Below are 144179 nucleotides of genomic sequence, written 5' to 3' on the forward strand. Positions count from 1 at the left end.
TTATTTTTGAAAGTATTAATAACTTTAAAATTCTATTGATTTAATTTTCATTATGTTTTGTATAATTGTATAGAAAAAATATTTTTTAATTGAATAAAAAGTAACTTTTTAATATGACATTATATAATATATAGTCCTATTATACAACCAAATTTATCCTATGATGTACTGTATGGTTTCATACAACAATATTCTGTATGCAATTCATGATTTTATGAATGTTGCGCATAATTATTATTTGGTTAAATTTTAAATAAGGTAACAAACAAACATATTGATGAGAACGAACGGATAACGGATATTATGCGCAACAATATTATTTGAACAATAACCTTCCACCGAAGACATAAACTATAGATTCTAACGAAATAAAATAATAATAAACTATTAATTAATATACGCTATATGTAGTACATGGTTTATTGCTAGAATTAATTTAGTCAAAGTTAAGCTTCCAATAGAGCATAGAGTTCTGCAAGTTTAAATGTATTGATCTAAGGTTGATTTTAATGTATTTGCACCTCGGCATGACTTAATAAAATATGTACGTCAGTCTATTTGATTAGAAAGATCAATAGCGCAAAATTTGTTTCTCTATAACCATGTACGTATTTTAATTATAAAATGAAATGTTACCAATATCTCAAGTCCTATAACTATATAAAAGTAAATAATTATTGTAATGCGAGTTAAAAACAATTTATTAGTATTTAAAATAATAAATATAATTATTAGTCAGAGAACTTTTTTTTTTTCAAGTATTGATCCCATAGATTATAAAATAGTACATAATATTATCATATTATAATCCTTATCAAAGGCATATTCACTAAGATATTTAGGTATATTAAGTAGCTTCAAAACTTATGAAATAAGAACTGAATTATCATATTTTTTTTATATTCATTATCATCGAATACAAATTGTATTACCTATGGTGTTATAATATTTGAAAAGCATATTATGTTATTATGAGTATGCAATAATAAATAAATATAATTTATTTGTAGAATAAATGTTGTTGTTTGTAAATATGGACAGTGACAACAAAACACAGATTCAATAAGACACTGAAAAAAACATAAAAATATATTGATTTCTTGTTAACTGAAAATGGATAGTTATAGCTTTTTTTTTATAGACCAGTATAAATTATTATAAATACAAATTATTACGTAGAATGGTGTGATAGTTTTATCGATTTAAAATAGTAATTATAATATTCCCAGTTTAATATAAAATGACTGTTTTTAATTTAATATAAATAGGTACAGAAAATGTATAATGCTTTTGTCACAAACATTTTTTTACAAAAGTAATATAATATTATAACAGTCCTATAGAATTGACGATAAACACAACATCTATATATAAATGTATTTTTTTTTTGTTTTTAAAATTGTCCCATTAATATTTTACTGCATTCCCTATTATCAAGTAATTATGAATTCTGGTTGCATATTTCGACTTAATGAGTACATTTCCTTCAGTTACTCTCCGCGTCTGGGAGCTTTACAAAAAAATAAAATAAAATAAACGTTAAACTATTGAAATAATTAATGTATTTGCTTTGGAACATTGCATTCTTTTAGTTTCTCCGGCGTTGTGTGTATTCAAAAATGCATTCGTTAATGATGAAATATGTAAAAATATGTAAACAAAAATTAACTCTTTTCACTCGGAATCTCTCGAAACGCATATTTTAGCGCTCGCTAAATTCGGTAAATCGTGCGAATAAAAAAAATATGTATTTAAATGTTTTACAAAAATCCAAGCACCGCGTGTATACAAGCTGAACTAGTAAAATGTATACGCGAAGACGTAATATAAGCTACTTCTCCGCGCATACTGCAATAATGGTTATAATAACGATAAGTAAATTGACGAGATGACATGCTGCAGGCGTACGAGTTATACATATTATTATTATTATTATTATGATCAATAATATTTATTATGTGTACGAGGGCCAGTTGCGAAATCAATCGTTTTCGCTAGAGGTGTCTTCTTCGCGAGTTTCACACTACGCTGTTGTACTGTACACGCGATCGTTCGAGTCGTTGAATTAAGTATTAACACAATATTATGGAGACATAGACAAATGCAGTACACTGGATCAACCACCACCCTACCCGGCGGCCCACACATAGGTACACACGAATGCGATTGATTCGATAAAAAAATATAAAAAATATAAAACATACTTGCGACACGGACACAGCACTATAATAATAGTAAGCTGTCTGGCCGTGTGTCCGACGACGAGTATATCTTCCGATCGATTCGCACGAAAAACAGTATATTCTATTATTATTATTAGTCCGTTCGTGGACGATCATCGGCCGTATTTTAATCGAATGTAATATTGTATAATATTCATCTCCACACGCCGAACATTCGTCATCCAAACCAGAAAAACCTGTACGGCACCACCGCAAACTGCATAATATTATTTTTGTATTATGCGTATCGAGATAATATTATAATATTATTATCGTGTTCGATAATATTGTAACAACGTAAGGTGTACACGGGCATTTTCCGTGTAGCGACTTGAAACCGATCCCACTTCATTAACCGTAAATCAATGTGTTTTTTTTCCTCTTTTCCTCTCCACTGACGTAATAAATTACCGACTGATCCGCCGTTAATTTGTTTAATTAAGTCTTTGTTTATGGCTCGGTGACCGCTGTGTACACTATATAGCAGCTACGCGCGCGCCTCCGGTCGATATATTATCCATATATATATACAAGTAGGTAACTACCATATTATACACGGGTCTCGAAAAACGACGAAACCGCACCGAAATAACTCGTTCCAGTGTCACCGTCGCGGTGCTATTATTGCATGCCAAGTCCGTGCACGCGGCTCGTAAACCTCCCAAAAGCGGACACGCGCGTACATACCCCGCCGAAACCGTGTTCGCCGCGAACGAGCCAATTATTATTATTATTATTATTATTATTGGAGACGACTCTGCGATATCGCGCGTCTATTATGCATAATGCATAATATAATATAATCTGCACTCGTAGGTACTTTCGCAACGACCATAAACCGCATAATATTTTCATTTGTTTAAACGTTATTAAAAACGTACTGATAATATTAAATTACGCCATCGAGCATATATTTTGTTCTCGGATCCGGTATTTACGCCAAAGTCCAAGGTCCGGAACATACTAAAAATGTGCGGTCGCGTAGCTCGTTATTAATTATTATTATGATGGTTTCATTATTTTTCAAACTCAAACCTCAATTTTTTTTTTTTTACAAGCCACGAATATTATATTTTGTTTATAGTTAACTTTATTCTCATTATAAATGCTAAATACTATTTTATTATAATATTTTAATTTATAAGTAGGTACATGCTGCGATGCTACGATGAACATAAGTGACGGCATGTTGCCGATTCCAAAGATGTTTTATACGTTTTATGTTAATCGACGATAATATCGGTATGTACTATGTAGGTATTTGTGTAACTGATAATAACTATAAACTAAAAACTATAACTTAATAACTATTTTGGCGATCTTAGAAATTTTGCATTAATAATGTTATAATAAAATCTATCGTAAACCGGTTTGAAAAAAAATTAATTTGTGTACGTTTTACGTTTTTAAACATGATTATTATTCATTTTACTCTGAATATTACATTTTTTATTATTTGGTTATTTGTGATGTAAAAGAATTATGCATATTTATTATATAATATTATGTCGGTAATAATGGTGCTCATAATTGTTATTATATACATACATATAATATTAGCGAACGTCGATATGAAATTGACAATAAGAAACAATTATTATTCTGTCTGGTTTTTTTTCTTTTTTTTAAACGATATAATATTATTGTATAACTGTTACGACTTTATTAGATCTTTCTACGCATTTATTTTTACTGCATTATTATATCTTACCAATCCAATAAAAACGTTTGTATTTATTTTTTATTTTTTGTAACAATATATTTAAAAAAAACCCCTTATATTCTTGTTGACGACTGACAAGGAATTTCATGAAATTATTTCTAGAAAAAAAATAACGCATTTGGTTTTAATTCCCGAGTGATTATGTTTATGAATGAATTCGTTGAGTTGTTGTCGAGTCTTGTCTGTACTAATAATTCAATACCATATAAAGGAGTAGTCGTTTTTATTTATTCCCCACGTAACGTACTATACGTATATACATATATATATTATAATAATATGTTATAGACGTATACTTTATTCATTCGACAAATTATTTAGTGGCCCGTCGTCTTTATACACCTCAACTCCGCTGCAGAGGTACATCATAACATTCATAACTATATTGGAATCTTATTTTATCTCGTTAGTCGTTTTCCATTTAAATCTTACTATACATAAACGATAAATTATATTAATAATTCTTATTGACTGTCTAAACTCTAAATGAACATTATAATGTGTAACTCGTGTTTTTCGTTTATCGCGTTCGAAATGTCTCCGGGTTTCCATAATATTAATATTTATGACCGCGTATTTTAACATAACAGTAATAAGTAATAAAATTAAAAACAACATTCTGTATAAAAAAAAAAAAAAATAAAATCGAAATCTTTCGAGCGTATTAAAATGCACTTGACTCGAAGACGCCGACCTGGTAAGAAAAAAAAGGAATCCGTAATTTTTGACATAACACGTTGACTATAATGGATGGAGATCGTAGTGGGTACCTACTATATGTGTGCGTTTTAAAAATGAAGTGCGCCGATAAGACGACATTTTCGACAACAGAAATGGTCGAGATCTACTCCGAGTGAATATTAATTATATATACTATACCACTTAGTAGGTACACCAACACGCATACGCGGCAATACGACGTGAGTTTGTATATCATCCGATGTACATCGGTACAATATATCGATATAGACTATAGGTACATCTTAGATCAATAAAGATTTACATACCTATTATATAGTAGTATCGATCGCCGTTCTACGTGCATCTAAATAAATGCATAGGTACGCGTGTGTGTTTATCGCATATTTCGCTTAATTAATATATATTGTTGTTTGCGTGTACGTCCTTATCAATACAACGTGCATAGTGTGAAACACACACAAATTAATTATTATTGACGCATATTATATTATTGAGGGTGTGCCAGCCGCTAGGTGCCTTCCTCTCCATCTCGCGCCACTAAATTATTGTTATGCACGTGACCTAATGGCGCTATCGCAAGTACATGTTATTATACTATGTTTTATAAGCACAGATCTTAAATAAATATTGATTTAAAAAAAATATGAATTATCGCTATCATATTATTATCATATTGGACGACATTATATTCTTATGTGTAATACATTATATAATGCGTGCGTATTGAACGATGTACTTACATAATATATTATACCGAAGTATTTACACGTAGGAGGTACATTCAATTACATTATTGCTATAAATGTATACATGCAGAAGCTGATTGGTAAATAACTTTTTTTGTAAATTTGATTAGAACAATAATTTTTAACAATTTATTTTTGTATATTCAAGATAAAAAATATATTAATTGCATATTTCTGCAGAATAATATAATAAAAGATTAATCATAATTTGTATTTCCTACACATTTAACATATTTACAAAAAGTATACACAAATAATTAAGTATTATAATTATAAGATTATAATGATGAAATTATATCATAAAAATATGTTTGGAAAAATGCATGTAAATTTTAAGTACAAACATACTCAATAATTATACCTAGAAATTAAAATTTAAAATTTAATAATTTTTAAAGATCTATTTTCCATAACTAAAATTTAAATACATACAATTTAAATCAATAATAATTAATTACAATGATGAAAATTGTATTCTCTTTAAAGATATACTATACAGATTGAAATTTAAGAGAATTATTTTATTAAAACCTAAGGCTGAAAATATATTTTTTCAAAAGTACTATTTTTCCTCAATAATTGTATACTTATGTTTTTAACATATAATTTATCAAATTTTAATACAAAATCGATGTCAATAATTTATTGTATTATTAGTATTCTACAGACAATATTAATTTGGTCTATATTGAATTTGTTATCAATTTAATTTACTTATTTTTGGAGACGCATATAATATGCAGTCAATTATACTTCACAGCATCGTTATTTGTCACTTCATTTTAATAAAAAGACATTTTAATTACTGGTTTTTCAAAAAAGTTCTCCTCGCACCTCAAACTACAAGTATTTTTTTTTTTTTTTTTTTAAATAATATTTTGACAGATTATAAAATACAATAAATACAATTTATAGTTCTAAAAAAAATATGAGATTTTAAATATTCTATTATATAATTTATTGCCATTCGCTAACAACAATATGAGGTCGGCCACCGTTAGCCACTATAGCTAAACATCTATCTTTTTTTTATTCACACCAGTTAATTTGTGTATATTTTGTACGTCTCTTCGGTGTATTCATATTTTCATCTGTCTTTCTTTCATTTTTTTTTCATTTATATTTATTCCCATAAACGGCATAACCTCTCTAGTAGTTTAGTACCTCCGAGTCAGCTATCATAAAAACATGGCCAAACCATTTCAATCTATTTTCTCTTTTTCTTATTTTATCCTTTCTAGTCATTCCACACATCCCTATTAGCATTATAATCTTTTATGTATACTCACCCTCTTCAGTGTCTTAATGTAAGCTACCTAATACAACCTAACTATACAAAACGACTGACCCCATAACATCTTTGTAAAATATACCTTTTAATTCCAATGGAGTTCACATGTCACACACAATACCTGACACTTCTCTCAAATTCATTCATTCACAAATACTTATTCCTAACGTTCAACATTTTTTCTACCACCGGTTCTAAATACTTAAATTTATTTGCTTCACTGCATTCACATACAACGGTATCTCCACCTCCACAATATGCCCAATAACAATTAATCCATTACTTCCCCCAAAATTATACACAATCATCTCTGTTTTACTTTTATTTATCCTTAATCCCGTCTCTCCAAACGTTATTCTCCGCTATTCCAAATTCGATGACGTTTTGTGAACTCCCACTCATAATATCATATGCTTACCATCTAATGCACTCGTATATTTTTTTTTATGATTTTGTTTATTATTTAATAGAATTAGTAAGGGCTCATCGCTGAACCTTGATGCACACAAACGCTTATATTAAATGCTTCAGTTTTTCCAAATACTCAATCTCTCGTCGTTTCCTCTTCATACATATCCTCTATTATATAACTATAATACCTCTCTTGGAAAATTATCATATGACTTCTCTCCAGATTTATAGAAATACTTAAAATTACATAAATATCTTTTATTTTCCCTCTAGTCCACTATCTACCTCATACAGAATATAAAGTCTACTGTCAATTTTCCTGAAATAAAACTTAACTGATAATCATATATATTTTTAACTCTCTTTTCTATGACTTTTTTTCTAGATGTGTGTATTACGAACGTACAAAACGTGTAAGACTATAACTGTCCACACTCTTGTGCATCTCCCTTGCCTTAAAATATGGGTACCAAAATATTTTTCTTCTATTTCCCCAAAAGTTTTCCTCTCACCAACATCTTATTAAATAATTAAATTAATCACTTCATACCATCTTAAGTTACATAAAATTATTCAAACGTAGGAATATTAAATCTACTTATTTAAAATGTAGGTAAATAATAATACAATTTTAATACTTACAACTATTTTGAAACTTTAATTATTTCCACGTTCACAAAAGTAGTAAAAATTTGAACAGCTTTTTTAGAAAAAAAAAGTAAGTACTTTAATACAATAATTTATAGAAATAAGTAGTTTTGGTATTTGAAAATTTTAATTTTATGAGGAATGGAAAATTATAGATATTAGTGATATTACACATGGCATATGGTTTGTAATATAAATCGTTTAAAACATTAAATAATACCAACTGACCACACTCTATGTTATATATCCACAGTATTTATATACCATTTTTAAAATGTAACTATATTATAGACTAGTTAATAGTTATAAACTTTTAGATTGTTATAAATCGCATTTATGTAATCCTAAGATCATTGTAATGAATTTAATATGTTTATCAGGAATACCTCACATCATTTGTTGTTTTCATGAAGTAAAATCTGCTGATTGGGCTGGCCAACTTATTGATCTCCTTAAAATAGCTAACTGTTTCAAGGAAATAATTATTTAATCAATCTTAGTTACCCGAGCATAAGGACAGTTCCTTATATTGTATAAAATGTGTAATTTCTAATTTGACATATTTACGTAAATGGTCATGAATCAAAAGATCTGAAGCTTTTAATTTGTTATTTTATTATAGAACAGGCAACGGTATTAATGACTAAAAGTTTTTTATGTTTTTATGAACTTTAAAAAAAACCTACAATTTTCTGACATATCGTTTTTGAAACATTTAATTAATTTTTTTCAATTAAAAAATTGTTTATTTTGTTTTTTGTCAATATCATTTAAGCACCTAACTCTATAAAACGTTATTGGATACCAATAATATCACACAGAGCGATTTTCCCGTTTTCTCGTATCAAACTTTATACTCGGTGGTCCGCTCTATATAAGCAATTATAATATTGTGTAATATTATTATAATATTGCATTGTTGTGTTATAATACGTATACGTGCTCGGCACCATCGATGGGATTGACCCGATTGCAGGTTATGGGTAAAAACAGGTGATGGAGATGGAGGGGTATTACCGCTCCTTTATACCCGTGACAATGCAACTTTCGAGAAAACAATATCTATAGTTACCTGGACAATAATAATAATAATAATAATAATAATATTTCATTCGTCCCGTTTTATGTATACCGCATTACGACGATACCTATACATTCTATAGACTATAATAATTATATTATTCGACTCCGGTTGTCGGCGAAAACAGTCAATATACTCAAATACCTTTGACTGCAACGGTCATCGAGGCAAATCTTCAGTCCGATGATGGCCTGACGCTGAAGTATAACTAAACTTTTTTTAAACCTAGTACGAGCTTCGTATAAATACCGATGTTGTGAGTGAGGTCGCGAACAAAGTGACGCTATAAGGTGTATCATAATAATTATCATTATTATATTACCTATCGTCGTGCTAGTGACCGTTCTTAATTATATAAATAGTGTAGAAAATAATTATAATCCATTGTATATCACTGTGCGTCACACGACCGTCACAATCGTGTATAGTAACACACCGCCGACACTTGTCACCATCACAAATATTACGAAATAAAAATCAAAAAAAATCCGTGTTCGACGTTATATAGGTGGTAATACTGTCAAATCGAACCTGTCAAACGGCGTGTTTTCGTTTGTGCGAACAACTACGTACGCGAAAACACGCCGACGACGCGTGCACGACCCGCCCCGAAGACGTGTATTTCGCCTAACAGCATTGGACTTATCCATCGCACATATTATTATTATATACTATAAGATATACCTACTGCGTATCGTGCGCGTGTGTGTACGCGATGCGTCTGCGCGTATATCTTCGTGCGATGTGACGGATTTTCGGTCGATCGTTATACCGGCCGACTGGCAAACTCGGAAGTACGCGCGTGTTTTAAATGTACAACAACAACAATAATATAATAATAATAATAACGTTATCTCGCGCGCCGCCGTGAGACGAATATATTTTTGAGCTCGCGAAATGTGCGTTTTATTTTCAGTTTGTATTATAATACTGCGCCGCGTGTATCGTCGATTCGCGAGATACGACTCGCGCGCGTATACCATCCACCAACAATATAACGCAATAATATATATATATATATATATATGTGTGTGTAGTGTATAATATTGTGTAGGTATATGTATGTATGTATATAGGTAAGGGTAGAACGATATGTACGCGCTCGACGACTCCCGAGGGGCCGACATCACCGCCGCCGCCGCCGCTGCTACCGACTGCCGAGTGTATACAGCGGAGTCGCACACCAACAAATTAGTCGTCAGCGGAAACTTTCGACAGCCGAGTTTTCCGGTGCGGCGCGGCGTGTCTAATTATAAGCCCGCGTTTCTTCGGGTACATCATATATACCGCTGCTCCGGCGACCGTTCCACACGCCTCCGCCGCCGCCGCCGCACTCTTCTACCACTTTTTTCCGGCCCCTGTCGGAGAGACGCGCTGCTCGGCGATAATAATAATAATAATAGTACTTCGACGACGCGCGTATATTATATAGTCTTCCGACCTAATCTCTCCTGTTTTTTTCTTCTCGCTCGCTCACACTGCCGTTCTCTCCGTCTGTCTATCTCTCGACCGATTTAATATACGAATATACGCGTATCGCGTAATAATAATAATAATAATAATTGTCAACGCCGCTGCGGCGGCGGCGGCTGAGGATACAATGCCGGTAAAATATTACGCGTACAATACGCGTAGTCATATACCTATATTACTCGCCATCTGTACCTACCTATATATATAATACGCACTGCTGGGTATTTCCGTCGCGACTTTTGTCTCGTCCCGCACGACCGCCTCCGCCGCCGCCGCGCGCCCGCTGCAGCAGATTCGAATCTCTCGCGCGGTTTTACGGCTGTGGCTGTGGCTGTGGCGGCGACGACGACGACGACGACGACTCTCCATAACGTTATTATAATGATATATTATTATACGGCCGCCGTCGAGTTATGGTCGCGTACAATATTATACTATTGCCATAATATTATTGTTGTTGTTATTATTTTTGCGGTATGTCGTTACCTATAATATATATCTGTGCACGAATATCTCTGATATTTAGCGATTGAGCGATAGCTCCCGATCCGTTGTACATAATATGTAAATATAAAAAACGTATAATACTGTGATATAACGTGTGATTAGGTATTATAGGTATGATGTGAATTATGGTTGTTTTGCAAAAATATATTATATAATAATATGAGAAAAGTCCATTTTCGCGAGCGGATCCGAGTTGTCCGTGGAATTGCCTGTGTGGATGAACGGGACACGTGACGTGCGTTCAAATAATTGTTATTTTAGATTTTAAGTGTTATACAACAAGTATGAATATATATTTATTGTATTATGTATTATACACGTTCAAAATCTATTTTCATTCTGTATAATATTACGACAAGAGGTGAATGTTGTGTATTTAAATTTCAAAACATAATAATATATTATACATCCATATTGTACATTTAACAAATAAAAATTATTTGGTATCCCATTCAGGCTTATTTATTTTAAATGAATTTAAACTTACCTAAAAAAACGTATTTAAACTTGATTTATCTTACAGTTTTAAAAGTAAAAATTGAAATTTTACATGTTATGTATAAACGGTCATTTTTAAACTTCACTTATATAATCTAATCTAAAATGGATAGCATAAACTCTTAACATCAGCCTATAATTCTTTTTTCTGTGTTCAATATCGTATAGCACTAAAATAGTATAGCGTATCAATTGGGACAAATACGAAAAACGTAAGATTTTTTCATCAACATTAAAACAACGATTAAAAAATACATAAAATAAGGCACAGAATTACCACTCGCATTTGAGATTTCCTAAAAAAACAACAAATTTTTGGAAACCTCGTTTAAATATTTTTTCTACTGCAATGAACTCTATCTATATAATCAATATTAATTATTCTACTTTAAACAAATTTTGTTTAAAGCATCCGCCTACTATTATGAAAAAGTTTTTGTAAAATTTAATTCAGAAGATGAAATGAAAGTTATATACTGTTCCTGTCCATCACTCAGGCGGATCGTTGAAAATCGCGATAAACTTTCGATATCGGCTTGACGTTAAATCAGACTGACACTTTATCGTTGTTCAGAAATGTTAGTGGATATTTTTTCAATATTTTAGTATGATAGCGTAGACGTGTAAAAACGGGTAGTTTTCAATGTCAGCATTATTATATATATATATATTTAAGATATTATAATGATTAATTATATTATGAGTCATGAAACCACGTGTTCAAACTATGGTACAAAACATAATTTTCGAATTTTTAATTGAATATTTTTTTTTATGAGATTTTAATATTTATTGCAATATTATTATACGTATTGGTGAAAACCTATAATCAGTTATCTATGTATGTATATATATATCTACTTACAATAAAATATTACATGTAATGTAATTTGTTAAATTTTACTGATAAGTATGTAATGTTAAATTTGACTGAAATTCTATCATTAAATGTATGACTTGAATTTTTTGTAAAAAAAATGTCATCTACTCGAAAAATGTCAATAACTCTTTATGTATTATTGTCACAGAGGTAAAATTCCGTAAAATAAAAAAATGATTGTATGCAATTTAAATAAGTTATTGTTCACAATAACTTATACTTTTATGTGTTAACCTACATAGAATTAAAATTAATAAAAATAATCATCTTCAATTTCATTTACTAAAACAGTAATAAAATAGTTATCTTCTAGATAATAATTAGTATAAATATTTTTTTCGTACATGAATACTTTCATCTTATATTATTATCTGTTTCGTTGTTTATTTTATTCTAGTTAGTTTGACTTTGTATCTCATGTTTTGGTCGAATTTAAAATATAGATTTAAAAAAACCATCACGTATTTAATACTCTTATAATTACGATTTCAGGAAAAAGTCAAATGTTGTAGAAAATAAGTATATATTTTTTTACTAATTAATAGATAAAGGTTAGGAATTTAATTAACTAATTGTTTTTTTTTTTTCATTACTGTTAAAATACATTTGGAATTTGGATCACCATTTCTTTTGTATTATAACTAGTAAATAATATATTCTGTTAAGACGTAAAAATTCATAGTTGAGAATCATAGTGATTGTTGACATAACCAGTCAGTTAGGTGAATATTGATTTTTATTACAAATACAACAAAAAGGTGGACATTTACAGGGTTCTTTTTGACGTACACGGGAGTATAGCAAATATTGACATTAAAATTTAAACAAAATATAATATTAGTTAAATTTGTTTGTTTAATTCATTTAAAAATAAAAAAGTACATTACATTATTATTGTAAGTAGGTCACTTTACACTATTTAAATAGCAACATTTTATTACTTTACTACTTTAAATTAACTATATACATTGCTACTAAATTTAAATATTGACCAAACATTCTCGGAAAACAGATAAACAAGTCATTAATAAACTAATAGGTACTAAACGCAGTAATATATAGGTATGAACTATGTTTTTAAGTTGTAATTTCAGCGCATTGAACGGATTGTAAAAAAAGAAAGTTTTTTTCCAAAACATAATCGACATTTTTGATTTAAAATGTTTTACTTCCGAGACCACAAAATTATTATGCTTATTGATGTGTGCATTTAAAGAAAAAGGCACATCTGCACTATATTAAACGTCTCGTCGCCGGAGACATACGAGAAGACGATGGCATTGTGATAGCCGTTCGATCGATTAGCATAATGTGAGATTATATTACTATAGGCGGCTATGGCTCAACATAATATATATATATCTATGCTATTCGCGCAGCTCTGCACGCGTATGTATATATATTGTACAATATAGACGTATCCACCGTCCACCGGGTTGTAAGCGATCGGATTTTATAGGTTTAAAAAAATAATAATAAAAAAAAAACGGTCTGCCGTACTACTACGCGCCGGGCGATTCGTCTCCGGATCGAACGGATTTTCATTATGCACGATAAAAATCGCGTGTAAGTACCTAAACTACGAGGGCCGTCCGCCGCCGCCGCCGCCGCCGCCGACCCCGAGTCGTTTTTTTCGGCGCCACCGTCTCTCCGTCGCGCGTGTAGTCGTTTCTCTCCTGCACAGACGTCGTTTCCAACGCGCCGGGCACGACGTATAAATAAAATAATAATATTTTAATGTTATCATTATATATACAGCAGAGTTATTAATTCGTGTCGTTATTTTTATTCGCTGTCATCGTACGCGTTACTACGCCATTATGCGCCCCGCGCACTGCGCATATTGCAGGCGAGTATATATACCTATTATACTACACTGCAACTGCAGCGGGTCTACGTCGTCCGCGTACGCGCGCAGTCGGCGGCTTTATATATATATATATATATTTATTGTCGGCCCTCTCGAGATTGCTTTGGTTCGAATCGCGAGACACACCACCTTTTTACCTGAGGCTGTGCGTATTCGTCGAGCGGGTACACTCGAATACACACACAAACGTATAATAATAATAATAATAATGTTTATAGGTGTACAGTACCTGCATGGGGGCGCCACCGCCGCAGCCACTGACGAGGGGGAGGAAAATAATTCGAGACCAGATAACCATCGTCGTCATCGTTTGGCGGCGGATGACGATTGACGACTATACCTGCCCACATATAATGATAATAATATAATATGTTGACGATAATATTATTATTATTATTGTTTTTGTTGCGTTGTTAGTGCCGCTGCAGTGCACCTATACAAATATTAATAGTTTTATGGGAAAAAAAGAACCGAGTTTGGCTTCGTAAATATTATGTTTCTCGACAATATTTAATAACACAATTTTCAAAATCAGATAAGACCGAACCCAAATACACCTGTGGTGGCCATCGGCCCTAAACCACCCTATATGCAGCAATATCACACTTATATTCATTTTTTGAGATGATTTTTCTTCTTCTTATATAACCGCAACAGATACGACGATCAGATGATGGAAAGACGACTAGACGCAAACTGCAGTCTTGCAAAAAATTGCATGAGTGTAAACGTCTCGGATTGGATGCGTAATTTCGGCTCGGCTATCTGTATATGTCTTTTTGTTATTGGCCAATTCGCTAATTTTGAAAATTAAATAGTATATATTTTATTTAACTTGCAGCAAAATGTTGATGAAGGTAAAATAAAATTATAATCCCTACGACGAGTATAGGTGGGTTGACTTTGTAAAACGTTATATTTCGAACCGTTTGACGGTTCACGTGGACAAGGCTTCAAAAATGTTTATATGGTTTAAAAAATAATAATATAAAAACGAGCTAAAACGAATTTCGTGTTGGGTATGTTTAATATAGTACGTGTTGAGAACGTTCAAAAATTGAAAAATTCTTCTGGTAATACGCTATTAACTCAATGAATTTGTATACAATAGGTATTACGAAGATAAGAACCGTTATATAATAAAAAATACACCCGTTATGTACTAAACTCGCTTATAGGCGTAAAAAAAACAGTTATTTAAAACTTTAAAAGTTATACCTGTTTTAATGGATATAAAGTTTAAAAAAAATTTGAACGCGTTAAAGTGTGTCAGCTTACTTAACATTTACAATAACAATTAAATTATGAATATACTTGCAGGAAAGAACGGCCAGATGTGACAAAAACGTGACTCTGGTGGTGTAAAAATTGGGTTTTATTTATTTAATTTTTATATAAACTTCAGTAATATTGTATTATAAGACGTGAATAATACAAGTTGAAGTTTATTTCCTGACTTAAACATTTTTCCTAATTTTCACAGTTTGGAATTTACGTTCTAGTAACCTTATATTATATTATAATACGTATTCATATACATATATAGTATAATATGTTTGCTGATATAATGTAAATATATTTCACTAATAAATTAATAATAGCACGACACTTTAGATAGGCATAGCTATACGGTGGGTTCATTCTTCCGGGTATATCGTAAATCAATTTAGAAATTCCTAATATCCAAGGCCATTAAAATGCAATAATGAACAATCAGATGTACAATATTGGGATAATACGCCCTCATGAATATTATAATTTATTTATAATATTATCGTAAGTAAATCAATTATTGTTTTTAAGCTACTGTGTTCTACCGAACAGAATACTCGGTGACTATCACATCAGCCGAAGACACGAGTGAGATTTTTTTTTTTTTTTTTATACATAAATATTTACACAATATACATATTATAATAATCGACGTAGCAGTATATAAATTCGCCGCATGAATCGACCAAGTATGGAAAACGAACGATATCGTCCGCCATCCGCGGCGTGCGAATGCACATTATTTCTGTTTCTAAATTACGGTTGAGCTAGCTGTTGATAAAATAGTGATGCAATTACTAAACAGTATTATATATAGCCGATGAACAGCGTAAGATTCACATTTTAAAATAAAAGCTCCTTAGAAACTTTTTCGCTCCATAAATTAAAGCACCCGATAAACCTGCGCTAATAGTACGCGCTGGCCGTAGAATCCATATCACACCATACTGCACCAAGACGTTCTCCGTGTAAACGCGAGTATAATATATTATTATTTATTATCATTATTATTTATATTTATTATACTCGCGTATGTCGTTATTTTATTACGCCGTGTTCGCGCTTTACGTAGATGCGTGCGCGTTATATATTATTATTATATGTATTATGTGTACGGCCATGTGAATCTGGATCTATGTATTCGCATCAATAACGCGATAACGTCCGCGAGTAATTCTCCGAGCCTACGCGATTTTGGTTTGCTAAAAAAAACGTTTTTATATTCTTTATTATTATCACGTCCAGCCGTCAGCTTCAGGCTTCGGCACGGGGGGTGCACGACTACGAGTAATATATACATGTAAAATAATATATTATTTCACATTACTATAGCGTTTTTTATTAGAAGCATATTACGTAACTATTTTTATAAATAAATACATTACAATCCGTCATGAGATGTGTTTATATAGTGGTTCGGACACAAAACCTTGCACATGTTAATGACACCCGAACGGAAATCTGAATGTCGCATTTCGATCGAATCGTAAGACGCTGCCTGTAGGATCGTTCTTCGCCCACAAATTACTTTTTATACAAATATACTTTTCTAATACGTATGCAGTATGGATGTAATTACTATAATGTAATTTACTAATTTTCCATATAGATTTGTAACTCACCTTCCCTCCCAAATTACAATCAACTGCGCCCACTCGCATAAATTATAATATACCTACATAATATTTTTAACGAGTGCCTGCATTATAATACAGTATTTGTATTTGAAATTATATTTTGAAGGCTATTAACATTTTTATTGAATTTTTTGAATTTTTTCATTAGTTAAAAATGCATCATAATATATTATTATATTATGAATGAAACTTGATTTATAACATTTACTTCTTTTTCTTTTTAGGTAATTTTTTCTAATTTTGCTTAAATTTCGAAAGCAAATTTTTTATTTACCATTATAATATGTAGGTGTATAAATCAAAAAACCCATCAATAAATAAAAATTACAACACAAAATAGTAGTATAAAATATATTGTATAATATGTACTCGTATATCAATACCTAGTCGTAATTTAGTTAATTTTGAAAAACTAAAAATAATGTATACTATTATCTTTTTTTATCTCGTATAGCTGTAACAACTCAAATTAACTGGAAAGTATTAATGTACAAACCCAATCATTTCGTACATAATTATTCACAATAAATTATTCACACATTTTTTCCGTTTACCAAGCTGGCACAATCGGTACTCCAACGTGTTCTATAATTGTTCAAAATTAATTTAAAAAAGAAGAATAATACCCTAGTCACTGATTAATAAGCTGACAGAAGTCTGGGTAGAAGTCTCGAGTGTCGATTCGCGTAGAAAAAAACGTACAGAAAAACTACCGACTATAAGTCCTTAATGAAAAAATGTACAGCAAAATGTATAACACTATTGCACGGCGCTCAATTCAAAACCGTGCATGTAGGTGCACGATCCGGCAATCAAGAGATTCGTGTCTACGATTAGACTTATAATTTTTATTAACTACGGCCAATCTCACGTGTACATTTATAACATAATATTCTAATACTATAATGCGTCGTAGTGTGAATTTATAATTTCGATTCGATACAAACACATTGCTTAGGTGATTATTTTTAATTTAATTTTAACGGAATTCCGTGGTGGTTTTGATTAATGTTTTTTGATTTTTTTTTTTTTTTTACGAATTTTTTCTTGGATCGTCACCACTCTGATCTTATTTATGCGTCACGATAATAACATGCAGGTTGGTATATATAGATAGCAATATTAGCTAGAGTATACCAGTATGTATACCAGCTATTATATATATAAATAATAAATATATTATTTATTACGATAGAGCGTTGGACTATAGGAAGAATAGGCGTGTCGCGGCGCGCTGCTCTGACGAGTTAATTATACCGCAAAAATAATAACGTAATAATAACCGACCATACCGACCAGAAGAACACATTTTCCCATCGGTGCAATGATTTTCACGATCGCACGCCGCGGCCGGGCGATGTCTGAGAGAATACACAACGTCTGTATACGATCTATTTAATATAACAATAATAAAAATAAAATAATAATAATAATAATAATAATACGAGCACCGATTAATTGCTCAATTGCACGACATGCGTCCCATCGTTTATACACGGCTGAACAATAATATTAAGATATTAATATTATATTATTATTATTATGTTGCGCTGCTGCAGTGTTATATTATTATACTTGTACATATACATAATAATAATTCCGAATAATATCGCGGTCGTCGTAAACGCGTTGTCTAACATGAATATTAAACTGATATTTAGTATAGTACGTGTACCTACCTATGTAGGTATTATTACTGTTATATATAGATAGGAAGAAAACACGAAAATATGACGTCGAAACGTTTTCGCTCGACAAACTGCGGCGTTCGATTAAAAATACTTAGACACGAATACGCGATTAAACCGAGAAATAAAATAAACCGTAATGTGCTCGTATAATATAAAAACTACACAACATAATATAATATACGAACGTAAACTACTGCATTGTACTGTATATAAATATTTTGTTTACATAGCCATGTAAGTGTGTGTGTGTGTGTGTGTGTGCAGTGTATAATATTTAATATAATATTATATTATTATTATACGTAGATTGAAGCAGGAGAAGCTGCAGTAGTTGAACAACTAAAATATATATTAATCCGCCTCTCAGTATTCGCGTGTATATGTATGTATATATATATATATATATATATATAAGGGCACCTACCTACATTTAATATACCGACTTCTACGGTGGCAACACTACGCAAAAACAACAATAAACTTTCTTCGAGATTATATTTACCAAACTCCCGGTCATATAAAATCAAACACTGAGCACAACTGAATTAAAGAAAAATAAACTTTTTTCAGACATTCAAGTTAATATAAAGTTTGCCAGACGTTCTCTGATGGGTAAATTGTACTTGTGTCTATACACCGTCGCCGCCGCCGCCGTATTACGGTATCGTGTATAATATATTATATTATTATACACTTGCAATTTAATTAATATGCAGTAGTCACTGATAATGTATCGCGGTGAAACTTCTAATTGTGATTTGTCAACTCTGCGGCGTAACACTCCTGAATATTTAACGCGGATGAAAATAATATCAACGAAATTCCAGCCGACCGCGATAAAATAATTGTCGATCGAAAGACATTCGCGAAGGGATGAAAACAACAAAACCATCGTACCGGGGAACAATAATACTACCGTTCGAGTCACGGCGTGTTTCAGCTCTCGATGGAAACGACTTTTTTTTTTTTTATATTCCAAAGAAAACGAAACGAACCGTTCGATATGCTAATGGTATAAAAATAATCCTCAAGTTACCTGTGTCGCTTGTCGAGACGCAATCATTTTATATAAGTACAAAATTATTTTAGTTTTTATTTTTTTTTTTTTTTACCTACCTATATATATATAGTTTGTGCGCGTATTATAGTAGGTACTATTAACGTTTACCTACCTACAATAACAACTACGACAACAACAGAACGCTAATAATAACATTGAAATAAATTGAAAAATTAAACGAATAAAAAAATTGAATTTTAATAATGCCGTATTCTTCTATAACGAGAAAAGTCTAAGTTACAATAATGCGAAATGTGTTAACAAATAAAAGAGCGCTGCCGTATCGTTTATATTAATAAAGGAATATTGTGAATTTTCGGTTTTAAACTTTTCAATTTAAATGTCTTCTAGTTTCCCCTAGGGTAAAAAAAGCTTTCGAGAGACGTAGGACACGAGACATGTATATGTACCATCCGTCCAGAAGAGGCTTTGATAATTATTATCAACGAGCAGGAAAAAAAAGAAATGAAAAACATATTTTCTTTTCTATTAAAAAAGTAATAATAATAACTTTATTATTATTGCTGTTTATGGGCTTAAAGTAATGATAAAAAAAAAATAATAATACATAACACGAGGTATACGTATTATACGCGCGGCTTATGCAAAAAAACGAACATTTCGACATTTTACCATAGTCGTTTTTTGGAACGGATCATTAATATCGATAGAAAACCGGTTTCGAATAATAATATTATGTACCTATTACGTTATACTCGCGTGGCATATTTTTACGTCAACTACATCAGGTGTGTATATATATGTATATTATATGTATTATGTATTATGTATGTATAAAATATAGCCAAGAGCTTCACCTAATGTGGTGTGTACATTGTACTGTATTCGAGTTTCAGAATGTATGAAAATAGTTTAAAAAATAAATCTCATACTTAATTACGAGTAGTTAATAAACATTATTGTTGTTGTTAATAATTTTAAATCGCATAAACAACAATACTTACATACTATAGTGTTATGAATATGCTCGCGCGTTTTGAGTGATTGCAAAAATCTAAGAATTCCCGTCGAAAACTTATTACTATATCTATTCGACGGAGGATTTTTTTTAATCGAGTAAACGGAAATTCGCCTGAAAGCAGAATAAAAAAGGCATCTCGACGAAGCTCGTACACGCCCGCATTCACAATGACGTCGCTGTTCCGTATATGGTGGAACCATTAAAACAAGATTTTCGAACTTTTGTGAAGCTGTCTACTTGTCTCTGTATACGATTAAATACGCGTGCGACAGCAGTGTAAAGAATAAAGAAAAAAAACACAGTATATACAGTAATAATAACAATCATCGCTGCACACACGATGTAATCTGACGGCCGGAAGGACTACGTCGAATTTCCCATTCTAGGCGGCGGCGGCGACGAGTTGTTTACAAACGATTAATCTCACTGTCGTTCGGGGGACATGTACACTGTACACTATATATAATATATATATATATATATATATATACTACTACAGTGTCGGACAACGGCGTTAAGTGGGGAACGCTAAATGTTTTGAAATCCTATAAAAATTGTGTTTTGTAGATCGTAAATTCACGTAATATCTCCTCGTGCACGTGCCGCGAAATCAACGTGGATCGCAACAATATTGTGACCGACGACCGTACGGCACATAATACGCAGCACTGCAGCAATGATATTATTACGGGTTGTGGCGAACAACCGTCGCAGTGCGTCCCGGCGCGTACGATAATAATGCGATTTATTTTGATTTCTATATAAACACAGTTTTCCTCACGTATATCGCGTACGATCTACTGCAATAATAATTATTATACAGAAATCGCTTTGATTTTTGTTTATAAAATCGTGATGCGATGTGTGAACGGACGACGCCATCGAATTTGTCTGCAAATGTCGGGGCGGTGTGTGTTTTGTTCTTTTGCCACGGCGAGTGAAAAATCCACCGTACGTGTTTCCGAAACAAATTGTTATTACCTTTTACCCAAAAAGGGTAACCATGGTCGCGGATGTGTGTATGTGTGTGAGGGGTAGGGGGGTCAGTTGCGTGGGGACGTTGATTGGACTGCGAGAGTATACGTAAGTGCTAAACCCTTAAAGGCGTATGCCGTTCTGTAAACGATTTAACGGTCTCCGACGACCTCGGCACGAACGAGTGACGTATAAATATAGGTTTATATTATTAAATACCTACGTATAATATTATTATATAGCGAATTGTACGTACTGTCCGGATATTGCTGATGTAACGATTGGCTGCAAAACGACGGACGCGAATGAAAAAAAAAAAAAAAAGTTACGACTGTTTAACTTCGAAGGTTATTATAAGCATAAACCACACACAAATTGCTGGTACTGCTGTTTTATTGTAATTATGCATGCATACATATTACGCGCGCACACATATATATTATATTACATGCATAGGTACGATGAAGAGGCGCAAAACCGGAGTTTTCCAAAATTTAGAGAAAAAAAATACCACTTCCTCAACCGCAGGAAAACAGCAAATCATTAAGCAAACCTCTAAATATCGGACACCTTCGGTCGATGAAATTTCGTTCGCTATTTGGAGGTGTCCGGTATTTAGAGGGAAAAATATAATATTATAGAAATAAAAAATTGAAATTATAATTAAAAAATGTATTTATTTATTTAGTTGTTTATACATAATATACATAATGTACATAATAAATTTAATTTATTTTAATTATTTTTAATTATTTTTAAAAATGCAAAGGTAAAAAGATAAAAAAAATTGATAATATAAAAATTAAACATATATTAAAAAAAAATCAGTTACTATAGATTTTTTCACGAAGTCATTTCGTGTGTTAATGCATTTTCTAATTCTACAAATTTACGATAAAAATGATTAAAATCAAAAGTGTCCGATACTTAGAGGTGTCCGTTAAGGGGAGGTTTCACTGTATATAAAATTCGTTTAAACATATTATCTATTCTGCTCAAAGTTATTTAAGACTCGACTGACCATCGCATGATATCATTAATATCATATACCTTAGCAATGGTAATTTTTATTTCGTTGCAATGAAGCGTATTATTAAGCATGTCGTTTAAAGTCGAACGTTCGCGGAAACCGACGATTATCTGAATAATAATAACATATAATATTATATACGTTGTACACACATAGTAATAAGTTACGGTCGCGTTCGACCGATACACTGTGACGCGCGTATATTATTATTATTATACGCACCGAACAAATTGAAATCTGGTCGACCATTAGTCTATATAATATTATACGCGCGTGTATATTTTATCGTTTTATTTTATTTTTTTCGTCACCGTCATCGCGTTTTGAATTTGCCGTAGGCAGGTACGCTACTCGTACGCACTTCCGGCGCGGGAACTAACCGTTTCGGAGCTGTCGCAGTGTGTGCGCCGGGAATGAGTGCGTTAGTCGTGCCGAGTGCAAATTGGATTTCGACCGGCGACAGCTGAATTTATAATATATTATACATTTAAAATATCGAAATTGCATTGAAGCACACACACACACAGTAAATATATCACATGTTGTGTGTATATATATATATATTGAACGTTAGTGTACAACATTAGATGTAATAGTCGCCCGCGTAAATGAGCGCGTTGACAAAAGGAGCGTAACTGTGTTTTAATAATGGCTTTCTCCATTAGTATATTATTATATTATATAAAACTCGCACTCCGAGGTCCAGCTGCCGATGATGACGATGACGATGACGGTGACGACCGCAGTAATGATGATGACGCGACGTAGCTTTTTACTCGTTCGTCACCGGCGACTGTCCCTTTTTAGTTTTTGCAAAATATTAACTCGACGACAGTGCGGCTGCGTGACGGGCCAATCGCGAACGGACCGGCCACGAACGACGTTATACTCCGCGCGTTCGGAATCCTTTTTGACGAATCTCTCAGAAAACGGGACACCTTTAATCTATCGCCCGAGGTGTACGGACGATGAGAATATTAAATATTTAGTTAGTAACGGTGATTGCGACAAGTGTATTATATCGTAGGTACAGGACGAGCGCGGGTTCTTATAATTAATTTATCTAATTTATTTATTGTTATATATTCATGTATTGTTCGTGATGCGCAACGCATAACACGAGCCGCGCGATAATGCATGCGTATTATGTGATATTGTCATTTTAATCATTATGATTGTCTTTGGATATCCGAGGGATGCAAATGGTTAATTATCGTCAGAGGCGACGGTGGCAATGTTAATTACGTGGTCGTAAATGTATCATCGTTGTTTTATTACAATATTGTATACAGCTATCTGGCAATATCTGAAATTACACATGGATATACACTATACGCGTGCCCATAACATAATAACTTCCTATGAACGAGGTCATCTTTAGAAATACGCCTATAAGTGACAGAAAAAAAATTGTATGAGTTTCAAAAACAATTTTTATAATAAAAAAAACCTTCAATGTCGAAGAAAAAAAAACAATACAAAATAGAGAATACATTAATAATTGTAGGAAATAATTAAATTGGAGTTATAAGGTAGTTAAAATAATGAAAATAAAAAAAAATAGCTACCTTCTGCCTTTTAAAATAATTCTTTTGGACTCACAGCCTCCCCCAATTTTCTCCTTAAACTTAGTCCTATCTATATGTTTATATATGTGTGAGCACTGTGCGCGTACCGGAGTGGATATGTAGTGGGCACCTCATATTATAACCTGTACCAACTGATCGTTTTGATAAAATTATAATAATAACTGTTTGTTCCGAGTGCGTATTATATTAAACCTAAATGTATTAATTTAAAATATTTGGTGTGTATGACTGTTAAAATGTAGTAAGTATTGTCGATTTGATTTTTTTGAAGTATACAGTCATACTCCGATTCACCTTATTTATGGACTAAATACAGCTTAAAATGTTGGCCCCTAAATTATTAAATAAAATGCAGTATTGACTTAATTATTTAAAATATAACAACACTATATTTTTAACTATATATATTTAATAACGTTATATTTATATTAAAATTGCAGCAACTAAAAAACATGAACGTATTTTTTTAAAAAATCTATGTTTTTGATACTAATTATACTATTGTAAAACAAAATTTTTTGAGTCAAATTTAATAGGAGTGTTCACAAACATTGTCTAGCTTTCTGTTCTGACAACTTGTCGATTTAAAATCGTCGAAACCGTTGAGAATGGTATGTAAAATATTGTAGTTAACTAATTGTATTTGCCTGTTTTCGGTGGATCTCTAATTCTATAGTGGGCCCAGTGCAAATTCGAAATTCCCCATACGTCCTTGCACAAATATGGCCCCGTGCACGGCCCTACCACGCGATCCGAATTTCTCCCGAGTAGCTCAAAATATATCGTTTGGATTTTTACGAGGTTAGTTCTATACGCCCGCCGATTTGTGTATACGTCTCAGCTCAGGTATACTATAGTTGGACGGTAGTATACATGAAATACGAACACACGGCATGGCGTAGTCGCTCACTTTATAGCCGACCAAACTTCGTAGACCGGGTGACTTCTAAACGCTACGATTGTTACGATGATAGGTTATGATTATAATACAATTGATGCGGTATAATACCTACGCGTTTTAATGATATGCGATTTACGACGGCGGCGCGAAGAAATTGTCTTTGCCACTTGCCCACCACTGCGTTGAGGTGCACCGTGGTTTCGAGTATAATGTGTGTATTATATAGAAGGTATAATAACCGCGGCGGTCTGGCGGGAAAGGGGCGGTACGCATTATGTGAGACGATTGTACCCAGTGGAAAACGGTTCCGGACCTCGAGTGTTTTTGCTCGGTCTGAATATATTGACAGACTCGCGACGCTGTGACGCGTGCGGGGTAGGTCGGCGGAGAGGGGTTCGCAGACGGGGCTTGCGACACCGACGGTGTGGGCGGAGAGGGGGTGTTTGGCGGTTAGGGGCGGGAGAACGGGCGCGATGGTCGGGAAGGACAACCGTACCGCCCGGCGACTTACGGTGGCAGCGCGGCGGCGGTATTGACATCGTGCCGAAGCAATATGGACACGACGGCGGCCGCTGCAGCAGTCGGAAACGTGTCGACCTAATTTCAAAGCCGAATTAATAATACCCGCAGAGCATTTACATAAACTATATAAACGTTTATATCTTAAACGGCGTTTGAAAGCGGCGGCGGCGGTGGCTCTTTAACGTTGTATACAAGCATCAACAAATCTTGGTCCTTGCACACTGATGTAAGTATACATGATATATAAATATATATTATACGCGTCGTCTATATATATATGCTGAACGCCCGTTATGTACTAACGTGTTTAACATAAATGTACACATTATATACATATATATATTATATAGTATATACGTCCCACGATCCTTGAGATGATGGAAGCGGCGAACTACAGCTATGTCTGTCCGACATCACGCGACCGATATATACCGCGCTGTATAGCAATAGTCGTTTTCCATTTCCGACGAACCTATACCGATCGTGTGCGGTGTCTATAATATAGTGTCGCGATAAGGATTTTGAAACAGATTTTTATTCGACACGATCGCCATGTCTGTTTGAGAATACCCCTAACTTTCGCACACGTTTCCGACTTTATCCACTCGAGTACAAACGAAATTAAAATCTAAACATTTCAACACGGTACACACATCGTCGGACAAAGCAGACTGGTCTTTTGGGGAATTGTATGCAGTGGTAAGATGAAAAAAATGAAAAATTAGGCTCAAGTGATGTTTATGGAGAATTTTTATAAGTCTTTGTACGCGTTTCCGGCAGTATATCTACTCATTGTGCAACGATAGGCTCCCTCCAAATAACTGAAAATTACCTTGCGCTCCTTAGATGGCTGTCAGTTCACCTGGAATCTATATAATAATACATATTATTATATTATTGGTATTATATAGTAATATAGAATGCTTCTAGTGTTATATAAATATAATATAGGTATACGGTATACCCCGCGTCCCCGCACTTATACGGATGAATGAATTCTGGCTGTCTGTGTAAATTAATATTTATTAAAAATACTGTAATGTCCTTATAAAATCACGGTATATTGATGATTTTCAGATTAATTTGTGGAAAAATATAATGTTTTCGTTTGGCGTAAGAAATAAGAAAATGAAACGTATAATTATTATAATTTATTATATTGTTTCGCTCAAAATATAAAGATGATAAATCGTATAGACGTTTCAAAATCATCATAATAATATTATAATATATTATAACGATCGGATTGGCATGTCAGTTACATTTTGTTTTATTTTAACTCAAAAATTAAGTTATTAACAAAGAATAAATAAATCAATTATCTAGTTGTAGTTAAAAATCATTCCTTTAACGACTTTTTCACTACGAATAAAATAGTAATATAAATACTTAGTAAATGAAACATATTTATTTATTATTTATCGACTTGAGCACCCTGTTTGAGTGGTGAACTTTGGACTTTATAAGATAATGGCATTATAACGCAACAGATTGAAAAAAATACTAACAAAACTGTACCCATTCCATTAACGTCAATACAATTTCCTAACAAATTAAAAAAACGACTTCGTCATGATTATATACGACAAACTTCAGACAACATCTCACTCCAATATCTAATGATTACTTATTATGGATAATTACAAGATAAATCCTAAGTGTCAAAAATACAGTCACATCACCGAAAAAGCAAATGGCTTTTGGGCTATATCTAATTTGTTAAAAGCCAAAATATTTTCACAACTTTCCAAAACATTTTCTCGTCAATAAAATAGAATAAAATAAAATAATTTATTACGTAAATTGCCAATTATTCCTGAACACAAATCTGTTTAATAGAATGTACCAAACATCAATCTAATTACAGTCGAACTTACTTCTCAACAGCCTAAAAAGATACTTTTTTCATTGGCTCATATTTATAATTCAATTTTGAGAATTTTATATTTTTCTATAATATCAAAATTGGTTATTATAATCATACCTCCCAATATTCCGGAATTTTGCATACCTATTAGTCATTTTATTCCCCAAAGCTTTAGAAAAACTTTAATTCAAATATATATTGCGAATTCCCACAATATCCACTCCACTGACCTCCATATTAAAACAAAAACATAACCTATTTAATAAAATATTGTTTCTGGAAAAAAAAATATAGGTATGGGTATATTTTTTCCATGGAACAATTATTTGAAAGAGTCAAAAATTCTTCCATCCTATTCAAACTTAAATCAATCCTTCTAACCTACTACTTTCTTACTATATTTTGTAATACCATAGAAGAAAGATACTTTTTCATTCGATCGGAGTAATAACTATTTATACTTCCTCGATCCGAGCTGATGTCTCTCCAAGATTTCGTAGTAATTCTATTGTAATATGTATATGTTCATCTGATCAATCTCCTTTCCATTACTGCTCAATTTTTCGACGAAAAATCCCTGCAAACCCTTCACAAATATCCAAAGATTGTCTCTCGTGTTCCAAAAATATCTATTATAACTTACAAACAATTTGGTAAAATGGATGGGAGAATTAATCAAACAAATAATATTCACTGTACGTTTACTGGCAGATCTATAGACCTATTTCCCTTAATTTTATAATTCTTATTTCTCTCAGAATCCCATTACATTAGCCTAACACCATCAATCGACAAAATTGGACTAGAATGAATGTTTCAATATTTTTAGCGTGTATTTTTTTTCATCTATACACCTAAATAAGAAATAATATAATAAAATTATTATCTTTAAATTACTGTTCAGACCTATATAAATAAATAAATTTATCAAATACTAATCAATAGGGCTGGGATTTATATGTAATAAAAAACCAAAAACATGTATATAAATATGTTATTAAAATGGCCAAAATATGAAGTATAAAATAAAAAATATGTAATGAAAAAAATGTAAAACTATGTTAACGTATAAAATTAAAATTAAACTCTAAATAATTTTTAAATAATATACATATACAATTGATTGTTTTTAATTTCTAATCAATTTAGTTTAAAAAATATAAAATAAAAAGATATTTTCACAACCACGCGAATGCAAGTACTGACACTGTTGAAAATTTTTAAATATATTTTGTCTAATTATTGTTGAATATTAAGAAGTACAAATGTACAATTCAAGATCATTAATGTATAGTTAACGAACAGAAACAAAAAAGATAAACTATAATCAAGTTTAACTAATACTTTTATATACTTATTTCCTGTATGCATTATTCACTTACAATTTTTACGAGTACTCTAATATTATTGAAGTCTAAATGTATAATACCACTAAACCACCCAAGTTGTCGAAATTTACGAAATATGTAAAAAAAAATTCAGAAATTTTACAAATAATATTAAAATATGTATTCATGACAAAATATGTAAAAATATGTAAAATAAAATATATCTTATTTTCAAATCCTGTAAAATGAATTTATCATTTGCAATACTTAATTTATCATGTTTTAATAAAAATATATATTTACATACAAATCCCAGGCCTGCAGTAAACACATTCAAATCTTCCAGTCAAAATGTCTCCTCTTAATCACTAAAACCCCGTTATATTTATCCAACTACTCACTTCATCAAAACATCTCTATTCCACTTGTTTCAAATTTTCAAATTTAAAATCAAAAATATTTTACGAATTAATAATAGATGAATAAAATTAAAAATCAACTTGCTGCACGAAGTTCCATCCTTAAAATGCCTCTTTAACAAGCAGCTAACCATTTCTTCCACTTATACTCCGCATTTAAAAGATATGAAATATAAAAATACCTAAGAGTTGAAAAAAAATCATAGATATTGTTATAGTATTTATATATATTTATATATGACAACAATAATCCGATAAACGTAAGGTTTTAAAAATACATACCTAATAATTTATTTAAAACAAACATAATATCGTATCTTTTTTAACTAATATTAATATTTTTACCTACATTCATCTTTACTATTATTTAAATAATTAAATTATTGATAAAAATTGTTAGTATATTAATTCCGCCTCTAAGTATATAGAATCTCATCTAAAAATATCGTAGTAAAATCGAATTCTCATTATGAAATAATTTATGTTCAAAGCATTGCAAACATTATTGATATAGAGTACCTACCCTAAATAGTAATACAAACATTGTAGCAATTTGTAATTGGTTGGACTTAACTAAATAACGTTTAAACTTGCAATAAGTTGTTATGAGTATACGTTTAGAAACGTTATATTGTTGATTACAAAACGTCTGACAGCGTTCGAATAATCGATAAGCATATCGCATTAATAATAAATTGCAACGCAGAGAAACTGCGACGAAAAAATAATATTAAATCACTATACAAGATTACGTCATTATTGTCGTCGTCCAGATAATATATAGATTATACGTGGTCGGTGTAATACTGTGATATATAATAGTGGGTGGTCTCGTATTAAGATGTACCTACGTATATAATACGGTCGTCCGTGGACCCGCGATATATATATTTTTATACTGTTGTAAACTTAATTTTTGCAGTGAAAAATAAAATAACCCCTCGTCCGCAGCAGAGAATGAAAGAAATCCGGATTATTATAAAGCATATATATATATGTATACACCTACATAGTAGACAGACATTATAATCTGTTGTGTATGGACCGTGTACATCCGCGGGTGCCCGAAAGACCCGAGCGCATTTATTGTGCTCACGTTCAAAACATCCCGTAGGGCGAAACGATTAAGAAGAGGTCATGGGAGACGGAGGAGGAACGCGAAAAACGTGACAATGATAAATATATCGGAGATCGATAAATGATTATCCGTGTCACGGACGAGCGAAGGATGCTCCTAAATGCGCATCGGGAGTTACCTGTGTGTGTGTGTATATTATATATATATATATATATAAGTTATATATGAGAGTATGTATAGGTACCTATATAATATGTATTATACACATGACCGTACAATAATTTCCAACTCGACAGAAAGCCGAAACGTTTTATTTCAATGTACTTACTTTTTTTTCCACCCCCGAAACGCGTTCCCCGTTAATCGGGCACATAACAAAATATAATATAATGCACTGTACTGCGGTGGACGCACGTACGTATACACTGTTAAACGTCGGGCGATTTGGCTAAATCACACGTATGTAGTTGTACAACGTCGCGTGTGTGTGTGTATACATATATATATATATATATATATATATAGACGATACGGGGGTGGTGGTGCGAGGCACGTCGTTATTCGCCCGAAGAATTTTCCATAATTCACGAATTCGTAATGCCTTGCTGCTGCAGTGCACAATTTATTTTGTTTTACACTAGTCGCGTAAGACAGATCAGTATTTTTCAGTGGACATTAAAATATTTAAACGATTCGAGTTGAAATTGAAACAAATCGTTCTGGACCGGCAGTTCCCCCTAGCGCGTAGGTATACAACACATATACGTGTTTTATTAAATTATTTCCATAATTTATTTTATAACCACACATATTATATATGTATACATATTTAATGTTCATACGTGTTGGTTTTTTCTGTCGGAATTATATTAATGATATCAATATATAACGTTAACCCAAATCCAAGGTAACGTTTATAAAAATATATGGTAGCCTGCAGTACACGAGCGCGTGTAAGGAAGATTTACTAAATGATATATACTTGTATTATAGATATATGTATTGAAAATCGTTGGGTAGAGGTCATTAATTGTTTTATATTTTTTTTTTATTTTTTTTTTTTAAACCGATGTCTAGCTAAAAATGTGTACACTTAAATAACGCGCGTGGTTTCTATCCGATAAAAAGTCATTATTATTATTATTATATATTTTTCGATAAACTCGTGTTGAAATATTTGAACGCCATTTTAGGTGTAAGTCGACTGGTTTACAGTGTAGTAGGAACCTACTTAATAATTAATGGACGTGGGCCGATGTCGAATTATTTGGCTGTACCTACCCATTTCAGAATAATAAGGGCCCGATTATAATAATTAATAATAACGATAATGGAAAATAGAAAATATTAATATACTTATATATTATGAATGAAAATTATACACAAGCAAACATTTAAGGTGAATTTATTTCTCTACTTTTTGCTATCATATTTTCAGCGTGCATAAGAATACTAGCGATTTTCTCCTGAATAATATCGGTACAGTGTAATGCATACCGCGTATTACCGTATATTATAGTAATGATATGATATTACTTAATAATATGGTTCCGTGCACATCGGACGAGTGGACGTTGGATATTTCTCCGGAAATATAAATAGAAGATACCACCACGTGATAGTATTTAAAGTTTAAATGAGCAGAGCAGAGAGGCAGAGTAGTAGAGACCTCATACATAAGTTTATTCCACAACTCCGTTCCTTTAAACTTTAAATACATATAAGTATTTAAAGTTACGAGCATTAGTTTATAATAGTGACCATATACGCACTGTTTAAAATGGAATTGTCCCTTTTTTGAGTTCATTATATCCCATTGTCCCTACAAACTTCGAACGATACGCTTTTTGTCCCATTTTTAGTGTATTTCCATTTTAGTAATTTTCATGGTACTACTACACTTATAAATACGCATTTGCATAATCTGTACAACCTCATTAAAAATATAAATTCACTACAACTATTGGAGGTTTTTTTGTTAGAGTATAGCCAAACTCGTCTGTCCGTTGTATTTAAACATTAATATATAGTCACCCCCAAGTGTTAAATAACTACTAATTAAAAGTACCATTATAACACACCAAAAAATATTCATTCATTAAAGATGTATGTTGTCATACAAAAAAGTAAAAAAAAAAATACATTAACAATTTGAATTTTTCCAAAAATTATGTTTTGAAGTGACTTCGATTTGTGTAAAAAAAATAAAAAGTATTTTCAAAAAATGTTTCGAATAATAAAAAGAATAAGTGATTTGCGTTAAAAACAATATGAAGAATAACTAGTGTATTGAGTATAAAACAATCATCAGTAAGCGTGTAAATATTGCGAAGTCTTTACGTTCACAACAAATAATGTCCTACAATTTATCATTTGTTTTCCTTCTTTGTTTCTTTTCAAACGAACACAGTTTTTTTTCATTATCAACCCAAAACGATATTCTACGCATAGATAATATTTGTTAACTGCAGTGTACCTATATACTATTTAGACGTGTTCCAAAAACTGCATGTTCGCGATAATAATAAACGCGATAAATATTAATTGGAAAATTAAAAACGGACTACAGAATACGCAGATACCTGCATAATATAATACTGCGTGTAATAAAAAACAGAAATACAAGGTTTGCGCTATAATGGCTTGGGTTTTCGGTTGATGTGACTGGTAAAATATTACTAGCCCGACAACGTCATCGTCACGCGTAGGTTCGACGGCAGTGGTATAATTTAATTAGTTTATTATATATATATACAAGGTTGTGAAGTTGTGATATTACGATGTTACAGTTTCAGTAAATTATGATGGGTAGGGCCGCCGTTGAGGTATTGGTGTTGGTATTGATCGGCATAGATAATGTAGGAAGGCGGATTTCCAAATTATTCCGAAAGAATAAAATAATAACACATTTCGATTAAAATACGAATAATATTGTCGTTGATTTTAAATCTTTGGTCCAATCGACGTTTGTTAATTTTAAAAACAACCATTTTAGTAATATACGCGTAAACAAAAGAGTGTAATTATTTATATATAGCGCAAGTATACGTGAAAATACCTCGTTTTTACCGAAATCGTTCTTTTTTTTTTCTTCTTTGACGTATTTACATATTATTTTCATGTAAGCTGTGAATTTTAATTTCAAATATTTTTACGTTGATATAACGGTAAACAGTTGTTTATACAACAGTATTAACTCTGTATGAACATCAAAGGAAATTATACTATGTACTCGTCCATCCACCGAAAGAATGTGACCGTCCTTATAGTATACCTATAGTTTGCCACAAGATTGTATATAGTAGAGAAACCAAGTGCCTTTTTGAATCTTGTTTTTAAACATGTATTTTATATTATGTTGAATATTTTAGTCTTTTGAAAAACTTAAAAATTCCCGAAATTTATAAAAATCAATAAGATTCGTAGTATTAATATACTATAAAAATGTAAATGTTTAAACATTTTATGCTAAATATATAATAGTGAAACATATTTAACCTATTTTTATCTTGAATATATTTTTATATTACAATATAACAATAATTAATTTTAAGATAAAATTCGTTTTAGCTTGTCTATGCATGACTTTTAAATTGTTTTTTTTTTCTTGTATAATATGAGAATATAAGAATAGACAAAATCGATGACGTCTAAAGGGGAGAGAAATTGATAAAAGACAACATATTATTATAGATATCTGTCAGATTTAAACTGTATCTGTAAGGGAGTATTTTATTAGCATATAACTATTCTAAATTCATGTCCATTAATTTATTGACGACAGTGTACAAAATCGTATGTGCATTTGTTCAATAGTTTATGATTATTATTTATTATTATTCGATCTCAGATGGTAAAACAGAAGTAAACCGAAATAACAAATCGTGTCAGAGTTAAAATAAGACACTAAGTTCCGCTAATGTCTTAACACAAAAATGTGACAAAAATGGCTGTCAAAAGTATGGATCAATAAGAAAAGATAATCGTGTTTCACTATAGTACTATACTCGACTAAGTAGGAGACGAGTCAGCGGATTAGGCACATTTAACGGAAATAATAGAACTGTAGTGCAGCGATTCTTAGTCGGTAAACATAAAATCAATCTCGGCCAACAGAGCTTTAACGTTATGACTGCGCCAAAAGTAAATCGACAATCATATAAATTGGTAAAATGTATGCAGAAATGTCGATGTCAACAATTTAAAATCAATCAAATAAAATATAAGTTTAAATGGTTCAATAATTCAAACTAACGAATCCCTATTTCACGGAAAAGGTTCATACCACTGTCGTATGAGTCATACAACCGTTTCGACGATCGATCCGAAGTATTGCAGCTTATAAATAAAAAGAAATGTGAAATTGCACAAATGGTGCTGTACAGACAGCATCCAGAAGAATGGTGGCATTCCTGTCATTCCTGTGAAGAAGTAATTTTTACATATTGAACTCAAATTTGATCGGTACAATATAATATTGGACAGCAACTAGTTATTTGCACGTCATGGACGAATCATATTTGTCTTTCATATTATAATAATATTTATATGTCGAGTTATTAAACGATTGAGCAACAATCAATATTATATTTATATATATAAAAAAAAAATTATTTTATTTTTATTTATTTTTCACACATATGTTTCGTTATTGTTTCAGACATAAAGAAAGTAATCTCGAGATAGTCGTCAAGGAAGCGGAATAATGGGATAAAATCACAGAGTAGAATTAGACGTCCGGGCGAGGCGCGGACGATACCAACATCTTTGTTGGACTTAAAATTATAGAGGTATGTCCGAAATACCTACCTCATGATCATGTGACATCTAAACAATGAGTGATTAAGTTTCTAGCGGAAATTATTTTGGCTGAACGTCACTCGACTCGTACCTACCCAAATAATATAATAATATTATAACGATTTCGACCGTCCATCGGGTCAATCGCACGTACAGCGTACAACGCGGTTGACCTCTGCCGTTTCAGACGATTAGCACGACATGGCACCTACAGTAGGTAAGTCAATATAACGAAACCGTAACGAAAACTTTGGATTCGTGTGGAACAGTTGTTTACTTAAAGTTTTCCACGAAAATATCAAATATATTCTTCCTGTTACGGTTATAATAATATATTACAGGAAACGGACTTTAATAAAACTATCACATATACTATTATAATTCGTCTCGGACATATATTTTAGTTTGCGTAATCAACTGGCATTGTGCGATAACTTTAATAAGTCGATATTTTATCATATATATTATGACGCATTAGTTGTAAACTTCTGCAGGTTATGTCCCATATACACCCCGATGACGGGATAATAAAAATATATAACATAACCTAATTTGTAAATAAATTACCGTCTAAATTTTCAACACGAATATTAATGCAGCTGGTACCTTATATGTCATCGTCGTGTCCATTAATTTGAATTAGAGTGTTTTGAGTTATTCGAGTATTCGTGCAGTTTCGCGTTGTCGTCGCTGTCGTTTGTAGACATATAAAATAAAAGAAAGCGCTCGTACTGTTTATTTTTTGATAAAATTTAAATTGCAATTATTTTCTCACCCCCTCCGCATCAGCAAAATCCACTTTATGACGTTATATTATTATGTGATGGCTGCTAAACGTTAACGTATTTTGTATAATATAATATAAACGCGCACCTACTCGAGTTAATAGGCAATACATTTTCCGCGAAATAAAATAACGATAAAAGTTTAGAATAACATTATATCATACACTAACGCAGTTGTAGGACTACACGCGTATATATGATTGATCGCGCGAGTGCTCGGCCGTATAGTGTGTTTTAAATAAACAACCGGCGCGATGCACACCCTCGTCGGTCGAATCTATTATGCGTCCGGCTATATACATATATATATATACGGGACAAAGAAAAGCTACGAGAGCCCCGGCTAGACCGGAGCGGCTATTATATTATATATTTTAAACGATTGTTGAGCGGTTTGCGCTAAATCGCGACTGCGTTTAAACTACATAATATAATATAATCCTATATTTACCTAATATATATCGTAAAGTAATAATACCACTCGGTAGAGGCGTACACAGAAAAAGAGTTTTGGGAGGTGTTTTTGAAAATCAGTTATTAAAAAGTAGAACTTTTTTTAATAAATCTACAAAAAAAAAATGTATGAGATATTAGGTATACTTAAAATACTTTTTTTAAATACAAACATCGATATAAAAAAATTAACATTAAAATTGAATAAGTAAACAACCACGCAAAAACCCAAATATTTCGGGGGGTGTTTGAACACCCAAAACACCCCCCTGTGTACGTCCCTGAGGCGCTCGCGGTTCGAATGCTCCCGCGCAAGAGCTGCATGTTATCCGCGCGATATATTAAAAGCGGATAGGGTATTATTATAATGGCGGGTGTTCTATGATTATACTGCAGTTGGTTTCTTTCGTCGGCAGCGTCATTGTTTTTAAAAAAAAAAAATCATACAGCATAATAGATCATTAAATTCCAAAAACCGTAATAAACGTATGGCCGATAAATATAGGTTATATCCTCAACGGTGGCTTAGCTAATTGATTTATGTATTTGCCTTATACACTGCACCTCCTTAAAACTTCCTCTTTTTTTTTCCACCCCGACAATAAATAACGATTATAATAACGCACTTACCTCGATAATAAATTACCCGTTGTTTGTTATTCTTTTTATTCTTAAAAATACTATTATTTTTGCTAGCGCAATAATTTATGTATTATACTTTGCCTTATAATATTCGCAAACAAATATTTTATGCGCGCCAGATATAGGTTCTAAAGTTTTTCATTATTCGAGGAGCATAATGTTTGAAACAACTCTAAAATAATCCATACACGTCAAACCTATATAAATGTATATATATATTTATATTATACGCTTCAAACCCGTTACCGTCTGTTTTCGCATGCTATAGACGTACCTACCTACCTACCTGCCTACGTATCTGAGATCTAGTTGATAATAAAAACATGTTACAATTTGTATTTAAAAAAAAAAAATAAATAAAATGAAATAAAATCATCAGGTCGATATGACGTGACGTGTCGATGACTCGCGTTTATGTATTAAGTACAACACGACCGCGTGTGTTATTAAACATTTTCACTTTAGACACTCTTAGAATATGAGTGTATTTTCGAGTGGCGTTTAACCTTTACCGCGTAGTACATGGCCGGATTGAAGCGGCGAGCTACCGCGATATTATATCCACGTTGCGGGGGGCCACACAAAATTCGACTACGTGATGTTTACAAAGATATTATTCATGATGGCTTGGTATATTATTACGTTATATTTTGTACGTACGCCGGCGATAACGTTATATTATGTTATTCGAATATCGAGTAATCCGTTTGATCGTTTTGAATTAAACACGAGGTGAATATATTAAAAAGTACCTACGATATGCGCCGAATGTCCTGAACGTATTTCTTGACGGATATCTGGTATATTATTTTTATAACGTCGCAGTATACATGACAATATACGTTACTCGATTTAAAATTTGATTTTTCACGAAAGTTTTCGACTTCGTATCGAAATCGTCGGCGAGCAGATATCACGAGTCGCTCGATTTTTTGCGATCTTCATCGGAAAACCGTCCGGGGCGCGTGCAGCGAACGGTAAATAGCGACCAAATTCGATAGATTATTGAAAACACTTTTTTGCAGTAAATTACGATAGATATTAATATATTATATGAACCGTGCGGTTAGGTCATGTCTACTTTTCGACGACGTGCTCGTCGTGCTGTATAGCGACTGATTAATATAACATTATCATCGCCAAAGTCGTGTCGTGCTCGTATTTAATGGCGCTGTACGATAAATGATGTACAAAATCGGCCGAAAGTTTTCGTTGCCGATCGCGCGACGATCACGGCGTACAAAATGTGTGAAACTGATTTTGCAAAAAATCGTGTACTCGACACGTCGACGACTATATAGCCTTATATTATATGCTGTTTATACTGCAGTGATATACATTATATACATAATATATATTATTATTAAATGAAACACGATCAGTGTCGACCGGCTACGACGAAGAACCTCAGCAAATAACTATTATAATAATATACTGTATACAATATATATATATATATATATATATAGTACGTATATATATTCGTGTCTTCGTCCGATGGCATCGGTTCATTAGCGCGTCTATTGAACCGTTTTCCTCGTGGCTAGAGGGTCCTAAGTTTTGCACGCACACGTTTCCCCCGTCGCCCCGCCTTCCTCTTGTCTGCAGACGGCGACACCATCGTCAAAAGAACTAGAAGTATAAGAAAAAGAATGAGGAGTAAAAAACCTTCGATCTCGATTTCCGGTCGAAGCAAATCGTGACTTTGGAATCGTCCAGGCCTAACCGTTCCACCGCCACGTAATGTGCGAGATAATACAGCAACGAGACGGCAGTTTATGTGCCGGCTATACATACGTCCGGTGTATAATACAGGCGTAATATTCTGCAACATATATATATTTATACATTGTACCGGAACTATATAGTATTATATTATTATATTCAGCAAGTCACCCAACAATTGGCGAGTTTGTGTAAAACAATTAACTCGAGTTAGTTAAGTCATGTCACAAATAATACATTGAACTCGAAAAATGTAAAATCGAAATAGAAGAATATTAACTCAACTCGATATAATAAATAAAAATAAAAAGAGGTTATTTTTTTAATTACAATTTGGGTTACACAGAATGATTTATATTTATATTTTTTATCGTTCGACTTTACATTTTTTTAAACAACAACTCAACATTATGTTAAAAAAGCATGTTGAAATTTCTTCTTATTACACACTAGTTATATGTATATATATATTTGCTTATTTTTTCTAATTCGTATTTATTAAAAGATCAGAACACTCGAAATGTCTGTCATTGTAATCTGGATATATTTTAGAAGGAGTATATAAATAAAATAAAATATTATACGCATAATGTTCTATGTGTAGAGAAGAAAAGTATAATGTGTCGACCGGTCGTTCGCCGACAGTAATAATAATTATAAGAAAGGAATGCAATCTGTAACCAATTTATAACGATACATTTATTTATGTCCAGAAAAGTATTGCGACTGCATATTCTCTCGAAGGAAGTGGGTGTAAATTACTGGTGTCATTGAGAAGCTCATATATTATAAACCATCATAAATAATTGCTGTGAAGTATAGTGATTTACTGGTTTATTTAAATATTTAATCGTTAAAACTATTATATAGGTATAAGCTATTCTGAAATATTTAAAATATATAATTTTAAAATAAAAGTTAAAAAAAAAAAGGTGAGCAGGTGGGTTTAAAAGTATACTTTTGTATAATGCATGTGCTCTCTCAAAATGTCTCTTCGTGCCACTGGATGCACGCTGTGCGAACATTTGGAATATTGTGCGAATTGATTCTTCTTCATGAGCAGTTTATACGAATTTTCTCACGTATCTCTATACCTCCGATAATCTATCTGCACGAGGAGAATTCGACCAGCAATGGCTCACTTAGCATACCTATAATATATATATTAGTCATGATACGTCGTTAACCCGTGTAATAATGTAATATACACAAATGCGCATATATATATTATATATATATATACGTTGTCGGGCCACGAGTTGGGTCGAAGAGACCGCGGAGTCCGGCTAGGTACTATATAGGTACATATACCTAATAATAATATATTATGTAAAATTATCATTATTAATATCGCTGCAGTAGATAGTACCACCGTAACCTAACGATTCGGTGGATAGATAACAATTAAAAGACGTGTATTATACGTTATTATTGCGTACCGCGTTATGATAATACGTATATAATATAATATCACGTGTAAGTACCCGAATAGGTGATGGCGGTGCCCTCGGGAGAGCGCCTCCCAGCACGTTCTCGTGCGCACAAAGGAACTTCACTGCGCACACACACACACACACACACACACACACACACACACACACAGACGAGACGACTCGGGCGTTTCACCTGCCGCCGTGTAAAAACACTCTCGTCTTTGGACACGCACCGGATTCATAATATAGCCAAACTGGTCAGAACTATCGACGAGGGGATACGCACAGCACACAACACGACGTCGTCGTCTCGTACCTATATAATGTATATATATATATATACGTCGTATAGTTACCGCGTATACAAGAGCAGTGTTATTACGCGCGCATTGTTATACGGAGGTAGGTAGGTACCTACGGCACCTGTACGACAGCCACACGATGAATATAATATTAATAATAATAATAATAATAGTGTAACGCTATGTGTGCCTACGCGCGTGTAAAATATCGTACCGGACCGTGGAAATGCGTGTAGTGCCGCGGCGGCGTATACCCATTATAAAGCACTGCACACACAACAATACGTCACGATATATATATATATAGCCGACGACTTGGAATATAATATTATACGCTTTGACCGAGTGCGCGCGACAACCGATGTCGCGCGGGGCCCCCCCGAAGCCAAATCTCCGACGACGCAGCATCATCAGCGCGCGATTCGTCACACCGCGATCGTATGGTATCGATAATAATAATAATAATAATAATAATACGTAATACACGTAGGTATATTAATATTATTATGATAACGTCGAGAATAATATGTTTCAGACGGGTACCTCGTGTGTTATTATTATTATTATTATTATAATATATCGTGTAGTCGACGTTTGCCGCTTTTAATCGTTTCCTAATAATAATAATAATAATAATAATGTATGTTTATATTATAATGTGTGGCGCGGCGAGTACATATTATTATAACGTTTAATAATCGTCGTCCGCATACTATTATATATATATACGCTCCGAGTCATAATAATTATTTCGTATTATATATTTTATCGATCGTTTTGTTACGATCGGATTGATATCGTATATAATGTTAAATGTACCTATACGACATACGCTCTCCCTGCGCTATATTATGCACTGTGCCGTGTGATATATAATAATATATATTTATCATAATATATACGCGCGAGTTTATTGTGTTTTTTTTTTTTCGTGTTTATAGTCATCGATGAACCCATTATTATCATTATTATTATTATTTTTTTTTTTATTATTATCATTACCATTGTTGTTATTGTTGTTATTGTTATATTGCGTGTGCACTGTATATATAGTACCTACCTTGCCTACCTTTTTAAATCGGTCAGGTGTAAAATCCGCCAATCCTCTCCAATCCGCCGTAGATGGTGCCTAGCGTCAGCAATAACGCACATTAGTATTACACAAACGCGCGTGGCACGTCATGATATTATTATAACAGAGTCGTAAAACCAAAAAGTGAATCTGATAATTTTTTTCAAAAACCGACCACCTGACCAATACTACAATCGTCGATAAAAATCTATATTATATTTTGCAAGTTACCGCCGAGACAACAAAATTGATGTGTGTTATACATTTTTGAATTTTGTATATTTTGTGAAAAATAGTATAGGTACCTACCTAATGAATAACGATCGATCATACTTGCTACACTGCAGTGTAAGTCGAAATTCTTGAAATTCGTTTTGGCGGATGTCGATAGTAGCCATATGATGTCAGTTTTGAATATTACTGTTCCAATAAATGTTCGACTAAAATATGTCAATAACCGTCGTGTACTAATATTATGAGCGACATGTGAGTGTTTGTGCGAATTGCGAAGTGTTTAGTTAAGTACTCATACAACGTGATCCATTTAAATGGATAATTTAAATATATTTAACTTTTTTTAAAGATAATTTTTTATACCTAAGTTCTAATCAAACTAAGTATTTTTTTTTTTTAAATGACAACATGTATTTATTATGTTATACTCCGAAGTTGAATAATTTCTTAAAGTACTTCAATACATGCAAATTTAATTTCAAACGAGTACCTAGTTAGTTTGACGAGTATTTAAAGTTAACCATTAAATTAAGGTTCGTTATAAATTGGATTTTTACATATGAAAATACTCAGAAAATACCATTAAAGTTATTCTAATCCTAATTTTTGAGATTCTCGAATATTATATTATATTTATTTTTAATTTTGTATACTATTTAAATAGTGTTTTGTGACGATACCAACTCACTTATTAAAATAAGAACTGCTCTTGTTTCCTTGTACATTTCTTAACAGTTGATTTTTTTTTTATAAATTTAAATGTACCTATCTAAATCATAGTTTTTAAAGTAATAAAATGTGTTTACTAAGGATAATAATAGTCCTTAAGAACGTATACTTAAAAATTACAGATAAAATAATTTGAATAAATTTATCATCATCAAAGAAAAAATGGGACTTAGCATGTTTCAATGTTTGGTGAATCGTTTTGAATACACAGAATACATGTTATTTGCGAGGATCCGACGAAAACCACAAAACTTATTTTTCGTTTTATTTTCAATCAAGAAAATAAACTTAAGATGAATTGCAAATATACTAAACTATGTGTATATATACTGTACAATGTCATGTCTTCCTCGCTTCTCTTCAGTAGATAAACATCAATTTATTATTCGTAAAATCGGCATGAAATTATCATATATGTATATTGTATAACTTATACCGATAAAAAAAACTGTATAACTGCATAAGCCCGTGTACACGAGTGCTATATAACAACGCTTGTTCCCTTTTATTTTTTTTCCCCCGATAGCATAATGATCACGTAAAAGATATATTTAATGTTTCAATCACAGTGTTTTTTTTTTTTTAAATTACTGATTATAAAGTATATAAGAATACATATGGCAAAAACTTAAACATATACAAAAAACTACTGGCTTTAAAATCTTAATCGCAGATGGGGTTGTACTATGAAGCTATCGCCGCTGTCAAAATAAACTATTCTGTTTCGGCTCTCGGCACTCGAGCGAATGTTTAATAACACAAATCCGTAATAAAATCAGGCTGTACATAGTCAGAGGGATAATAAAGTAAAAATATAAAACTGCCCATAGTCGTAGTATAGTTCCAGCTGTATAGCTGAGTACCTATTACTGAGCAATAATTAAATATACCTATAGAAATGTACGTTGGACGCCCAACGAATTTCATCTGTGGCACGAAAACAACAAGAAAACCAGTAGGTACTTGTCATAATTTATTAATTTACAACGGTGAAATATTATTAGTGTAAAACTTTTAGTGATTTAATATTTAATCTCTTATGGGTTACAGTCATTTTATTACATCTAATATTGCACGTTACCTGTCATCACAGATATCGTATAACCTTCAATCATATTCGGGAGTGACGAGCCAGCTATAGTTTTATGGAAAAAAAGATATTCAATTAATTCTTAAGGGGAATCGAAAACATTTCGAGATATCGACATTATTGTAATGATATATTTTTAACGTAATAGCAATTTCAATAGGATTTCAATTTAGTTTGAGAAACGAAAAATTCGAAATATCGACGTTCGACAAATTAATAAAAAAAAAACACTGCTACAATATTATCTGCATTAATGGTATATTATTAGCATATTTTTCTCGGGACTTTATTTATTATTATGGTAATGTACGTGATATCTCTGTAGAAACAACAGGAATGGCTACTGAAGTTGCGGATATCCTTCATCTGGAAGTATTTTTTTCCTCTCGGATCACGGTGCTCACATTCTCTTTATACTTAGGTCTGTTTTATAGCATGAGGTTCGCGAGATACAAGAGGCATCAAGCCCCGTCTCATATCCGCGGGGACACATATTTCAGAATTTCCCACGCGGAAATATAATCGAAAAACTGCGAATCGTAAAATACTCTTTTGTGTGCGAGACATATAATATATATGTATACGATATTTGCTGCGGAGTCGGGTTAGAAGTATTAATATAAATTCGTTTGAAATAATTATGTTTACCTACATCATGCTATAATAACGGTACTCGAGTATGCATTAAGAGCAAAAAAAAATTATTATTTATAAATCTAATAAAATAGCTATGCACTAATTACCCAACTACATACTATATATAGTGTAATATTATACGTTATATTTTAGTGTACTACGAATATTATCGTCAGTACGTGAACGACACGCCGCGTGTAATGCTGTAATATAATCGTCATGTTTTATTTTTTAATTTTTTTATACATACACATGATATAGGTATATAATAATAATAATATATTCCACGTGCAGTTATTAAAAACACGCGTTGTATCGCATAATGAAGTTAAATTATCGTATACGATATAAATACATATTTCGTTTGTGTGTATAATATAATGTTTGTGTGGAGTTTAATTAACATTTAACATTATTAAGCGGTATCGTTAAAACCATACCGATAGACACACACACACACACACACGTGTATGCGCTTACGACGACACATGGTCTGTATAATATTATTTAGGTTATAAATCATTGAACATTTCCTTACCATAATTTTTAAAACATGTTTTGAATTACATACGTATATTGTTGTGTGCTCTATTCAAAATAATATGTAAAACGTGTCCGTGTGTATACATTATTGTATAATACCTACATCGACTTATTACTATAATAATAATAATAATATAATCGTCTGTATATTATATCATTATATTTTACCCTATAACATTATCTATTATATACACTAAAAATATGTTTACACACATATGAAATAATAAAACAGCTTTTTGAAAATATTATATATAATCGCGTCTACGCGCTGTACTAATATAATATATATGTCATGTATGTATAATGTGTACTCACGTCTCACGGCCAAGCCGGGTGAAGCTGTATTAATGGTATATGTATACGATGAGAGGCGAGGGATTCACAATAGATCGAAGGACCCGACCGATATCGGCGTCTGTGAATGTTTATTTTTATTTCACCCGGTTATATTATTATTGTCATCGTCGCTCGTCGAATAGTCTGACGGGCCAAAACGATTCTTTGTTCACAATTGACTACCAATAAAATATAACATATAAATGTATACTTTATGGACGCAATAACGTGTCACGGATGATACACATTTTTTTTCTCATTTTTTTTTTTTTTTTTTTTTTTTTTGTCCACTGCATATTTCATACCGCGATAACTGGTATTGAAATATAGTTTGGCGCGTTGTTACTGCACGAGAAATGGAATATTATTATATTATGATAGTATGTAATATACGTTATCTGTAAATCATAATAATATATCAACGAGTTCGCGTCGTCGCGTGTATGAATGGATATTGTGTTTTTACGTATACCTACTACAACATACACTTGAAACAAACAGAATGGAAGATTTAATAAAAGTTTTAATATTTTATTAAGTTTTTATTTACGAGTTCGTCAACTTTTATCACTGAAAGTTTAAGCCAAAAGATATATTTTTATGTTCTCTATTATACGCGTAACTGTGTGAAGGTTTACCTACCTTTAATACCTTTCACGACATTTCTAATATTAATACAAATTTGAAATTATCCACCGATTATAAATAATACAAAAAAAAAAAAAAATGAATAATACTAATATTTTTACTAAATAATATTGCTATAATATGTCAATAACAAATTCAATTTTCAAATCAAAATTTCAACAATATACTCAAAATATCATTACAGATAAAACCATTTTTTAACAATATTTCAAGCCACAATAAATTATCTATAACGTTAGTTAAGGTAAATGCTTTCCGAATAAATTTTACTTAACTTCAACTAATGATAACTTTGTATTTTGAAAAGTATTATTTTAATTTATGTTATCCACTAAATAGCTAAGCAAATTTTAAACTATAGGTAAATACCTAAAATCTGTAAGGTCTCGATATGCACCTAATATATAATATACGTAATTATCGGGGATGACAAGTACCTATGATATATCGAATATCTAATCAGTAATGAGTATAATATCGTTTTATGAGTGAGTTTGATACATCGCGCGCTTAAATCTACGCTATTAATTGTGGTGTTTGAAAATTGAATGTGTACCTACTTTAAATAATTTCGTACACAATCGGCTTAGTGCAGGAGAGAAACCGTTTTCGCAGGACGATGAATACGATAAATCGTTTTTCCGCGAAACAGAGTTCGTACTGATCTTATTATTCGTGAGACTTTTCACGTGAACAGTTAAACGACGATTCTCAGACATTTACTTATTACTACGCACGACAGCCAACGGCGTGCATATACAAGCCCATAGGTATACTGTCTGCGATGCCGCTACAGGTGAAAAACGGTACTCGTGTGACGTGTTCGAAACGAAACGTTCAAAGTTCTGCAGATGTACTTAAACAGTTGTGTATTAAGTATTAAGCACTAAAAAAGAATAAGACAGACACGATGCAATCCCGTGCACGTCATACTGTTGTATATACGATGTGTGAAGGACAGCTTTATTCGCGCAAAATAAATAACGTATTCACAAAGCGTTAATTAAACGGTGTCCCACGAGGAATCGCGAAGAATATTTTCAATCTGCGAGATTGCATGTCTGCGTTTCGCGTTTCTCTTCGCGAACGAAACGGCTTCTTATTGTTGTCGTTCTGAAAGTATAATATACGATTATAATATACGCCTCAAATCGCGTAAATTCGTTTAAACGCGACTAATAACAAAAACGGAACAAAGTTTTTTCGTGGTGTGCAGATAGCCTAAACATTATTTCAATCGTGTATTTTAACGTTCCCCCATCCAGTGAAGTACAAATTTGTCGAAAACACAAAATATTATCAAGGAGAACGGTAATATTATTATTGTTGTTGTGAAATTTAACTGGGCGGATCGATAATATTGAATGCGCATTTTCACACATATACGTACGTAAAGGACATCTGCGGTGAAATTCAGTACGTATACGTTTATTATTTTAATATTTAATAAAAATAAACGTCTAACACTGAGTAATACTCGTACATTTCGATACAATACCAGTAATAATAATATACAACTGATATAATATTTGTAGCACACACTCCATTGAATTATATACACTATATGATGTGTACGAACAAAACAGTACAATAACTAGAGCAAGGACTTTCGTACATTTGCATATTTTTTCTGGTTGATTGTGTATTGTAATTGTATGGTAATCGCAAAGTGCGGCTAGGCAAGCGTTTCATAATGCGACGAATAACAATTTGAAAATGTTTAAGTATACAAAGTATTTGTCGTTTTTATTTTATAAATGGTATTGCGTATGTCATAACGAGTAAATCATTTTTGTATAAAATATCATATTGATAAAATATGTTTTGCGTGTATGTCTTGTGTCGAATTACAAACTATCAAAATGAGACTTTTAATTGATTTTTTTTTTTATCACTATACTACATGATACAAAATAATAACATAGAATTCCATACTGCCAATTTAAACGAGAAACGTTCACCAATCACGTTAATATACAAATTAAAATCTAAACACTTCTTAAATTTTCATACATAATATTTGTTTCAATAATATGATGGTAGGTATTAAAACCATTCGATTTGTGGTTACGAAAAATTATAAAAATTTCAATCAATAAAAAAGCAACTTAATCTTAAATTAAAATGTTATACATTTCTTTCCATAAATCTTTGAAAATTTGATGTATATCAGTGATTTTTTTTTTATAGCACGTACATTCAACTGCAACTGTAACCTCAATAATAATAATGTATTAAGTGCCTATAGGTAATAACTTTAATAATACCACGCTCGTAAAAACGCAAACATTTTTAGTGTGCTTACTGTTAATTGATGCGTGTATAAAATGACATACTACAACAATACAGTTCCTATAATGGACTTTACGATATATTATTTGATTTGTTTTCCTGAATGCAGATTGATTTATAAATAAATTATATTGTTATGAAAACAACAAATTTAATCATATGACGTCCGTCATTTAATTTATTTTGCCTATAATGACTGGCTCATCAACGATTCATCTGTTTACTGTCCATAAAAGCGATTTTTACAAATATATTAATAACGTCATACTGATCATATTAACATTCAATCTCACATTTATGTACTAGTGTACTACTATAGAACTTATTTATTTTAAATAATTTATATTTAAAAAAACAAATATGTTTTATATTTGCCGAGTAAATGTCTATAAACAATTGAATAATTAAAATGTTTCAATTCAAAAATATAAACAAATCCAATAGCTTGAACGCTAAATTAAAATGTATGTATTTATTCAGATGAAAAGCATCATTAATATTATATTATACAACCAAATATATCTAGTTTATGAAAGTTGTATAAGTTTTTTTATTTTAATCTGTACTAATTATTGTTTATTCTAATGAATTTAAATTTGATTTTAAAATCTATATAGTTTTGAATGTGACGTAACTAAATAAGCATGAGTCACGATAGTGATTAATATTCACCACAATTTTCGTATGATTTATTACTTTGTTATCTTTTGCAAATACTCTACAAATGAAATAAATAATTTAATAATGCGAAATAATTAGGAGCGAAGTTTGTTACTTTTAAATCTACCCTCCAAATCACAGTATTTGCACAGGGACAGGGTGCTCTCTTATTATTAGTAAATCGAAACAGCCATAACAACAGACAAGAGTTCATTTGGAATCAAAATTACTATAATACTTCCCCTTCCTTGGTTATTCAAATTTTAAATGATAAATGACAGCCAATCAATTAGAGTTTATTAGTCTGCGGCGGAGAAATAAAACAAACACAATTCTTCGCGGTGTAATTTATTTATTTATTTTTCAACTCGTTATTCTCTCTTTGTCACTTAAAATACGAGTCGTAAATAATATAATATGTTTGTCATACACGAGTTCGCGATTAGATACATATATTTCTTTTATTTCGTCAAACCCAATACGCAGACCGTAAATATATAATATGGTCGTGTAAAAAACACACTATATTTTCCAAAACACGGTCAATATTATTTATTACCGTATAACATCGCGCGCGCACACAATGATATATGCACGTGAGCGTGTGTGTGCTCTATTGTATAATAATATATTGCTCGTAGGTATATAGGCACTGTGTAGTTGTACACAATTACCGCGGTAACGCGTCCGAAACGAAAAAAAAAAAGGGTTTATGGGCTCTGTTGAATATAAATGTTGTTGGATAGGTCACAAAAAGAATAAGACAGACAGAGAGAGAGAGAGAGAGTAAAATAGAAGAAATTGTCGATTCCACAAAGATTACACTTTATTGATTGTAAGACACCGAGCGACGACGTGTCAACGAGCGCGTTGTAAACGTATATATATATATATATTATATACGTATACAATATAAATAATATAATACACCGTGCACACACTGCATAATACCCCATACTGACAAGCGGGCCCAACAATGGGATTTTGATTTTTCGTTTTGGGGACGAAATCACATTTCATACAACATTTCATTTCGAGACTAACACCGTGAGACGTGCGCACAATGAACGGGGCAAATACATTACGATTATGTGCGTGCCTTTTATTTCGCTGGCCAGAGGCGATTTATCCCGGAAAAAGTGGGAGGGCCCTCGGGCAGTCCCCGTACGTGTATATTATATAGTGTGTGCGTTCGTATGAAGATTCAATGGACTGCCGACGCTGCCGTCACGGCGGCTCACGTCATACACGGCGCGGCGGCGGCGGCTTTACTACATATTATTATATATATATATGTGTGTGTGTGTGTAGTACCAGCTACGACGCGACCAGACCACCTGAACCCGAACAATGCGAAAAAAAAAAATAATAATAATAAATAGATGGGGGGAAAAAAATAGTATAAGCCCTAATAATAAAAGGTCTTGTTTGGTAGTTTTACACCTGGCCGAATGCGACCCCGTCGCGCGCGTTCAGACACACACACACACCCGCGCGCATACGACTCGGTCCAATATATATTATCATCGGGACCGTCGCGCGTAAAATTACCAGACACGTTTCGGCATCTAGATTTCCTTTTTTTGAACGTAATTATACGGAATAATATTTAAAAAAAATAACAATAAAAAACTTAACAAGGCTTTTGTTTATCATTGTTTCTAAGGGACGAATGCGCATGTGTACGTGCTCGTGTGAGTGTGTGTGTGTGTGTGTAGTCGAACGAGGGTAAATTACGTTTTCGAACGTTCGGGCCGGCCGATGTGTGTACCTGTGGACATAATTTGACGTGTTTGTGAACGAGCGTGATGTCTGTGCCGGGTGGTTAGGGGGGTGGGTGGAGAACGACGTTGGACGAGGAAAGGGAGCGCGATTCGAGAATCGTAATATAATATATAATTATTGTTGTACACGTCTCGATGCATCACGTGGAATGTCCATTCTATATAATATAACGAACCTTGAAAAAAAAATAAATTACTGTAACGACTTGTCATAGCCATAATATCGTGTAGTGTACCTACATAATATCGTATAGAAAATAAATTGGATACGCGTTTTTTTTTTTTTTTTTTAAACGAGTCCAGCGAAAACCGGACCAGCAAACGCCAAAAACAAAGTAAAAACCATAACATATAATATTAACATTATATGTTTTCCGATAATTTATCATGTTGGTTTTGTACAATGTTTGTTATATAAACGACAACGAAAAAATATTTTGAAAAATAGAATATCCTATAGAGATACCTAATAATGTTATTCTACAAAATAAATGTATTCGGATTGAATCCTTATCCTTAAGAAAATAAAATCGGACGTCACTGCAGTCATTATACACAGCGAAATAATACGCGACCCGCCTGTATTAGATTTAAACTCATCCGCCAGAGGGTTTGATGTTTTTTTTTTTTTGTTTTCTTATACATACTTCTAAATGTGGACATTATACACGAGAAATAAAAGATCGACGCAATATTGTTATCGGTATAATAAACTTGTTCTTGAAAATCGCAGTTGGTCCTTCGCAGATGTTAGTATAGTTGTCTATATACACAATACACACATAGTTCAAAAAAAAAAAAGTATAACAATAATAATAAAACAATTATAAAATAAACTTCCGGATTTTTATATAACGACGTAGATTCAGTTGCACGAAGAAAGATAAACTCTGGCAATATTATCACACGAAAAAAAATTAATGTTTTGCACATTACTAATAGTGTTTTTTTAGACTAAAAATGATATCGATGAATAAGTTTTTTTGTGGAATTTATTCTAATAATTTTTACTACTAAACGCAATAATAATATATTGGTCATGTCCAAGATAACGCACGTATCCGCGTATCTTATAGGTACTTAAATTGTTGTTATTCTGCTAAATTTTTCCGGTGGAAACTTAGTATAAAATATATAACATTAAAGATATTATATTTATCGGAATATCACTTATCAGTAAACAGAAATTACACTGGTTTGGAAGCAAATATACGACCGTATAATATAACTGCGTATAAACATAACATTATTATACGCTTTCTATATAATACATTTAATATTATATATAATATATATATATGTGTATGTGTGTACTAGCTGTGTATGTATGTATTATGCACTTGATAGAATAATACTAAAATATGTTTATGTTCAAATGTTTCAACTGAAATCGCGTCGCTTTAATTTATGGCAAACATTTAACTATTTAAACGGGGCGACCGTACATTGTATGCATTTATCAATTATAATTTATAATAGAATAATAATCTTTTCAACTATAAAAAGTGTATATTGAGTGTTATTGATGGTATTACAGTAGGTATACTAAATCGCCGACATGTGTACGCGCAAATTGTATTATATGTCTAAAATACTTAGCATTTTTGAGAAGTACTTTTATACGACGTGTAGGAAGTAAAAAAAAAGGTCGTAGTTCAGTAAAGGTCTCTTTTTTTGTCCATTTATCAGAAATCGGTTGTAAAAATAAACCAAACATAAAACGAAACTTCTAAAAAGATCCTATAGCGAATATTTTTCACAAATATATATAATGGTTTTTTTTTATTATATTATATTATGTATGTATTATATCAATAGAATTTCTGAATTCTCTGATTATATAAATAATATATATACCATATATACCATATATTCCATATAATGTATTATATATATATATATATATTGTACACAAATACATGTGTACGGCCATGAAACTATAATACTAAAAAAAAATTATATACTATACAACTACTATAAACTCCGGCGACTATAATACATGTCCACGGAAACATATATAATCCTATATAGGCAACGAAATCGTCGGATCTGGGTCAAATGTAATTTTGTTTTATATTTTCGCAAATGAACACCCAGTTCTATTCCATTATCTTTCTCTCTCTCTGTCTGTCTCTTTGTATACACATATATGGCATGTATTATATACAGCTCAACGGGCGAATGTCTTCTCGGTTTGAAAGATTCTCTGTCGTCAAAACCGATCGGGTCTTAGATAATCCCCTCAAATGGGTATCCATTTTAAATCCCCGGAAGTCAAAACGCATCGCTGTATATTATGTATATCCGTTTTCGCGGACATAAAATAAATGAATCATAAACGGTAGAGGTGCAGCATGCAGTCCGGAACGCGTAGTGTACATAAAACCGATTTTATTTTTTCTTCCGAACGCGCTAAATTCGTTTCGGTTCGACGCAGAAAAACACTGCAGCTCGTTTCTCAAATTGCAAACATAATAGTGTATATTATAATAATAATAATAATATTCCGTCGTGCGTGCATTATATTTCTGCAGGTTTTAAACTCGACAAATCAAAAACAGTGCACGCTGTAAAGTCGTAATTAAATAAATTTAAGAGTCATAAACTGGAATATAATGTTCGCTTAGGCCGACTATTACAATACTTAATCACACACACGCACATCATATAATACATATTTATATGTGTGTGTGTGTAAATAACGATTGGCGATAGGCTGAACACGCAGTAAAAAGACGGCACGCAAACTTATTAAAAAAGTAAATTAGTGTTTTTGTAAGTCCACAATTCACGGTACGACGAGAGCTAAAGAGGCTGCAAGTGTTTTTGAAACAGCTGGCTGTGCCCAAAATTATAGTTTCGGGTATTATAATATCTTTCATAAAACGAGGAATAATTAAGTTTTCATAAACCACCGCCGTGGACTGAAAGCGGTGTATATGCCTACACACGATACTCGGTGTGATGCAGATAAGATTGTGTACCACTCGTTTAAAAACGTACAATCTTAACAAGACCAATGATGATATTTTACTATTAATTCAACACAATATATTTGCATTGTTCTTTTTGCGTTGTACACGGCATATAGGCATAATTTATTACGTACAATAATTTAAACATATATAAATATATTGTACACGTACATTATACAGATATACATTTGATTTGTTTGTATATATATATATATAGAAGAACGTCAAAACGCATTTCGTGAACACAATAAAATTGCTTTCGTGCCGTGAGTTTACTTTAACGCGTCGAAAAACGGTTTCTCTGAAAATACGGATTCGAATTTCGATCGAGCAAAAACGAACGTTAGGTACATCCTTTGATCTCGGATTTCGTAATAATAGAAAACAGTATTTTGGGTACAATGACTTTGGAGCGAGCTCGATCGTTGCTCGCCGCGTCGTAATGTAAAAGAAACGAGCGCGTGTTCGAACGTTTTTAGGTATATATCGTAATGTATGCGTATTCGTACTATATAAATGCGTGTTCGGGATCCTAATAAGACTATTTGACTATACGATCGCGTAGAGTGAATACAGCAGTGAAGATATTATTGCGATCGGTGTAGTGCGATACATGTTTTGGAATATAATACGAGTTACGAATTATACCTATCAAGTCTCCGTTGCACGCATCTTACTAAAAAACACAGTATATACATATTATGTTAGAAATAAGAATATAAATAAAGTAAAACATCATAAAAATGGGATACCCCGAAAGTGAACCATACCTATGCTAAATAGTCAGCAGAGAAATATCAGTGTATACGGCAGCGAGGTTCGCCGATAACCGTTCAAACAGTCCAATTCATTCGACTATTGAACCAGAATTATCTACCAAAAGGAAAAAAACAAATTTAGTGCAGGCAAATAAAGTGCCAATCAAAATCAGTGGTGTGCGAAATTCTCCTTTGAACAGAGAAAAAAATGTATAAATATTAAATAAACATATTATATTAAAAAAAAAAAAACCCGTAATATACCGTAATACGTGTGACATGTGACGATTGGGGATATAATATATTATAATATCTAGGTGATCTATACAAACTGTATCTATTGAACTTTTTCCCCGTTTGAACAATTTTTTTTAAGTTTTAAATTATATCTACGCGGAAATACGCGTATAAATAAAATTATATATTTGTATAAAATATACATACATAATATTATATAATAGTATCTCGTCTACATGAAAAATAGTTTAACGCTGTAAACGTTTTATTAAATTCTTCTCGGGCAACATTAACCCCATCCAGCACGGTAATAATAATATGGTATAGCATGTATCGTAAACAAAACGTCAGATAAATTAGAATATTTTCAAATAACGTTCCACCGAAATATTTGTTTATATTCTATTTTTTCAAAAATTAAAAGAAAACCTCCGTCTCGCGTGTATCGAAAGTCGCACAAAGACAAAATAATAATAATAATAATAATAGTATATATACTTCCGTTTGAGATATTATAGGCGCTCCGGAGGATGAATGCATTGTCCATTGTTTTCTGGTAACGATTTACAGTTACATAGATTCATTTTAATGTCGACGCTCAATATATATATATATATATATGTATATTGTACAATCTCTGTTAATAGTCAAGGATAACGATCAGAAAATACCAGCTTTGAAATGATAAAAAAGAAATGTGTATACAGCTAGTATATATATATATATATGCGTGTGTACTTGTGGACTGGTAAAACGAAAACGTTCACGTCTCAAATCCCTCTCTAAAAAGATTATATTTTTCACTTAATATTATATTTGCGAGAAAAAAAATATAATAATGTCCCATAATCTCGATAAAAGTTTACAATATTATCGATACGGGCATTATACGACAATAATAGGTACGTTACGCACAATATAATATTATATATACGCCCGCACGGTAATACACGGTATTAGAAAACAGTAATATTTGAAAATTATTATTCGCCATAATAGATAATAATATTATATTTTTGTTTAACGTGCTCTGCAGCTGCGTGCGGGATTTCGTCCACTAGACAAGAATCTATAATATCATCGACTTATGGCCCGTTATTTATCACTCGATAAATCGGTAATAATATAATAATAATCGTCCGCGGCAATCGCAAACAACGACGACATTACAATAACGGCATTCGTATAATATTACATTACGCGCACTGCACAATAGGTGTACCTATCTGTGTATATATATATATAGTATAATAATATGTATATAATATAAACTGGTGAAACATACGTGCGCGTTAATGCATACGAGTTTACGGCCTAGATCGAAACACTTTCTGCAAAACGTCCCCCGAACTTATTTCAAGACTGGCAGTGAGTTATCCGGAGACGAGACGCGTATAATATGATCGTATAATTTATACGAACGAGAGAAAAAAAAAAACGTCGACGTTGCCGTTGCCGTGTGCGTGATGAATGCGTTCGGTTTACGCAGCAGCAGCAGCGAGTGCCGCGTGTATAGATAAATGTTTAAAACCGAATAAAAATAAAGGACGTTTTTCTGGCATGGGGTCCCTTTAACAATAACTTAATAGCCTCGTCCTGTCCCCGACGATCGTTAGCGATAGCCGTTATAATATGTCTTAAGTGATTAATACTCGGAAGTCGTAGTAGTGGTAGTAGTAGTCGTCGTCGTCGGTTGTCGTTGCCGCGGCAGTGCATATAATAATATAAATGCGTGTTCGGCGCGTTATACGAGTCCCCGGAGGCGCACACTCCTATATATAATGATATTATATATTATAATGAGTAGCATGTGCGCGGGGAATCCATCTCGTACGGGCCCGTTGTTTTGAATAAGTCTTCTTTACATATTTATGTGTATATTATATATTTCGGATTTTTTTTTTTTTTTTTGTTTTTATCTATCGTTTTGTGGTCTATATCCTCTTAGCGGCGAAGGATCTCGCGTAAAAACAAAAAAATTGGATTTCATCTGTGGTACACGCATCACCAGCTGCGGCGCTTCTATAACTACGATTACTCTGATGAGCTTGAAGGGTCGTTTTCTGAGAAAAAAAAAATCCGAAAACCATCACGACGCTTTTTTTCGACAATTAGTGGAACGCGTTAATGCGATATTGAACGTAGCTGATAGTTCGTCGCGTCTTTATAAGTCCGAGTGGTCGAAATCAATTAATATTTAATCCATCCGTGTATAACATATTATATGATATTATTTTCGCTTTATTTCAAAATTTGTTCTCGCCGCGGGTCTATATAATACGTCACAATGTGTAAGTAATAATAATAATAATAATAATAATAATAATAACATTAATAACAATGATATAATGCAGCGGATATCTGTGAAATGCACACGCTTCACACGCGTCTATATATACATATAATAATAATAATGATGATAATAATAATAATAATAATAAAAATGTAACGTTATTACGCCCGTCCGTATCGAGTACGAGTAATTTGAGTATACCTACGTGAACGTTCGTATTTTAATGTACAGTAATACAGTATATTACGTACGAATATGAACCGTCATCGTTAATTTCGCGCTTGTCATGCACACCGTCGTATGATAATATGACGTTGAAACATAATATTATAGCACATATTATACAGTCGGAACGGACGATCTTATGAGATTCTCGAAAAAAAAAATGTTCCTAAATGCCTTTTCTGTTTTTATCCGTATAAGTGTATGGAGTTTTTTGAAATTTGTGTCTGTGTAATCGGAGTTGTAACAATAAATGTATAGAAAAAAAAATGTTAAGACAAATAACAATTTTGTTTATAGCGTTGATGAATATTTTAACGTTTCGTAACACATATATATATATATATATACTATATGGGGGGGCTATAATATATAGGTGCATATATAATATTATAATATGTAGAACGATCGGAATGTCTGTTTGTGATGTCATTTTTGACTGAAGGGAGGGGAAGGTGTGCGAGTGATTTTAAGAGCCGCACACGCAACTATATATAGAATGTGCAACTAAGGAACTCAAATTGTTTATAATTTATTTTTATTTCCAGCGCACCACTATAGACAACAGCGTCCTATAAAATATAACATAATAATATTATATAATATAGGTGTACATAAGACTCCTCGTCGTGTGCGATATACCATATACCACGTATAATGTATAGCGTGTATATTATGTGTTATGATAATAATATACGCGCACGTCGTGTTATATACATACACACTGCACGTATACTCGCATATCGTCGTCTTTATTATTATCGTACGGGATTCGCGCGTCGTGCGTTATGGATTCCACATTATATTATATTATATTATATGTGTGTATGGTTTTACGACGACTCGGCGTTATGTAGTGTGTACGAGATTTGTGTATAGGAATAAAAGAATATCGTATAGTATCACATTATTATCTGGACGCGTCCAGTCGATTCGATTGCGACGTGCCACGACGGCGCACCGCGCCGATCGTAAAACAAATGGTTTTTATTTATCGTCGCAGTCCTCTCTCCCGATGTAATATTTTACGTCCCGTCATTATATATTATTTATATATATAAGTATATATTATGTGTATGTTTTCTTTGGGGACCGGCAGTATAGCTTTTCGGTCGGGATATTGCTCGCTGCAGCGCATTTACATCCGTCAATATTATATTATTGTTATTACTATTATTATTATTATTATTATTATTATATGTGTTGGCGGCGAGACGACAAAACTATACGCGTATATACACCATGTCGGAGATCGAGAAAATTCGTATTTTTTTCTCCCGTCGCATCCGTACACTCTCGATCCGTTAACACTGTTATACGATAACACCTATACCTACTTATATACGTTTTGGTTATTATTATTATTATTTTCTACTCCGGTCTTCTCTGCGCCCTCGTCGCGGTGGTGTGCACCCGCCTTCACGGTTCAAAACACCCGGTACACCGCGTCCAATCGACCTCGAGACGCGCGCGATCGCTGCTTTATTATATATCATATTATTATTATTATTATTATTATTAAGTATATAATATACGCGGTGTCATTATTCGATGTCGGTTGATCAATGCGAGATTTTCGGGTGGTACCCGTAGGTTTACAAATTATTACGTGTACACTATACTACACATATTGTATTGTATCGGTACATAAAGCTGGACCGTCGCGGACTTAACGAATAGGATACGCCACCGGCTCACCATCCCGCCCGCGTCGTCGGACGTACAACGGTTTTTGTGAACATTATGTAATACAATATGATGAGAATTAAACCATTTCTTTTGGAAATCGTGTCGACGTTACGGCGAGTCCGATGGCACACACGTGAAACGTTTAAACCTCATATTACACAGTTATTGCTATAATTTATGATTATATTATATCGCATTCGACCGATGCCATTGTATTGTTTGCGGGCATGGCACCTTTTCTTCGTCAAACGTGCGCCCGACCGAGGTGACGCGTTAAACGTAAAACCATGTGTTTGTGCTTATTTTCATGACCGACTTGATCTCGGCGACCTGTGACAATATTATTATTAGGGTACACCGAAAATCCGTCAGACACGTTTACCTAATATCTCAGTTGACGCACTACTAAATTATAAATAAGTAGGATACGTACCAGATCCTTTTCAGAAACGAACGGTTTTGACTTCTTCGTCGTTTTTATTTTGTTGTTATTATTATTATTAATATGCGTTATTCGAGTCAGATATTATTATATTATATAAAATAACTGACGTAAAATCGATATAGGTACCTCCTAATCTTCGACGGAGATCTAAAAATAAAAATAAAAATGTCTACCAAAAGCGAAATGTGAACGACACTAATTATATGTTTACACAGGTTAAGGGGTGGACTTTTTTTTTTATTATTTTTATTATAAAACATTTTAAAAATAAAAAAAGCACCGTCGCGTGCTGACCAATTTTACAAAAATAAAGTACCCGCGTATACATAAGTAGAACACTGTATAAACGATAATGAATTTAGTATAGGTAACTTTTTTACAGGAACGTATACGTTTTATAGGAGCCAATAATATTAAAATTAAATCTGATAAAAGTGCACAATGTATAGTTATTTTTACACAACAAATATAATAATATGTACATAAAAAAAATTATATAATATTTAATATACATTATATTATATGTAGGTATATTGTATAATATAACGTTATTAATATTCATAACTGACCTCTTTGCATCGCCCGCCGCCGACAATGTCATGTAAAATAATGTACACCTATACCTATATATTTTATGAGTTTTTTAAACCAATGAGTGATAAAATAAAACTTATAGCATTACCTGAAAAACTGCAATCCATCAGATGATCGCTCGCTTCATGACGTGACAGACAGGCATAGCGTGTTCTTTTATATATAACATAAGCTTTTTCATCAGATTTTATTAGACGGTTTTATTATTACACATATATAATATGTAGAACCTATTTAATATTTTTCTGAGCAATTAAAATTTAATTTAATCCCTCGGTCACATTTTTTAATACTATAAGAGAAAACATAATACAGTACACATATATATGCGAAAAATAACTAATAAACACCACTTTAGATATATAATGTCTAAAAATAGTTGACTATAAAAAAAAAAAATCCTTTGAAGAAGGATCACACGTGCAGAAGCGTATACATCATGAGTATTTCTTAGTTTCTTACCCGCAGAGGAGGCTGTTGCGTATCAATTTATCAATGACACATAATCATAATGTGAACGAGACATCAACAAAAACCAGCGACACGTCAACTTCAAATACTGCTATTATTTTAATTATACTTATATAAGTGTTTCTTTGTTGATGTAGAAAAAAAAATGAAGAATAAACTATCATAAAACGGAAAATGGCAATGTAACATTCTATGCGTAGGTACCTACAGTTATAAAGTATTATATTAGTTGAGATAATTTATTTATTTACAGTTTATTATTTCTTACACACGACACATTCGAAATATCATATAATGAATAAATGATAACATTTAAAATGTGAACAAGAGTTTTTGATTCAATAATTGAAATGGAAGTATGTATAGGTTAGGTTAGGTATACCTAATACGACGTACAGTAAAATGATAATGTAGGTACATCATACATTATTTAAGGTATAGACAATTTAATAAATAAAACAAAATAATAAATAAATATTTTTTAAAATCTAATAACGATAGTCTAACAATATTATGGTTACCTATTGGTAAAAATGTATTTTTATAACACGTTTCCACCTCAAAATAAAATAGGTATATAAAAATTATGTTTTTTATAACTACTTTGGCGGATTTCAGTTTGAAAACAATTGACATAGTCACATAGATAATATATTTTAAATTGAAGTGTGATATTTGTTCACGTTGGAATATAAACTAAATATAATAAAAAAGTACGTGTTTTCATTTTTTTTAAAAAGCCCATCGAAACTCTTATTATTTTTTTCTCCATTGTATTGATCTCTTTCTCTTATTCCCTCAAAAAAATAAATATACAGTAAACATAAAAACCTTCACGCACGTCCCAAACCTGTAAAAGACAAAAACCTGTCAAATAACCAAAAAGTGCACTCAGAAATAAGAAATATATTACTCTAGTAGCGCCGGCTATACTTTAGACCAAAGTTATTTATTTTTTTTTTTTTTGTTTTATTTGTTTTATTTTTATTACGTGAATCGGAAACCGTACAGACCTTTTGACCCGCTACACTCTCGAACGAAAATGTTCAATCCAATTAAAAAAAAACGTACCAAAGAAACAATTTGTCTTAATTATATAATATTTCCTTAAAATTATTTTAGTAATTAATGGTTTTTTCTATACAAATGTAATAGACTTTGCGCTCGCGATATGAAAAAATTATTAACTTTTATTAGTCTCAAGTCCTAGTTGTACATATTATATAATACTCGTAATTTATAATTGAAAAGAAATAGTTTACTCGGAAATCTATAAAATAATAATATATTAGTGATGTTGTACCGTATTATAAACGTTTAAGTACTTTCTAGAATGTAAAAAACTCAAAAGTCAAAAGTCTTAACACTATATTTTATACATAGGTAATAAAAGTAAATCTATAAAATCATGAGTATACCAAGAAATGAAAAGTTGCTTACATATACATTTATAAAATTGTATTTTCGTCTAAAAATTATATTACAATATTATGTACATCCAATAATTTAAAGTTGATGAATCACTGAAACGTGAATTTAAATTTATACTTAAAATTATATGTATATTATTACAAGAGTATAATAATATTGCATTTAAACGAAGTCTTTGTTTTATTAAAAATTGGCAATAATATTTTATTGTTAACCTAACATAATGAATGAATCTTTTGGAAATCATTTTTCACTCCAACGAATCCCCAATTCACCGCGTTATAGGCAGTGAACTTTTTCGAAAACTCAACTGAAATAACCAAACGTTGATTACTTGCAAGAAATTCTCGATAAAAGTTAACCACGTCCAAAAGCACTATCACTCTGCATATTTTATGGATGTTTCGTATATGTGGATGCTTTTTTTTTTATCTCGACGTTTTTAAATTTAAGGTATATAGATTAAAGAAATATAAAACATTGGGAACAAGTTTACGTGTTAAATTGCATTTGAAATGCAAATATACATGCACACGTATAATATGATTTATGATTTTATTGAAATTGCGTAAAATCGAATTCATATAAAATAATAAATAATAAAATTACAAAGTTTAAATCCAATTCTAATTTTAAAAATGATTTTCACATCCGCAAAAAAAAAAAAAAATATAGTAAATATGTCTTGAAACGTTATTATATGCACATAATGTAAGCGTGTATACAAATACCAATATCTACGAGGAATTGAAATTTTATCGATTGGACCGAGCTGCACGAAGACAGCGTATCCGGATCTGCCACGACGTGTTTTACGCGTTTAGATAATATTATAATGGCACTTCTCGTGCGTTTACGTTGATCGCGTAATAATACTTTGTCACATCCTCGATCGGGTCGATATATATTCAAGACACCGATTTTCACGAAAACCATTTCTCGGCGTACGCATTTCGGTGTTTCGGAATCTCCTATCGCGACGCACAATAATATACTGCGTACACAGTTTACTATATACGCTGTCATATATATATATATATATATTATGCATTATACAATAGCCCAATCCGAATCAATTCATCGCACATGTCATCTGTGTGTACACACTCTCTCCCGTTCCATTGTTTCGCACATAATTTCATAGGTACCAGCTATAGCATACGCGTGAGAATGTTTTATAAATGATAAATTGTTTATTGAGCATTCATTGCATATTGATCAGACATTGTTCTCGATTCGAGCGCGCTATATATCAGCGAGCGCCGCACCGGTGCACCGGCCGTTTTAAGTGCTCCGGATCAGCGTGAAAACAAGTAAACATACACACTGTAGCGTGATGAAAATTCGACGGCGAACGGATCCGGGACATTTGATCAGGTGGTCTCGTATTGTTCAGCCGGCGGCGGCCACCTGTAATCGCGTGATGAATTATTGGCAGTCGAACCCGAAATAATATATATAATTAATAATAATCATTATTGTAAACCGTACAGTATAATAATATAGACTATATAGACAATCGGTCGCAAAACTATAGCGTAAACAGGTAATAGGTGACTATATAGTCAGACAACGTAGGTATTATTATATTATAGTTTTTAACCTTGTGTCGTACATCCGCACGAACGCAAACGATTGGAATCGATATATTATGATATAGACGTGTTGTAGTGATGGTTATATTATTCCGAATCGTTAAGCCTCGGCGGGCGATTAAATGGTTTACAGTAAATTATTACTTGGAAATAATAGAAATTAACTAAAATTACGCAACAACAGAACACTTAAAAAAAAAATGTAGAATATTAAATATTAAAAATATCTTCATTGGTTATACTCGTACGCGTATAAAACTATTAAAACTCTCGAGGCGCCGACCTCTTTATTACCTGACTAAACTGATAACAACAAAAAAAAAAAAAAAAAAATATTAATATTGTTAGATATACATACACACTACACGACGACTAGATATTTCTTTGGTCTACATTGTAATATAAGTTTTGTTATACAGGTACAGTTATTATGTTTTTATTTATTTATTATTTTTTTTTCTTTTATCGTGGCTAGCAATCGTATACTGTAGATGCAAAGTAGGTACTCACTGCGTGTACGTAAAATAGACGTAAACATTGAGGTGAAAAATAATAAATTAATGAATGAATGACAAACGACCAAAACGCATTGACGTATAAAAAGACATTTACGCACTTGGGAAATCTAATCTCTATACTATATTATTTTATAATGAACTTTTCCTGTGCGATAAGTTACATTAATAATCCCGAAGTATTCAAAAACGATTTCGGTTTTATGTTAGCGTTTCGGTATGGAATTTGCGTCACCAACAAATTATCCGATCGAGTTGAATTCTATATTCTTTTTTTTATTCTTCAAGATGATAATGCTCCCCTACCACTGAATATAATATCATGTTCGTGTGAGGTCCTATGATTTCATAATTTTAAATACAAATTGATTAAATATAGTTAAAATATTATGTTCTTCTTACATAATTAAAATATCAATAATAATACGAAAATACATAATTTTATTTTTATATTTATACATAAATATAATACAATGTACCTAATACCTATACAAACGTGTAGTTTTTTTTCCATCTTGAAAGAGTTACTGTTTGAAATTTTTATTTCTATGATTGGAATATATAGTAAATGTTTGAACTGATATATGAGTGTGTTGCTTATGTTAATTTTTCATGTATAATTGGTACTTTAATAATATTAAAAATGCAATCAAATAAATAATAATGTAATATAATATATTAATTGCAAGCGTATTACCAGCTATGTCGAGTTATTATTACATTGTATTTATGACTGATGTTATATAATTTATAAAGTTAAAACTAGTATTCGTAATATACACTGTAATTATTCTATATTTAAATTTCTCAGGGACTTAATCCTTTTTTTAACAGGTATTTTAGTTATTATTATTCATTGGATTCGTCCTTTATCCGTTATATAATTCTAGATAAAGTGCATATAAAGTTCCACGATAAATTTCTAACGCATATCAAATTCTTAAGTCTTAAAATAAATTTTCCTAGAATTATTATAAACTTTACAAAATTAAGGTGGAGTATTATGTTTTTGGTTTTATTAATATTTTCGTTATGCCACGGGCCACGGCATACTTAATGACATATCCTCCATCACACGTGACCATCGAATAATTCCACGTCAAACCCAGTTTACTATATAGGTATTAGGTATTATGTAAGAAATGTGCAAGCGATGTGTGTGTTTAACAATTGACGACGTTAATAACATAACATTTGAAATTATCCCTTTATAATATTATCGGAAAAGATATTTTTTTTATTTTCACTTTTCTCTTTACCCAAACGAAACATGATATCATAATTTGTACGTCTGTAGAGACGTGCAGATGCGTAGCGAAACGCAAATATATAGGTATAATATATATATATATTCGTATCCAAATAATAATGTACAGCGTATATACGTGGAAAATTCATACCACGTGTGTATAGGCCTATTATCTGTATATACATACATACATACATACATACATATAATTTATAAATAATATTATATATACCTACGCGCGTCATTGCGGGTGTTAACGATATACACGTCATACATATATACATGTACAACATATACATATGTATATGTATATATATATATTTGCACGCGAATCGTAGACACAACGAGAGTGCAGATAAACCGCAAAACACTAATGTATACACGGTCTACCGGCGGCGCCGGTGTTTCGTCCAAATAGCGTTTCGATTAATAATTTATATAAAATAAAATATACGCGCTTGAACGAACGCTGCAGCACACACGCGATGTATAAAAATTATACACTACCCGGCAAAGTACACTTGACTACGAATTCATTTTCTCAGAATTTCGTACAATTTTTCGTACCCGTGTACCCCTATACATGATTTACAATAAAATAAAATATATAATATATATATGCACACATCACCCGCCGGCGTAGAGGGTGGTGATGGTGGCGGTGGTGGTGTGCGGTGGCTGTGTGTATATCGATTAACTCCGATATTCGGACGGACTCCGTCGCGCGAGCGTTATTCGCGAACCGCTAAGACTTCGCAACGCGCCCAGCAGAGTATACGCATTATATACCTACACACATAATGATGACATACAAATATAAAAATTATGCCTCTACAAATATAGTACAGTAGAACCTCTCGATTTAACCGTCAGTCTCGGGACCAGAGCTTTGGCGGATAATCGAAAAGACGGTTAAACGAGCAACAACAGTTTTTTCAAACATACATACATATTATTTATTATTATTTTTTTAGTAATAATTATGACGTACATATTGATGATACACACAAAGAGACTATAAAAACGCGAACGGTCAAGCGAACGAACACACGTGTAATGTATAACTAACTGATTTTTCAAAAACAAAATCGCAATTAACTATTTTTATCTCACCCATAAAATATATACATATGTACCTATCGCTTATATCTAGTAGATGTTGCCGGAAAGTTTCGGTTTATACATATTATTATTTATAACCTACTCGTATACACAAGGCGATAAGATTTTACTGTAACGCGTAAGTATAGTCCGTGCAAGTGCAGCCTGACGGTTAACCGAGAAAGACGACTAATCGGAGAGGTATATAATATATATATATATATATATTCGCGTTTTTAATATTCTTCGATTCGTGTGCACGTAGACTGTAATATATATATAGGCAGTGGTTTTGGGGGAGAAAAAAATCACAAAATCGGAACGAACGCCGTGTGCGCGCACACTCAAATCTGTTTCGGACGCCTCGATATCGTCATTTATTCGGAAGCCGCCTAACACGACATGAGGCTTGTTTGCTGATTTTCCATATCATTATAATATAATATACACCCTCCGCGCTCGCGGTGGAAAAACTAAACGGTTTTTAGGTTTTTCGTTATTTATATAGTACAGGTTTTGCCCGTTTAAACACGACTTTGCGTTTTCCGGGCGCGCCGTTAAATAATATTATTATAATACCACCGTCCGCCGGCTGATAAAACGCGCAAAAGGCGTCTCGCGTCTTACACACGTCCTTACCTTTAACACGACATTATAATATTGTATAAAGAGTGCATCTGCGCGCGTGACGGTTTCGTACCGCAACACGTCTGTAGCCCATAATAATATAATATAGGCTGTCGCGCGGATAACACCACTATATTTTTTATGTTTATTGGACGGGCGGCAGTGGCGATATCGCGTTACGGCGACGAAAAACACGCTGTGGCGAGTGCGTGCGCGCGCATAATATCATCAGTCGGACAGACCGGAGGACGTGCCAGAAACGAGAATACGAGCGGGCCAAAAATCGCTAGAGATATTTTTACCTATGTAGGTATACGCGTGTGTAGTCGTTTAAAATGACGTGTGTACGCTTAAACGCGTAATATATTATCGTACGTTGTAGCTAGTCTACTGCTATGTAGGTATGTAACGATTCCAAAATGAGACAATTACATAGGTACATTTTATAATATATTATTATTAGAAAACTGCGATCCTCGGCCTAGAATATAATATTATGTGATTGGCGGCAATACACTGCAATATTCCATTTATCTGCGAGCTTTTATATCAGTTATTGTGTATACGATATTATATGATGACTTATATAACAATCGATATTATTAAGTCACCGAGAAAACGTCACGAGTGTGCGCCTCTGTGGAAGGGTAAAATCTAGCAAAAAGGTATATCAAATCGTCCAGAACACCGCCTATATGGTATCGTGGCTTTTAAGAAGCTTTCCGGCGCAAAGTCATATAACTATGGGCGTTTTGTCGACGTTTAATCTATTATCGGTAGGTATATTATACTATATTCACGTTTTTCTATTATCACACTTTCTATTATACGAGTATTCCTATACTTGGAACTATAGGGATTTTTATGTTTCGTTTATTAAAAAGGATTTTTTTTTTTTAATTATATATATACCTTTTTAAAATGTCCTTTAGGTACACTTAGAATAATAAATGCGATACAAGTTTAGTCTTTTTTATGTTGTATAGATATATATGTTAATGGATTAAATATTTTTTTGAAATTGTATGATTCAACGCTAAGTCATCATATATCACTAATCACTATCACTATTGTTTTATGATTTCTGTCTAGCTATCATAAGTATTACATCATAATATGAGTCAAGTAATACAAATATTTGCATAAACATTAATAATCGGTTTTTATTTGTATTATTATAAATAACATAAATACCAAACTAAACAATAGGTAGTTTTGTTTTATCAGAAATATGAATGAATGAGTGTGCCAACTGTAGGAAAAATCAATTGCAGTGTAAATTGATTTTTAATTTAGTAATTAGTTTTATATTTTATCAGAATAACTAAACAATATTGAATGTATTGTATATGTATATCGTATTATATGGTATATAATATATTATTTAATCGTATAATATATATAACATTAATAATACGTCATAATATGCAGTTATAAGATAATAAATATGTATATATTTAACAATCTATTGGATCATTATCACTTATTAAGTATTTAAATACTTATTAATGGGCGATTGTAAACTCTCCCGGTGGTAAACTCTCCCGGGTCTAGTCCAGTACTACTTGACGGAAACATGTAAACTATCCCGGGTGTACTCCTGTACTATACCTGACGGAAACATGTAAACTCTCCCGGGTCTTCAGTACTACTTATTTAATTTAATAAAAATCATAAAATAAATCTAATATAAATTTAAGTTTCATTTAAAAATAGTCAACCAATTAAATACAAGTACAATTAAAAAGTTTAAAAAAATATAATAATAAAATAAAAATGTTTAAATTTAATTTATTTTGATAATAGAAATACACAGACTTTAAAAAACTTATATGGTATCTATTTTTAATCTAATATTTTTTCCTTATTTTTTGTGATACGGTTTTTACTTGTTTTGTTTAATTTATTGCAATTTTGAATTTTAATGTATATTTCAGTTTGAAAATGTTGACCCGGGAGAGTTTACCACCGCCCCTATTAATATAGTTGTTTTCGAATAGTATAATAATTATTATAATAATAATACAACTGGCGTATTATTGATGCACTGCAAATAGTTTCAGTATAGGTAATCTTATAGTTTCGAGGTAACCCGACGAGATTCATGCGTTCGTAATATATGTCTGGAATCTGGATCACTATACACCTTAAAGGAAGACTAAAAAGCAAGCACCTCTCTATCACTCGATATCGACGGAGTGCGTCACGTAATAATATGGCGGCGCAACTGCTGCTGCTGCTGCTGCTGCTGCGGTTACCCGTACATATAACAACACTACAAAACAATAATATGACAGACATACATCGTGTAATCGTATACTGTTGGAGATCATAAGCTTCAATGCGATTGCCGCCGACGTAAAACAATATTAATTATAATATAATATATTATTGCGTAATACGCATTGAACGAGAGCGAGAGAACAGAAGCGACATTAAAACGACAGCGGTGGCGGTCGAGTATAAACGATTCGCGTGCGCAGTGTATATTATAATTGTATGTGTAGGTGTGAAAAAGAAAAAAAAGAGATAGTGAGGGACAGACACTTCCACGTATAATACTTTTATTGTATTGTATTATAATATTGCGCAGACGATGATATTAGAATTTCCGCTTCCGAAGTACTTACCAATTACAATCGTTTTGCGGAAAGACGAGTCGGAGGAGGAGGCGGCGGCGGCGGCCAGTCGCTTTGGCGGCAATATCGTATAATTATTATTTTACCTACATATGGTTACATGTACGTAATAGGATTATAATAATATCACGACATCACATATGGTTACCAAATAGTATATAATCATGACCCCGACGAGCATTAGGTATATACTATAATAATATAATGTAATAATTAATTGTAATCGGACGCGACCGGCCAAAAATCGTCAGCGGACACGCACACCGGTTGTCGTCAATGATATATATTTATAATTAGGGTATACCTATATACGATTGTGTGTATTATAATGAACTGGAACAGCCACAGCTGCTTCTACCGCACGCGATCTTTTATACCACAACCGCCACTGCTGCTGCTGCTGCTGCTGTTACAGTGGCGCCCGAGTGTTGAATGTTCGAGGATTTTCGTTGGTAATAAAATCTTTTTCGAGGCCGCCCCACCTTACCCGTTCATCTACCCCAAAAATAATATATATTATAAAATATAATTATTCTCGATACGATTATTATTATTATTATTAAGATTGGTCTCGCGGACTGTACTTGACAGCAGCGGTTATTACTTATTTCTATACAGGTATATATATTATAAATTGTTGTGTTATAAGTTTAGACGTGTTTCGTGAATATTTATATATAATATACATAAAGAGAGAGAGAGATCACGTGATTGTAAAAACTAAAAAGTTACCGCACCCACTCACGCCGATTACCATCAAGCTAAAAAGTATATATATATTACACGTGTGCGAATTTGGAACAAGGGTAGGCCTTGTTATCGTCAGAGTTACCCCGGGAGGGTTGCGGGGAGCACTGTCGGGACTCGGGAGAAGAAAATCGTAATTCTACAAGACGCACATTACCGGCCGAATTTCCCGTTTGTTCGCGAAAACATTCCACAGCCGTCCAATCGGTACTCGTATTACGTATTTAACACATGACACGGCGCAATAATAAAGTTCGTTGTCTCCGCGTATACCTGTCTCACCGCGTTCTCGTGTGTGTATAAAATATTGTACGCTGCAAAATTGGATTCCGTACATATCGAAAATCTCAAGTCCCGCCAGAGTTGACATAGAAACGTGAGCGTACCCACTACCTACACAGAACTGTGTACTGCACAGGCCTGTTATAAAATGTATAGAAGAATAGAATTCAATCTATAAACGCGTCGTCGCGACTTTCATTTTGTTTTTTTCAAACGATTCATAAATATTTAAACCGTCCACATTTTTGCTCTTGCCATATTTTCCATTATCCCCCGTGAATTCTACGTGAAAGATCCATAATGTCAGTCGTGCTGTAATCGTTGTCATTTTAAAATCATATATTATATTATGTATCTTTACTTGGTATTGTATTATTTTATGCAAAAATAAATATCGTTACGTTAAATATATTTTTTTCTTTTTATTCTTTTTTTAAATTTATACATTTTATTTATAAATCTAAAAATGAATCTAAATATTTTAAAAATGTATCTATCATGCATAGAAAATTAAAATATAGGTAAAAGTGAAATGTTTCAAGTATCAAACGTTAATCTCTTATGAAAAATAACTAAATAACAAAATAATTCAGTCTAAATCCAGTTTTTAGTAAATATTACCTTTTTTTCGTAATTTCTCATTATTTTAAAAAAGTACTCGACAGGGTGCTGACATAATCACTGTAGATCACTGTAAAACCATCGCTAAGCTCAGAATCAAACACATATTATCATTGTATGACCATTGACCAATGCACTCATACTTTCCCTCAAAAATTAAAAATACAACATATCGAAATGATTAACACAGTGTTATTAATGCATCCCATACGAGTTGTGTTGTTATAAAATAATAGAATAAAAATATTCACGAATTTGCTGTGTTGATTGGTTCAGCGTTTAATTTCAACTCAATACTAAAGTAAAAGTTATACTCAACTAATCAGAGCTTCAAGTTTTCCTTGGAATGCTTACGCTTATATTATTGGCAGAACTTTTCTAAAATTATTACTTTGTTATAAAATTCAAAGGTGGGCGATAAACGCTAATATAAATATATATTAAAATATATTCATTTTAAATAATACTATACCGTAAATATAATATTTGTATAGTTTTATACCGTAAATATAATATTTATATAGTTTTGTGGAAAAAAATACTATAATACAAGTAGGTTGAAATAGACAAGGTAAAAGAAATGAACATCTTTTAACAATCAACGATTCCACAATTTATAAAATAGACATTCCTAAATGTCATCTATGTCTACGGTTTCGTCAGTATAGAGATGTGCCTTTTAAAAAGTGTTATTCCAAGAATAAACAAAATCATTGAAAAGCAATATAACTGATTCCTGCTGGAAATTTAAAATGCATTAGATAAAGAAAAAAAAATATATATAAGATACGAAGATTTTATATACGCTGCTTCCAACCGCCTAAAGTAAAGAAATTACCTATAAGTAAATATTTTATAGGATTTATTCGTTTAGACTTATCAAGTTTGTGTGTTCGTACAATGTTTGTGGTATTTTTTACTACCTATTTACAATAGTAAATAAGTAAAACTTTTATTAAAAGATAAAATATATCAAACTCACATTTCTATAAAATAGATTATTCTTGCATAGTTCTGTTAATTGTGTATATGTTTACAAATACGAACTTTCTATATTTTTGTTTAACGTTCACTAAAAATAATGGATTTTCTAAGTCTTGATATTTTTTATAATTCACTATGAGCAGTATAATATGATTTTTACTTCTCTCATTTCCAGTTAAACATTCTCATTTTGATTAAATAGTATAATGCTGATTATGTAGAAATATATATTTTGCTGCTTCCGGCACAATGAAATTTTATTGTTTTGTAATAATCAAACATTTTAATAAACTTCGACGTATTAACTAAATTGTTCATATTATTATTATAGATACACAGCAAGATTAAAACAATTTTGTATACCTATAACAATACTTAAAACAGCTCATATTTGGGATCAATTTTCGGGAGGGGGGTTATAATATTTATGATACATGAATTAAAAAATACATTTTAAAATTTATATAGTTAGTTTGTTTCTACTCTAAAATATTCTGGGGAGGTTTGAACCCCAAAACCCCCCTCCACCCTGAATACGGGCTTGTCTTCAGAAAATAGCAACCAATGTTCAACTACAGTTTTATCCTATTAGCTTATTTTATATTTATTATACATACTTTAATACATATTTTTTTAAATTCTAATACACAATATTAATACTCGTATTATGATATTTATGTTTTTTTTTTCTGAAGCCACTTTTTCAAATAGAAAAAAATGATTCATTTAACAATTTCAATATAGATTTCTAATGGAAAATTATATCTAATATGTACTTTGATGAATTAAAAATAAAAATTTCTCAATAACTTTTGAAATAATTGTGGGAAAAAAATACAAATATTTAACCTTGGTTATAAAAAAGTAACACTGACTCCGATCAGAATCGTTTTAAATCGTGCAGTAAAACGATTAACACATCACCCATTACAGTATATAGGTACTATACTTAATACACTTGACACCTTCTCTTCAGCAGAACGGTTACATACTTTTTGACTTTTTTTATTTATTTCTTATCAAATGTTATTTTCTCTGTATTGTATAGTTATTTAAAATCATTAGATATTTAGCATAATACGAATTATAAGTGTATATATAATTTGTAAAAATTTTGTTTTACTTTTTCTAGCATTTTTATAAAATCGATTGATTTGAGATTGTCTACAACTGTTGTAGTGATCAATTATTTTCGATAAATTCTCGGTACACTGCGGTGATAACGATTGGCCGAAAAATATGTACTAACAATTTGACATTTTGACGATAGATACATTATATATACTATGTATAACATAATATATAAACAAGTAAATTAATTCCGATCTCTGCATATCGTCATACATTATTGTATATATAGATATTGGAATCCCCAATATATATATATATATATTGTAACATGTATAAGTACGGAGGGCATGATGTCTAGAAAGTTCCAAAACCCTATACGTGTATATAGAAGGGATCACATTTTATGATAACATACAACGATTTAAGATTAATTTACACGTTATCATATTCTGTGATCACCGCTACAAGTTAGAGTTTCTAAAAGTTTATAGTCATATTCTGTGTGTTTAAAACATGCATAATATAATGTGTACACAGTGATTATTTTTAAATTTAATGTGAGCTACATTAGCTCGTCGACGTATAAAATATAAAGTATAGCGTTGCGTAAATATTTTTCACGTCGTTTTATTTTTTGGGCAAATACGTATTCGTGTGCTGTCTTAATTTTAAAATGATTTTTATCAAACTATAGAATTTCGTTTTTATTTATTTATTTATTTTTATTATTATTTTTTTTTTTTTTTGAAAGCCGAAGTACATAATATAATATAATAAACCCCCTGCATGTCTAGTGTTTTCTTTTTTTTTTTTTGATTCTTTTTTTTACGCATTCGATATAAAACGCGTACACGCTTTATTTTAATAATAAAACAAAACAATAACCTCAACAACCAATTTTTGTGTAAAGAGTTGTATGCGAGGTTCGTTTTACGTTCTCGGAACAAACGACCATTAGGTACTTACGTGGCTATTCGAATTTCAAATTACACATTTTTATTATGGTCGTTTTGAAAATAATATAAACGAACGTATAATAATTGGTGGTATTTCTATTATCCCGTATCCGGGTGACCTTTACACACAGTGCAGAACCGTGTGAGAAAAGCATGTATATTATATATAATATCATGTACGATAGTATATATATAAATATAGGTATAGATAAATAAATCATATTAAACTATAAGTACCGATGATATTAATATCTAAACAGTGAATATGAAAAATTACAACTTATCTGGTCTGCTGCTCTTAAGACTTACAGAGAGGTCGTTGTTACATTAAAAATAAATAACGATATATGTGCGGTGTATACGGGCAGGTACAACAGCGGTCGAATAACGCCAAGTCATCGGTTAAAGTAGCTGTGAAAAAAAAAAAATAGAAAGACGATATGGGAACGATACTCGGCCATGATACTATAATAGGTATGTGTATACTGTGTATAGTGTTGTACGCGCGCGTATAATTAAAAAATTGTACAAATCGTACGATATTGCAACGATTTGTTTGTCCCGCAATAATATTATTCACGCCTTTTGTCTATACAATTGACAGCTGTATACATAACTACATTTGTATTTATAATATAATAATGGTAGCTAAATAAACTTTAAATTATCGATTGTCGAAACTTGTACGCAATACGCTTATTTGTATAGGTTATTTTCGGCTTTGAAAAATCGTTAACTATATTTAATGGTAATGGTTTAGTACTTTTCGGCAGAGACTTCCCGGAATTAATAATGGCTGTCATTTGAAAATTCATAATTTTCAAACTTGAGCAAATGAAAAATAAATCGAAACGTGTACCTATACCTACCGATTCTCTCTGCGCCGTACCACACTAACGAATGTTGCTATAAATAACCATTAAAATAACACGTAAAATGTGTATGCACGCACGACTCCTATATAGGTATAATTTTTAACCGATTTATGTTTTAGAGATTTTTCCCGTTTCAAACGCAACTCATTATTAATGAATACACATCCAATATAAAATACATTACGTATTCAATGAATATTTTTATATTTAATGAATGAATAAAAACAACAACATAAAAAAAAACTCGTACCATTAAGATTAAGTATACACTGATACGAGCGTTTGTGTGTGGCACCGTCAAACAAACAATAATTAACAATACAATAGATGGCCATTGTACGCGTAGATCTAAAGAAAATACCCTTTACAAAAAAACTCGTCATTAAAACGCGTTTTTGTATTTATAAAAAGTTTCTTTTTTAAGAAATTAATTTCGGGGAAAAATATCACTAATTATAACGCAACAAATGTTTTATACAGTATCAATGTAAAATGTTATTAAAATTAAACTAGATATTATATCATAAGCAAAATGATTCAATTTATTTAAAATTTTACAAATTTGCTAGTTTGCCGATATATATACATAATAATTCATCAATTTTAGATAAATATTCACAAATATTAAAACTATAATTAATATTATATAGTTAGGAGAATATTATAACATGATATGATTTAGTATATTATATTTATGTGCTATAAATAATTTAGAAAAATCTAAATAATATTTAAAATTAAAACGTGTAACGTGTAATGCATAATTAAATCTAAAACATTGGCACATTAACCACGTTTTTTTTATACGGAGAAATTATTGTTTGGCGTATAATCTAATTTTCGGTAAATATGTATCTTCTCAACCAAAAACTCGACCCCTTTTAACCCCCTTTAACTAATACAATAGGTAAACCCTTATAGGGTCAAGGTATTTTATCCCGGCAATGACACAAAGGTTAATATGAGAAAAGTTAAGAACAATAACAATCGTCGTAAAATAGCTCGATCATCGTGCCAGCTGATGACATTTTATAATAAATTATTAATATGTTTTATGCGATGTTTTCATCAGATTCCTCTAAAAAACATTTGAAACAATTCGAAGAACTTACAAAGTTACGACTAAAAATGAATTATAGGTATATTTTATAATGTATTATATGTGTACTACACAACTGAACTGCAATTGAATTTTACTTCGCGACGATTATTACGAATAAAAGTCAACTATATATTAAATTCAATGACTATACGATACGTGTTTAATTGTATCACTATGGCGAACGAAAAAAATATCATTAAAAACGACTTGCCACCTACAATTATTACAGAGTTTCGGCATATGGTTTCCCCGCATAGAAAAAAAAAACAGTTAATTATATTTTCGACGATTTTACGTGAGATTTCCTACAAACCAGAATACTTAAAAGTTAATTTGGTGTTTTGGTTGTTTTGCATTTGTCGAACCGAGAACGCAATAAAAATATAAACGTTTTTAATGCTTCCCTTAAGTAGCCAATAGCCATAATATTACATTTTATTATCGTCGTTTTCGTATATACGCTAAAACGCGACGGTGTATATTATATAACGGTTGCCCGAACAACGCGTTTGTATAGTAATCAAAGTAATAGCGGTTTAAAAGTATGACCATTAAAAACAAAAAAAAAAAAAAAAAGCAATACGCAGCACAGTAAAAATTAAATTGATAACAGCCCGGGACAGGTATGTGCAATTTATATAGGCAAACAATAATCGGCTGATGCAGGTGTGTGTACATTATAATAACACATATAGGTACGCGCGCGTATACCTATAATAATAAAATATATATATTATACATATAATATAATATAAGTCGCACGAGGCGTGTATATTACTATAAGCGCGGTGATCCGAAACCTGTATTGGCTGTATTCTATAAAACGTCAATGTTTAGAAGAAAAAACTAATAATAATAATAATAATAATAAATCGCGATTTAATACGATTTCTTTGTAGAGAGATACGTACGCCGACACCCGGCACAATGAATATATATACGGCGTAATACAACGATTTTATATTATACACATTATTTTCTCGATGCGATTCCTTCATAATAATAATAATAATAATTATTGTTTCTCGTGTTATGGTCGCCGACAAAATGCCATTTGCCGACAAATACGTCGAGCAGTTAAGTATGTGTGCGGTGTCCTTTATGCGCGTCTATATGTTATATAATATATATATGTGTGTGTGTATGTGTGTCGCTTATAGGTACGGGTTTTCAGTTAATTAAGGTCCGTCCCTATATATTCGATGATTCGTCAGTAGCAATAGGTTGTAAACCAACAACCTCGTATTATATATATATATATAATATTATTGCTTTTTTCCTTCGGTGCGATACTCTATAATATATATATTATATTATATATATTGCGATGCCGACAAGACGAAAAAAAATTAATAAATTCCTACACAAAATCAATTTTGGACGTAATAGTCTCGTTTTAAATGAGAAGAATTTTCTCATTAATATATATATAACAGGTAAAATTACAAAACACGTGTTGACGATATCTATATATTTTTCACGATATTATAATATTGGTTCCTATAGCAGCTTTTATAAAATATGGGGTTCTTGTAAAACGATACGCGATCTTATTGAGTAGCTGCTTATTGGTGTACGCCGTGTATTGCCTACTCATATTATTATTTTTTTCACAGTACTTTTACGCGTATTTTATTACCTGTGTATATGTATTATAGGTAGGTATATAAATACAATATACAATGAGAGCGGGTGCGAAGGAAATGACCGATTTTTGTCACACGCTGTTTTATATTGTTCTCGTTGCGCGTTAATGTCATCGTTATTACTCATTATTGCAGTGAGAAACGAATCCCAGGGGCCAAAGCCACTTTAAGCCGCCCTTATAAGGAAGCATATTACGACGGCGTAAGGTAAAAAAATAATAATAATAATATGACCTATTGCCATGTACATTATATATATACATATATATGTGTGTGTGCATAGATACGGTTTTTTTTTTTTTTTGAACGTATTATATTATAATTTTTCGTCCGTATCGTGGTCTAGATCGTAGTAATTCGAAGGGTAGTTGGATGATTAAGTTTTATACATAATTTATCATAACACATGCCGTAATTCCATATATTACAATACATTATACCGTCGACAAAAACAAACACCACGCCGAAGACAATCACGGAGTCGAACAAAAAACCACAATTCGATTTGAATTCGCAAGATAATCTGCCAACGATTTGGAAACGAAAGACCCCATTGTATTTGCTGTACGCTGACTTTGGTTGGCTGGTCGTGGCTTCCGGAAGTCCTATGATCGATCCAGCTCGAACACTGCACCCCTTCACCGGTCCTAAGAAAAAAACGTCTTTGCGTTAAATGTATACATATATATTTTTAAGACAAAGGATAAATACCGCGTTCGTTGAAATCCGGTACGATTGGCGTATAATATGATGATGAATATATTTTTCACACTCATTGCATTCGCCATTTATTCTAATAACGCACAACCGAATAATAATATATCATTTCAATTCTTCTAATAAACAAACAACGTTACGACAATAATCATTTTTTTTTTTAAAAAGTACTAAAATGATGAACACAAATATTGCGGACAACTAATAATAATAATCACCATAATTATCTAGCTAGTTAATTTTTTTTTTTAATTACTGTGGTTTATAGTTTATCATATAAATATATAATTATCATTTCCATTATATTTAATTGCGAACTCCGCACATAATTAATATAAATAGGTATTCCAAGTGTCAACCTTTTCATCAAATTAGATCTGATCAATATAAATAAACTATTTCCTCTTAAAATCTTAAATTTTTTACAAAATTTTCAGTACGATTTTCTATTAACGAGATACGTTATAATGACTGTATGTTATTATATAATAGCGCTTATATAATGTGTTCATATGATTCCTCAGTAGCCAATGATAAATCCATAAATTCATATAAATACATTTTATACGAGTACATTATATTAAATAATAAAACGTTTCAAAGAAATATGTAAACATATTAAATTGATATGTATATATTGTTGTTCGCTAAATATTTTGAAGTCGAGGTCCAAAATAATATAATTTTAATACGTTTGAATAATTTAATTGATCAATTTGTATTGACATATTTTTATCTTATTAATTGCCAATTGAACTGCAATAAAATTTTAAACAATCAAAACGGAACTCCATCGACATTGTTGGAACATAATTTGATAAATTGTCAAAACATTTATGTATTATATTATTGTGTACGCTGCAGAGAGAAAAATCAAATATATTTCTACAATTAAATGCCGGAAACTAAAATATGTCAACCGAATCAGAATTTCCGGAAAATACCATTTGACAACTTTTAAATGAATACAACTATAGCGGAGACGCTAATGTAGATAATCAATAGACTATACCCTACAAGCCTTTTAGCATTAATATAATATATATATATGTATAAATGATTAGATTTATAAAGCAATATCGTCTTAAAGAAATTCCTTCGCTGTTTTCCAACAACTCACCTGTCAAATCAACTTGTCAATAGGGGTTAAACCAAATTCCGCTACGAACTTCATCGAACCATGCTAAAAAATAATCTGAATCCAAACTTAACTAAACTTATAAATAATCCGATCAGATGTTTCTGATCGAAAATTAAAATCCCCTCAAATCGCTACAAGTATATTTACCGGTGGGTATAATATATAAGTATACATATACTTGACTTAACCTAATCCCATCCGTACATGTTTTATGGGAAATTTTTTGCCGGGACGTTACCGGCGACCGGTGGTCGTGGGCGGGGAATCGATTGATTGCGGTCGTACGGAATCCGCGTCGTGCGGAAGTTTGATTGGTAATTTTTTTGCTTTTGAACGGCGCGGCATGACGGCACAGATGGCGGACGAACGCGATTAAACCAAAGCGCGTAGCGTAACTCGTAAGCTCTTAAACGTATCGTCGTCGCCGAGAAGTCTTCCGTCGACCAACTATATCACGACATTATAAAATAATTTATTATTACTATTAACTATAATTATTTAAATACATACCTCTATATTATAATGCGTATAACGCACAGTACACGTTTGTATATTAATATTGTATATTTCACAAATTATAATATGCGTGTAACGACGATGAGTTGATTCGTAAACGGGCAATTTATACAACGCGGCGCGGGACCGAGTGTTCTACACGATATTTTCACACCGATTTTACCGGCTATATGACATATACGAATATTCAAGGGCGAAATAGCCGTCCGACTGTGTCTCGTGAGTAGAGGAGTACACCTATATACGCAGCGTACACCTTTATGTATACTGCAGATGAGGAATATATACCCTGCAGACGCATTAGACGGAACGGGCTGGGAATATTGTTATAACACGATGTCACGACGACGTTCGGATGTAATATTATCGTATACGTCGTACATATATGCACGTGCGTAATAAATTGTTATTCGCTGCTGCGATATTCCGCCGGATAATGGGAACAATAATAACGCAATAATATCGACTACCATCAGCCAGCATTCGGCCGCCATACATAATATATATTATGATGATCTGTGCAGCGGCGTAACTATAATAGGAAGTACGGGAGAGGGATCAAAGGGGAGTTCAGCGGCACCCGGTTTCCAACACTTTTATTAGATTAGGGACACCATTATTGATATTGTGTATATAAAAATATATATATATATATATTATGGCTAGTTATTGATTTTTTTTTTTTGTTATTGTTATTGTTGTTGTTTTGTATTCTGGTCGAACACGATATTTTTAATTTAACAAAAAAAAAAAAAAAGTGTCTTAAACCGTCGTTCACACTACGACATTTCTGTTAAACCATTCTACTCATAAAATATATGTTTTCCGAAGTTAAAAAATTGTCAGTGTACACTGACACTGTGTGTTTTAGTTCGGATCAAAGAGAACGAGAATTGCAGTTCACTCCGATTTCGTTGGTTGTGCCGTGTTCGCCCAACGCTCGAGCCTTTGAAATTGTCGCTCGCGGGCCAAAATGCCAAAGTTACGCCACCGCGTACAATCGTATGTATATGTGTATATAGAATAATATGATAATGATAAGGACTGCGAGTCGCGCGCAGAGCTCTATATACACGGCTGGCAAAGTGATGATGAGGGGTGGCGTTGGTACTCTCGAGGGGTTCGCGAGTTTTGATGGCTTAGCCGCTTTAAGGTCCTTCCCTCCCCCCACGTCCAACCTCAACCACCGATCTCGCGGGGTCCGGATGCTGCGCCGCCGGAGAGTCGTAATAATGTATTATATCACGGACGACGGGGGCCGACGACCGCCGACGACAACGCGCTCCCGCCGTGGCAACACTGACGGGCGGCGGGTGTGCGATGCCCCCCCGGAGAACGCGCGTTTTTTTTCCGTACAGCTTCGACGGTGTACTGGTAACGACGACGACACGAGCCCAGGAGAAAGGAGGCGGCGGCGGCGGCGGCCGTCGTCTTCAACCGCCGTCGTTACCGCCGCCACCACCGTCGTCGTCGTCGTCGTCGTCGTTGCGAGGCAGCTGCTGCCGCTGCACCGCCCGCCCGACCGTCCATCTGCCCAACACCGCCACCGCCGCCGCGATTGTGTGCGCGTCGTTGTTGTCGGTAGCCGCCGCCGCCGCCGTCGTACTCTCTCGCGAGCGCCTCGCGCATTACCGCTACGGTACGCTCGACGATCAGTTCAGTCAGCTCGGCCGCACCAACCTGTCGTCACTTCCGCGTCTGTCGGCGCAGTCGTCGTCGTAGTCTTTTCGTCGACCGGTGTTTTGATTTAATTTTCGCCTCCACTCGCCGAAAAACATCGATTCAACCGCGAATTTGATACGATTTTTTTCTTCTCGTTCGCGACAGACCAGCACGTGACATTCGCTTCACATGCGTTTTCCGACGTTTGTCTCCACATTATTCCATAACACTATCCGCACGGTATACAATAATATCTACTTACCTTAATTGTTATCGTCGTCGACACCGTTATCACAAAATATTTGTCGCGGGGGAAGCTGCGAAGACATATCACAAGGATCGCGGGACCAGAGAGATATTGTGGCCTCTTGGTTGGCATCTTCACTGTGACCACGGTAAGGACGACTACGATTATTGCTATTATTTGTTATCGTTATGAGAAAACTAGGAATATTTTTTTATTTATTGTATATAATATAATATATCTAGTTAATAAATATTATAATCCTGTATGTAATATTGTGTTGATACGATTATAATTCAGTATACGACATTTATTTTTAAATTTATTTTTACTTAATAATATAATTTAGAAAATAATTAATCCGTAATAATATTATTTTTCTCGGTATAAAAATTATTTAGTTTTTTATGAAAATGTTGAATACATTTTGAAAAAAATTAATAAACGTTAAAAGTTTGAAAATATTTTAAAAAATAATGAATAGTCTCCACATAAACCATTTAAAACATAATAACATGATTTTTTTTAAATATAATATTTTTTGCTTAAACCGTTTTTTATGGGCTTTTTAAGTAGGTATATATACAAAGAAATTGTAACGATATCAATGATCATTGATTTTTAGTTTTATGTAATTTGATGAATAAATATGTTCATGTTTCAAAAAAATAAACTTTGATAAAATAAAAATCTAAAAATCAATGGTGTAAAAAATACATTTTAATTTTATTCTCAAAACAGTATTTTTTTCTGAGAATATAAGTTTATAACTTGGTACTTAAGTAATTTGTATGATATATATATTATATTATATTATATTATGTTGACTATAGTCAACCATGAACCAATCAATTAAAAGTATGTAAAATTTAATAAGAAAATTCCAAGTAAAATAAACGGATAATATTTTTTGAAAAATGAGTAACTTTTAAAATGTTGGTTTCAAACTGTGATAAAAAATAAAAAAAATTTTTTTACTTTTCTAAAAGATTAATTTTAATAATTAATTCAATGTAATTAATATTTAAAGACTTATATAAAAATATGTTTTTATACATAAAACATTTTAATATAAAAAAAAACTTTTATTAAATGTATATAAAATAAAAAAAAATAAATAATAAGTTGTAATATATATTGTAAACATACTCAAAACAGTTATAAAGAAACATTTAAGCATTGTTTTACTTCATCAGTATATTAAACAATTTGTTAAGAACCAAGTCATGAAAAGTTTTATTTGTTTCGATAAAAACGACTTTACTTTCATAAAATTAAATTTTTATTAATAAATTGTTAGAAAAACTATATATTCTATAATTTTCAGCTAAAAAATGTTTCCGCGTTTGTCACAAAATTAAATAACATAGAAGCGCAATACAAATAAGTTGTTCTTCGTATTTATAGTTACACAAACTTTTATTCCTAATTTTATTATTGCAAGTAAGGTTCAACACTAGGGATATAAATTGAATTAGTCGAATTTAAACAGTTTTCAGTTACCAAATACTTGATTAATAATTTACAAAATGTGTTACGAACTTCATCGGCTTTCATCAAAACTCGTTTTGCTAATACCTTTAACAATAAATATATGAACATTTTGCACGATTAATTAATTGTTTCGTACTTTCCACATTGGATCATATATTTTGTAATCAATTAAAATTCGATTGTTTTCAGTTCAATGTCATGTCTAGTAGGAGTATCTTTTTTGTATTGTTCTCGTACATATTGTATTTCCTGATTACCACGATTTATTGCGTCAACGGTGTTTTATATATTTGTTTTATTATCGCCAACTAACACAAAATGTATTTATTTTATTTCATGAGGAAAAGAAAATTATATTTGTTTATTATATAGGTACCTTGTATAAAACCATCACATACATTTTGTTTGGCTAAACCGATTTTTGTATTTTACTAAAATATTTGCGAGAACGAACGGAAAATTGGGTATCCCTATGTCCCGGGGGTGCGTAAAATGCATATAAACTACGAGAATATAGTGGTTTACCTACCCGTATATTTTTTTTCTACTTATTTATTATTATTATTTTTATTTATTGAAAACGTTCTAAAATAGTTTTACGAAACCGATTCCTTTCAAAAAATTGCTCCACTCCCTAGCTAAGTGTAGGTACAATAATACTATTATTTTTTTTTTAATCTATAAACTTCATGTCGTTCCACATAACAGCCAGAAGATGATGCTTTGTGTTCAGGAAATTGATAGGTAATATAGTTTTGTGGTTTTCCGAAATTGACTCTACGTATAATAATATTCTCGTGCATATACTTATACATATGTATACTATAATGTATTATAAAAAACCTGTAGTAGGCACAAAGTTTTTTTTTTCGTTCTATTCACAGTTATTAAGTATTATTGCTTAAGGTTCGGTCCAGTGTGTGAAATTATTAGATGATATAGTAGTTGAGAAGTGAGTTCACTTTGGTTCGTCACGTCCGATATCTTGGAAATCCGGTTATAATCCAAGCGATTGACCACAAACTGTAACTAAAAAAAATTACGCATATCCAATTAAAAACAAAATTAAAAACATATACACATTAACCAACAAAAAATCGATAATATTTTATTATTTTTATTATTATAATTATTATTATTGTCTTGAATTTTGATCGTGCAATATTAAATAGATTGTATTCTATAACAAGTCGATGTTGAGAAAAACTCCCTTTAGCACCGACTATGGCGTAGTGTGTTCCCTGGGACTGTATACGTATATAAAGCTAAAACGGTATTAACAAACAAAACAAAAAGCACGTATACAGCTATCAGCTGGGAATACACTAGAGGCAGAGTCATTAATGCAGTATAGGTTAGGTATATATATTTTGTACAACGGTCGAACATATTAGGTTTTGTTGTGCGTATATACCACAGTGGACTTTAGAATGTAGCTCATAATATAGTGACCCAGATCCCACGAGGAACCTGCAGTACTGGTGGTATATATAAAGGATTCGTCGGACTTTAAATACCTTTTTGTTAGATATACTTTGTTGCGAAATGTGTATGGTCCATTTTTGCGTAAAACTAATATAGTGTCGTGTCGATATGTATACCTACAACTGCGGCCCGGCGCAGCGATCTCAAGTGTATTCTTATGTAAGAAAGTATATATATTATATATTGTTACTGACGATATTGTTGCGCTAATAATTTGAGAGTATCTAATTTTTATTAAAATAATTCACAATTTGTATTCATAAATGTTTATTATTCCATCGGGTACATATAGTCTTTTTGTCATGCAAATATACATATAACACGAGTTATAATAATATATTGTTATATTAGTATAATATAATATTTACAATATTTATGTTTTAAAATTAAATCATTATTCGATAATATGTCAATCAGGAATTCGATTTTTGTAAATAAAGGACATTTTTTTTATATTTGGAAATATTGTTACTGACTGCTGTACCAAAGATGAACGTTGTAAAATACCAAAACAAAGTAAATGTATTATCTTTCATTAGGGCACAATGCAATTATTCAATTTGTATACACAGCAACGGCAAGTTCAATATTAAACATAATCTGAGAAATTAATTACATCGATATTCGGTTTATGGTCATAGCCAGTACATAATCCATTAATACTGTCATTCCCAACATCACAAACTCGTAATTTAATAACATTTTGGTTATCGAGCCATTTCCATCTGACAGATACAATTATCGTACACATACGCAAGTTTCCTATTATAATAGGATTGAATATATTCAATATATTCAATAATTCGATGTTTTAACATAATAAATCAAATTGCTTCAAGTAACATTATATTAGTATCGTCAATCGTTGGCTATAAACTGTTGAATGTTAATAGCTGTATACGAAATGTAAGTAGTTTCATTAAAAAAAGTCATTTTTATGATTATTATTGTATCTTCATTAAAAATTGTTAATCATTCTTAAGATTCTTTAATAACAAATTTGACTCAAAATGTATATTTCATCTCTTTTAGATTGACAGGATGTATGGTTTTTACTATACCTACTATAGGGATTACAAGTTTACCAACAATATGTTTACGTGTTTACTAAATTACTCGTCACTTAAACTTGTTTATATCGAAACTTTAAACTTCCCCTTTCACGCGTTCAAAATTAAATTATTCTTGACGTATAAAAACAATACTTCCTACTCTCGAAAATATATGTTTGACTCTGTATTTGACAGACGATATATAGGTATACTCAATGCCAGTGTGTTTGGAGTTTAAAATAAGCATACAAAATGTAGTATTACGTGTTAAAACTTGAGTACTTTTATATGGTATTATTTTATTATATTTTATTACTAGCCATATAACGATAGTCACGATTTTTATTTATTTTCATAAATTTAATCGCTACAATGAGCATTAATGAAAGTCTTACATATTATATAACGGATGTGTATTCTATAATATAAAAAAAAGAAATACATGATAAAAGTTCTAAGTTTTGATTAAAGTTATGATTTAACTTACTTGTATATGCCCCGGTATATGCTAATATTTGTAAACGAAAACGTGATATTTACAAAATATAGTGCAAAACTTGGTATCTTTTTGTATTTTTAGGTGTAGCGTACTTTATATTATCCTCATTGATTTTTTTTTCACTATTTCTTTCTTTATTTTGAAAAATGGCCATTGAAAGTAGCCTCGTAGCCTTTGGGTGACGTTTTGCGCGTTGGTATTAATGGAGCTTGGCTGATCGGATAGCAAAGAGCATATACAACTCACCCGCAATATAGAATCCAATAGACTCGTTGAATTCAGTGTCCGAAATAGGGGTTTGCTGAAAATCTTAAACTGCTGTGTAACGTATCCATGTATAGTATCCAATGGCAACCTGAAATATAAATTATGTCTGTTGCGTGCAGTGAAACGCGGGTGTTCTAGAAAATTTCCGAGCATGTCGAAAATCCACCATTCGCCCCCCTCGGTGCGGAAATATAGAAAGAATAATTAAAACTCATTAATTATATAACAACAAAAAAATGTGATGTATTATTAAACATTTTAAAAAGGAACATCACATGTTAAATTTTGTGTGTGTGTGCGTGCGTATGTGGGTGTGTGTATAGCTGTGCAGCACTCTTGAATTATGTAAATATTTTATAATTACCGTAAAATTTAACGATGACTATATACAATGACAACTACGCACACCACCGTTTACCGTCATTCTACAGAGAATGCGTTAAGTGCACAACGAAAAAAAAAACTAAAAAATTACACTTGCTTTCCTTCACTTAGAAATTATAATATATACAAAAGAAGGTCTCGCTTTGAACGCTGCGCGCGAAGGGTAATTAATATAACAAAAAAATGTGAAAAAAATTTCCGGAAAAAGCTATGAAAACTTATATCTTACTGCTACTTTTTCACAATAGATATTTTTAGAAGGCTACTTGTAATATATAATATATAAATATATATGCTGTTCATGATGAACGTGAATTCGATACCATGATATATATATATATCATTATAATAATAATAAATATGTGAATTGTGCGTTTATATATATATATATATATATGTGTGTGTGTGAGAGAAGTGTGTTTTTTTTAGTTATGAGGGCGTAAATATAATAATTAATGTGATTTAGGGTCAACTAATCCCCCTCGATTATTATGTTTTAAATATATTGTGAATTTAAATTGGACAATGCCATTTTTCGGCCATTGGTTAATGGTCCGTTTAACAAAACCTTCTGTTTATTATTGATATGCTCTTGGATTTTGCATGATTTGACGTTACCGATGGATTTATTTTCATATTTTACACTTTTAATAATGTGCACTGTCAAAAATCGTAACGTCGATTTTATAATATCTAATATATTTTATACGTTTGGTCACATAAGTTAAAATAATATCATATATAACTTTTAGTGAAAAAAAAAATTCTTTTAATTTAATTTCACATAAATACATTTAATTTATATATAATACAAATGTGCATGTCTGAGATAGAATATGTTTTGAAGTTTAACGCCCGTATATATCAGAGAAAAGGTTGTGCAGCACGAGCTTACTGCAAAGGATGTGTGTGACAGCGGTTAGCTCCAAACTTTCGAACCCAGCTTAGACGTTATTGAGTTTTAAAAGTATTTGACCGAATAAACATTTTACCAGGAATGTAGAAAAAATTTGAGCTGGCCAGAGATAACTTTTGAGTATTAAAACCAAAATCTTCAAAATATTATGCTAAGAAAAATACAATTCACACGGGTGCTTTCTATTTCATAATGCACATTATTAAACAGTATTGATGTGTATAATATATACTCGAATACATTTTTGTATTTCAAAACCACATAAAACTAAGTAATGTGAATAGTTAAAATTGGTGAAATATCAACACTCATATTGATATAATGATTATTATATTACGGATGTGATTATTTTGCGTTATTTTGTAACGATGTTCGTTCTGCTATCACACACAAAAATTAAGGACCTAGTCCATTTAACTCGAAATTTACGATGTTAAATATGTATTAGTTAAATCAACTGCGTGCTTTATTATATCAACCACAACAAAACGTTAACTCATGTACATAATTTTGAGAAATTATATGAATGATTCATAATATAATTCCCAAAATTATTAAAATAAATTAGAGCGTGGTATGTGTTCAACATAATATAATACCAGAAGCTGAATTGACAAAATAGAAAATTTTGTTTTTAAAATATGAATTCAATTAATTTAGAACTCATTTTGTCGACGTTCTGACTCCGAAATAATGTTAAAATTATCCATTCAGAGCGCTATTTTTAAAAAGTATTCATTTAATTGTTTTTTTTTTTTGTCAGAATAATAAATGTATAGGTGCCTATATATATTTTTAATAATTTATTTAAATAATTATTTATGTATGTACGAAAAATACTGATTAATCTTGTTAAATCAAATAATATAATAATTTTCATTTTTAAACAAAATGTTTAAAATAATATTATAACTAGTGATAATAATATGTAAGACGAATATAATCACGTATTGTGTTTTACCTGCATAAATTGCATAAACCAATCGAAAATATTTCGGCATCACACGCAAGTATGCAACCGTCGTCCGGTATAAAAAAAAACATATGTAATTGCGTAAGTACGTATATACCGATGAAAAATGTATAAAGTCCATTAAAAAATAAAAAGATGGCCGCTTTAGTGGCTCTGGGCTAGTGCTGAACGACACCCGAGGGACCAACCATAACGCCGCCGCCGGACCGGCTCTCTATCACTCTCTGCCGTGTTCTTATAACCATGTCCGTGAATCCCATTCGGTGAACGTGGAGTTTGGTAAAAAATTATTTTCACATTTCGGTAAACGATATTATATGTAGTTACGGCTCCGGGGCAGACCCCACCAACCCCTCGTCCGATCCTTTAGAAAATCCTGCAGGAAAGTTATTGACTTGGGTGCGGCAATCATCCCACACAATACCCGCATGGTCCGAGTAGATGCAGATCGTAGGTGTATGCGTAATAAACTTACCACCATTGATGCTAATCCTTGTCACCAATCGTCAGTTCGTTTACTATCGACATTTTCTCGCGTAGGTTTATACGATAAGTCGCGAATGACGTCGTCAACGACAATAATATGATGCGCTCTTTGTTTTAAACGAAATACTGACGTAATCCGCTGGATGGGGTGCATTATAATGTACATAAGTAATGCAAAACCTTTGAGTTGGCGCTTAAAAAGTTAGACCACCGCTTTATGGCTTTGGGTAGTTGTTTTTTTTTTTTTGATTTTTCTTTTCACTAAAACTTTTAGACTACTGCGTTGTCGTCGCCGTCGCACCTCATTTAACTTAAATTTTTTTTTAATCACATTTCGGGTCGTTTACTCCACGCAGTTGATGACCCTGTGCGTATAAATACGAATTTGACGAATATTAAAAGCGTTTCGTGGAAGTTTAGTCAGTCACCGTAGTGCACCTTCGCTTTTATTTCGCTATCGCACAATACGTACGGCATGCCGCAAGAATCATAGAATCTATGCGAAAAATTCTGTTCGGATTACACAACTACGCATTTTACGTTATCATATTATTATATTATTGTATGTACTACACATATTTGTTTTATAATTATTTTGCATACCATTGCTCGGTATAAACACATAGATACTCCATACGTGTACAGCGAGTATAAAATAAAATAATATCATAATATACATACTACCTACATACATAAATGTATATATATATATATATATATCATATCATATTAAAATAGTGAAAAATGTCACGTGCTACTGATGTTAGGACACGGAATGAAAGGAACGGTGATAGAGAGGTGAACGACTTAAAAACGGCGGATGAAATAAACTCGGTTCTATACGGGAAGCCTTTATGACGTCGCGTCTAATGTTCCACAAAAATGTGTGCGCGCAGCGAACAAATAATTATATACACAACGTCTACTCCTACACCGCCTCTTTGTCATTCCCTGCTGCAGCTGCTTAAATCCCCCTCGTACACTGCACATACACACACACACATATATATATATATAGTAATCAACAACTTGATAACTGTGTGCGTGTGTGCATGTATACACGGGATTATGAAGTGTATACACGATCGGCCACTGAGTGTGTACCGAGGAGCCTTGGATGTTATAATAATTGGACTGTACAAGACCCTGGCTCTAAGGGCGGCATTTCTTTATTTCACAAAATAAATGTTTCAACAAAAATCTATCAAAAAAAATAAAACTTTTAACCGCACGCATGGTCGGATAGGTGTAACTATAATTGAATTAATTCGCTACCGCTCACCCGATCGCCCACCCACCCATTGCACTCTGCAGGCTAAAATAAATATCGCTTTTAATCAGCGACGACGAACACGGGCGCGTTTCAAGTAAATCAAATTTGTTGGGACAACGTCGTCTGTTTTCACGATTGTACCCGCCCCGCGCTGTCTAAATTGATTGTTGATTAAATACCAAAAGGTACGCCGCCGACGCCACCACCAGCGAAAACGCTACCATCCCAGTCGCTCCGCCCACAATGAAAAAAATAAATATATAAATTTATAAAATAATATCTAAAAATTGTATGTGATATTGATATTCTGTAATACGTTTGTATATTGTTTATTGTAATTTTCTATGCTATTTTACCGATGTGACGTTAAATTATTATTATTTCGGTTAACGGTTTCGCCGAGATAATTAATTGTGTACACTTAGTCGCTTTTCACGATGAAACATCGTTCCGAATTAGCGTTTAATTTTTTTCCGCAGTTAATATAATACCGTATAATAATAATTAATAATAACCTGCTTTGCGGGATATAAATATAATTAAAGACCAACCGTTCCACTCCCCCGTTCACACCAACCATGAAGTTATAATCGGGTTTATATTGCTTATTGTTGATGTGGTCGTGTCGACACTCGACGGCTAGTGTATATACTATGTATATATATTTTATATATTTCATATATTTTATTATTAAAACGTTGTTCTTTCGTATACCTGATCGCTTGGTTATTAACCATTATTTATTGTTATTGTCATCTTTTTTCAGTCTCTTAAGACCACCTCCAGATAAATCGGGTGTAGTCCAGCTGCTTCTCTAATTAACCTTTTCTTGTGCCAACACTCTTTTTGCTGAAAAAAAAAATATTGAACTTACCAATTGCACTTAAAATGAGTCGTAGACTACCCTCGCGTGTTATCCTGATTTTAATGGTTTTCAATTATATCCCCTACTAATTTTAATCTACTTTACAACGCATATAATATTCAATATATTCTAAATTGTTTGTACTTTAACATTTTAAAACTCTACATAGGATTTGAGTAAAGCTTAAAACGAATTCAACGTTTTTTTTCTAAAAAAATAGACATAATCAATGTTATATCTTTTGCAACAAGTCGATAAACTTTTTTTTCTTCGAAAAAGTGAATAACACAAAGTGATTACCTAACAACATCGAAAATGTATAACAATGTAATACTATAATATTATTTCAGTACGCTAAAAATCTAGTATATAATATAAACCTACGACGTAACCCGTAACGTAATTCTAGAATAGGGCAATTTTAAGTGTATTGACCTACAAAACTCCGATACAATTAATATTTATTACATTTCTTATCAGTGGATAAGATTTTTCGTTTCGTACACTCCTAATTCACGGGCTATACAGGCCTGCTACAATATTATTTTTACCGTAAACCATCAACGCGTCCACAACGGAGTTTTTAAAATCACCTCCATTGTCAGTAAGTCTTTTCATTCATAGTTCGCGAGTGGATGATATGACAAAAACACACACACCGGATATTATATTACCATCACTAGCTGTGGTGGTAATAAAAGAGGTCGGAGTGGCACGTGGTTTTACCGCGCTCAGTGTAATTAGGCCAGATTTAAAAAAAATTGACGCCGGGGCAATAAACAGATTACCAATAAAAATGGTTTTAAATTTTATTAGTGACTGTTATATTTATTTGGGATTTTTTTGTTTTCTTAATTTGTTTCTCTTCACGATAATTATTTTCTATAATAATCCGTTTTAAGTATATCGATTAATTATTATTTGATATACTATTATTCTATAGATATAGATTTATAATATTTTATCAATTTGTAAAAAAATATTGACGCTCCCCAAGAGGTGCCGCCGATAGGAATTATCAATTTGACTTGTTATCCCCAACTCCGCCACTTATCCACTAAATATGGACCCACGTGTATTATAGTACAGTAACTGCGTTTGTCGTAAACGCTATCGACTCTAGTATACATCGTGGCGCATGTGCACATAATATTGTAATGTGTGTATTATATAATATAATTATACGCGTATATTATAATAATAATATTGTGATGTCAATCATTGCATGGAATGAACAGCGTTTATCGAAAATCGCCACTCCCTGCACATAACGGAGACGGCGACAATACACCGCAGCAGTTATGATATTCGACGTAAACCCGTCATTATCGACATGTAATACGTATGTATAATACAAATAATCGAATTCCCGGCGCATATCGTTCGTTCATTATACCTATGTATATTTGCATCAATACGCCGCTAATGTGTGTAGGTATACCTATGCCATGTCGTACGATTATCTCTGTAATGTTAATAATTAGGTATTACGCGTGAAAATCATCGCTTAAACGTCTCGATGAATACGTGCGGCCCGCGCTCTCACGATTTCCGCATACGCCCACGCATTCTCAGTACCCAGTCGTTTTGTATGGTCCATTAGATATGACACCGGTAATATTGGTAGAAGATACACGCAAACAGTGCTTATGATACAAGTATGGCGATATTATATTCTCTCGCGTGTGTGTATATAGTGTGGTGTACGTCGTATAAATAATATATTATTACATTGTATGTTATATGTATAATACTATATAATATTATACACTGTGCCGATCGCCGGCGTCACGAATTTCGCTATATTATAATATTAGACAACCAACATGCCTACTACACGTCGTGTGATGCGTATTTACAGATAAAAAGTGGCTTTTATATTTTGACATGAAGGATTTTCGAGACACCCCTTCGCGCAGGGTTAATATTATAAATAAAATCGCGTGCTCGGCTCGCCCGTCACACCTATATGTATATATAGTTATGACGTGCATCGTAGTGTGCGCATCATGTTGTGTACATAATATTATTATATATATATATATAGCGGCGTAGTATAGGGCCTGTATGACGCGCGTTTTGACATGGAAAAGCACAGCTAGAGAGGTAGCAGAGGACGAGAATTCGGAACGGATAAAAATTAAACCCTACACCCCCCTAATAATAATATAGCCAGAAATATCGCTCACAAAGGGTTAACGCTAAACCCTTCGCTTCTGCGGCGGGTAAACACGTATTATAATACATATATTATATTCAATCTAAGTACGAGCTTTTCTGTATAGTGTCCGTGTGCGTATTGTATATGTGGGTAAACGAGAATACAATACTATATACTATATACCGTGTACGGATGTCACTTTATATCTGTCATATGTGTAAGACCTATACCACCAACCGAGCGTTCCCCGTCTCGGGAAACCTACCACCGCATCGCCATTTCGGACGAGAGTGAAAATAATACTTTCTGTCCGGCATCGTTGGCTTTCGCACGGCGGTCGGCCGTGAAAAGTGTCGGCCAAAGTATAATAACAATTTCGCTTTCCGTGCGCGATTTTCAATGCGGCGCAGCACACCGCCTGTCCGCCGTCATAAACTTGGGTTTTATCACGAATATTTGTACAATATTAATATTCCAACGTATCGTATTATTATTATTATTATTATTATTACGATGCGCCGCGCCGGTGAAAAATCGAATTATTCGATTTTGTCGAATTTTCGTCGTCTTCGTTTCGGGCCAATGGCTGCTGCAGGTATCCGCAATGTTCTTTACATTTACTCGTACACCGGTATATATATATGACACGCGTTATGATAATTATTACACAGGCTCCGTATGCCGGATTTCTGTAACCGTACCGCATAATTTCGCCGGGTAACCACCAGGTTATAGGTATATTTTCCGAGCTTATAACCCAGACCATGGTATACGGCCGACGTGGGATATGCGCGTGTGTATGTGTGTGCATTTGTTTGCTTGTGTGTGTGTGTGTGTGTGTGTATAATATAATAATATATTATGTACGCGTGTGTATGTCATGTAAATATAAAATATACGAGGACGTCTTCTCTGTGCCGCATATATGTATATAATAATAATAACACCGTACAATATCGATCTGCAGGGCGCGCACGAAACCACCACACGGGCGGGTGTGCGTGGTAACTGCGACGGCGTTCGCATGCCGCTCGAGCCGAGTTCGGTCCTTGCACCGAAATCATAATAATATATAATTCGCCACAGATCGTCAACGTGGCGTTATATTATATATTTTGTGTTCTCGTCCTTCTACTACTATTATTATTATTATTATTATTATTATTGTTATTTTTTTATTACGATCGAATATCATTACACTGTATATTATATAATATACGTGATTTTTTTTTCCTCGTGGTACAACAACAACTGCACGGTCAAAGTAATAATTTTACGATATATTATAATACGAGACGTGTAATATCATTTCGTGTACACCGATCCATGAGTGCGCACAACCCGTTTTCGACTCGAGACGGAGTTGAGCGATGTTACGAGTCACAGTGCAGTGTTATAATATGTTGTACGAGTACCCAGTACAATTGAAACTACGTCACGACTTACGACCACAACGCGACGGCGGAGGTACAGAATATAATAATATATATATATATATATATATATATATATACATATATTTATTAATATTTAGTACAGATATCTATTATATTATTTTCGATATCATTTTTTTTCTATACGTACGCCGTAATGATATACGGCCGCGCGTATTATATTGTATCACCAAGACCCGTTTCGGACGATTTATCGGTTTTGCTGCGACATTTGCAACCGCGTTAATAATAATAATATATACATTGTTATTTTATATAGCACGTATTTGCAATATAACAATACGCGCTAGTTTTAAAAACTGTTCCGCTATAATTATTATTTACATAATGCATAGAATAATATCATAAAGTGCGCACTCAATTGGATTTTAATCCGTATACGCAGTATATATGTAGCCGTGGCGTGGGCATAACGACAATTTATTATTATTAGTATTTTTTTTTTTTTTTTTTTTTAATGAGCTTTTTAATAGTTAAATTATTACATCTTTTCGTGCCCATTTATTATTAATCATCGTTTATGTTGTGGCACCGCGTAAACGGTTAACTGCTGCTAGGTATTATATGGTTTAAGCGCGATTTCTTCGAATTCCTCGTGCGCAGCCAGGTATTATAATTATTTATTCTTGTATACCTACCTATAATATATTCAGTGAATAAGGTACCTTACGTACGGCGATGCCGATCCGCAATGATTGAAAACGGTCCGAGTATAGATATTATATTATATATATCCGCATTCGGTATATGCATTCCGTAGTAATTGAATACGTTATAGACTATAGTGAACATCGTTGACTGAAAGCGTAGAAAAATCGTGTTCTGTAAAACTGATCACGATCGTTGAGTTTGATTCGGATCATCGGACGATTATTATACGTCTACATTGCGAGCATATTTTCTCGCAGTGCATCACTATATTAAAGTAGGTACGTACATAGGTATTATTATCTGGAATATTATTATCATCGTATAATATTACTACTAAGTACCTATATTATGTAAAAAGCAATAATAGCGTTGTAATGTCTACAAAATAACATAACCATGTATAAATAGGTATGGAGTGTGTATAATATAATAATATAATATATTTGTTTGTTTAAAGCCAATATTTTTCCAAACAGGGTGTTCCGCGAACATTATTTCGAATTTAAAATATTCGTTCACTGGTATAGTGATATAGAAAATGTACTTATAATGAGTATTTATATTAAATATATTAATATATACTCAAAGAATAATTGTATTGTTAAAATATATTATGGTGATTAACTGCTGTCTGTTGACCCAACTATTTCGGTACAGATGTATTTCATTAAACTAGAAATCAAAATATAATTGTTCATTACAGCAGAGAATAAATGCATTTTTGCAGTTTTGAGCTTTGAGTTTGAATGCGATTTTGCTGTTTTTCAATTTTATGAAATAGTATTATTCATACCTATATATACATATACATAATTCATCACTTTTTAGTTGTTTTTTTTTTTTTTATAGCAGTTGTTTTTCTACACTGCTCTGGAATTTGTTTGTATTCAATTAATTGGGAAAACGGTATATTTCAATAAAATTAACATATTAATTAGAGATAATAATACATCAATCATGAAGTGTGTGTGTGTATACGCGCGCGTACCTACGTATTATAATAAACATAAAATATATATACCATGGTTTTATAGACATTAATCGCGCATATTATTACTCTTATATATGTTATAATAAGTATATTATATTTTTACAAGGATTTTGAACTTGTATTTTATTATGTGTCGGCGACACTTGGACGACTATAATAATACCCGTGGCCGTGGTGTAATGGGTACCAGCGGCGGCATTTTAATCGGCGGAAGTTTTTATGCGATCTAGGGAAATATTGACATTGCGGCGCGAGACGATCGTATCATCACGCTCGTGTCACGTTGAATTACAATGTCTGGGATTTATTATGCGTCGCCGGTAGGCCTCGCGCGACGACGACGTACGGAGAATACCTATATGCACTACTATTTTTATAAATAAATTACGTTTAGGTACGACGTTTTAAAATACATTAAACACATATAATATTTTATCATTGATTTTTATGGGCGGTGTACACAACATCATAATACGTTATAATATCTATCTATAATCTATATAATCTATATAATGAATCCGTTTTCTATAAAAAAAAAAAAAAATGTATATTGTATGCAGCGATATTATAAAATGTATGTGTTATAAATGTAGCTGTTATAATTTTACTTATTAGTCATTATGTGTAGGTACTTCACCTATGTTAATTGGGTAGGAGAATAAAGTTAGCTGTTTCTAAACGTTTGATGCGACCCATTTAAACACTCTCTATTTAAATTAGATAATATATTTTATCGTATACCTACACATATTTCCATATTTCGTATCTAAATTCGAAGAGCGCACTTGAGTTTTTACCACTAACGCGCTATAACGCCATTGTTTTATGCACCTATCATGCATATTTGTATACATTACGATAAAAAAATAATAACGATAGTAATAACAGTAATAATCATATCATATTATAAATATATACGAGTATAATATGGATCAACGCAGCGGTATGTCGATAAAATTATGCGTTTATCCCAAACGCGTCGTATACGTATGTACATATATATTATATATAATACGAGTATATAGCACAATAATAAAAATAATAACAACAATACGCGATTGTGAAGAAAAAAAATCATCTCTGCAAAATCTTGCAGCTGGTGTTTGGCTGGTTTTTTCTATAGGTTTTTATATTCCCATACAAACGCCTACTTGGCATTGGACAACAATGCTCGATATGTGTAATAATATGTGTGTGAGTATGTATATATGTGTACACATGTTATAAATATATATATAATATATATATATATAAATATAATTGACGGGTCTAAATTTAATTTCGCTCGTAAAGGTGTCGTACACACAAAAGGAAGAGTCTTTTTGTTTGGGCGTTAATTCGGACCGGTGAAAAAAAAACCACGAGGGGATCGAACATTTGGTAAACGTCCAACAGCAGTGCGCCTTGGACGGATTTTGTTTAGCGTCGAAACGTTTCAACTGTTCCGAGAGCTTGAGAGAAAAAAAAACCATTGAGACTAAAGAAAAAAATAAACCGAAAAATTACTTCGACTCGCAGCAACTACCTACTACTTTTGGTCGTTTGACACGTATTCCGCAAAGAGCGATAACGACGTCGTACGCTCAACATAATAATATACGACATGCGTGTATACAGAATGGCCACTGTGTTTTTTCTATTTTTTTTTTCTTCGTGAACCTAACGCAAGAAAACGTGCAAACACAGTGCCCGGGTAGAGCCCACCCTGTGTATTTATATATTCGCGTTATTTAAAAATATATCGCTCGATCGGCGGCTAAAGCTCCGTCGATATAACACAATTATTGGATAAACGACAGTTTTCTAAAAGTGGTAATCTCCTCTCGAATTTCTGGGCGGAAAGTTTTAAAACTAATACCAGTCAAAAGAAGCAAACTTGCCAAAGTTTTTGCGAGCTAGCAGTTCTATAGATCAATTTGGACAAACGCTTATAAACGCCGCAAAAGTCGTGAACCGTAAAATTCCATTAGGTTTTAATAACCGCATTCTTCGGTACATTCTTTTCGATTGTCTACTCGTTTTTTGCGCTGTCGACAAGAAATAAAAATTAAACTAATTTTGTCAATATTTTACTTCAAATTGCGCGTGAAATTGTATTGTATTCCCGCAGGCGTGTTCTTTGTAGTGATTTAGCATTTGTTTTTCCCTTGAAAATCTGTATGCATCATCCAGCTCGCTATTTTATTTACGTCGTGTAGGTAGTTAATTAAAATAATTTAATTATTGTACCAATAACTGAATACACTGCAATGCGCATGGTTGTGTTGTGGAATTTTTATACGTTTAAACACGTCATTAACATGGGCGTATATAGCTATTGAGTAAAAAAAAAATTAATAAAACATTTTAATATTTACATATTTATTAGAATTTATTCGATGTGTTTAAATTAAAACCAATCAAAATTCTTAGGAAATATTATTATTATTCAAAATGTATAAACGTAACACGGTGTAACACATCGTTCCGTAATCACAACAACTATAGACGATTAAAAAGTATTTAATTAAAACGTCGTGGAACGAAATATAAATATTTTTTTTCAAACATAACGAACATCGACATCTTTTGAAGGGCGAAACCTACCTAATGTCCTTTCTGAAAAACGCCTATGCAAAATCTACTTGACGTAGATGACTCTAAAAAAAATGACGTTAAATACATTAATATAATAATGGCGTTGTGGTACGATGATGGATATAATATTCTTTTATTACATTCATATATTATCATCATCATCATCATCATCATCATATTATTATTATTATTCTCGAGTGGGACGAAAAATAAATAACAAACAGCTTAACAAAACATTTGCGCCGCTCAAACTATTAAATAACAATTAAAAACCATTATTCATCCCGTTATAAAACCGTAGTAATCTCGATTGTTTTTTTCTTGCTCTCGCCGTAGTTGTCGCCGACGCTTCCTGCCACCGCCGTGAACCGAAAAGAAAACTTTCCCAGTAAGCATGATGTTTTCATGAAAATTATGCGTTGTGGAACCTGCAGTCATTAAAAATAATAATAAAAAAATATATACAATTTTTCCACAAACTCATAAATGGATAATACCATTGAGCATATAATATTATACAGATACAAATATAATATACTCAATGATATTACAATATTATATAACCACGTCATACACACATTTTACAACACGTATTTGTATAATAATTAGTCAGTTATTGAATCGGTTCGATAAATTTATGACCGACATTAACATATTATTTAAATATTTTTATTCTTATTAAATAGTTATTCAGTAAAAAAAAAAAAATAGGTATAAATATAAATGTCCGATATAATGTCATTGGTTTTTCATCAAATCACTCTATTATTATAATATTATATTACACGACGGGACGATTATTATTATTTTATCTATAGTCTTCAGTGTTCACTTTTTCCTCTCACCTACGATAACCGATTTCGAGGTTGACCGACTTCAACGCGTCGACGACATTAAACGCACCGTCAAGGTCGATTCACTTTGGCCCTATCATTTTTCTCTTTAAGCTCGTTTATTTGTGCCCGTGCCGTTACGTTATCTCTTGTGTGTGTGTGTGTGTGTGTGTGTGTGTGTGTGTGTGTATTCATATTGATACATGATATAGCTATCATAAATCAACAAGGAGGCATATTATAAGCTATTTCGTCAACTCAAAATCACATAGAGCTATCTGCAAAACAGTAAAATAAATTTAGGATCACTCGTAAAACAACATTAATTTATAAGTCACCTTAGCGCTTTTTTTCCATATTACGCAACACATGACGATAATCGTAAAATTACATAAGCATGTAATATGTTATGTGTACACATTATATTGTTATTGTATATATCGATAGTTCAATCGTCGTTTATTAGTTGTGCGTTTATCCAAAGCTACGCCCGACCACCTACCCCCCAACCCAAATCCCCCGTGGTTACATCCATTTTGGTTTGTTGTACCGGAGGGATTTCAAAGCTCGAAGAGCATATTTCATTTTCGACAAATATACTGCTGCAGTGGCATTTGAAAAAAAAAACATCGGCACATAATGCCCCCTTCCCCTTCGCCGTCATCCGACTCAGTGTAGCTGACGTGGTCCGTGTGGTCGTAAAACTCTGCGCGAATTTCCCGATTATTCCGATTTCTGGCGTCGTTTAACAACCGAAATATAAATAATGCACGATAACGCATTGTATATTTTAATGCCAATGACATATTATTATTATTATTATTATTATCCCAGTGGTGACTATACTGTGTATAATATGTGTATGTGTGTCGGTATTATTGTTGTTATATATATATATTTCCATTGTCAGACCTACATGCTCATTGTATAATATTTCGAAAATATTATAATATTATGAACGGGAAACGATCCACGACGACTGGATGTGATATTATAATCGCAAAAGAATTCCAATAACCGCGTGAGACGGATTTATTTATTTTTTGTCCACAATAAAAACCGATCAAAACACGTGACACCTATACATATTACTATTATTATTATTATTATTGTACACAGTACCCATATATTGTAATACATCCGTCGTGTATATATTGCATTTTAAACATGCTTCGGTCGACGCGATATGGCTAAACACTCCGAACTACACTGTGTCTCCGTGTGCACACACATCACAATAATAATAATAATAATCATACTGTGTATTGTGTATACTATTATTCCAGTAGCAATATACTCGAATACAATAAATATATATTTCTGTGTTCTTTCATCGTCTCGTGTGGGTTGGGAGCTCTCGGACGCGAACGTATATACCCTGAATTTAATAATAATGCAGCTGCCGTCCGCCGGCCGGTCGCGTCGGCGCTGGAAGGCACTTCCGAGGGGGCGAGAGAGAGAGAGAGAGAGAGAAAAGGAGCCGGAGAAAAATAAAAACTCGGCGGCCACGACGACGGGCGAGCGGGCGGGTTTGCGACTCTGCGGCGAAACTCGCGCACAAACGATGCTTGGCATTAACCGCGATTCCGCCGCGGCCGTTTGCGCGGATCTGGTCACGCCTCTCCCTCCTTCCGGCCCTGCCACGCCGTAACCGATGATATCGCCCATACTATGACCGTATAAAATAGTCTATGTGTGTGTGTGTGTGTGTGTATATACGAACATAATATATACGGCGGCGAGACCCGAATAGTAGTATTTATATATATTATACTTTCTCGATATTATATTCTCTGACACCCCTCCTCATGACGCGGCAACCCCGCCACCGGTCAGTCAGACACCGATATTATCTAATGTATAATGCAATACAGCGACGAAACAGGTATATTATAATATATAGGTACAATATACGCATGCAGTTGCACATGCGCTTTTTGTGCGTGACGTTGCGTTGTCGTCCCAACTATATATATAGACCAAGTTTTTTTTTAATGTTTTTTTGTAAAAAACGCTCTTGTACACCACCACCATTCATCGAGATGCGAGCGACATTGACCTCTCGAGTTTAATGCAGAGCACAATATTTTTAATAATGTATATTATATACCTACATATTGGTGCACATACTCACGGGTATCTCGCGTACATACTCGTCGGGGGAATGTAAAGGCGATAATCGTCCCGTGACCCGGTATAATGTGCGCTCCACATAATATTTCGCAATATCGCCGTACAGTCCGTGTATAGATCATATAAATATTATTTATTCATAAATATAATATATATTATATTTTAAAAGTATCGACTCTCGTGCACACGAAAACCGTGTTTTGGTTTCTTGTTTTTCTCCGACAAAGCGCGTGATATTTATAATACACACACACACCGCATGCACAATATCTATATACATATATTATATACGAAATACGGTACGCTTATTAAAACGTGCATACAAACATGGTTTTTATGGGCCACTCTACCCCCTTCATCGCCACTAATCATATTTTCATGACGTTTTTATGCATATTATGTGTACGCGAGAAATTGCAACCACTGCAACACGTATATGCACTCGATAATATATATGGTCGGGTTGCGAGCGCAATAAAATCCTTCTTATTCTTATACGTGTATAATGTATGTATACGAAGTATACGCATTGTTATACGTGTGTATATGTGTTGGCGAATGTAATAATATGCAACCGCGGCCAGCCGTTTGTTGTGCACATCGTCCGTATAATATGCCACAAGTATAATATTGTTATTAGTTATACGTTGTTCGATCGTTTCGACGATATTGTCCCGCACCGAGACAAACTCTTCCGGTCGACTAGTAATCATAATATTATATTTTATAATTTACTCGTCTTTTTCGCGATACACAACTACGTTGTAATGCGCCTATATTATTATGTCGGTGTTCCGGTTCTTGACTCTGCGCGCTTCCAACGATTGATAATACACAGTGACTTCATACAGATCTATTAATTTCAAATCGAATGGTTGAATCATTATTGAACCACGAAATCTTTTAGAAAAATTAAATTGTAAATGTGTCAACGACCTACAGTACGGCGAAATTGTAAAAATAAATTCTATAGGCCCTCAACGAATGTTACGCGTATATGCATTTTCCGTCTATGTTTTATATATTATATTATATACATAATACCCATTATATAGCACAGGCGCAATATACCTATGCCAGTGTACCAGTTTGTTAGGTACCTATATTATAGTGTGTATACGAAATCAAACTGCGAATCGCCGCTGGCGCGAGTAAAATTAATAAAAACTTTGGGTTACGACGGCCGACCGAGAGCTTTTTTCGCCCGATCCGCGATCCGTAAAATACGCACACATAACACGTGTATATTATATATTATATAAACGAAAATGGAATAAATTAAAAAAGGTATATAATAGATACCTATATGGCTATATGTATATACATATTATATTATGACAAACAGACTTGGACGGCGCCTCCGGTACGGATATAACGCAATTATAATATATGTATTTATATATATATATATATACGTATTACGACCCCGCCGTCGAGGACCGAAATGCAGCGCGTGTCTTATGCACTATATAATAATATAGCTGTATGGCGCAGACTTGGGACCACGCCAAACCGTGTGTATTGTCGTCGGCAGTGTGTCTGTGTGTTTGTGTGTATATATATATATATATAGGTGTATTTGTAATGGGTATACAGCCCCGATACGCGGTTCCCCTCCAGCCGTCTTACCGTTTGAGGTCCGCAAAACCGAATTGAATTTTACCTCGGTTTCGAGCGCTCGTTTTATATACGTAGTCTGGTAGTCTATATATTATATATATATATAATACGGGGGCAACCGTTGCCCCGGCGTATATATTATTTTTATTATTATTATTATTACATGTATAATGTGTATATATATATATATATATATATATTATATATATATTTTTCTTTTTTCGTTTAATTTTTTTCCTCTTTAAACGACGTGCAGCATTCCACTCGTATGCGGACGACAATCGATTTATTCGCGGACCATATAGTCCCGTGTGGTTGGCCCATGCGTATGAGTTATATATATGTATGCATTTTTCGACCAACGGTCATGTATAATAGCATCAGGCATCCCGCGGTATACGATGCCTTTTTCTATATATAACCTATACCATTAACGGAGACGAGATGTGTTTATATTATTTTCTCCCGCAGTTTGTGCGATGTTTTTGCTAGGTACTAATTTAAAACCCTTTTCGGGTGAATTGAATAAACTATATATAGCGTAGCCGTAATCCGGCATTCGTAAACATTTCTGAATTAGAATAATAATTAAAGAAACTGAAAACATAATAATGTATATAATAAAAGTACATCTTGGAATATAGGATAAAAAATAGTCTTAGCTGCAGCTGACTACAAGATTAGTCTCCGAGTATATTGTTATTGTGATAATTATTATTATACAATTATGATAATTACATGACAAACTTAAAGACATAAAGTTTTGCATTACTTATAAAACAAAGTCGCACCCTCCATGCGAATATTGTTGAAATTCAAAAATCAGTGGAAGCAAAGGTTTTCTGTTTGTCGTTATAAGTTATATTGTTTGTATTCCTGTTTAAGCGGAGGGTTTTCAGAAAAATTACTATTCGAAGGAATTCGTCTGACGGCTGGGCGTGTAATTCGAAAACTCCCTAAACGACAAAAGCCGAAAAAGATTTGTTGTTTTAGCACCGAACGCGTATATATATATATATAATAAAAATATATATTGTATTAAAGTACCTATTCAATATACCTATATATTTATATATGAATTGCTTTGTGAATCGTTCGCTGCAAAAATATGTCTAGCAAAAGCAATTTGTCCTAAGAACAATATGTAATTGGCGAAAACAAAACGTCGCCGAGCAATTACCCGTCTGAGATCATAAATAAATCTATATAACCGTATAAAATTCGGTCGTTTGAGCATTATTTTGTGTGCTGCACGGTCTTTGAAAAAAGTAGGTCAACTCCATCGTATCCGAAGATTAGTCGAATCGCGTTCCTCTTTTGATACCTATTAACCACGTTAAGGAGAACCGACAACCGTGGTCATGGTGGTCTCTTATATATCTATATACACACATACTTACCAAACATATATATACATTTATGGGTGTATGAAAGTGTGAGTGTGTATGTGTGCATAGCATATATACCCTGTAATATAATACGTAGCTGTATATTATATGCGCGTTTACTATATATATATATATATATATATATATATATATGTAGTCTCGTTTCATGTTTTTATCCGGTCGCGCACAGAATTGTTGAAAAAAATAAATAAAATATTTCTGCGACTATTTTACTGGAGTAATTTATATTCCGAGGCGGTTTATCATCCATATACGCGTCGAGTATACGTTTTTGTGGAGTGGTTAATAGCGAGTACCTGTACATAAGAATATGATATACATAATATATGTTCATTATATATATATATATATATATAATAGACGTATATATAAAGAAAGAGAGGGCGAGAAAGAAAGAGATAAAGACTAACGCGTGTATTTGACGTACGTTTCACGGGCTTCTTGACCGGTAGGCAAATAATGATTAAACTTGCAAAACTCGCGGAAAAAGGTTCTTTTACTTTTTTTTTAAGTTTTTAGTTATATATATATATATATACGATATAATATATGCATAATACTTTGTATATACACGACGACTATGACCGCATCGGATTCTGTAGGTATACTTGAACATGCTCGAGATAACGGTTCAAAGAAACAGGACAATTCACTTATCCAACAAGGAGTGCGATCTCCACCTGCCGGTTAGGCCTCCGTCGAGACCAAACAAAACAAAATCATCGGACCAACAGTGAAACACAGCGTGCGTCAGTGTTACTGTGCAGATGTGTGTTTGTTTGTATGTGTTGTGTGTGTGTGTGTGTGTGTCGTATATATAAATCGAACGTCTGTTGAATAATAAATCGACTGACGAATGGATTTTGACGGATTTTTGTTTATTTATTTACCTACGTCTTTTTTCTCTTCATTCCTCTTCGGTCCTTCCTCTTTTATTCGTCATTAATGCTGTAGGCTGCGCCGCATCGTCAACACGATAGACAACCGTTTACTGTTGTGCATACAACATTTCCATTGCTGATTATTGATTGCGTACTATCATTGTATAACAATATATGTACATGTGTAATATACTAATATTATAACATCGTGCTCGAGGCTGTGTGTATTCATGCGTTCAATTCCGATGTTATTGCGGAAATGTTTCCAATTAGATATATATAGGTAACCCAAATATTACGTTCAAGTAATGAAAACAACAAACAATAATATTATCGTAAAACTGTGTCTCGTCGTCACTTCGTGGTCGTCGCAGATAATATAATATGTGTCAACACTTAATTAAAACGCAATCATTAAGGTCTATTCAGTTTTTCGCATAAAATTAAACACGCGCTTACAAGCAATTATACTATAACTAATATATTTTATTAACTATGACATACTACCAAGGCCCGAGTTTCTGAGTATACCGCAGAAATGTGTATTGTTATATGTACAGGCAATATTAATTTGCCTGTATTATGCGAAAAATGCGTGCTTGTCGAAATTCTCTTCAGAAATTTACCTACTTTAAAAATGTATTTTATAACATAAATTAGAATAAAATATGACAAAGACGAAGACTGTTAGAACAGTGATAAAAAAAAATACTCCCTAGAATAAATAATGACATTATATTAAACAAATAAACACAGAGAGGTTGTATTGCGAAATCCCTCCATTTGTATGATCCTTATTCAAATCCTATTTGACACAAATTCTCTACGACAATGGAATTGCTACCCTTAAAATAATATAATAATAGCATCATCTGATGAACAACTCCTCCCCTCGGTTAGGATTAAATGGATGAAAGAGAAAAAAAGAGAGATTATACGAAGAATTAAAGATAAATAAATATTGATGAAGCTGACTAATACCGATTTGTATTGTGTAATCAACTCGAAAAATCCCTTACAAAAATACTATCGTATAGATTGTATAGAATTAATATAAAAACGTTATCTACTCGACTGAGTTTTCTAACTTTCTAATGTATTTTTACAGTTCACCCGAATAAGCTAAACGGTTTTATACATTTAAAAAATAAACCAGAAAATATTTTCAAGATAAAACAATAAGTTACTAAAAAAAATGTTGATAAAAAGGAAAAATATAAATAACAATAAAAACAAACGAAACATATTATTTTGTGTTATCTAAATGAAAACTCCAAAATATTACGATGTAAAATATATATATATATTCGATGACAAACGCGTAACGTTTTAAAATATATATATATAAATATATAAATAACACTATTACAGTATTACGACGTTATCATTTGCAGTTATACGAACGACGAGTAGATGTACATTATATAATATTATGATACGCGCAATTAGTAATATTACCATCTCGATCACTGCCGGGTCATTAGGGGGAAAAGGTGAACGAACCGCCCGCGTATTACAAACACAACAATAACAGTAATAATATTAATGTACATTAATTTCTCGTGTATACCTTATGAGCTATTATTATTTATTTATCTGTAATATATTAAACTGAGATCTGTTGTCGGGTACACATCCCCAACCACTCTACCAATCCACAGAACTTTCGCCACAACCGCATGCTTAAATATTATAATACGATGTCGACCGGCCGGGTGGCGGGTGGCAATGGCGGTTATACGCAGTATGATAATAATTATTATTAAACTAAACGAACAAATCACTCGCAGTTTGATCAACGGCAATAGAGGCGACGGTGGCCGAAAAATAAAAACGGTAGTATATTATGTTGAAATTTACTGCACGCGGTTTTTTTTAAACTTTTTTTTTAATTAATATACTCGGATGCACCGTGTAGGATTTACAATATAATATTATGATCTACAGAGAGTATTTTTTTGTCCGTTTTCCACCCACACGACAGTGTATCGTTTGCATTTTTTCGCTCTGTAATTAAATACAACGAAATATTCGTTTATATATTTAACGTAGTTTTTTACATAATAATATAATTATGTTGTATATTCTTCTGGGCCGTGATGTATAACTTAGCCACCGACGAGGAAACTTGTAACGCACAACGAGCACGTAAAAATCTCGAGCGCGAACGTATTATAATATAAATAATATAATAGTAGACGACTTGAATAAACTTATACGACCGCCACACGTCACGCGCGGTTGCTGCGGTGGCGTTGGCGAGGCGGTGCAGAGCGAACACAGAACGGGTCAATGTTTATACTTGCGGGCGGCGGCGGCGCTGGTGGAATGAAATAGTATATAATATATTTTATTTTCGTGCGTTTCACACTATAGCTTTTAATTCCGGCTCCCTAAAAACAGAGTCTTAAAGGTGTTCGTCTCGCAAGATTCTGTCTAAATCCGTCTGCCGTCATCTCTATTATAATATAACGACACCGCCGCCCGGTATACGACCCGCCTCGTTTTCTCGGTCACGCGGAACGATAACGACTTACTTATATAGGTGCGCACGATCGCTTTTCTCCATTATATAGCGACTGAGCCAATTTCTAGAGGACAGTTCGACTATTGCTATACATTGTTTTGAGTCGACGTCGTAAAAAAACATGTAAAATAAAAAACCAATTAAGACGGTGTGTCGCCGTATAGATTATAATAATGTACGTAATACTTATAAATGCCACGAAAGTAAGCGCTTCGATATAGTAAGCGACCACGACTGTGTTTAGGTCGTACACTCGCCGTGTTCGCGGTACAATCGGTTTTCTATTATAAAAAGTGCAGATATTACAACGATATAACGTGGTGCGCACACATAAAATACGAGTACGATCTGTGCAGTGCACCGACGAGACGAAAAGGAAAGACCGCGCCCATTATTATAGGCAATATAAGTGTGTACATGCAGGTGAACCGTTTAAATAATATAAATTCGCAAACGCGGTGTCCGTACGTATAGGTAGTGCTGCAGAGTGCATGTTTTGAATACTCTGCCGATTCGTTCACGCGAAATGCACCGTAGGTATGCAAATCGTGTATGTATATGCGCGAGACGCGACGAGACGCGGTAAACTTGTTAATTATTATGTCTTGCCGGTGTGTGTGTGTGTGTGTGTGTGTGTGTGTGTGTGTGTGTGTGTGTGTGTGTGTGTGTGTGTGTGTGTGTGTGTATGTGACTATTGCTACAGCTGATCCGGGCGTACGATTCCGCAGTTGTAGGTACGTGTAGTGTGTACGCGCGTACTTCGTTGAAATGGCACACTACAGCATAGAGAGAGAGAGAGATAGGACGAAGACAGACGGAGAAAACTTTAAACTTTAAACTTTATAAACGTTAGATTCCCGGGAACGTCACGAGTCAAAAAAAAAAAAAAAAAATGGATTAAGCGCAGAATTTCCCGAATACTATACGGGAGAAAAGTTTTGATGAACGCACGAACCGGGGTCGGCTTTGTATCAAAATTGAATAGAAATCATTTGCGAGATCCACGCGCTCGACGTTCACATAATGTATGGGTACTTATACCTTACGTTTCGTAGTTAAAAACTATTACGTTTCATGTATATTATATAACGCGTACACCGGCGCCGGATGAGGCGAACCGCTGATGGGTGGGCGATTACCCCTCCCGTTATACGCTCGAGAGGCGATATAAGACTGTAGAGGTACTTTTGAATAATTTCGAATTCGATTAAACAGTGTAATGTGCTTGCCGTTCACGTTCGTTACGTGGAAAAACAATTACCAAAAACATAAAAACACGTCTCGATGCAGCGACATAATTAAAAAAAAAAAGAGGTAAAAATATTCGGTTCAACCGTCGGTTTTGTGCAAGTTTTTATTGATAATATATTGTATTACCACTCGACCCATTTCGTATATTTATACTCTAAGGCGACGGCTGCGCGTAGAGTGCAGACCAAACCGAATATTCGATATGATTATGGTTTTTTGCGCGACACGTACACCGCCGGCAAGTGGAATAATTTTATATTTTTATCATTGCCCGACGACGATGGAAACGACATTTTTTTTTATATCAGTTAAAATCCGTATAAAAAAAAACTCACGGTTGTATGCAGCTACTCAATTTATTTTCCTCAAAAGAACTCCACAAAACACTAAAAAAATTAGTTCAAGCAGTTTACCTGACCCTTTATTAACCCACTTTATAGTACAACACGATTTACGTGCAGTCTATAACTATTAACGTGGTAACTACGTATGTTATAAATTTTTTTTAATATATTAATATATATTGTTGTAACGTAATTCAAATACCTTTGTAAAACGTCCTCATTTTTTTTTTTAGAGAGAAGTGCTGATAAAATTCCGTATACGCAACTACTTTATTGTTCAACGAAATTAAAATAACTTTTACACATTTAAATAAAAACAATTATTATGCTACGTACTTTAAAATATTAAAAAATAAAAGCTTCTGTCGGCTGTAAAAAATAAGTCGGCAAATGGCATATCCCTTTGTGAATAAAAATATATAACGAACAACGCTTCGAAATACGCACTTAATAGAAACAAAACAATTTCTACTATCAGAGAAACGTACGTAGCCCAAGAATATTATGTAAATATTCGTGTTTACGATGTTAGAAAATAAATTATGTTTAGTGCTCGAGTGTGCATCATATTATAATATACCTTGCGACACGACTGAGCAAAAAAAAAAATATACATATGTCCTATTATAGTGATGTAACTTTAATGGACAGTAAAAATCTAAAATCATCTATCGACGGACGCTATCGCAATTAATATCTCTGCGACGGGCATTAACAAAATAATATCACTAATCATCGGACTATAATGTTTTGTTCCATTCGTATTCCTCTCTTTGTTGAACGGTCGTCGTCCACACGAGGTGCATCTATACGGATAAAACCCGTTTCCCCGGTGCAATGCGTACCTATCATGTAGTTACGTCTCATTAACGAAGAATAAAAACCGTGGTTAAGCATTTTAATAATATTATATTGTCGTGTCTGGGTCGATTTATAACGTGCGAACGTGTGAAATATATATATGAAAAAAAAACTAAACAGCACTGTCCGCACACATATTGCGATGTGTGTTTCAACCAAAACATTTCAAATACAATCGTTTCGCTTACGAGTTGAAAAAAAAACACAAAGAATAATAAAAACGTGTTTAAAAAATAATTAAACCATAATAGTAATAAATCAACAACGGCGCGGCGACAGTTTCACGCGCGTCGGAATAGTTTCGGTTCCTATAGCCAGTATAATATAACGCCTGCTTTGCGCCCAGGCCAGACACGTTTTTATTTTACGCGTGTGCAAAATATTATTATGGTTTAACTCGATCGTTTCGCATCCACCGCCTATAGCCTGACTTAACCAAATCCCTGTTTTGTCAACACATAATAATATAACGTATTTTTTTTTTTTTTATTGTAGTTATTATTACTATTATTATTATTATTATTATTATTAAGTGCATCGTATACGTGTTTTAATAACAATTTATATTGTATACTCACTACACACTCTGCAGATGATCGATAAAAAAAATATTACTATATCTCGGGTTCTTTCCCCCTACGTGAGTCATATATAATAATAATATACTAATCGCCTTTGTTGCTTCTTAAGCGACGCATTCGTGTATGAAATTCCATAAAATTTGAAATACAAAAATGTAAATAGCTTTTTACTGTACCAATTTACTCATGGCTCACTTAATCTCGCGCACACTGCAGATTGTGTGCGTCAATACATAATTTAATAATATATCAATCATAAACGTTTAGGGGTCTCGTAATAAATCATCTGTATAGTGTCTATAATTTTCAATATTTTGCAGTTTAACATGCAAACGAATCGATATAGAAAAAAAAATGAAAAACACACGTGTAAACAATAATTATTTAACTAGCATTTCGCCGAAACACTCATGAATTTGACCTTGGTTGTTTGATAAGTGATTTAGGCGACCACGAAAGGTTAAAGACACCGTGCTAAAGTCCGACGGTTCATAATAATTATTTATCAACGCGTTCTTTCAATATTATGCATTATATTTAGAACGATTCTTGGTACGAAAAAAAATAGGTATAAATGCGTACATTATTGATTTGTGGCATATATGCCTTGGAATATTTTTCTACTCATTAGATTTCTTTTTCATTTTATATGACATGCAATTGCTGACATTACCAGTAACAAAGGAAAACCTTTTATAAAACGTCATCGCAACAGAGAAATCACAGCGCTATACTCTGACCTTAATGCATTTTAAAACATAATGTATTTGGTAAAATCGTTAATACTTGCGGATACAACGGCTGTGATTGCGCTGCAGATAATGTACACATTTTATGTAAATTTAACGTCGCCTATATGGCTATACGAACAAATACATATTAATATACACTTTTATAGAACGCAACGGTCATAAAATCATATTAAAAACTATATGTACCATTAGTTAATAATAGATACATATTATAATATTAAAATTGTCTATGCACTTAAAATTGGCCGCGAATTCATAATACAACGATATATTTTAATATAAGTATAAACGGTTGTATTGTATGAGGTCCTAGTCGAGATAATTGAACAATATCATGAAAACTAAAAAAAACGTTGTATTATAATTTTAATCTTACTCTATATAATCTGTTGTTGATCACTTGTAACGGTTTTTTGTTGTTGTTGTGTTTCAGATGTTTCGCGCACGGACCGTGTAAGCCACACCGAATCAAAATGTTTGCGACCAACCGCGTCTCGGCCACGTGGGCCTTCACCATATTGGCCGTGACCGCGATGATACGGGCCCACTGCCCGTCCAACTGCTCGTGTGACGATGACACGCTGGTGGTGCTGTGCAAAGAAGGCAACCTAGACGTGATCCCGATCACGCTGAACCCGTCCATCCAAAGACTGATGCTCATGTACAACCGCATCAAGATCGTGGACGCGTCGTTCCAGTTTTACGGCGCCCTGCAGTACGTGGACATATCACATAACCACCTGGTGAACATACCCAACAAAGGATTCGAGGCCCAGGATAAGCTCGTCGAGCTCCACCTGAACTTCAACAAGATCTCGTCGATGAACAACAAGACGTTCATCGGGCTAGCGTCGCTCACCATACTAAACCTGCGCGGTAACTATCTGGAAGACTTACCCGACCGGCTGTTCGCCGCGATGCCCAAGCTCGAGGAACTCGACTTGGGCGCCAACCGCATCACCCGCATCGATCCGGCTTCGTTCCAGGGCCTGACTCGACTCCGGGTGCTGTACTTGGACGACAACCAGCTCCGGGCTGTACCCACGCCCGCATTCAAGTTCCTAGGAAACTTGGCCGAGATGCGCATCGGCCTGAACGCGTTCACTACACTGGACGACGATTGTTTCGCGGGGCTCGGCCGTCTGTCCGTGCTCGAGCTTACCGGAGCGGCGTTGATCAACATCAGCACCAACGCGTTCAAGGGACTGACCGTGCTCAGGCGGCTGGTGCTGACGGACAACCGGCTGTCGGCCATACCCACCAAACAGCTGTCCGACCTGAACAGGTTGGAAGACCTGTGCGTGGGTCAGAACGACTTTGTGACGATCGAACCGAACGCGTTCAAAGGACTGGCAAACTTGCGATCGATCGATGTGTCCGGCGCGTCTCAGCTGTCCGTCATAAAAAAGGGCGTGTTCAACGACAACCTCAACCTGGAAACGATAAACTTCAGTAGCAACAAACAGCTGGCGACCATCGAAAACGGTGCGTTCATGGGGCTTCCCAACCTCCGTAATCTGATAATGCGCAACAACGCGTTCACGTCGTTCGCCGAGGGGATGGTCACGTGGCAGGAATTGCAGCAGATCGACCTGACCGAAAACCCGCTGGTGTGCGAGTGTTCGGTTCTGTGGCTCAAAGAGCTGCTGGCCCGCCGCAACACCAGCCACGTGAACTGTGCCAGCCCGGCACCACTCAAGGATAAACCGCTCAACTCTCTCGGGTCCGACGACCTGTCATGTGCCAAATACTACACCAGGCAACAGGCCATCGTGGGCGCGGTGTTCGGGTGCACAGTGGCGTTCATAGCGCTCATGTTGCTGTTGGCGTACCGGTTCCGGAAGCGTCTGCACCATTCGCTGAAGAAGACGTTCTGGAACAAGGAGACGGTAAACCGGAAGGACCTCGAATACCAGAAGACGTTCTCGGACGACGAGTTCATCGTCCGGAATTCTAACACGCAACACCACGCCGGTCCTCACGGCAACCAAACTCAACAGCAACAGCAGCAGCAGCAGCAGCAGCAATACCACCACCACCACCAGCCCCAACACCACACCCCGCAGCAGCACAACCAGTACCACGGTGGCGTACAGCATCACGGCCAGCAGCAGCAGCACAAGCAGCAGCACCACCACCTCCAAAACTTTCAGCAGCACATTCAGCAGCAGCAACACCAGCATCACGGCAACGACCATCACATGATGATGATGATGTCGCCGGCACCGCCGCCCCCACCTCCGCCGCCGCTGCACCACGGCACGTACAGTCATCACAACCAACACTTGTATCAGCCGCAACAGCCGCGCCACCAGAACACGATGCCGCACCGCAACGATAAGCCCATACCGGTCACGGAACTGTAGCTAGAGCTTTTCGCCTCGACGCCGACGGGCGAGAGGCGATACCAGACCGCCGGCACGTCCGACGGTACAACTAATGTCACCGGTTTTTCGTACATATCCGGCGAAATAAGCAAATACGGAGGCGGCGGCCAAACGCTGAACAACCGATCTCTGCCACCGCCCGGTTACCGCGTCTACCACCCGCACTCTCTCCGCCGTTTCTGCGACTCTTAAGCCCAGCCACAAACAATACACACTTGCCGACGACCCCGTTCTACTTGTCCCTCTGCCCCTGACGACCCCAATCGCACTGACAAAAAAAAAATCCTACTTGCGCACGATCCCCTCGCCACCCTCCACCACCTGACACGTCATCCACTGATAACCCGATCTCCGGCTCGAGTGCTACTCGGACGTCGTGTTGTCGTCTCGACCGTGCCGGTGGCTGTGGAGAGGAGGAGAGGTCAAGTGGCCTTTGTAAACCAGTTATGCGTCTCAACGATCGCGTAACACGCAAAGCACGCGCTACGCCTCGTTGTAGGCACGTGTCGGTATATATATAGTAATATATATATATATATCGTTTGATAAGAAATTCGAAAGAGTAAAGACTGCAGTCGTTGTGTTTCATGGGATACGTTCACGATCGAGTCCGAAAAAATATTCAATATAGGAAAACCAATGCCGTCGCGGCCGCCGCTACCAACACATCAACAATTTACGTGTGTTTGGAGAACGTTGGACACTCACACACACACACACACACACTCACACACAGATCTAGATCTAGTCGTAGAATATTAGTATAAAAGATTAATTTGCAAAAAAAAAATTTAAGTTTTGTAAAAAAAGATAAATTAATCATTTTCCTTGTTGTATTCTGTTCGAATATTTATGTGATCCATTGTACGAGTCAGGCGTTCTTCTATAAATTAATAAAAGTATTGCTGTTGTAATCCAAACCCGACGATTTTTTTTTTGTGCTAATAATGATCAATTTTAGAAATCGTCATTATATTATGTGTAGCTCTCTACTTTTTATAAAATTATTATTACTATCATAATATGTATGTTATACATTAATATTTAAAATAACTTACTTAACATAATAATTATTCTCTTTTTTTATATAATATTATACTATTCAATACGGTTTCATAGTGTATTATACGTCATTATGTTATAATGGTATTTTTCTAAAAAAAAAAAAAGTTTAAAAAAAATGAAATAAAGAAAATTCATTTTGATTATTAGTAGTGTTGTTAGGGTTGAAAAAAAATATTATTATGCAACTATTATAATACGTCTTTGTGCTTATACGGAATGTTTTCAATTAAGTAGCTTTAGAAAAATAAATGCACATAACAATGTTATCTAATGAAAATCTGTTGCATTTACCCGTAACGAAATGCATGGCCGACCACTAAACATCGGTGTCGCATGCACTGTGTCGATATACATTATGTATTTCCCCACATATCACACGGCCAGATTCCCGTAGAGTAGTGACACACACCACACTCTCCACCGGATATATAATATTATTCTCTCTGCTGTCTATCGTCGCCGTTGGATAAATGAAAAAATAAATGTTTAAAACGATCTTTCACCGTTTATTGGTAAATTAAATTATTATTATTATAATTCTTTTTTATCACTCGTTTTCCAATAGAGGCTCAACGGTCATTCGATGTCAATGATGCGATCCCATTTCCACGGTCTCGCTTTCTATTAATTTTTAATTTTTAATTTTTTTACTTATTATTATTCGATAACAATATCTATACACAACGATATCAGTGTTATTTTTCCACCCACTTGCCGCCCATCGCTCCAAGCTCATAATAATCTCATATTTAATTATTGTATACGCGTATATCGTAGACCGTTTCCGAGCGACAATCTGTCGAGTACTTCGAATCTGTCCTCACTTGAGTGCATAAGGTGCTTTTACAACACACACGCGGCGACGTCGAGCAACACTCTATATGGACGGTGTTTAAAAACCGTGTACCCTCCGCCGGCGCGTTTGAAAATGTTTAAATGGCCCCCACTCGACCGCGTTAGGTATTTGTCGATCAACATACATCGACGGCTGCTTCGTACAACGGTTTTAAACGAAACACGACAACCGCACAGGTATATTGTGTTGTAGTACTGCAATAGTGGTTGTGACGGTTATTAGATGCCGTCTTCCATCGATTTTTCGGTCGGTTTTTATTAAAGCGCGTTTAACGATTCAAAACAGCCGATGCAACACACGATAAAACAAAATAATGTTATGTAAACGAATGGGTCGCGTAGCATTACGGTTTAACCGCGGTTCGGTGCAGTTAAAAACAAAAAAAAAAATAAAAATGAAAACGTCGTAAACGACTATAAAGCCTCTGTGATAATGATATTTTTGCGTGTGCTTGTCATTTCAACAGTATATAATAACGATGATCGTTTTGATTAATCATCTCTACGTGCCCCCACTCCCGGCGAAAACGCATTCAATTCCTACCCAGTACGTAATACCTACTGTGTTGGCGCGCGCGTACATCTGACCTCTGCAGAATTGTCACATACTTTTAACTTGAATTAATTACACGTAAATTTGAATTAATTTTTATTATTATTTTTTTTTTTACTCGCAAAAATAATTAACAACGACCCTTCTTCCGACGCGTTTCTCTTCACGCAATTTTTTTTTCAACTACTCACAGCCTTCGGCGAAATATTTAACCACAAAGGCGCTCTATTATTCATGGCCGTATGAACTTCATTATTTGTCGCTATCATTTTTTTTTTTTTGTAAAGCTCTACAAAAACCTCTTTTATTCGTCGAAACATCGTATTATTTGGATTAGGTACAATTAATTTATAAGGAATTTACGTCGTTTCAACGCATTGCCCTGTCTATTTTGAAGTTTACAAACACAATTAAAAGTTGACGCTCATATTCGGTTAACACAACACATAAATGACAATAGCATTTTTCGAGAAAGAGGTTTACAAAAGTGACGGTTATGAAAAATCCGTTTGTCCGATATTCAAATACAATATGACCACACGACAAAGCTTAATTATGTATTTTAATTTTTAACTAGTCAATTGGGATGTTAATATATACGTAACACACTGTTGGAAAGTGAAAATAAACAAACAGCTTGAGATATTTTAAAAAGTATTACTAAAATAAATATATATATTTTTTCTTTTTTTACCTATAACAGTTACTAAATAATCATTCGTTGGTGTAATTATTTTTCTTAATTTAAAATTAACATAATCATTATTACGGAGAATAATAGCGCCTTATCTATTGCCATAAATAAATAGGTCAAATATACATACATATAAATATACTAGCACGTGTATACCATGTACTACATTGATATATATATATATATATATATATAAATATATTTATTATTGTAAGTGTGAAAATAAGAACGACCACATTGCTTAATTGTGTCAGTTATCTTTATTTACTGATTTATTGGTTTATACCTATACCGTATCAGGCCACTATGCATTACTACGATATTATATTTGTTTATTGTATGACGGTAATAATAATATTATATTATATTATATTATTAAAACAATCGTACAACACGTACCAACAGGCAAACGAACGGTCGTGTAAAAAATTAGTATTTTTTTTCAAACCTACCTTCTTTTAATACTGTATAATATAATACAATATTCTTATTATATTATAATAATGTAATATTTTTACATTATAAGTGAAAATCTTGATTTCCGTGTTTGTTTCGTATTATATATATATAACATTATTACCTATATTATTATTATTATTATTATTAATTATTATGTGTATAATATATATTATGTAAAATGCATATCATTTGTATTTGATTAGGCTATAGTTGCGAGCGCGATTGCTCGAATTATTCGAGTTATAACGTTGTATTATTTTGTACTTATATATAATATTATAGTGTATAAAAATGTATAATTGTGTACTGTACAGAATGTTAATTATATTTGATGCTCATAAAATTACAAATGTTCATTTTTTTTTTTTTTTTATATACGACACCCACATCATTGTCCCTATAATATTATAACATAGTGTTGTGCACACATTGCTACAACAACTATTTAAATACCGGCAGAGAGCCGCTCGCTCGGTCAGTGCGGGCCGGACAACCACACTTAACAGATCAACAGACGTGCCCGGTGACGATTTTCAAATAATATCGTACGAAAACGCACATTTTATTTGGTCGTATACGGGTGACTACATGCGCACTATATAATAACAGATACTCGGGACTATGATCATATATGTACGTAGTGTATAATAATAATATATCCCATGTAGACCAAAAGTTCCGGTTCGTTTTTTACGTTGAGTTATTGTTATAAAAGAATGAATCGATAACGAAAAAACGCAGGAGAATATAATAAATATAATAACAATAATAATCGTAAATAAAAGTATAAATGTTTTTTTTTTCGTATCATTTATCACCACTTATATATTATGATATATAGAGTATAATATTAAAAAAGTGATTGATAATAATCGTTTTTTTTTCTTTAAATTAGACTACCGCTTTGTTATTATTATTGTTTTAATTTTTTTTAAATTTAAATTTTATAATTTCCTTCCAACCCTTTTTAGGTAACGATTTGGGTACTGTAGTAAATTATTCACGATAACACAGTACAATAATTAAAATCACCGACAAAAACAACAACACAAACCATAAAGGATTATTGTAATAGATAGCAGTCTATTAAGTAATAACCCTAAAGACGGTATTGCCCGCATTAAGTAAAATAGTTTACAATAACAACAACTAGATACGCGTATAATCCTACCGGGTTAGCAACTACTTATTACAAATATTGCAACACGATAAGTTATAACTTACTGTACTATAACAACAGTATAATATACAAATTATTATCCGTGTGTCTGAAATTATGTAAATAAAATAAAAAAGCATAAAAACAAATACAAAATAATAAAATTACATTATTACTACAGTAAATTACTAAAATGTATACAACAAGTATATTATGCACGCGTCGTTGGTTAAGTCAGTTAAGTAGCTTATCATCGATTATAAAAAAAAAAAAAAAAACTAGACGGTAAACAAGATAATATGATAAACGCTGTGCTATTTTGTCGGGAAAAAATGAGGAGCAGGTGAGATAAAGATTAAAAAAAACAATTAAAAAACGGACTACGGAATCACATTATTATGTTGTTGACGTAATCGAGACAACCGATGAAGGTATTCCCGACGATTTAGACTGGATAAAAATATTATTTTTTCATTATTATTGTATAACCAAATCAACAGAGCTTTATTTTTCGAAAACACGTATAGATGCAACACGCATTATCTGCGCATCAAAGCAGTTATTGAACTGTAATGAATATCAAACTGTATTGAACAACATAATAATTACCCATCAGTCATACGTAAAAACTATTCAATACTAAGTATTAAGTAGACAACATAACGTAATGTTTCAATTTCGATAAACTAAAATGGTTATTGATAATAATTATTATAGTTTCAAAAACAATTAAAAATTACCAAAAGCAAACGAAAACTAAATAATTGTATATTTTAAATTCCGAAAAGAACGGAAATGTTTAAGTAGAGGTATATTGATCTTACGGCAATTTGAATTTATAAATCATTAGGTGTATATGGATTTGAATATATTTTTTGAAGTAGTAAAATTTGACCGACCTTTTCGTATTAAGACCTATACAGTAAACGTTGCTAAAGCAACTAAAAATATACGTATTTGGTATTCAAAATAATAAATATAGACTTTAGTAGATACTTTACCGATATTATGTACCTATTTATTTTATAACTGCTTGTATAATTTTTATTATAAATTTCTCGTATGTAATATATTAATTTTCTTATAATAAATCAGTAGCACTTATACGCGAGTAGTGTGTGTCCCAATTAAGTCTTAAAAACCCAGACGGCTTGAGCGCCGACTACAACACATGTGATGACAAATTAACGTAGTACTTAGATACGTAAATAGCATATACAACTTATTAATTAAGTCTAAGATAAGTGAGTGATAGTGACTAAATAGTGATAGATATTGAACTATATAGCCTTTCTGCGCGGACACGTAAATAGGTGCTTATTTGGTGGGGGGATTAACCTTTTTCAGAATAGTCGAGGCTTAAAAAATGTTTTTTTTATTAATTATTAGTTACTAAAATACAATGTTTGGGAGTGGGCGATCGCTCATATCGCTTCCTTCCCTAATTACGTGCCTGTTTCTGCGAAGTTTGTAATATGATTTGAATTACATCGAAAACGTTTTCCAAAGAAATCATCCAAACAATATTTTAAAACAAAATATGTTTTTTCTTTATGACATACTTTTACTTTTAGCTTCCTATCTGTGAATAATGATTCATGCGTCAATATTATTTCAATATACCTACTCAATAGATAATATAACCGTATTTCATTATATGAGTAATAACTAATAAGCATATAACACAAATTATCCCACCCAAATCCGTTTTCACTGTGACATTATTACGACGTGTCGCTTTGGAGTCGAGTAAAGACCATAAAACAACAACAAATTAAACACACACGCGCGTCCACGAACGGTTACTATAATAACAGTATAGTACTTCCAGATTTTCATTCGCAATCACAGATATATAATACTTTTACGTAAGTATTTATACATTTCATTAAATCAACGGTACGCGACTACCCCGACATTAACTGTCACCGTCTCGTTAACGGGCGGAATAGAAAAAAAAAATACTGCTTCGTATTTCCATCGTAGTCGTTGTAATCTAATATTAGAATAAATTCACTTAACGTATTATGTACTATAATCGTAAAGGGAAAAATTAACGACGCTTGTTCGTGTACCAGCTGTTTTTCTATATATATTAACTTTAAAACAAATAACGCAATACAAACATTGTTATTATTTCGCGTGTAATTAATCGATTTTCGTAGTGTTTATCAGCCACACGGCGGCGGCGGTAAGTTAGCTAAGTTTTCCTATGTACCTACTTCTCGTGATGGGTATAGAACGGAAACATTGGAAACAGACGAAGCAGAAAACCATTATACAAGAGTGCACTAGTGCAATCTATACTATATAAACTTGCTCGTCAAGCGCTCGGGTATATAGACACTACTATTCTGTGGTCAGGTCGACGAGTGCCTGTACGTATACTTGGTGTGTGCGATTTCTACTTATTAACGATATCGTAAGTCGGACGACGGCGGTGGTTGAATTCCATGATTTCTACTCAAAATATTATGATCACGGCGATCGCAAAGCGGTCGACAACTTTTGTCGGGCGTTCTCGTGACGTTGTCTCCGAGCTAACTGCAGATATAAAAGAAAATCGGGCGTACCATCGTGAAAAGGGCCTTAAATCGGCGAAACAATGTAAACCGTAAGTTATACAACACTTACCGCGAACAAACAACCGAAAGAAACAAACACATAAACGGATGAAAATTCAAATATTATTATCGACGATATACCTATACCGGCGACGTTTTTGTTTGCAAAAAGGTTTTATACACACTTTGAGCACAATATATATATATATATATATAATATTATAATATAAATATATACACGTAGTCGTTTTGAAGTTAGAAAATCAACTAGGCGTGAATAAGAGACGACTCGTACGCGTATATATAAGCGTTTTACCATTTATGATGACGTCTGCGCGACATTATGAATCGCAGGAAGTGCGAAATAATACGGATTCCGGGATTCGTGAACATTTTATTGAATTATGCATTAGTGTTATTGCAGCAGCAGGATGTATTATTGGGTCGCGCGTATATAAATAAGTATACATGATGCATCGCGCACGCGGTATACGATAAAGGTACGCGAAAACCCCCTCGTCTGATGGCATTCCGTCGGAAAAATAATCAGCTGCTCTGTCGACACACTCGTGTCGTCGAATTTAACGGCGGAGGAGGTTTTATTATTGCGTATAACTTTACCGTCGTACGCGGTTTATCGTGTACGCGCGACGACTAACGAAAATAGATGTTTTAAACGTTCGGTAACGATACTGGGCGCGCGGTGCTTTTTTTTTTTTTATCTAACACGCGATTGTTGTACACCTTTTCTTTTTATCGTATTCCATTGTGCGAGTGTATTAGACGTCGCAATATATCCGTCGCGCCGCGAGTTATAAACCTGATGTACCTAATATAATAAGTGTTCAAAAGTCACACGTTTCGCATTAAACGGGATAAACATTACTCTAAAAGTGTAAACGCCAAGAGGATAATCGTTCTGGATTTATAACAATAGATTTTCGTTATTCTCGCTTTGTGTGACGTCCGCCGAGAACATTAAAATTAAGTAAAACGATCTAATATTTTATTTCGCTATAATAAAAGAAGTATAACGTCGGGAAAACTCGACGTCGACGTTTTTCCATTTAGATTAGCACTATCGCGCATTTGAAGACCTTTGAATAATAATAATAATATTTCACGACACGCGAATATGATTTATAACACGAGATTTTAACGCGTTAAAAGTGTTTAAACATTTTTAACGTTATAGTACATACCAATGCATTTCGCGCGAACGCCCACTGCTGTCGTTCCGCCACTCAGTCACAAATGCCGTCGGCCGACGACCTGAGATTTTTAGTTTTTTAGTACCTATAATATTTTTATCGAGCAAATCATTATTTAAGAACGCATTCATAAAATGTATTGTGGAAGCTAAAGTCGATTTCTTCACACGTCACTTTGCATTAAAGATTACCACGTGCACGTAAACCAAAGGATAAAGACAATGGTAAATTTAGCGTCAGTCATTTATCGTTACAATATTGAGCTTCGACTTATATTTTATGCGGTACGGGCTCATTTAACTTCGCCTCATACTTTTCAGCAATCTACACATTACAGCAGTGCTTCTCAAACTGTGGGCTGGGGCCTCCTAGGGGGCCGGGACTACGTATATGACTGGTGGGCCATGAAATATTTATTTTATTTAAAATATGTTCGGTTATTTAGTTATTAAATAACCGACCATATTATGATCATTGTTATTAATACTGAATATTTTTGTATTGTTTTATGGTTTTTATTCATTTTTTGTTAATATAATATTATGTTTAAAGTTTAATATTATTATAAAATGGTTTCAAAAATATATTAAAAAACATTTATTTACTATACATTTTAATAATTTATTTGTGTGAAATGATGCATGTAATTTTAGTATACATATGCTTAAGAAAAAATTATGATTTTGATTTAAAGAGCCCTGATAGTTTTACATTAAATGTAAGGGGGGGGACCAAGACAAAAAAGTTTGAGAAGCACTGCATTACAGGACTCCGTTCAAACCGCGTACAATGATATTATTAAAAACGAAACGGACTATAATCATATACTCGTCAGTGTCCGCGATTAAAAAATATATGAATAGGATAAAAGTTTAATATTGATGACATTCGAGCGAGTGAAATGCTATGAATATTTAGATTCAATTTATTATCGAATAATCAATAGTTGGCTGTCGGCCTTAAAGCCAAAGTACGCGCCCTAATGATTGAAGGAAAGGCTTATTAAAACACAAGTACAACATCAAAGTAAAAGGGGAAACTACTTTATTGGAACGTCAATTAATTGAAGAATGGTGGTGATACGTGATCACTGAAAACCCATTACAAGTTAGAGCTATTTTGGAATGAAGTATAAAATACCTACTACACGTCTACACCGTTTATATAAGATAACTGAAATTTGAGCGTATTTCTTTTGTCTGATGGGCTCTGTTCTTAAATTATTGTAGGTATGTGTAATTGTGCATGTATAGTAAACATTTTTTAATTGTGAAACATGACATATTTTACTATGTCTGTTAACTATAGCTGACCTTTTAAATAATTATTTAGATATAAAATTATTCATTTAAGTTAATAATTATAATACATCATAATACATTATAATTATTAATTCTTATAATAGTTGTTATTTGTTTATGAATAACCATTGTGTTATTAGATATAGCCTGCGGTTCATATTTTCGAGATAGTAAATAACAATAATTTCCACCGCGATGGTATTTATCAATGCCTATTAAATAAAATATTTTATTAATTACAAAATAATTTTAATTTCATTTTAGCATGAGAAATAACTGTTGTATAATAGCTATATTTTACTTTATATATTTTTTTTTAAATTTAAGATAAACTTATAAATTTAGAATTCTTATAACTATAATAGTCGAGAGAATACTTATTCAAACACCGAATAACGTAGAAGCTTAGTTGAAAATTCATAACTCTATGTATTTATAATCTTGTGGCTTAATGCAACATGATACATGAAAATTAAAAATTTAACTTAACATTTTTTATCATAGAGCCTCTCTAATTTTAAAAACATTTATAAAGTTTTATCAACATCTTATACTTAACGTGAAATATATTGTAACGAAAAATTATTGTCATCAATTGATTCATAATAAAATGTAAGTTCAAATAAAACAAACCACCGAAATGCATTTTTTTTAAGGTTTTTTTGAACTAATTGAGTAAGTATTATAATTATATTTTTACCTTTATGAAATGCATAACATTGATGCAAAGGATATAATTTATGAATTGTATGTTTATATAATTATATATTTATTACAGTAAAATAAAAATGTTAAGCAATATATTAATTTAAACATATTTGTTGATATACCTACTTATATTATATCTTTTTTAAAAAAAAAAAGGTTTTCTTGACTTAATGTTTTCTAAACGTATTGATGTAAATGATGTAATATAGGTACGAGTATAATTATTATCATATAAAAATGTATTTGAGTGTCTTATTGATTTATAATGATAGGTGACGGTAACATATAGATTCGTGATGTCTATTATATTTTGGTATATTCTTATGTAACTGTTATTACTATTTATTACTATCCTAATATTGTATAATTATGAGAACAAAACAATTATAATCTATTGTTCGAGACTATAAAATTTGAGTGTTTAACTATTAATTATATTTTATTAATAATTATAACAATTAATTCGTTATTCAATATTTAAAGATAATTACATAATTACATAGGTTACTCATACATTATTTAAACATTTAGGAAAATAAATAATTTATAAGAACATTTTTAACTTTTCTAAATAAATATATAATAATAATTGTATGTGAAAAATATTTGAAATAAACGTTATAACCATCAGGACATTATTATTTGAATAAGTAATCAAACATAAAACGATTCCATTAAAATATTATTTTTTTAATCGAAAAAAAGATATTATACAAAATGCATGAAAGAGTTTGAAATGCTTTTACCTCTTCATTTTTATTTTATTAACTCTTTTTAATGTTTAAAATATTAAAGAACTAGGTAACACAGTTAAAGATGGTATTAAATTATTACTGTATCGTAGAACGAAAGTTTTATGTCAAAAATCATTGCTATACGGACAAGCCAAACAGTTAGACCGGTGTTTCTTAAACCGTGTTTAGGGTACCGCGAAGTAATTTTTTTTCAAAATTTTTAGTGATTACACAGAAATGTTAATAAAAGTGGATATCAAAAAGACTTCTACGGATAAAATAATTTAAGAAACGCGCAGAGTTAGACATTTAAGATAAATGTATGTATGTAATTTACAAAGTGTATTTATCAAAACTTATACGACTGAAATTTTCATAGGATTTCCATTAATTACCGGATGAAACTAATTACGACGAACCGCGATGCTCGGTACTCAGTGATATTACGATACGAGCTCTAAATTTTTTATTGCACAATATATTTTTATTATTAAAACTACCGATATCCTGCTTATTGTCGATTGACCGATTTGCGAGAGGGCAACGGCGGCGATGCTGTACTAAATAATAACATTACACCGAAACGCGTGTTGCCAATGAACCTACCGCTACGACGACGTTCCGCCTCCACTGCGGTAGACATATATCAAGAAAAAATCCGAAGACAATACAACCGTATTATTCCGAAAATGATACGAAAAAATGTGAAACGTCCCGCGTTGGTTTCTAATGATGTGATCTAACCTGTATAGCACAAAGCAATTTTCCGTAGAGTAATATGCCTAATGGAAATTCAGAGTGCTCGCGCGGGTTCGGTGGCAAAGACCTTTCAGTTCCAACGCTATACAGAGACGCCTCCGGGGCTACGCCGTAGATTTACGCAGAATCGTGCATAAAACGTAACGAGTATACGAGTATATTATACGCTTTTGAGTTTCAATCCTTTGGAATAACGCGTTTTTAATCAATTGCATTACACAAGCAAAGCCCGTGAACTTATTACAGTGGCTCAAGTTTTTATGGACGGTACACTTAACAGAATATTATTATTATTATTATTATTATAGTTGCTACGAGAGTCGGCCCCTTATTCTCCCCTATACCAGCGCCCGGAGTATTTCGTTTGATTATATTAATATACATTGGCTGCCTAAAAAGTTTTTATCGACATTTATAAAAGTAATTATCATTATTAATTTGTAAAAAAAAAAAATTACTTTAATACAATTTCGCAATCCACGTCGGAAGCATTTTCGAACCTTTTTCTTCCTTTAAAAAATGTTTCAAAAAAGCACTTCAAAAAAGGTACTTGTCGCTATAATAATAATATACATAATATATTACGATAAACGAAGATAGGTAATGTTAAAAATATTACACATCTTTTTTATGTAAAACCCATTTAATTATAATATTTTATGTTGCATTATATTACGAGTGTTTTAATAATAAATTGATAATATGATATTATTATACTCTTAATAATAATATCATATTATACAATATCTGTTGTCTGAAGATCTGTTCTATCTTTCTATGTCACCATTTAATATTTATAGACAACGTGCTTATAATTATACTCACGGCTATTATTTTAATTTGTTCTCAGACTTAACGTTTTAAATAATTATACAATGTATTAAACTACTGTATATTATGCTATGGCAAAGTTCGAGTTCAGATACCGTGAACATTAGCCAATTTCAGAATTTAATGATGAAAAAAATAATAATGAAATAGGTAGGTAATGTAAATAACTTCAGTCGCTATTTTATGATATCTCGTGATAAAATATTTGTTTGTTTATTTGAAACAAATAATATAAATAAATAAAATTTGCATCAAATTATACAAATTGTATTTTATTATTAGGCGATGTTATTATAATATTACTTGTTTTGATAAGTAAATTAATATTAATATGGGAATGTGGTAGTTCAGGTAGTTGGTTATATTAAATAAATATTTTTTAGTTATGGTTTATTATTATTATTATTAATTAAAACTGTATTTTAAAACTTTAAAAGCCCATCTTGCACGTCCCTGGGTCCATCGTCCGTAAGTGATTTTATATATTATTTTTCTCTTGATAGTTATTTTATTTAACTACCAATAACTTTAATAGCCAGTTAATGTAAACAACTAATATTTTAGTTATTCAGTATGTGCTTTATCCAAGTAATATGGCTAATATACACGTAATCCAATCAATATGCATATTCGCTACGTTTTGAAATTTAACGGTAACGCAAAATACACATAAAAATAATGAAAGGCTAACGCTAATAATAAAATTATCAACTTACCTATAAAAAAATGATTTTTGTTACATTTTTTAATAAAACAACAAACAACTGTGAAAGTCTCTCTGTTGTATAGGCAGTATCGAAAATTTTTCGTCATTGAGTAGATCACTGTGATGGATGTATTGAATTTGAACTCAATGATGAATCGTTGCATACGAACTCTGAACGTGTCTATGGATATTGTATTTTATATTGATATTTAAAATTTAAATAAACGATGTCAGAAGTTTAATCATTATTAATTAAAAACAAATTACAACCTTATATTAAAATAATATTTCATATTAGCTACTAATAACTTACGAGTCAATAGCGAGATCCGTAGCATCATGTGGTGAATAGGTTTGTGGTATAAGTAGCTTAAAATGAGTCCAAAGAATTTCATTGTTTGAAGTAAACTATAAAATACGTAGCAGCAAAAAGTTACAAATTCCAACGAATAATACTTTTGTAATTAAAACAAAATAACTAAAATCATTATTTTTCAATTAAATTACAAATTTTAACATTGAAATATTTATAAAGTGTGTATATGAATTTTCGATAATTGAATTTTGCTATATAAACAACTTTTAAGGAACTATGTTTTATATTTTGAAGTGATTGTTTAAAAATTGAAAACTATATGCGTTTTAAACTATAAAATAATTTATAAATTTTTATGATTTGAACTTTAAACTTAAAAACGCTCATAAAAAAATTAATGTAATTTAATGCTTATTCTATTTTAGTCAGGATAATTTAAATTGAATCGTGTATTTTATTTTTTAACCTTAGGAATTAAAATTAAAATTTTATACATTTTTAATTTATAAATGTTAACTACAATATTTGGTGAATGTTCGCGATTTTGTTGATTTTATCAAAATTTTAACTTCAAATACTTTTAATAAATCTATGTAAATTTAAGTTTATTTTTTTTTATATAATTTCTATAAGCATGCAATAATATTAATTATTTTAAAGTACTTTTTAAAGGTTTATTGGCAAGTATAAAAATTGTTATAAACATTTACAAAAAATAATAAACAGTCTAAATTGTGTATAATAAAAATTGCAATATGACTAGAAAATGTTTACACAAATATTGTATGACAATTATTTAAAGTTTCTGCTGTTATTCGTTTTTGAATTACAATAAATTAATAAAACAGGTTTTATCAACAAAAAAGGTGTTAACGCATATATGGTCCCGTTTTAACACAACAGCGACGAAAAAAAGCAAAGTTTATTTTACTTATCAAACCACATCCCCTTAAAAATAGCAATAAGGTCCAATTTTCTACCAAAAACAACATTCTAGCAGGTTAATGTTCAAATAATTTTTAGACTAAAGAAAGCGTCTCGTCGCAAAAAATAAACACATCACTGTTATAACTCAATACATACATTGCTCTGCTCAGAATCTAATATGATTATACGGCGTTAAGTAAGTATGTGCACGTGTTGCCCGTTATCTTAGTGTCTCGTATCTTATAAATATGATAAAACGTTACTCAAATAATGTATATGGGTTTTAGTAATACAATTATTATAGTTAATACGGCTTTTAGGATAGGCAATTTAGCTACACCACCGCGTAGGTTAATTTTTTAATACCTATCTTAAAATATAATTATTATCGTGTATTATACCCGGTATATTCCCTTGAATTCTGTTAAAAATCAATGATTTAATAATAAGTACCTCTTCGCAAAAAAAGTTATCATAATATTATATACTAATGACACGGTTACATGCCCTAGACTATTATTTATAAATAATTAATATAAACAGAACTCGATAGTATGTTAAGTTATTGTTTTACTTCGAAAACAGTAAATATTACATTACAATAATTACCAATCGCTTTGGCACACAATAACAGTTTAAATACAAATAATAAAGCCCCATTTATAGTCACATCTGGTGACCAATGTCCGGTAAAAATAGTTACTTTACATTTAATCTTTTGTAAATATTGTTTTGTCGTTATGATTATCGTTAATTTCGACTCTCTTGGTAAGTAATTTATTTTTTTATTTTAATAACGATACTGATTTATTATTATTACTTATTAGTGATAATAAATGAAATATTGAGGTATGTACCTATATTTTACATTTTTAATTTCCATAGTGAGATAAGAACCTCGAATGATTCTAAAAATTTCAGTTGTGTCTGCAGTGCAGGTCTGATCAAGCATTTTTGTAGTTTTTCATCGAGAAACGTATACGTTTTTATAAATATAAAAAATATATGAAAGTGTAAATAGTATTATGTATTACATTCCGAATTTAAGTAATTTATATGTCATACCTATAAATATTATGAATAAGTATCAATAGCAAAAGTTAGTTCTATCCAAATCGTAAGTCGAAAATTTGTTTTTTATTTAAAACTATTTTGTGTTTATACAGATAGTTTACACTTAATTTTTAATTGGATAAAAATATGGCTGTCGTAATTCCCGTCACCTTATAAAAAATTATTTGTTCAATTGCGATATTTTACAGTACCAACATCAACATCTAGTATCTATTTTTTTGTAATGTACAAAAGCAATATTTTTATCGCTAATCAATTGTAATTTTTCAATTTTATTTTAATTTTTATATTTTTTTTCATTTATTATTACACGTCATTTTTATATAATATAATATAAATACCAATTCACTGATATTTTCGTTTATTCAATGGAACAGTAATTGGCAAACAATCATAATATTACTTAATAATGTTATTAAGACTTGTTTATCAATTTATATTAGGTAGATCATAACTACTTATTTTTAATTTTTTTTTCTGATGGATTTTCTGTCGGACGCAATTTACATATAAACGTAAAGAACTTGGACTGAAAATCATAGCATAATGTGATCGTTACCTTTTATTGAACGTAGCTTACTATTCCCCATAGACTTTTATAAAAATTGTATTTAACGACATTTATTTTACACACTTCATGATTTAAAATATAATTTGTAATTAATTACCATTTCATTATACGATCAATACATTAATAACCTTTATAAATAATAAATATAAATTTATATTATTTTTATAAGTTATTTTAAACGACTTTGGTCTAGAACCTATACTTAGAAATTATTTCTTTTAAATACAAATCTACAGAATGCTATTGATAATAATGAGGTAGGTTTTATTTTGATAGTAAAATGTTTTGGCTCTAAATCCGTTCTATATTTTATGGTCGATCTAATATGGCTTGCTTTTGATACTGAAAATAGACTGTATTATATTATCACAATATATACCTATAAATATAACATTTTACACTTTTACTTATACTAATATTGGCAGCATGTATACACTCTTTCGGTTTTTATGGAAACTGTGTTTGATGATAGATCTAATACGTTCTTTATTGGAAAACTATTTCGAAAGATATAAAAATTTTAATTACCATTACAAAAATTAAAAAACTTAATTATTGTACCATATTGTTGATATATAGAGCGCGCGTCCGGTTACTCTTTGTTGAACATTTTTTTTTTAATACTAAAAGAAATTAAAAATTGCTCATCATCTCTATAATACGGAAAATAATTGCGAGTAAAAAACGAATCAAATAAACAAAATAATCATTTTCTTATAATTATTGCAACATCAATCGTGATACAGTAAAATAGTGTAATAAACTCGAATTATAAACATTTGCCTTTTGAATTTTTTAGTCTCGTTCAAATTTTTGCCAATAAAATTATCTTAAAACTACCTATACTAATCTAACTGTATCTGAATAATATTGTATTCATTTTAAGGATATCACAACTCACACTCTTTTTAAAATGTATATTAAATATGTTTATATTTTACTAAGATTATATAGATACGTGGAGAGAAGGCTTGCTTTACATACTCAAGACTCGTATTTATGCCACTCCTATATCATTATAATGGAGAAAAAACTGCTTATATTTTTTAAGCAATAAGACATTTATTTTAAATTTTGAGTGATGAACCTATTGATTTTACAATTTTACATTTTATATACGCTTTCCTTTTTTTTTTTGTATGTGTCTGTTGCTACCTATTGGATAAATGTAAATACGTTACTTTGAGTATGGTGTCTGGTAGCAAATTGGATGTAGTTAGAATTTCGAGGGTTCACAAATAAAAAATTACTAATACTAGAACTTTTCAAACAAATAAATAAAGGTAAAACACGTAATATTTACGCAAAATTAGTTTTTGACAAGACTTCTTTTTTTTTTAGTAATGAAATTGAATAAAAATAAATGACTGAAGATTTAAAATGTTCACAGAATATTCATATTACCAATTAGTCATTACAAGACATTAAATCATATTCAAATTATGGTGATTCTTTTTATGATAACTACTATAAGCATTTTAACTGTTACTTTAATATAATTTTTTTCAATGTATGTGTGATGAATTTTTTTAGAACAAGAAAGTTGGAATATTTAACACAAGATTTCTCATAAGTTATCTATGTACGAATTATAATATATTGAAATAAAATATTATTAAATATTCACAATATTTTATTATGAGGATTTTGACAAAATTAATTAAATTTTATTTTATTAACTTAAAACAATTAACAGATACTTGATTTTACGTTTAAACAATTAATCGATTCATGAACTCACTCGTAATTTTATTATCCTACTTGTTTTGTCTTTATTCAGAAAAACGCTATCACAAGTTTATTGTTTTAAGGTAAAATAATAGTGAATTAATAATATCTAATTTTTATATATATACCTACTCATTTACCAAAATAAACTTACTATTAATTACTAGTAAACAATAATTAATACTTTTCAGATCCATGGTATTGCGATTTCAATTGCGGACTTCACACTTTGTGTCGGCGCTTACTTAGAAATGTCGACTGTCATAATTCTAAACTTAGTTTTTATAATGAATCCTGTAACGGATGCAGTTGTCATATTTTAAAATGCCATTTCGACGTCAGAAGAATAAAAAAAATTAAATAAAACTAAGCACATATTATTAAAAAAAAAAAAAAAAAAAAAAATTAACTGCCTTCTATTTTATCGGATTTTGTTGACAGAACAAAGGGTTTATTTTTTGTAACATATGCATATAGGTATGTTATTTGCATGAATCCCAAACCACTAATATACCTTACCAAGTTAGACTTTTTTTATTGATATATTTTAACATTTTATCTACCAACTGCTATTTTGTTTCATCCAATAAAGTACCCATTAATTATCAGGTATAATCGACGTATGTTTATTACATTTTATTACATTATACCCGTATTACATGAAAATATATAGTATATATTTTATTATGCAACACAATATATTAATTTATTATTGATTTAATTTAATGTCAGACCCGTATAATACCTAATAACATAAACTAACAAGATAGCGGCCTATCGTTACATAATATATAATACTTATTTTCTACAATAAACGTAATATCGACAATAATGTGCAAACATAAACTGTAGTCACTAGTCTTTTATGTTTTAAAAATCCTCTTTAAAATATAATACGTCGCCGTACACCACCTATACTATATCAGGCGAACGTTACAAACTGCCAACTAACGACTATACAAGCTTGTGATGACTTTAATCTCAAAACCTACTTCGAAAGATTTGAGGCTCCATGGCCCTAAAAATCGTTTAACTATATAGGTTCCTAGATAATATTTCACGTTATTTTTAAGCAAACTGTTCAGCGGATTTTCTACAGTAACATATTTCTATCGTCAGTCTATCGACGTTGCTATAACTATTTAATTATACATTTTAGTTTTGACTAGGTCAAAACAATATGATGGTATCTATACTATCTTCTCTTAACAATGCTACAACTACATTATTTCATAAAGGATACTATAAAATAGGATTTTACAAAGTCATTGGCAATCTAATAATATACTTCGGATATATCAAGAAAAATAGAAACATCCGTCAATAGATTACGGATCGGAAGCACTTCGATAACTCACCGGTACCCAATGAAAAGGGAAGACCCTCGCCTACTCCCCTATTTACGCCAAAATTGCGGTGTACAATTAAGCTCAACATATCCGAATGCCATATATTTGAAACGGAGAAACGAGCGGTAACATTCTTTCTGAAGCTCAACACCCGGACAACTTAAAATACACAATAATCTTTATCGCGAGTATTGTGTATAAGCTAATTAATCAATCGTAATAAATTGATACGTACACAATGTAATTTAAGACGTGTAAACACAATAATATGTAATTTAATTCTGCCGATGACCTTAGTTGCCGAGACTTAATATCTAATAAAAAATAATGATAATATTCTTTTTTCAAACACATAATAATATAATATAGTATTATATATGAGTTCTATAAAGTAGGTATTCAGTGTCCAAATACTTGTTTTGCGCTGTATATCAAACGGACTTTAAATATCGCTATATTTTTCAAGGTTTCGTAGTTTTATCTGGGGGAAAATCGTTCGATAAATGGTCCTACGAGTATTTTGTTTTAAAAACTAATGGGGAAAAAACAGCCCTCGTTCACGAGTTGTTCTATTCTATTTTTCTCCCTTTGCCGTATAGTTGTACAGTTATATAGGTAAGTATTGCACCACATGCGCCATATTATTATTATATAAAATGTGATACCGATTACTATAGGTCGTACTTGTTCTTAAAAGCCATTTTTCAAAACGCTATTTTTTCACACAGTTATTTTTCAAACAGTTCCGTGTTTCCACTATAAAATGTATGGATCCGATAAATTTCAGCGGAACACACAACATTGTAAAGCATGCAATGACTGCAGCTAAAAACATAATATAAGACACGACACGCTTTATATGCACATAATATATGTATTGTATGTGTGTGTGTGTGTGTGTGTGTGTGTAAGGTAGAAATAATATATAGAGTATATATCATATATATACGGAATATAATATTAAACTGAGTATATGATATTTATAGCTCAAAAACGTATTATCCTTGTCAGTTTTTAACGTTTTCGTATATAATATATATTAATATATATATATATATAAATATATTTAACTATTGTATTATTGATACCATAATATTTAATATATTAGACGTATATATTTTTATAAAAATATTTTCGTTCTGAATTTTTAATTTTGTAATTTAAACGTTATTTTTTCTAAACTTTATATTACATAACCATAAAATTATTGCTAACAATTAACTTTTTATGCTGCGTACCGTTTGCACCGTAATTAAAGATAACCAAAAACTGCAAAACGAATAACTGTGAAAAAAAACTGTTCAACCGCCATTCAAACATTTACAAATACGCAATTATTCTTAATTTACGTCATTTTATTTTCGTTTCCATATTAAAATTATTTATTAAGATCGGATATATTGAAGTAATAACATCAAGTTTAATTTCTTTTTTTACAATTTTTATACGTTTTATTAAATTATTGTACCTATCTACTATACCTTTGCATAATATTATACTTAGTCGAACGTTATTATAACTTCAAAGCTGCAGTATATTTAAAGTTTATACTATTGTGAAATGATCAACCTCGAAGATATTAAAAATGTATTTTAGTAACATTTGAATACTTTTAATAGCCAATCTAATTTCATGGCTTAATGCGCAGACGAGACGGTCTGAGGATAAAAAACAACATTGAGAGCAAAGTACACTGTACAAACGCCCATTCATAGCTCATTAAATCTACAGAAACGTGTCCATAGTATTTCCACAATAATATAATGTCTATAGGTCTGGAAAAAAATATTAAATAATTTATTTATTGAATACAATATTTCACCTTTTACACTATTATTAAGAACACATAATACGGATTGTACATGCAAAAATCGTTTGATTTGTACTTATACTTGTTAAAAAGTTTTCTGGAACCAAAATTTCACTTGAAAAAATACATCCCCAATTAAATTACTTTCTATATAAGTAGCTGCGTGAATTCCATTTTCAAATTATTACCGACGTGTTCTACAATACAATTTCTCTAGTAAACGAATATTCAAATAATTATTCTTGAAACCGAATTTTGATTAACTCGCACCCGATATAAACATAATATCTTACAGTAATCAATACATATTACACGATAGCATATATGTACAGAAATATTTGTTGAAAATACGTTTTCAACATTTAAATTGGAGCTTTAAAAATTAATCAACTTTTATAAGTTATTCGAGTGGTTTCAATAATAATAAAAATAAATGAGAAATATACATTTCTAAAAGCAGTTATAGTAGGTAACTATATACTATAAGGATAAATAAAAGCATTAATGTTTTCAATTTTTTTTTAGAATAAAATACAATTTGAATTATACCTGATGAAAATGTCAAGTCTTGATTACAATAATGATATTTATATTGTCATGCAGGCCATTCAGTGCTCACCGCAGAGAAAATACATGAAAAACATTGTCAACATAATATAGGCGGTGCCATAAAAAAAGTACGCGCACTGCTGCAGTACGTATACATATATATATGTAAAGAGGTAGGTATATCTACCGTCTACGCACACACTCGTCGGTCACATTAATGACCATTGTGCTCGTATTAGACCTTTTTGCAAAATCTAAAGCAAAACCTCAACATTGCTCACATCCTATTCCTATACATGTATATTTTATATTATATACAATGCGCGTACTGAGCTAAGCTCACTGCAGTTCAACGTTTCCAAGCGGGGAAAACAATTCGCAGCAAAAAAAAAAAAAAAAAAATCATAATGCATATAAATATCATAAATATCGGTGTCAACGCCAAAATCCAAGGAAGCTTGACTGGGTAAAAAAAAAATTAAAACCCAGTACATATTGTGTACCTATACACGCATTGTGTACGACATAAAAAAAACATTAAAAATCGAAAAATTTAAATTTAAAAAAATACATTATTAAAACCTCCAAAACCAGCCGTCGAGATAACAATTAAACTCTGAATATGTTTTTTTATTTACTATTAACTGCACGATGCGCGAGCTTAATCAGAGCTTAATAATAATTAATAATAAAACGCACATAAACGTATGCGTATACGCGTCGCATGCACGTGGTGTCGATGTAGGTGCGTATAATATACAATATTACGTATAATCATATATACGCACACATAACGACATAACTATGTATTTACGGATGGGTATATGTGTGTATGTGTGCGTGTGTGCGTGTGTGTGTGTAGGTGTGTGTGTGTGTGTGTGTGTAATTGGCAAAAGTTAGGACGTCAGTCGTTTATATATATATATGTATACGCAAGTTATGGCTGAAGACGATACCGAGAAGAGAAAACTTTGTGATGCTCTAGTAGTCTAGTGAATATATACGTATATTATATTATATTATATTATATTATTAGCAAGAACCGGCGACGGTGGTTTGGACTTTAACCAGAATTTTATACATTCAGAACACAAACGATGTTCGCGAGATAAATTCTGACAGATAAAAATGGTGTTGCTGTTCCACGTTGAGAAAATAACGTATTTGTTTATCTATGCTAGCCTCGAGGTAAAATACATATATATATATGTAGACCTAAACAAAATAAAATAAAAAAACATCTAAAATTTACATATTTGAACAAATAAATATTATCATTTCGTTCTCGGTCTACCGACGATGTTTATAATATACATGTATATATGTAATTGTAAAATCAATTTTTTCCTCCGCTCGTGCAATATAAATATATTATTTGACATTAACCTCAATATTTATTATGAAGTTTTTAGGTGTTTCAATTACGGTCTTACAAAACAATATTCACATCTGCTTCCCGTTTTTTTTTCACACAGCAATTCACTACAAAATTTAAATGGACCTTATTTCGTATGCCATTTGGCAAAAACTTTACTCGGCGCCAATGTTTCGTGACTGAGATAGTTATACTACAAAAATTATTTACATCCACCCGACCAGAATTCTCGTGATATTGGTAAATGTCATACAGTTGCTACGCTCTAATGGCAATAATGTTATTGTATTACCGCAACAATCACCGGGTGTTGGATTTAATTCGAAAATAAATTCGAGCCGATTAATAATAAATTATCATCATTATAATGGTTAAACTTATGCCGATATCGATTTGGCCGATAAAATAACTAGACATATTATTATTATTATTATTTTATTGTAACATCGAATATGCCCGCGATTAAGTATATGATTTATCATTACTTTGCAATAAAACGCTTTCTTAGTATTAAAAATATGATAGCAATATGATTTATACAAGTCAACAAAAATGCAATTATAATATATCTAAATGTTAATTTAGAAATTAATATGACTCGCTTACGCTACATATTATACGTTACCTATGTATTGTACGAATAAGCACAAACGTTGCTACGTGACCCTGCGTGGTCATACGATATTTACATATATTTATAAATAATTTAATATTTTATTATTAAACATCATATATCATTATTTTGTATGCCTAGGTATTATCTACGAAACAAACTAATATTACATGACTCTATGTTAATATAGAGTTAATATGCATCGCGTATTATATGATATTCGTTTATATATTATACTTTTAATCACATCATATACGCATTTATTAAATTTGAAGACAAATCTTTTTATTTGAAAATCAACTGTATTTCATAGCGTAATATATATATTATACATACTAATATATTATTTACTCATAGATAACGACTTGCTATAAATATAATTGGCATTAATTTTGTTTTCTTGTAAAATATCCGATTCGACACCACACAGGAGACAGGACACAACTGTTTAGGTAATATTATTTTTCTGTTCCTGTTTTTTTTCTTCCTCGACAGAATTAATTAATTTATGTACACCCAATGAATATTATTAAAATATTTAAAGAGATGGTGCATAATTGTAAACAAGCCCTCGGAAAAAAATATGCTCAAATATTTAAAACTCTTTTTATAACAAAGATTTATGAGAGTGACCTACCAAGATCCTCAGATTACTCGAAATAAATATGTATGAATATAATATGATAAGTGATAACCTTAAAATTCTGCAGGTGTATCTCCTAACCGAACAATAAAATAATTACCTATATAAATAATAAATGTTGCGCAGATTATCATGGTCTATACAAAATGGTGAACAATTTTTTGCATTTATCAAATTTACAAAAATTCAATTAAAGGTAGTTTAAAAATAAACTTTGCAAGTGTCCGTAAAAAATAAATTCAAGGGTTCATCATTCAATGAATAAATGCATTTTAAGTGCAATATACTTTCTTACTTTTACACTTTTTTTTAAAAAATATGTCTTTGTTCTTCCAATAATAAATATAAGTGTTAAAAAGTTGTCTCTCTTTTTACATCGGATATTATAAAAAAAAATTTAGAAAAATGGGATTTTTCAAATAATCAGATTTTAATATCAAAATAATTATTTAAAAATATACCTACCAAAAAACAATAGAAAAAAAATTAATATTTTAAAATATATATATATAACTATGGTTATTAAACTGTGATTATGCCAAAAATAGTTAGCACTGAATATTCAGAAATTTGAATCAACTGAATCATTTTATGAACAAAAGATTTTTATTTTTCAACGATGATAATATCAAATAGAACGGAAAAATAAGTCTACTAATTATTTAATATTTACAATAATATAATTTAAATTATATTTAATATTAATCATGTTAATTAAAAATTAATATTACTCGTATTTGATTATTTTATTATAAATCAAAATGTATTATTATTGTACTATTTGTATTGCTAGCTAATAGCAAATGGAAATTCCTATCAACTAAATATATTTAATATTTTTAATAGTAGTAGTAATAGTAATACACAATTATAGTAGTACTAGTATAGACAGTATAGTAGATATAACAAATATATTTTTTTAAGATTATAAGGCATATCTAATGATTAAAATAATATTAGATATTAAATATTTCAAAAATAGTTGTGGCATTGATTTAGGTAGTTCCAGTCATGTATATGTGTGTATAAATAATATTATATACATGTCTCCTTCTCATAATATAGTAGGTATGTATTATAGCCTACCGTCACCGTCACGCCTTTTATTCGATTTCGACTTTACCACGATTCTTCTTTGCATTGTTGTTACGCGCTGATATAGCTAGATACCTATCAGCTACCCATATTATATATCATAATAATAATAATTATAATAGGGCTACAACAAAAAAAAACGTACAGGTACTCACCCGTCCGTCACACAGTCATGCGCGCGCGTGTATATTTTTCTTCGCAATTTAGTCAGACACATCACAGACAGACAGACAGACGGTTGTTTTCGAGATATTCATCGACGGCAACAACAATAATAACCATATGTGTGGATCTCGTGTGAAGGCCGAACATGCACCATGATGACGTGTCTCCACTGTGTGTTTAGTGTGTCGTGTGTGTGTGCGTGTCCCTGCAGCCATCGTAGATTTCGAGACATCGTCTCAGATTAAATATAAAAAATATATATATAATAATAATAAAAATCCCTTTAAGCCTCCGGGCACGGACGAAGAAAAACTCTACGTCATATAGATCATATTTCAGATCGAATTACGAATGTTACGCCGTCGATTTATCTCCCCATCAACGATTTAAGCCGCGTTGAATAAAGCGGTATTAATTTTCTATACGTTCTTCGCAGCACAATAGCGTGCGGGTTAATATATAAACGATCCCTGTACACCATGAGTGCAATACGTAGCGAGTTTTTAATGTTTCGATGCTGTTAAATTTGTTAACGTGCTCAACATATACTTAAGTATATTTCTTTTTAATTACCTGATCAATAACAATCTGAATTACGAATCACGAATTGAGTACGTAAAAGACTTTTGGAACTTTTTAATATAATATTTTAGTTGTTTTTTAAACCTATTTTTAAGAAATCAGAATGCAGATGATTATCTGTATAATTCAAAATTGCTTAAAGATTAATCATACTTTTACATAATAAATGTACGTGGTTTCTATATACAACTACAAGAAAGTTTGGATTTCTATTCGACTGTCTATTGTATTTACTTTAAAGTCTATATAAAAAGTTACTCAACGCGTAAATGGATGTTATTTACCTGTACTTTTTATTTTGAGCAAATTTTTTTTGTAATGTAATTTTTATGTTAAGATATATTATGTAATATTTTTTTCAAAACAATTTAATAAATATTAAATTATAGTTTATACATTTTGTGTAAGTATATGTATATGCACATTGCATATACCTATAGTTCATAATTTATTAATGTTTTTATATTTATTATAGTCTGTAATACGGCTGGCTATATAGTATACATGTATACATACCGTTAATGCTTTTATCATCAATAATTTGGTATTTCGATATATACCTATATAATAAGAACAAAGAATTAATTAATTATATTGCTTAAAAAATTCTATTTACCATTTTTAAATACCGGAAGTCGAGTCTACGTGTTATTTTGAAGATGCATGGGTGCTTTCAGCACTGCCTGTGTAAGGTGAAAATTTACAGTATCCTCTTATATCTTGGCACTAGTTCTACTCAACCAACACAACCGAACACAAAGCGTAATGGGTGAAACACATTCGGGATGTTAGTCGCCTCTTTATTCTTAAAACATTGAGATCCGTGGCTAGTAGAAGTCGCAGCTTACTGTGTGATAAATACGAATCTCCCGTAGAATTATTTGCATATAAGGTCCAGCAACTGCATTGTCTGAGCCAGGAAGGTGCTGATTGTGGTGATGGGAAATATCTTATCCAAGCTTAAGCACAGTCGAAATGATACCGGCTGAACTAGGAAAAAATACATAACTGACGGAGTAAGTCGAGTGATGGAGGCGCAACACAGAACCAACAATCCGGGGTAGTGGAGCTTGGATCTTTCCAAGAAGACGTAAACACGAAACAACTAAATGAATAAACAATGACTATGACTTTTCTCACAAATTACGTAGTTGACGGATAATTATATAACTTACAAAAGTACAGCAGATTCTCGTTATGTTGAATCTCAAGGGAAATAGGAAAAAGTTCGAGATATTGGATTTTATTAGAATTCTTAAAAAATTAGTAAATAATTTAAATACTTAAAGTATTAATACTACATTATAGTACATACATATCAACAAACTATAATAATGAATAAATTTTTTTTTTCAATCTGTCATTACGGTTTGTTTAATATTACTTTTATTTTTTGTAAGAATGTAAAAATTAATAATCGTAAGGACAGTTAATTTACGCTTGTTTTCCATTTCACTGTATTGTATACAAATTACTACAAATATTGACTACCAACACGAGAAATCACAATCGCTATAATGAATGTACTGCTTAACTTTTTTTCTCATCGTAATTCAAATATTATTTGTGTACTCGAGATAGCGAAAAACGATTAATTTTATTTTGAGTTATCAAGAGAAAAACGCTATTAGGTATAATGGTAGTTTCAAGGGGATTTCGATGTAGTTCGAGATAACGAAAAATTCGAGATATCAATATTCGCTATAATAAGAACCAACTGTATTAATATTAAATGCACCATACTGTTTATCAGCGATCAGTGAAAAAAATTATGTGGGTACCTACATAAAAATTTGCACTGATATGATATATTACTTTCTATTTTATACAAAATTTGATGAATTATATAAAAAAAAAATACAGTCACATTTAAATTGAATACAATGGTAGATCGGATTTTGTGCATTCAATTAACTTCGCTCACCTTGTAGTGGTATTATAGTAGTAGATTAACATTAGGAATAACATTAGGATACTACATTTTAAATCATTGGCCAACCGTGACAATTGAAAAATAAGTCTGATCAAGGTTAAAATTCCGTTTCTTTATCTAAACGTTTCGGTGGTTATTGTCGGTCGTTTTAAAGGTTACGCTTGATGACTGAAAAATCGGAAAACAAGTCTTCAAAATATCACGTAAACTCGACTTCCGGTATTTAAAGATACTACACGATGATAACATCTGTGCCATGTGGAACGATAGTGTCAGCGGAGACTTTATGAGTCGCCACTTATTCACAACGACGATGAGCCTTTTGGTCTGTTCCGTTTTCCTAGAGTTTGTCAACCACTCATATTATTTTCTTACAGCTATCAATTCCACTTACGTTTTTGCCTCTGAGGCTGGTGTGGGTACCTACATTCGACGACAGCTTGGTTTATTGCATCTTTTCTGGGCTTTTAGCTAGTATTGTGTCTATCTAAACATTCTAAACCTTTACTTAGTTCATTTACTACTAGACATTAACAACCTAGAGTAGTTGATATATTTTAAATATGTCTTACTATACATTAGTAGACGTTGGATGTTCATTTTCAATAATATAACAAATGATTTATTATCAATGCATTAAAATTTGAAAACATAAAAACATATTTAACACAACAGTTAAATTTAGTAAAATTATTCTTACTTAGGAATTATAATCAATTTATTCGTCGTGTAACAGATGAACAAGCCGGCGCTCTTTTTAATAAAATAAAA

General features: G+C 32.2%; 1 protein-coding gene across 1 annotated transcript; it reads left to right on the forward strand.

The window, feature by feature from the left end:
- Positions 1-81630: 81630 nt before the first annotated feature.
- Positions 81631-119055, forward strand: LOC132923730 (SLIT and NTRK-like protein 5). Its single transcript, XM_060987679.1, has 2 exons — positions 81631-82123; positions 113126-119055. Exon 2 carries the CDS (start codon positions 113166-113168, stop codon positions 115056-115058), a length of 1893 nt encoding a protein of 630 aa, XP_060843662.1. The 5' UTR covers positions 81631-82123; positions 113126-113165; the 3' UTR covers positions 115059-119055.
- Positions 119056-144179: the final 25124 nt, after the last annotated feature.

The sequence above is a fragment of the Rhopalosiphum padi genome, chromosome 3 (genome assembly GCF_020882245.1).
Source record: "Rhopalosiphum padi isolate XX-2018 chromosome 3, ASM2088224v1, whole genome shotgun sequence".
In the NCBI taxonomy this organism is placed as follows: Eukaryota; Metazoa; Arthropoda; class Insecta; order Hemiptera; family Aphididae; genus Rhopalosiphum; species Rhopalosiphum padi.

Bases quoted from the DNA above. Each gene is read 5' to 3' on its own strand.
- LOC132923730 (XM_060987679.1), top strand. From the start codon at position 113,166: ATGTTTGCGACCAACCGCGTCTCGGCCACGTGGGCCTTCACCATATTG.